Source organism: Spermophilus citellus (assembly GCF_964194105.1).
Source record: "Spermophilus citellus genome assembly, chromosome: 2".
NCBI lineage: Eukaryota > Metazoa > Chordata > Mammalia > Rodentia > Sciuridae > Spermophilus > Spermophilus citellus.
The window spans coordinates 200351043-200495221 of NC_138183.1; the positions used below are offsets into that span (position 1 = coordinate 200351043).

A 144179-nucleotide genomic window follows, 5' to 3' on the forward strand; every position below is an offset into this window, starting at 1 on the left:
CATGATAAAGTTCATTTATTTTTTTTTCCTCTACTTTTCTGATCTTTGCTGTGTTCATATAGTTTTCTGGGCCAATTGTATGTATTAATGCTTTTATTATTTATACTATAACACTCTAAATGGCCCTTTTTCTGTCTTTTAACATTTTGTCATTCAAAACATCATAGCCATCATTCCTTTGTTGTGTAGGCTCTCTCTCGTCCAGTGAGGAGGTCCATGGAACAGGGTAGAGAAGAATGTGGCTGCAGAGTCATGAATCAAGAACTATGGAGACCAAGCTGGAAGCAGGTTTGATTTTATTGCATAGTTACCATCTAAATATACTTGGGCAATAGCTAAGCAGATTATAGGCAGCCACCAATACAATTTCTTGCTAACTGTCCTTATGGAAACGAATCAAGAAGCAGGCCATGGAGCAAGCACTGTGACTGCAATACATAGTCTTATGCCCAGGGTTGTGCCTACATGGTAAACCATTTGCTGCTCACGCACCTAAGACAAGGGGAGTGGTTTGCCACTAGGCACCCTTAACATTTGCCATGTGTGCAGTACTCCATGCACTTGTCCCCACAGTTTGTCACCTGACTTTAGCCAAGTTACTCATTGAGGACATTGCTGAGCACATCTTTATTATCATAAAGAAACATACTTTCCATAGACAATGGAATCATTGTCTTCTTTAACAGCAATTAATGATGATGTAATGCTTAACAGTATGCTTTATGATCCTGTAACTTTTTCTTATGCTATTAATTAGGCATGTTTTATTATTTGTGCACATCCATCTGGTACAAAAATATATGTTTTTGTTACTAGAGGGATCAGAAAATTAACCTCCAACATTCTTGAAGTAGCATCTTTCAGATTCTTTCATGTTCTCTGATTCTTCTTATCAATAGGTGACTAAAACTTGATTTTCCATAGACAATTCCTTGAATAATGTTCTACCCTCAAACTGACCACAACTGAATATGTAATCAAGTAATTTCTGCTCTAGTTTGGGGCATCTACTCTTTCCAGTCTCTGAACTTTAGGTGATCATTGTTTGAGGACTCTGATTCTCTTATTCTACTGCCTTGTATACCACCTGATAAAATTTTGTTTACAATCATAAGTAGCACACTTATCCCACATACTCTTGAGTATCCTGAACAAGAGATTTTCCCTTTATGATTCCAAGTCATTCATCTGTCTCTTTAACAATGGACTTACTTGGAAATGCACCATAGTATGAAAACCAACTTTGACTTATACACCTGACAATCTTCATTTTTTCTCTCATTCCAGATACAAGAATGGTTGTTTTGTGGCTTAAAGTCAAATGAACCTCCCCAGTAGCTGCATTTAATATTTTATTTGTACAGAATTTAAAGTTTACTCAAAGTACTGGGTCCTTTTAAATTGATTTTCTATTGATCCTGTTGTGTACACACTAATGACTGTTAACTCAATTTTTACTTATGCTGTATTTTCTTTATTTAAACTTGATATACTGAAGTCAGTCCTTTTAGAGTAATCTGATATTAGCCCACTTTCAGTTTTCATAACAAAATACTTGAAGCTTAAACTTTATAAATAAAATATATTTATTTAACTTCGAGTTTGGGAGGTTCAAAGGCATCATGTGAGCACCCACTTAGCCCAAGTGAGGACCTCTTGGTGGATGGTATTAGAGTGGCAGGAATACATGCAGACCAGACCACATGGATGAGAAGCCAGATACTGCAAAGAAACTAGTAGTGCTCTCTCTCTCTCTCTCTCTCTCTCTCTCTCTCTCTTTTTAAATTTCCTGTTCTTTTAAAGAGAAAGAGATAGATGAGAGAGAGAGAGAGAGAGAGAGAGAGAGAGAATTTTTTAATTTTTTTTTTTGTTTTTTACTTTTCGGCAGACACAACATCTTTATTTTTATGTGGTGCTGAGGATCAAACCCAGCGCTGCGCACATGCCAGGCGAGCGCACTACCCCTTGAGCCACATCCCCAGCCCTAGTAGTGCTCTTTTAAATGTGATTCACTTTCTTGGAATCTAATCAGGGACCCATGAGAACAACCATAATCACTTTTTAAGGGCAGTATCCCCAGTGAACTACTCCCCATATCTTAAGGCTTGCCATCTCAATGTATAAGGCCTCCACATTTCAGATGACCACAGTTGGCACCAAGCTTCCAACACATCAATTAGGGGGATAAATCATAGTAGACAACAATTCCTATTATTCAACATTCTCAATGTAGTCATACTTTTCTGTCCTTTGCCTCAAAGAAAATATTCTAGAACAACACTGAATAATAGAAATGTAACATAATTCATATATGTAAATTAACATTTTTAGTACTCACTTTAAAATTAAATAGATGAAATTAAGCTAAATAAAATATATTATGTTACCCTAAATTTAAATATTTCCATGTATAAAAGTACAAAAAGATCCATGAAGTATTCTACATACATTTTATACGAAATCTTTGAAATATGAGATATATTATATGCATACAGCACATCTCAATCCAGAGCAGGCATGTTTCAAATATTTGATAGTGACACATAAATAGTAGCTACCATATTGGATAACAACGTTCTAGAAAGTGAGAGTTATAAAATAAAAAGAGAAAGAGGACTTTAAGGCTCAGTATGTCTTTGGGGAAATAAGGAATATGTCGGTAGGTTACGGGAGCCACTTATGAACTATGCATGAACCAAATCGATATGGATGTCATCGGGTAGGAAAGTCTGGTATCTGGGAACTCCCAGTGGCAATCCTGCTGGTTTGAGACTACCTGCTACATGTGAATTCCTACCCATCTCTGTCACAGGTTCAGCACAGCACTGGAAATGGGGTGACCTGCTGAAGCCACCCAGCCACACAGATTCTCAGAGATGGGTGTGTCTTGGCAAGATGACAAACAACTTGTATGCTACAAGAAGCAAGAAGCAAGACTCCTCCTGTTGAAAACTTATCCCTGCCTTTGATGTATTCTCCCTTAAATAAAGGATCAGAGACATTTTTTAGTTGTTCAATTCCAGCTCCAATTGGGACTCGATGACCTATCAGATGCTCCCTTAAAATCTAATTTCTGTCTCTGTCTCTTATTCTTTACTATTTATTGTAGATGCTCCACTTTTCAAGCAGTTCACATCTCCTGAGCAGGAAACTACCCTGGTAGGAAGCTGGCTGCCTTGCAATAAATAGGAAGTACATAATTGTTTTATATTTCCCAAGAATTTTATGCTCTCTGCTCTCAAATTTTCCCATTATATTATTTTATTTTCAGTCTATCAAAATTAGCTACAATTTTGATAATAAATTTGAATTCCAACTCTAACTTCCATTTTCAGGAAAAATAATCACATGATGACATCAATAATAACAACAAAATTCTAAGTTTACTAAGAAACATATAGTTTACAGAAAGACTGTTATTAGATTACTAGATTTGTGACTTTTGCTTTCAGATTGCACACTAACCTTCGCCATATACAGAGCTTTAGATTTCTCTATTGATTATTTATTGATAGGTAATAGACCACTCCAAACTGGGTGCAGTGACTCATACCTGTAATCTCAGAGACTGGGGAGACTGAAGTAGGAGGATCACAAGTTCAAAGCCAGCTTCAGCAACTTAGTGAGGCTATAAGCAACTTAGTAAAACTGTCTCAAAATAAAAACATAAAAGGTCTAGGGATGTAGCTCGGTGGTTAATTGTCCTTGGGTCCAATCCCAGATACAAAAAAAAAAAACTTTCAATATTCATTCATTTAATTCAACCATCTGCCCATTTGTTTGCCTCAAGCCTGTGGATTAGTAAATAAGCCAGGACTTGGCTGGTAGTTCTAAAGATTTTAGGAGTAAAAGAACTTAAGTTTCATCTTTTTCTACCATTCTTTAAGCTACAATGGGATTCTGATAATCCATAAATAATGGGTTTGAAACCTTATGGTTTTGGTTCGTTGGAAATCTTACTTATTAATAGCAAGTATGTGTACCCAGTTCCATGACATGGAATGTAAGTAAGTGTTCTCTTATTCTCGTTATTGATTATTGAAAACATCATTATTTTAGCTTCCATTAGCCTCACGAGGGGCAACATTATAAAATCAAGATCCACCTTCCCTATCTGTATAAAGACTTTCCTGGTATTTTCAAGGCATTTTTACATTCTTGTAATTATTGCAAGTGGCTTTTTCCACTATTTAACAGGAATAAGTTCCTTATTTTTTCTGGGACTTAATACCTCAAACCTTGTTTATTCTGAGGATTAACCAATCTCATGAAAGTCTTTTTTACTATTTATACTATAAACAGACAACTATACCCCATAGCAGAATTAGAGTCAGAATCTTAAAGAATAGGCTAGATAAATCTGTATTTTTTAAGAAGTACCCTAGGTGGCTCTGAGAGTGGTACACATTGTTATTTACAATGAAGACATGGTGAAGGAAATACTTCAGCCATTATAGATATTGTCTACCTAGTATTTGTGACTCTGCTTTCAATGTTAGATGAGACTGTTCTATGCACTTATTTTTTGTACTAGATGACTAACACATATTTGTCTCCATTGTGAGCTACTAACAGTCTCATTCAGCATTTAATTTACACATAATTATAGCAAATTCAAATCCCCAGGACTTTGATAAGTGAATTTTTGGCATGTTTGTATTCTATAGAAGTATGCGTGAAAAGCTCATTTATAATGAATTTACATGCATTTAAAGGGGTCTGCATTTGTTGAGTCTATGGATTTGAAATGATGTCTATATCTGGTCTCTTTTTGTGAGTATTGATCCATAAGGCCTAACTTTTGCTCAGGGAATTCTTGTTAAATACATTGAAAACAGAGGCAGAAAGGATATTTATGTGGAGGGGGAACTTGCCCAGTAGATTTTATTCTAGTATCTTGCTTTGACGTTAAAACAGGGAGAGGATCATGTTTGATATTTTCGACCTCTAAACAGTTTACTTTCCTCAGCTCCAAACCTTGTATGGGGAGCGTAGCAAACAACTGGTTTGAAACATACCTCTTTCATTGACAATCTGTTGAACTTATTCATAGAGCTTTCTCCCTATTGCAATAGTTATTCTTTATAACTGAAGTTGCTTCCTAAGATATTTTTTTTTGTTTGACACACCCTCAGCACAACTAGAATCAGGATTTCAGATGTGGTGGAGAATTTTTCATTTTTAACAAACACTCTGGTATATAATCTATTAGATAAACACATCAGTACAATCTATTGGGTAACTCCAGAGTCACATCATTTGGCTTCTGTCTCAGGTCTATTTGTCAGTGGTTCACTCATTAATTTTCATGATCAGAGACAAAGTAACAAACATCATAACATTTCTTTTTCACAGAAAATTAAAATAAGTGTGTGTCATAGATTGAATCATGGGAATGAGAAAAATGAGCCTTTCACTTCAAACAGGTGATGCCATCACTCCCTTGAAAAGAAAATGTACCTGACTCATTCACACCCTTTATCTTGCCTCCTCAGTGATAAGTCTTTTTTTGTTGATAAGGATGTTGCCCTACAAATGTTAGATACTATTTTTCTCTTTTTTCTTGCCATAAAATTTTGCAAGCTAAAATTTCTTACCTCCATTCTCCCCAGCACAAACTGCTAATCTCAATGCTTCAATAGAGTCAAAACAATTTGTCTACTCCACAAGGATAAACTTATATCTAAGAAAAGTTTATAAAAAGGAACAAAGAGAGGAATGGGTAAGGGAAATAAAGCATATATGGGCATAAAAATTATAATGGGCAATTGTGTTTATCTTCAAAAATTCCTCCAAACTCTTAGAATTATTTCCTGATATCAATGTTTTCCTGTTTCTACTTACATTTTTGTGATAATGTTGCATTTGTTGTACAGATTGACTACCTCTCCTATGAAATACTTGGGACCAGAAATGTTACAGATTTGGAAATTTTTGGGACTTTGAAATATATTTTCATGCACACACACACACACACACACACACACACACACACACACACAATTTCAACTGTGAATAAACCTATTACTTTTAATATACTGTATTCCCTTGGTACCCCAAAACCATGAAAAAAACCCTACATATATGTACTGTATGTATGTATATTTTGGGATTGAAACAAAACTTAAATTTATTTATATTTCATATATACTTGAAATACATAGATTGATAATTTTGTATAATATTTTAGTGTACCTGCATTTTTTAGTACAATACATCGAATGAGGTCAAGTGTGTTATTTTCCATTTGCAGTATCATGTCAGCCCTCAAAAAGTTTTAGACTGGGCTGGGGTTGTGGCTCAAGGTAGAATGCTTGCCTAGAATGTATGAGGCACTGGGTTTGATTCTCAGCACCACATATAAGTGAACAAAATAAATGTCCAAATAAAATAACAACAACTTTGTTTTTAAAAAAAAAAGTTTTAGATTAAGATAAATTTTAGATTTTCAGGTTAGGAGTGCTCAACTCGTTTTTCCTATTCAAAACCTAATAAGTATATGAATAAAATAATGCACACAAATAAATTAATAGAAAATGAAAATAATTGCTGGGCACAGTGATGCATGCCTGTAATCTCTATAATTTAGGAGGCTGAGGCAGGAGGATTGCATGTCGAAATCTAGCTTCAGCAGTTTAGCAAGACTCTAAGCAACATATCATGATCCTGTCTCAAAATAAAAAGTAAATTTTTAAAAAATGAGATGGGGACGTGGTTCAGTGGTTAAGCACCCCTGGGTTCAATCCCTGGTATGAATAAATAAAAATAAATTAAATAAAAATTCACAGAAAGTAAATATATTTTTCTTTACTGGGGCTTCACAGGGAAATGTGTTCCCTTCTTTCCCAGCTAAGGCATCTATGCCTGAGAAGAGATCAGGGAACACAAGGGCCCTGATCTGTTGATACATGTGGGAAAATCTTCTTTACTCTCGGCATTTATCTTAGAGATATGAGTGATAGGAAAAGTAACCAGTGCCTAGAAGCAGAAATGAAACAGAGAAAAGTAGAGGCAATTCAAAAATTTAACCCAGATTCCTTAGTTGGGAAGGGGAAACAGGACAGCACAAATAGAAGGTAAAGGAGAGTGCCAACTGGTAGCCCTAAATACAGAAGAAACCCAAGGTTCTTATAAATTTCAAATTTTCAGCATGGGGATTAGGTCTGAAAGCAGTCCCTGAAAGCTTACATGACAAGTTAGTTCTACAGAAGACACCCAATGCATCATTTGGCAAACAATTATCGTGCCATGGGCCATCTTGAGAAAGACCTTATTAATAAGCATCTCTGAGGTTCAGGAAATATGAAATAGCCATAGCTTGGGGGCTCTGGGACTCACCTGGCAGTGAATGGGTAGGAGGCGACCACATGACATCTGTGGAGTATGGGAAGGTCCATCACAGATTTTCTGAGAGTCTTAAGCAGAAGGAGCATGAGCTGTGGAGGGCCCAGTGGCCTGTGTTCCAGCCTTGTGTTTATTCCCGTAAGGGCTGAGTTTGAGAGCACCCTGAGGGAGGTTGGCAGATTGTTGAGTTCTAAGATTCTCCTTTCCCTAGCACAGATTTGCTTGGTTTACTTGCTGCCTTCATAGTCAAAGGCATTCAGATGAAATGCAGCTGTGGCTTCAACATTTGCCACACACAGGAGCACACAGACTAAAGCTCTCTGGAGTGAGTAGGAGCCATTGCGATGGTCCATACATTCAGCTGTTGAGAGGGGCTGAAGAGAGGACTTATGAGCAGCTAGGACTGTCCCCAAAACCTTGGCTGTGTATACAGGGGCTTCTGGAGTGAACATTTCCCTGATGTGTAGGCATTGCCTTAACCAGCCCTGGTGAGTAAGAGGGCAGGACTCAGCCTGCAAACTGCCCTAACAGGTTCCACAGGGGCTGGGAGTGAATACACCTGATTGGAGCTGCAATGCAATCTACCCCCCACATCAATACCTGGTGTATTTCAAAATTAGAAGTCCCAGAAAGAAGTGTCTACAACAACTTAGCAAAGAGAAATGTCTCATTCTTTTTTTTTTCTATTTCCCTCACTAGCTTTTTTTTAAATTTTCATATAATTTCGGTATATTTAAATCCTTTAATTGGCTTTCTTTCCTCCCTCTCTTTTCTCTCCTACCCCTCTCTGAGATACACTCCCAGCCATTTCCTTTTGTACTGTGAAACAGGGTCTTGCTAAGTTTTCCAGGCTGTGGTTGAAGTTGTAGTCTTCCAGCCTCAGTCTCCCAAGAAGCTGAGATTATTTGTGTACACCATCACATCTGGCTCCTCAAATGTGAGAGTGCCCAATTTTATGAAACAAACATTATAGAACATAAAAGGAGAGATAGACCCCCCCAATACAATAATAGTGAGTGAATGCATTATCCAACTCTCACAAATAGATAGACCATCCAGGCAAAAAAATAAAAATAACAAAAAACAACAGAATTAAATTATATTTAAATCAAATGGATTTAATACACATCTACTTAATATTGTAACAGCTACAGAATATACGTTCTTTTCATCAACACCCAGAACTTTCTCCAAAATATATCACATTTTAGGCCAAAAGTAAATATTAACAAATACCAAAAAAACCCTAAAATAATTTCTTATAATTTATCAAACCAGGACTGGGGATGTAGTTCAATGGTAGAGTGCTTGCCTTGCATATATGAGGCACTGGGTTAGATCCTCACTACCACAGAAAAATAAAGATATTGTGTCCATCTACAACTAAAAAATATTAAAAATAAATAATTTATCAAACCATAACCAAATGAAACTAGAAATCTACAGCAAGAGAAACTGCAGAAATTATACAAATATCTGAACAATACACTTTTGAAAATCAGTTGGTCATTGAAGAAATGAGTGGACAAATTGGAAAATATTTAGAATCAAATACAAATGGAAACATCATCTACCAGGACCTTTGGGACATAGCAAGAGTAGTTATAAGAGGGAAGTTTATAGCTGTCAGTTTCTCCATCAGAAAAACAAAGATCTCAAATTAATAAACTAATGATCCATCTCAGGTTCTTAGAAAATCAAAAACAAGCCAAACCCCAAATCAAGTAGAAGAAAAAAGAATAATAAAGATAAGAACAAAAATAAATAGAGACTAAAGAACAGCATAAGGGATCAATGAAGCAAAAATAAGTTGTTGTGAAAATATGAACAAAATTGATGAATTTTAGCCTAAGTAACAAAGAGAGAGAGAGAGAGATCCCAAATAAATAAAATTAGAGATGAAAAAGAGAATACTTAGATAGACACCACTGAAATCTGGAGGATCATTAGAAACTATACCAAAAATTATATTAAATAAAATGCAAAACCTGAAAGATATTGACAAATTTGTAGACATATATTACCAACTAAAATTGAGCAAAGAGGATATAAAAAGCCTAAATAGATCCAATGAAATTGAAGCAGTCTGTAGTACATCAGTAATTACATAGATTTAGTTATGATTCTTGTTCTTTTCTTTTGGCTGTATTTATGAATAACATTGATCTCAATTCTAATAAAGCTTCTATGGATGTTACAATTAAGTAGTACATACCTGGAAAAGTAGGGGTATTCCTTGATTGATGGTTTGGGGTGATCTATAAGAAGGTTGTCTAATCATGGCCCTGCTGGAACCCAGTAATCCTGATAGAAGAGCATGAAGTTCCAGTGAGAACTTACCTGTGTTCAAATTGAAAAAGGATGAGAGACTCTGGAGGATGTAGGCCCAGATAACTGAAATAACTAGTCTCATTATCTCGTCAGATGAGATAGATATTTTGGGAAACTGGGAAAAAATCTTCATACTATGGCCAAGTATCATCTAAGCAAAAGAATTTGGTCTTTTGTCAATACCAGTCTCCTTTACTTGAAAAGAAATGGGATTTAATAAACAGTCACTAGTTTTCCTAAAGTCTGGCCCTTATTTCATCCAAAATATTCTATGAAGAAGTTCCAAAAATGGAAGCAAATTAAAGCATGAAATGATATACATAATATAATCACAGGATATATATATATGTGTGTGTGTGTGTGTGTGTGTATCTATCTATATACATTCATGCATATATGTATACATACATACATACCTTTATTTTACCTCTTTATTTTTATGTGGTGCTGAGGATCAAACATGTGCTAGGTGAGTGCTCTACTGCTGAGCCACAACCTAGCCCCTTGATTAAATTTTTAAAACAAATAAAATAACATTAAGACCAATTAATTATAAAAGTAAAGAGTCCCCAGCCCTCCTCAAATAATGAACAGACCATAACCTTCACATTTTATACAACAAATTTCTCTTTTTTCGCCTCTCCCTAAAGGGAGAGAATTTTTAAAATAAATAAGTCAAAATAGAATAACCTCACCAACAAAACTATGAAAACAGATAATAATTAATTACCTCTTAACATGTTCTTCATAAACAAAAAAAATTACAAATATTTTACTAATAAATATCTCAGAATTTTGACAACTTTACCTACTACCTTATAAAAGGAAGCATTTCATGAAAACCTGATCGACAGGGGGATTTTCTTTGATCCCTGGTTAAATCATTATTCTGAGTGAGTGTGTTTACAATTGTAGACTCTCCTCTATTGAAGGTGCTATTTGTGGTTAAAGAAAATTATGCAAGAAGGAAGGTCTCTTCAACAAAGAGAATCTCTCAAGGGCTCAGCCACTCATGATGGTTTTTCTAATGGCATCCTTGACCTCCTTGTTCCTCAGGCAATAGATGATAGGGTTAAGCATGGGAGTAAAGACTGCATATATGGCTGAGATCAATTTGTTAGAGTTAAATGATGCAATGGCCCGAGGTCGGACATACATGAAGATCACTGCTGTGTAGAAGATGACCACCACTGTAAGGTGAGATGCACAGGTAGAGAAAGCCTTCCGCTGCCCAGTGGCTGAGGGTATGTGCAGGATGGTAGAGACAATGAAGGCATAGGAAAGGACAGTAGCAGAGAGAGGAAACACAAGGATGATGATGGCAAGCACAAAGTCTACTCTCTCAGCCATAGATAAGTCCATGCAGGCTAGTTTGAGGATAGGTGACACATCACAGAAAAAATGGTTCAAGATATTATTGCCACAGAATGCAACTTGGGAGATAAAGTACACCTTTGCCATGGAGATGGTGAAGCCACTTACCCAGGAACTAATGGTCAGTTGAACACAAAACTCTGGGGTCATCATGACTGGATAGCGAAGAGGCCAACATATGGCCACATAACGGTCATAGGCCATGGCAGCCAAAAGCACACATTCGGTGCAGGCAAGTGAGATGAAGAAATAGAGCTGAGTCATGCATCCCAAAAAGGAGATGGTATTGGGATGAAGTAGAAATCCAACCAGCATCTTGGGGACTGTGACAGATATATACCAGGTCTCCAGAAAAGACATGTTGCCCAGAAAATAGTACATGGGCTTGTGCAGAGACCCAGTGACCCATACAGTGAGGATGATGACCAAATTCTCCAACAGAACAAAGAGGTAAGTGATGAGGAAAAGGAAAAAGAGCAAAATCTGCAGCCAAGGGGCAGTAGGGAAACCCACCAGGATGAATTCACTAATATGAGTGATGTTTCCTTTCCACATAGCTAGATCATACAGAGGCAAAGATTGATTGATAATAACACCAAACTGAAGAGTAGGATCTGCACTTCCAGCAAGGAACCCTCAGACTACAGATACTTTAATTTTACACTTTAGAGTCATCATCTAGCCCAGGATATGATTTGGGAATCAGGAGAAGTCACAAGTTCTCCAGAAAATCAGAATCAAATTCCTGAAAAAAAAAAATAATGCAGAGCAAAGAATGTCAAAGCAGAATTAATAAGTCAGACTTAGGGTTTAGATCTTAGGATCTGGACCTTCTTCATGTAGTACTAGGAGAAAATACTTTCTTTGTCCATATAGCCCCTGATTTCAGAGGCCGCTTGATTGTAGGAGATTATAGTGGTTTAAATCAGTGCCAAGGAAGGTCCAGAACACAGGACAGGGATCCAGGGAAGTTTAAAACCTGGAGAAAATAAAAGCAACACATCAACTGGAAAAAAACAACAACAATAACAAAAAAAAAAAACAAGAATACTTGGATTTGGCCCATTCCTCAGATATGTATTTTGAATCTGGCAATGATTCTCTGCCTCTATTTATGGCCATGATTTTTAAAAAGTTGAATGAATAAAGGTCTACCACTTTAGAATGATTAAACACTATGAACTACTTGCTTGTTTGAGGAAGTGCTGGCATCAGCAAACATTATGTGCTAGCAATCATCTAACAGTATAGCACACACAATTATGTATAATATGTAACACAATAATAATAAATGATTATATAAATGATTTGCATAAAAACACATTTTGACATTGTAAGACTCTATGAATACAAACTATCATATATATAAAACTTATATAGATACACATATATATACATATATATTACTACGGTAACTATTTAATATATGCATATCTGCATACATAAGGATGATTCCAGCAGTCCCCCTATTTATCCAAAGGGGATGGATTTCAAGATCCCGGGTATATGCCTGAACCTGTATTTAGTACCAACCTCCATATATTCTATTTTTTCTATTTGTGAATATTCATGATAAAGTTTAATTCATAACTAAGAAATTAACATGCAATAAGAGATGAATAATGATAACTAATAATAAAATAGAACAATTATAATGATATACTGAATAAAAATTATGTGAATGTGGCCTCTTTCTCTCTCAAAAATTCTTATTATATTATAGATCTTAATATCATTGGTGATTTTTTCTTTCCTTATTAAGAACTTCCACATCGTAAAAGGAATTACTAGCTTTTAAATATGGCTTCTCTTTAGCATATCATAATTGCCAGTATCACTAGTTTGATACTGAGGGGTCATAATTATCTATAATAAGGATTACTTGAACATTAGCATTACAAGATGGCTATTAAGCATTTAGTGGAGGCAGGTAGTATACATAGTATGGCAATGTTGAAGGGGTGATTCATGTCCCAAGCAGTACAGAGCATGACAGTGTAATATTTATTTTATCATGACACTAAAAATGGCATGTAATTTAAAACTTGTGAACTATTTGTTTCTGGAATTTTCCATTAATATTCTTGGGTTTCAGTGAACTGTGGTTGACTGCAGGTAACTAAAAGCACAGAAAGCAAAATCACATATAAGAGGAGACTGCTATATATACATGTGGGTGGGTCCCACATCTTAGTTCATATATCCTTCCTAATTTGTATAATTCACCCATCTTGTTCCAAAACTGGCTCAAATTTTTATACTTAAAAAGCATTACTTGATGAATTCTATCTGCTCCTTGACTCTGAAACTTTTCCTTATTATATACAATGCTTGAAGACAAGTTGCTTAAGGAGTTGCCTTAGATGTGAGGCAACTTAAGATATCCAACAACTCAGAAGGGTCCTGGGCTTCCAGGACTCAACAGGAGCTAAGGAGAAAGTGAAATTTAATTAGAAATATATGTTGGCTTGAGATCATAAATGAAATTAAACTAAAAAGAGAAATACATTTCAAGAAAACCAATAGAGATGATCTGGAAAAGAAAAGGCAGAATACAGAGAACAATAAAGAAGAATAAAATGTGGAATTTCTCAAGTGTTCATAAACTATTCTTGATTTGTATGTACCTTCTGACCTAAAAAACCTCAGATCCCTAACAAGGTAGTTGGTTTAATGAATTGGAAAGGTGAACACAGTGAATTGAATTCAAGTTTGACTTGTATCTTCACTAAGAAGAACTATCCTTTAATTAATTTTAACAACTCTCTCAAGGAAACAATTTTTGCCCAAGAGGTGTAAAGCAATAATAAAGCACATAACATAAATCCAAACAACTACAAAATAAGGTGAAAAGGAATTTTATATGTGAATCACATTTAGTTAAGTCTGATCTTTAAAGAATCATAGAAAAAAATAAGAGCAGCATAACAAGAAACGTGGACAAAGGAAACCTCAATATTTAAGGGTATACTTAAGCATTAAAGGAAGTACATACCATTGGAACAAATAATTGAAGACCTATACTCTAGTCCATAATTAATCACTTACTAACCTTTATAATCTGAACCAAACCTTAAGTCATTTAAACCAATTCACTTACTAGTGGAAAGGGGGCTATAACACTAAAATAGTAAATCAGAAAATCTTGAATACAAATTGTACACCATTATTAGTGGTTATGGTGAAGATTTACTGAATAATTATTTGACATCTGGCCTCATGCTGGATACTGAAAATATAAAGATGAAATAGTCATATTCCACTGTTCAAAGTTGTGAGAAGGAGATAAACACTTAAGCAAGCCATTATAGTCCAGTGGTGTACAGCCACAAGAAGGATACATACCTAGGGAGCCCGCTGAAGGGAGGACATAGTACTTCCTACACCAGGGGACTCCAAAGAAAGCAATGAGGCTTCCTTTTTATCTGCACCTGAACAGCTGAGCCCTTCTGGGGGGAAAAAATCACACAAGAAAATGAATGATACAACAAGAGTTTTTTATGACTAAGATAAAATGTATTTCATATAAATATTTCAATCAAAGAACCATGTTGGAAATGTCCAAGTGGCTCTTGAGAGCAGACTGGTGTGTCACCCAGGGCTCAGCTGAGCCATAGACAACAGCTGGCTTCCTACATGGTTTTTAGTTAACTCACTCTCCATTTCTCCCAAAGATCCTTGCTTCTGATCTCCAACATGAAGTCCTACTTCCTGCTCCAACTCACAGCAGAGTTTCACCCAGACAGACTATGGAGCTGGTTTGGTCCAGGGTACAATGAACCCACTGTTCAACAGAGATGACTGTTCTTTTAAAGGTATACCTTAGGGATCGGATTCACAAGTGCCATGGATATTCACGAGCAACAATGACAAACAAGTTAGGGAATTTCCCTAATTATCTCCATAGGACAACAAATAAAAATGCAAGATGGTTTTCAGGTAAAAAAATAAAATGAAATAAAACAGAGCAGCAATGAGATCATGGAAAATCAGGCTGGTGTCTGACCCTAATCCTAGATGCAAGCTTTTATTTTTTTTTTAACTTTGTCTCTTTCTGGGGAAAAATTTATTATGACTACTCTGATTCTTCAAGATATGATGCTATATGAAGGGGATGCTTGGAGGAGGATCAAAGCACAGAAAATTGATTTCACAGTGTTGATAGAGCATACAGAGCTCTTGAGAGATGAGCTTTCTCTCTACTCCCTTCACCTAAGCATAGAAGGTATATAATTGTACATAGGGTAGAAATGAAGCATTAGTGGGTAAAGCAAATTATAAAATTATGTTTTCTACATAGCTTAATTTTGTATCTTTTATCTTTTAAGGAAATATTTCTTGTCTTTTCCTTTTGGATTGTTTTACATTGCTCTTGTTTTTCCTATACTATATGAATAATCATTACCCTGAGGGAGAGACTTAAAAGGAGGAGTATCCATTTTTAGAAATCTAAAAAGAAAACAAACCAGAATCTAAAGCAGAGTAGGAGACAACACAAAGACACAAGGAACCAGCAGGTGACAGTATTTTTGCTCTAAACTAGATGGCAACCTTCTCTTTCCCCAACTCAATTTTCCCATGTCCCCTGTTACCAACAGAGTGGTAAGACCTTGCAGGTCATAATTAGATTGTGGGTCAGAGGAAAAGGATGAGGAGACTACTCAGGCTTTTGGAGTCCTGGGAATTAGGCCAGTGGAACAAGAAATGATCTTATATCTGAGAGCTGTGCCAGGTCTGGTCACCAATCAGAATATGGAGGACACAGGTCTAGAGTGAGACAAAATGTCTGTGCCCACACTGTTTCTGCTGCATATAACTCTCTTTGAAAACAGCAAGTGAGGTAGTAGCAGCTGAAGATTATTGTGCACTATTTGGAGTTTTTTTTTTCAGTTCTTAAATGTTATACTATTAGAGGAAGAGTAACAAACACAAATAAATTGATAAAAAAGAGAATTTGGGTGCCATCTTTACAGCTTTCATGTAAACATTTTCTTCAATAAAATTCTTGAGAGAGAACAATAATGTTTTTAACTTATGAATTTGTTTTTATAAAAATAGTTATAAATACTATACCAATTTTTCATTAAAATAATAACCTTTATTCAAATAATAGTAGGTAAAATAAGTATAAAAGGCAAACTCAAAAACAATCATTACTCTAGCTATTTTCATCATTTGTCTAATGTAGGGATTTATACAATATTGTTTCATGTTTGCTTCTCAATATTCATAAAGTTTATTAACTTGGTTATCTTGGCTAGTAATAACAGAAACATTGCAACCCCAGGCCATTCTGGATATTTTAGGGTCTAGTAGAACTACCCATTCAATCTCTCAAGAAAGAAATCTTTGAATTGTTATAGCATGTAATTTGTTTACCTTAAATTCTTCTGTAAAAATTTGAAAGATTTGAGACTGTCTTGGGTAAGGCCATAATGATATCTATGGCTAGTAAGAGAAGCTATTTACAGCAAACAGACTACATCAGCAAATTGTATGCCTACAGATTGTAAAGACTTCACTGGTGTTATCTAACATAACCCTTTCAACAACTCTATAGAATGTTATTACTATTTCCCAGTTTACAAACAAGGAAATAAAGATTCAGAACAACTAATAATTTTCCTAGGGTGATGTATTATATAGTGGAATCCACTCTAGTTAGCTTTAAGCAGCAAGGGAATGTGATTCTTGTAAATTTTTTGAGGGGACTGGAGGAAATGCTTAAAGCTGAACCACAGAGACAACTGTCAGCACCAGAGTCACCTGTCCCTGCCACAATAGAAAAAGTTGCTATTGCTGCTGCAGTGTTGATGAATCAGAAGCTACTGGCTTCACAACTTCTGCCATCATCCACATCGGCTAAATGGATGCCCACACCATGCCCTTCTCTGCCTATGTCTTGGGGGATTCAAAGTCTTATATAGATTCCACACATAAGTGAGACCATGTAGGATTTGTCTTCCTGTACTTGGCTTATTTCAGGGAACATAATGTCCCCTACTTTCATCTATTTTGTCACAAATATCAGGATTTCCCCCTTACTAATGGCTGTGCAGGCAGATAAATGTTTTAGAAATCCATTGGGCATGGAATGGTGACTACAAGAAAAAAAGATACATTTTTTATTTCAATGTTGTTTAAAAAGTAGGTTTTAAATGTTTTCAACCACACAAAAATGATCAGTAGGTAAAGTATTAGAATTGTCCATTAGCCTGCTCTAATCATTCCATATTGTATATATATGTGGAAAATATGACACATAGATATACACAATTACCATTTGTCAACTAAAAATAAAATTTAAAACATAAAAATTCAAAGAATCTTAGCTAAATGCATCAGACAGGAACTAAAATGAAAGTCTTTGCCCTATAATTTTAAGCTTTCTAGCCTTGGCATTTGAAAAAGTTTTGAAATAAATATGAAGAGATAAGCAATGACATTTGTCTCAGTCACAGAACTAAAACTTGAAAGAGCTGGAAAGAACAGTTTCTGGATATACCAGGAAGTTTTGAAGGTGTCTGTCATTACTATGACTATAGACTAAGAGCATCATATATATTAAGACAAGAAAGTATTTAAAAATATTTATTGGCCACAGAATATATAACAACTGGAGGTTATTATTAAGGAACTGAGCCATAAACATATAACAAAAGAAACTTATAATATAGAATACGAAATAATGTGTTCATTCAAATCATTATCAGTACAAGGAAGAGTTTGGAAAAGTAATGAACCAAGAGACTGTCACTTTGAACAGGAATTAAGCACAGCCAGAGATCCTTGCTTCTTGATAGGTTTCAGGATAAACTGGTAAACTGGTTTACCAGTTTACAGATTGTGTTGATTTATCCTGAAAACAAAAAACAAAAAACCAGGATTGTTTCATAAAGAAACTGGGATATATGTTGAATTTTAAAGTACCATGACATCTCAAAATCCATTCAATTTGACAATGACATCATATGGGTAGAAGAAAAGTAGAAATTATTTATGGAAAAATTAAACGTGGAGCAAAATGTTTGGTATTATTTTCAAGTTCTGACATATACTTTAGGAGAAAATAAGGTTTTCTTATGCCATGTTATTGATTTCAAAATATAAACATATGTGAGTTTTTTTAAGTGGCATTGTTTATTCTGGGTATCCCCACAATGATATATTTCAATTTAATTAATAATTGTTGGATTCCATGTCAGTCAGGATTCCAGAAAGAAACAGAAAACAATCTATGATGAAATTTTTGAGGAGAATTGCACATTACAACTATCCAGAGGCTGGAAAAGGTGAAAACAGCCAGTCAGGAATATTGAGCCATGTAAGGACCAGCAGAGCAGAAACCCAGCAACACCTGCAGCCTGGGACTGGCTGCTGGGGCGGGGCGCGGGGGGGGGGGGGCGGTCCTGTGTTACAGGAGTTCTAGGCATTACCAAAGTCACACAAGTCAGCCAGGAAAGAAATGTCTTGCATTCTCTGTTTGCATTCTCCTATTTCCAGCTGGAGCTTCTACCTGGTTAAACTAAATTGAAAACTAGAGGTCCATAGGATCAATTCCTCTCACCTCCTTGGAGATGGGGTATGCAAAGGAATAAGGGAGTGCAGAGAATAAAAATTGAGGGTCAGGAGTCAAAATAGTAATAACTAGTACAAGGCCTGTAATATCAAGCACTGTGGAAGCTATTATAGATATAAAGATGAATAAGGTGAATTCCTACTCTACAGAAACTCACAGTATAGTGACAAAGTAAAACACATAAACTGGTAACTATCATTTAGAGTAAAAAGGTGCTACAGCTGAATATTTAATCAACTCACCTTGTTCTTGCTTCATTTTATCAGTGACTACTGTTTATCTGGTAGAAGCACAGGCTGAAGATCTAGTATTTGCAGAAACTAAAAATGCCATCATAGAACTTATTATATATACATAAATTTTATGAGAAAAATTTAACATTGCAAATTTCAATTGGTAGAATGAATTTTCTTCTTCATGTGACCCCTTTCTTCCTCATTTCACTTCAAAATGTGCTAATCATCTTTTAATTTTTTGAGTATGTTACTATCTCTCTTGACTCTTGGGCCTTCCTCTCCCCACAACCTTGACTCACTGCTACCCATGATTTCTCACTCAATTAAAGCAATAGCTTACATACTAGTTATGCTAGAATATTTTCTCTGAGCATCTTGGCCATCTACCTACCATTTGCTTCCATAATACCTGTATTTGTATCATCACACTTATAGCATATAATATATTTGTGCTCTTATCACTATTTATCTCTAAACTATTCAAAGGAATAATTTGTTTTACTTTGTTCACCGTTTTGTTCTCAAAGACTATCATAGTAATGGTCTTAGAATAAAGGTAAAATTAGAAGAGGATTATAAAACCACCAATATTATTTTTCATATCAATGGTGTTTCATCATCAATAATCCAATGCAATCACAAACACCACTACTACAACATTGCATGGAAAGAAAACATAAGAAATACACAGTAAATGAATGAATAAGTATGGGAAGAATTGATTTGTTATCACTATTGAAAATTTTAAGAGCACTAATATTAGAATGGATGTCTCACATTCAGGATAAGTAAAATATAAGGTTTACTTCATGTAGATGGGAAGATAGAAGATATTATTAAAGTTCATGGACAATAGAATTATTCCAAAATAGCTATTATAATAATAACAGAGTATGTTCTACTTAAATCATATTGAGAATTCTTAAGTAGTAGAATAAGATAATAAGAGCAATATATAAGAAATTAGTCAAGGTACGTTGAATAACTTTGCAGGTGACTTAGAACAAGTAATTTTGGGGTCTCACTTATGGTAGGAATATATAGTTATATATAGGAATATGTAGTAGAATATCTCTTCCTGATTATTTCTTCTATATTTAGTCTCAATTTAATGAGATTTGTAGAAATTCTGTCTGGTATACTACAGTTCCTTACCTAGTTAGCAGATGCCTCAATGATGTATAACACTTATTTCTTTTAGGAAATTTTGCATTTGCTTTTCATTAATTTGTATGTAGCATTTATTTTATAATGATGTATTGAGAGTTTCAGCTCGGTCCTACATGAAAGTGACAATATCCCATTAGTGTGTTGGTGGTAGCATGATACACCCTGGAAAGCCAAAAGAATTCAAGAACTCAAAAGAAAGAGTCTTAAGAGATATACAACCAACTGCAAATGTGACAGGAATATCAATTATTTCATCTCTTGTGAAACTATTGCTCTCACCTCTGTAATGAGAAATGAGTTTTAATACTCCTAGAAGGAAGATAAAATTGAAAGAAGGTCATAAAATATCAATATTACTATTAATATCAATAGTATTCCATCATCGACAACCCGAAGTAATCACAACCAGCACTGTCACTACACCATTATCAGTTATCACCACATCTATACTTAACAACCGGACTGCTTTCAACACATCAATGCTTGTTAGCTAACTTTCCTCCATGGCCACTATCATAGAATCTTCAGAGGGAGGGAGAGGGGGTAGGCGAGAGAGAGAGAGAGAGAGAGAGAGAGAGAGAGAGAGAGAGAGAGAGAGAGAGAGAAAGAGAACCTAAAACAGGATTTTAGAGTGAGATTTCCTGGGCTCAAATAATGAAATTGATAGTAATTAGGTAACAATCCTAAACAACTTATTTACTCTGTTCTTCATTTTTCTGATTTGCAATGAAAATAATAAACTCATAAAATTTTACAGGAATAAAATGATTTATTATGATTAAAGTGCTAAGAACAATTGCTTGCACACACTAAATATTTATTGTAATTGTATGATTTCAAGGCACTAATAAATATCTACATTGTTTATTAAAAATAGTCCATTGTTAGCACGACAAATATTATGCACTATTTTCTACATTTTCTCCTACATTTTTTTTCCTTTTCTCAAGCTTCAATTTCTGTAGGAATCCATATTGTAGAACAGTGCTAGTAATAATGTGACCATGACAAATGTCATGGAAGAACATCCTGCATGGGACACTGTCTCCTCCTCAAGGCAGCAGAGATCAGATGAGCAAGAGGCATTTGCCTCCCCCCAGGGTCTTCTTGATGGCATTCTTGACTTCTTGATTCCTTAGACAGTAGATGAAAGGATTTAGCATGGGTGTGAGGACTGCATACACAGCTGAGATTAGTTTATTGGAATTAAATGATGCAATAGCTCTGGGTCGGACATACATGAAAATCATGGCTGTATAATAAATTATGACTACAGTGAGGTGGGATGCACAGGTGGAGAAGGCTTTCTTCCTTCCCTGAGTGGAGGGTATATGCAAAATGGTGGACACTATGTAGATATAGGAGAGGACAGTGGTGATGAGAGGAAAAACAAGAATGACAATTGCCAAAGCAAAGTCCACCAACTCCGCTGTGGACATGTCTTTGCATGCCAGTTTGAGGATTGGTGAGATATCACAGAAAAAGTGGTTCATGACATTAGAGCCACAGAACGCAACATGTGAAATAAAATAAACTTTGATGACAGAGACTGTAAAACCACTTATATAGGAGAGGGCCATCAGCTGCACACAATAACCTGTGGTCATGATGACTGGATATCGAAGAGGGTGGCAGATGGCCACATAGCGGTCATAGGCCATGGCTGCTAAAAGCACACACTCTGTGCAGGCCAGAGAGATAAAGAAATAGAGCTGGGTCATGCAACCTGTGAAGGAGATGTGCCGTCTCTGCAGGAGGAATCCATCCAGCATCTTGGGGACCGTGACAGAGACATACCAGACCTCCAGGAATGACATGCTACTCAGGAAATAGTACATGGGCTTATGGAGGGAGACTGTATCCCAAACAGTGAACATGATAACAAGATTCTCTGCTACCACCAACAAGTAGACCATGAGGAAGAGGAAGAAGAGCAGAAGCTGCATCCATGGGGCAGTGGGGAAGCCCACCAGGATGAACTCACTGACCAGAGTGATGTTCATCTGCTGCATGACTGACAGCACTTGGAGGTACTGAAGTCTTCTATGGTAACACCACAAAAATGAAGATGTCTATGGCATCAGACCAAATACCAAAATAAATTAGCAATTGTGTTTTCCTGTTAATCAGACTCATAAAATAATTTCTGTTAATAGGGACTCTTCTTCAGATTTGAAGCACAAATTTCCATTAACTTCTTTCTTTTTTTCTTATGAAACTCTTCCTGGATCAAAAATTGCCTTCCACACCAACTCTCACTTACTTGAAGATAATGATTTGAATATCATGATCTATCTCATTCATAGCTCCTTTTCAATGATCATGGACACCATGTCTCTCTGTCTTTCTGTGTCTCTCATTGGTTCAAGGACTTCAATCAATTAGTAACTGTGCACAAGATGTACTCCTTTCTAAAAGAAGCCAGAATATATCATAGGATCAGATAAAGTTTTAAAAGTTTAGTATTTGAGTGATCTGTTAGCTGACATATTTTCAGCCTGCCTAATTTGTTCAGTGTACAGTGTATGGAAATTTTAAAATAATAATAGCTGTTCAAAAATTCCTTAAATCCAGCATTGACTTCACATCAGTGAATGAAATATGACAAATTTTAATTATCACACATGAAAAGTACCTCATAGTTCGATCCCTACCTACTTCTCCAGTCTCATCTCTCATGACCCTATAAATAATACTCCATGCTCCACACATACTCACCCTTCTTTTGCTCCCCAGGTTTATATGAACTCTTTTGTCCCTGTGGCTGTGCATATATTATTCCCTCCACCTATTACATCCTTTTCTAACCTTTACCTGGTGATTCAAAGTTCACGATTACATTTAGAAGTCATCTATAAAAACTGGGTCAAGTACCCCATCAGCATTTGCTTCTCAATGCATGCTCCCCTCCTGCATTGAAATTTTTATCTACTACACTGCAATCTTCCAAAACTCAAGGTGCTGTCCTTCAAGACTGTGACCAAAATGCCTAGGACAATGACTGGAAAACACACAGATAATGACAGAATGTGGATTAACAAGTGAATCAATGAATCCATTATAACTTTGGAAACCATAGGAAATGGGTCAGGGACAGAGTAGAGAGATCTTCAGATTTCCCCTGGCAGAAGGCACATGTCCATCAGGCTGTACATCATTGACACATTTTAGAGTCTGCACTTCCAGTACCCTTTCATGACAAACATACATAGAAGGTTTGAGAACACTGCATCTGAGCCCTGCTCTCCATTCACTTATTAGGTCAGTATTTCTAAATATTAGTCATTCTCTCTGACTCTGGTCCACAGTGATGAGAAGCAGGAGGTTACATGAGTGCAGCACAAGCACAGATGGACCTTGTGAAGAAGGATGGCAGAACATTTCTGTGAATTATCTCAACTATTTTAGTCTTTGGTCAGGTAAACAGATTTCACAGGATCATCTCTTAAAATATTGTGAATGAATATGTATCTCCATTAAATACCACCCTCATATGTAAAGACTGAATTGACGTCCTGCTTTCAGATCATTGCCCATATCTTCTCCAATCCATGCTTTGTTCACTTTCTACCAAGGAGGATGGCAGCCAAACAATAGTCATCTCTTATCCATTGAAATAGAGATCTGACCATGGCTTTTGCCAAGAGACTGAAGGAAGAGATGCACCACTATCCCTTTCCATTGAAGAACTCATAGCCAGAGCTCAGCCTTGCCTGATAGTTGGAAGGAGATTGTCCCTTGCCCTCCATCCCCGGCATCCACCACTGACGTAGTTCAGTAATATTTAGTTGGTCATTTTTAAATTGTCTTTGACCACCTGGTTTTTCTGGGAAAAAGAACTGGCTTAGAGAACAGACTAGGGAGTTTTCCCATATTCTAAACCCATAGGAAGCAGCACCACTGTAGAGACACCCCTTCTTTTCAGGACATGTACTACATTCTACATTTTAACCATCAGTCTCATTCTGTCCCACATATTCACCTTTCACAAAATTTAAAAGGACTGACTTCAGGTTAGAGCAAAGCTATTGATAATATCATCCTGAATAGAAGACTTAGCAAATATGTACTTGAATGTCCTATTCTGTATAGTGGGAACACTGATAATAATGCCTATCTTGAGAGTTTGTTGTGAGAATTAAATGTGATAATGCCTAGAAATAACATGGGACCTGGTCCATGTTTGTTCTCTGTATTAGCTATAATTTCACTATACATTACTATACTTATACATGTTCATTCAATCAAAGGCACTATATTTCAATCACATGTGCTCATATAAACACATGGCCATTCACTTGCTTTTACTTATACTTACTTTTTCTGTTGTAATCTAGAGATTAAGGTAATTCCAATTTCCTGCAGAACATGATTATAACATCTTTGACGAGCTCTAAGTTGCAGACCACCAATGCCGTCTTTCTTACCTTCTTTTTAATATCCTGATTTCATATACTTAAGCAAATGCCTGTAGCTTCATATTCTTCTCTGTTTTCTTTGCCATAAATGTACCTTTTAGCAGGCTCTATTTTGAAGAATGTAGGGCTGCAAAATGCTCTTCATTTTTCTTATTCTCTTATTTTCAGAACCCAAATCAGAGCCTTGAGATCTCTATGGTATCTGAGGGAAGGAATCATTTAATTATGTTACAAAACTACTTTTCCCAGTCTTATGTATTTGTTCTTAAGAGACAACACATACTGATAGCTTTCTTCTAGAATAAGAAATATACCTTTTGTCCCCCTGTCCAACACATAATAATCCTTCACCTGCCTGAATTTCCCCAAACTTGGGTAAATTTGCACTGTGCACTGTATTTTCATTTTCCTATTAATTTAACCCCATACCTTTCTGCCCAGGAATGATGCCTGCTAACATTTCCCAAGTTTGTCTTCATTTTCTATGGAGTTTCTTTAGAGATCACCCAATCTCCCCTAGTACTTTAACCATTCATCATAATCCATCTGTCCTATTTTGTTGAGTGGAAAATTCTTCAAATATTTGTACTTATCATGGAAAAACTGACCAGTTATGCAGATTTTTATCTTCTCTGAAGTGAATGGTCTTTACTTAGAAAGCATAGTGAGCACAGCGGCACTAAAGCAGGAAGACAAAAGCAGAGACAGGAGAATATATCAGTACTTGCCTACCTTTTGCCCATGCCTTCTCCCCAGGAGACTCACTTACACTTGGTCTTTCCTGGCTCTAGGGAAACTGTGCACTGCCAAGTCTATGTCCAGGGGACTTGGACCGAAGAACTGAGTCTTCATCTATCTATAAATTCCTGTTTATACCTGTACCATGTTTATCTCTACCTGTGGGCATAGTGTGATCCTTTTCTCTTCTACAAGATGATTTAATACCAAATTATTTAAAAATCAGTATAATAACCTAATTGGGTTTATAAGATAATAGATGCATTCATGTGTCTATCTTTAAGATAATACCAATGATTTGTTTTTCTATTATTTTTATATCTTTAATTGACATATAATAATTATACTTATTCCAGAGTATCATGTGATGATTTTAAATATGTATTATATAATTTACAAATTTTATTTTTTTTTATTTTTTATTTTTTTATTGATTATTTATCGCATTACATAGTTCATGATATATCATCTTTCATACATTAGACTCAAATTGTGCTTTGAACTCCCATTTTCACCCCAAATACAGATTGCAGAATCACATCTGTTACATATTCGCATTTTTACATAATGGCATATTAGTGACTGTTGTATTCTGCTACCTTTCCTATCCCCTACTATCCCCCCTCCCCTCCCCTCCCCTCCCATCTTCCCTCTCTACCTCCCCTGCTGTTGTTCAATTCTCTCCCTTTTTTTTTTCCCTCCCCCTTGCCCCTCATAACCTCTTATAATTTTATGTATCCTTGAAGGTCTCCTACCATTTCCATATGCTTTCCCTTCTCTCTCCGTTTCTCTCCCCCCATTCGTCTTTGTTTACTGTAGTCTTTTCCTCATGCTCTTTCTTCCTGTTCTGTTCTTAGTTTTTCTCTTTATATCAAAGCAGACATTTGGCATTTGTTTTTTAGGGCTTGGCTAGCTTCGCTTAGCATAATCTGCTCTAATGCCATCCATTTCCCCGCAAATTCTATGATTTTGTCATTTCTTAGTGCTGCATAATACTCCATTGTGTATAGATGCCACATTTTTTTATCCATTCATCAATTGAAGGGCATCTAGGTTGGTTCCACAGTCTAGCTATTGTGAATTGTGCCGCTATAATCATTGATGCAGCCGTATCCCTATAGTGCGCTCTTTTAAGGTCCTCAGGGAATAGTCCGAGAAGTGCGATAGCTGGGTCAAATGGTGGTTCCATTCCCAGCTTTCCCAGGAATCTCCATACTGCTTTCCAAATTGGCCTCACCATTTTGCAGTCCCACCAGCAGTGTACAAGTGTACCCTTTTCCCCACATCCCCGCCAACACTTGTTGTTGTTTGACTTCATAATGGCTGCCAATCTTACTGGAGTGAGATGGTATCTTAGGGTGGTTTTGATTTGCATTTCTCTGATTGCTAGAGATGGTGAGCATTTTTTCATGTACTTGTTGATTGATTGTATGTCCTCCTCTGAGAAGTGTCTGTTGAGGTCCTTGGCCCATTTGTTAATTGGGTTATTTGTTATCTTATTGTTTAATTTTTTGAGTTCTTTGTACATTCTGGATATTAGGGCTCTATCGGAGGTGTGGGGGGTAAAGATTTGTTCCCAGGATGTAGGCTCTCTATTAACCTCTTTTATTGTTTCTCTTGCTGAGAAAAAACTTTTTAGTTTAATTAAGTCCCATTTGTTTATTCTTGTTGTTAACTCTTGGGCTATGGGTGTCCTATTGAGGAATTTGGAGCCTGACCCCACAATTTGTAGATCGTAGCCAACTTTTTCTTCTATCAGAAGCAGTGTCTCTGATTTGATACCTAGCTCCTTGATCCATTTTGAGTTAATTTTTGTGGATGGCGAGAGAAAGGGATTCAATTTCATTTTGTTGCATATGGATTTCCAATTTTCCCAGCACCATTTGTTGAAAATGCTATCCTTCCTCCATTGCATGCTTTTAGCCCCTTTATCAAATATAAGATAGTTGTAACTTTGTGGATTAGTCTCTGTGTCTTCTATTCTGTACCATTGGTCTACCCACCTGTTTTGGTACCAGTACCATGCTGTTTTTGTTACTATTGCTTTGTAGTACAGTTTGACCTCTGGTATCGCTATGCCTCCAGATTCACACTTCCTGCTTAGAATTGCTTTTGCTATTCTGGGTCTTTTGTTTTTCCATATGAATTTCATAATTGCTTTGTCTATTTCTACAAGAAATGCCATTGGGATTTTGATTGGCATCGCATTAAATCTGTAGAGAAGTTTGGGTAATATTGCCATTTTGACGATGTTAGTTCTGCCTATCCATGAACAGGGTACATTTTTCCATCTTCTGAGATCTTCTTCTATCTCTCTCTTTATGGTTCTGTAGTTTTCATTGTATAAATCTTTCACCTCTTTTGTTAGGTTGATTCCCAAGTATCTTATTTTCTTTGAGGATATTGTGAATGGAGTGGTTTTCCTTATTTCCATTTCCGAGGTTTTGTTGCTGATATACAGGAATGCCTTTGATTTATGCGTGTTGATTTTATACCCTGCCACTTTGCTGAATTCATTTATTAACTCTAGCAGCTTCTTTGTAGACTCTTTTGGGTCTGTTAAGTATATTATCATGTCATCCGCAAATAGCGATAGTTTAATTTCTTCTTTTCCTATTTTTATGCCTTTAATTTCTTTTGTCTGTCTAATTGCTCTGGCTAGTACTTCGAGAACTAAATTGAATAGAAGTGGTGATAGAGGGCATACCTGTCTTGTTCCAGATTTTAGAGGAAATGCCTTCAGTTTTTCTCCGTTTAGGATGATGCTAGCCTGAGGTTTAGCATAAACAGCTTTTACAATGTTGAGGTAAGTTCCTGTTATCCCTAGTTTTTCTAGTGTTTTGAACATAAAGGGATGCTGTACTTTGTCAAATGCTTTTTCTGCATCCATCGAGATGATCATGTGGTTCTTGTCTTTAAGTCTATTGATGTGGTGAATAGCATTTATTGATTTCCGTATATTGAACCATCCTTGCATCCCAGGAATGAATCCTACTTGATCATGGTGCACAAGTTTTCTGATATGTTTTTGTATTCGATTCGCCAGAATTTTATTGAGAATTTTTGCATCCAAGTTCATTAGAGATATTGGTCTGTAGTTTTCTTTCTTTGAAGTATCTTTGTCTGGTTTTGGGATCAAAGTGATGTTGGCCTCATAGAATGAATTTGGAAGAGCTCCTTCTTTTTCTATTTCTTGAAATAGCTTGAAAAGTATTGGTATTAATTCTTCTTTGAAGGTTTTGTAGAACTCCGCTGTATAGCCATCTGGTCCAGGGCTTTTCTTAGTTGGTAGTCTTTTGATGGCTTCTTCTATTTCTTCTATTGTTATTGGTCTGTTTAAATTGTGTGTGTCTTCCTGTCTCAATCTGGGCAAATCATATGCCTTAAGAAATTTATCAATATCTTCATTATCTTCTATTTTATTGGAATATAGGGTTTCAAAATACTTTCTAATTATCTTCTGTATTTCTGTAGTGTCTGTTGTGATATTGCCTTTTTCATCCCGTATGTTAGTAATTTGAGTTCTCTCTCTTCTTCTTTTCGTTAGCATGGCTAAGGGCTTGTCTATCTTATTTATTTTTTCAAAGAACCAACTTTTAGTTTTATCTATCTTTTCAATGGTTTCTTTTGTTTCAATTTCGTTGATTTCTGCTCTAATTTTAATTATTTCTTGTCTTCTACTATATTTGCTGTTGTTTTGCTCTTCCTTTTCTAGGTTTTTGAGGTGTTGTGTGAGTTCATTTATCTGTTGGTTTTTTCTTTTTTTGAGGTAAGAACTCCAAGAAATGAATTTCCCTCTTAAAACTGCTTTCATTGTGTCCCATAGATTCTGGTATGTTGTGTCTGTGTTGTCATTTGACTCTAAGAATTTTTTCATCTCCTCCTTTATGTCTTCTACAACCCATTGATCCTTCAATAATATATTGTTCATTTTCCATGTGATGTAGGATTTTTCCTTCCTTCTTTTATCATTGATTTCCAATTTCATTCCATTATGGTCAGATATGGTGCATGGTATTATCTCCACACCCTTATAATTACTAAGAGTTGCCTTATGGCATAATATATGGTCTATCTTTGAGTAGGATCCATGTGCTGCTGAGAAGAACGTGTATCCACTTGATGATGGTTGATATATTCTATATATGTCGGTTAAGTCTAGGTTATTGATTGTGCTGTTGAGTTCTATAGTTTCTTTATTCAGCTTTTGTCTAGAGGATCTGTCTAATGGCGAGAGCGGTGTGTTGAAGTCACCCATAATTATTGTGTTGTGGTCTATTTGACTCTTGAACTTGAGGAGAGTTTGTTTTATGAACGTTGCAGCTCCATTGTTTGGTGCATACAAATTGATGATTGTTATGTCTTGTTGGTGGATGGTTCCTTTTAACAGTATATAGTGACCTTCTTTATCCTTCTTGATTAACTTAGGTTTGAAGTTGATTTTATTCGATATGAGTATGGCCACTCCTGCTTGCTTCCGAGGGCCATATGAGTGGTATGATTTTTCCCAACCTTTTACCTTCAGCCTGTGTATATCTTTTCCTATCATATGAGTCTCCTGAAGGCAGCATATTGTTGGATTTGTTTTTTTGATCCAGGTTACTAGCCTATGTCTCTTGATTGGTGAATTTAGGCCATTAACATTTAAGGTTACAATTGAGATATGATTTGTATTTCCAGTCATGCTTCTTTATTTATTTATTTTAGTTTGGCTAGTTTTGCTTTTTGGTTGTTTTCCTCCCCCTTTACTGAGATACCTCCTGCTGTTAGTTTTGGGCACTATTTATCAAATCCTCTTCTTGTAGTGTTTTGTTCAAAATGCTTTGCAGAGCTGGTTTTCTTGCTGCAAATTCTTTTAGCTTTTGTTTATCATGAAAGATTTTAATTTCATTGTCAAATTTGAAGCTCAATTTTGCTGGATATAGTATTCTTGGTTGGAATCCATTATTTTTCAGCGTTTGAAATACATTATTCCAGGATCTTCTCGCTTTCAAAGTTTGTGATGAGAAATCGGTCGTTAACCTAATTGGTTTACCCCTGAAAGTAATCTGCCTCTTTTCTCTCGTAGCTTTTAATATTCTCTCCTTGTTCTGTACGTTGGCTATCTTCATAATTATATGTCTTGGGGTTGGTCTATTATGGTTTTGAATGTTTGGGGTCCTGTAGGCTTCCAGGATTTGGCAATCCATTCCATCTTTCATCTCTGGGAAGTTTTCTAGAATTATTTCATTTAATATGTTGTCCATTCCTTTGGTTTGAAACTCTGTGCCTTCTTCTATCCCTATGACTCTCAGATTTGGTTTTTTTATGACATCCCATAACTCTTGAATAGATTGTTCGTGGGATTTAAGCATCTTTTCTGTGTTGACTATATTCTTTTCAAGTTGATAAACCTTGTCTTCATTATCTGATGTTCTGACTTCTACTTGATCAAGTCTATTTGTAATATTCTCGTTTGAGTTTTTAATTTGGCTTATAGTTTCCTGCAATTCTAGGATTATTGTTTGATTTTTTTTTTAAGATCTCTATCTCCTGGTAGATCTCGTTCTTTGCCATTTGAATTTGTTTGTTTAATTCATTTTCAAAATATACTTTTATTTCTTGGACTTGCTGTCTCATGTCTTCTCTAATATTCCTTTCCATTCGAGTTAGGTATCCCCTGAGTTCTTTCCATATCCCTGTTTCTGAAGTTTCTATGTCCTCTTGTAGAATTGAGTTGTCTTGCATTGTTTGAAATCCTTTTTTCCCTTGTTTTCTCATGTTGTCCACGTTACTTTCCAGTTCTTTTTGATTGTCGTGTTTCTGCTCTCTTCTATAGATTTGTTTTGTTTCTGTATTACTCTGATGTCTCTCCTTTGTGTTGTTTAACTATGCCTGCTAACGTGGATTCTGCTGGGAAGGAATTCCGACGTCCGAGCTCCAGTGACGACACTACTCTGCTATGCCGTGCCCCAGTCTCCTTGCCGGGGTGCCCTAATGGGGGGGTGTGAGTGGACTGTCTCTGTTTGGTTTCAGCACCCGGTCGTGGCAGGCAGGCAGACTCCCGCCGCCCAGTATCTCAGGCCGTGGGCAGGTGATCCATCGCCAGCGGGAGGGCGTTCTCCTACCGCCCAGTTACCCTGGCAGTGGATGAACTGTCGCCGGCGGGCCTGCAGTTTACAGCTGCCCAGTCACGAGAGCCTTGCCTCTAGTCTCCTGTTCTCTCCTGCTAGGCTTGGGTTCTCCTGCTAGACCAGATTTCCCCTCAGTGATGGTTCTCGGCAGTTCAAGCTATACTCTGGGCCTGTTTTGTTGCAATCTGTGGGAGAGTGGCAGTGGATACTTCAGCTCTCTAAGATGGTGGCCGCTGTTTGCCTTTGTTTTGTCCGCTGATGAGAGGGGGGGTTGAGGGTCAGGTGCCTCTAGCTCCCCTTTAGTCTTTATGCAGGCTCACTCTGATACTGCCTCCCCCTGAAAGTCTAGGAGAGATTTTATGCGAAATCCCCCTAAGTTTGGGGGCTGGGCTGGGTCACACACACCTGTTTTGTTGCTGCAATCTGTCGGAGAGTGGCGGTGGGTACTTCAGCCCTCTAAGATGGTGGCCGCTGTTTGCCTTAGCGGAGTGTCCCCTGTGGGGGGCCGGGCCTTACCGGCTTCCTTCCCCGACTGCAATCCCGAACTCAGCCCAGGGGTCAGTGCGGGCTTGGGCTTGGCTGGTGGGATACCACCGTGTCGCAGCCACTTAATTCCCTGCTGACTGGTTAACCCCTTCTCTGCGGCGCCACGCCTTCTGTAGCCTCGGGGCAGGCCGCGCGTATCAGACAGCCTGGATCTCCGGGGTCACACCGTTGGCTTTTGGGATCCCCGGCACTCTATGGTTTTGATTTTTTCTGCTTGCCCCTCCCCCAGCGCTGGCTAGGCAGCTTTTGTTTTGTCCACTGATGGGAGGGGGGGTTGAGCGTCAGGTGCCTCTAGCTCCCCTTTAGTCTTTATGCAGGCTCACTCTGATACTGCCTCCCCCTGAAAGTCTAGGAGAGATTTTATGCGAAATCCCCCTAAGTTTGGGGGCTGGGCTGGGTCACACACACCTGTTTTGTTGCTGCAATCTGTCGGAGAGTGGCGGTGGGTACTTCAGCCCTCTAAGATGGTGGCCGCTGTTTGCCTTAGCGGAGTGTCCCTTGTGGGGGGCGGGGCCTTACCGGCTTCCTTCCCCGACTGCAATCCCGAACTCAGCCCGGGGGTCAGTGCGGGCTTGGCTGGTGGGATACCACCGTGTCCCAGCCACTTAATTCCCTGCTGACTGGTTAACCCCTTCTCTGCGGCGCCACGCCTTCTGTAGCCTCGGGGCAGGCCGCGCGTATCAGACAGCCTGGATCTCCGGGGTCACACCGTTGGCCTAATTTACAAATTTTAGAAAATATATATACATATGTGTGTGTGTATATATATATATATATATATATATATATATATATATATCCTCAAATATTTATCATTTCTTTGTATTCCTGTCTTCTATCTTTACTCAAATGTATATACTAGAAAAATTAAAAATGGGATTGAGACGACTCTTTATGCCAGGAAAAGCACTTAATGAGTACAACACAAGGAGGTAGGGATTTTTCTTCATGAAGTACAATTTTACTTGTGAGCAGTTTCTTCCACCGAAACATAGGTAGACACTTTTACTTAAAATGTACATTAAATGAGGTTTACTTTTCTATGTACAATACTATGGCCTTATACCTAAAAATTAACTTTGGAGGGCATTATTCTAGTTAAATAAGTAATGTTTTACCAGGTTTAAAGAAGCTTCAATGATGTTCCAAAGTAGCTACCGTATTAAAACAAATATTTAAATATGTTCAGTGACTTTTTTATAAAATAAAATCCTGTTTGGAAGTCAATTTTATTTAAAATTCAGGATAGTGTGCTTGTAACACCTTGGTAGTTCTGATCACAGTCATTATTCCTCTGATTGGCATGTGAAGAGCGGTTTCATGGAGAAAAAAACAAGTTCCAACATGTACAGCAACAACTTCCATCGGTATGAGGTCAGTGAACAAGAGGCAAGTCATTCTGTTAGCCAACTATAATCAAGATTCATCATACTATTGCCCTGTTCCTCATTTGTTTCACAAATAATACTGCTTAAAGGAACAAGACAGTTCAAATTTTTTTTCTATCACTTGTACTAAAGTCTTCCACACATGACAGAGGTTGTGCACATTCTTCTAAAGTCGGCAGCCATGCTGATGCTTGAGGGTTTACTGTACCTTCTAGACTGGATCCAATAAGGGACCAGGCAGAACTCTGTGTGCAGGCAATTTTAAGGAGATGACACATTTCTTTCTGCCTTTTTCTCTGCATAAACATGATAGTATTGTCAATTTCTTTGATGTTACTGAAGGCCACATCCATTTTGGGGAGTAGATTAATAATCTTCTGCTTACAGCCCAACAACTTGCTCAGATGACCAAATAGCTCCTTGAGAACATGCCCTGACTCTGCACAGTATACATAATGATTGTCACCATCTCTGTGCTACTGCTGTAGGAGTGATCTGCAGGTCTGTGCTGTAACTGCTGATATAGATCAATTCCATATTGTTCCAGAGATTTCATCAAAATCTCCCTGTTGTATTCCATATAGGGTTTTTTGTAGCTCCATGATTTCAGTGTAAAAAGACATAATCTGACCTTTAAAGTATCCAATGACACCAACCTCGCACAGTGAATGGCCTTTTCTTCCAGAGATAGAGAGATAAGGTGTAGAGGCAGGGAAGGTGGCAGAGTGGCTCCTTTGTCCAAGCAGCCATATTTATTTATACCAATAGGTTATATTAGGTCATTAGTACCATAACCACATTATTGTTTGGAGTATCAGTTAAGTTGCTTATTCTGCAGTTGCATTTCACAATTACAATATGCAATGTTAGGAGCTTTACACAGCTCTCAAGAAAGTCCATTGTCTAAAGTTACTGTTAGGTGGGCAGCTCCAGGAGCGCCAGACCTTGATGAAACAAGTTCTTCTAATTCCCAGGAGCTTTGTGCCTGTAATCAAGGTCAAGGCTTGATGAACACAGAGTCATCTCAGGGCATTGCCATACCAGCTAGACATTGCACATATATTAGCTATATTATTAGATCCTAAGAGAGATTGAAGGGCATTCTAAGGATGGGAAACAGGATACATGTTATCCCTTGGGAGTTTTCTCATCAGAAGAATGCTTCCCTATACATTTCTGTGGTCAGAATCCCTACAACGGATTATCATTGCTATTATGTTTTCTACCATGTATTTTTACATCTGGCTCTTTTTTTTCTCTTTTGATTCAATTCCTTATACAAACAAAAAGCATCTGATCCAAGATACTTTTTCTTTTTCAACCTCATCTTTAAAAAAGAGATTTCCTTCCATGGACAATGGGGACAGGTTTTAACATTGTCACTTATCTTGTATTGAATAATTTTCCCAATTATGGAAAATAGGTTGCTACTTATTATAAATTTCAGGAGATTCAACCAACAAATATGCTTTCTTAGAAGCATGTATCAAGTTGCCTTCATTTCTTTGTATCTTGATTTTATTTCAAGTAAAATGTATTTCAAGTATTATGTTACCCTAAATTTAAATATTTCCATGTATAAAAGTACAAAAAGATCCATGAATACTCTACATACATTTTATACGAAATCTTTGAAATATGGGATATATTATATGCATATAGCACATTTCAATCCAGAGCAGGCATATTTCAAGTATTTGATAGCGACACATGAATAGTGGCTACCCTATTGGATCACAGAGTTCTAGAAAGTGAGAGTTGTATGATAAAAAGAGAAAGAGGACTTTAAGGCTCAGTATGTCTTCGGGGAAATAAGGAATATGTCGGTAGGTTACGGGAGCCACTTATGAACTGTGCATGAACCAAATCGATATGGATGCCATCCGGTAGGAAAGTCTGGTATCTGGGAACTCTCAGTGGCAATCCTGCTGGTTTGAGACTACCTGCTACATGTGAATTCCTACCCATCTCTGTCACAGGTTCAGCACAGCACTGGAAATGGGGTGACCTGCTGAAGCCACCCAGCCACACAGATTCTCAGAGATGGGTGTGTCTTGGCAAGATGACAAACAACTTGTTTGCTACAAGAAGCAAGAAGCAAGACTCCTCTTGTTGAAAACTTATCCCTGCCTTTGATGTATTCTCCCTTAAATAAAGGATCAGAGACATTTTCTAGTTGTTCAGTTCCAGCTCCAATTGGGACTCAATGACCTATCAGATGCTCCCTTAAAATCTAATTTCTGTCTCTGTCTTTTATTCTTTACTATTTATTGTAGATGCTCCACTTCTCAAGCAGTTCACATCTCCTGAGCAGGAAACTGGCTGCCTTGCAATAAATAGGAAGTACATAATTGTGTTATATTTCCCAAGAATTTTATGCTCTCTGCTCTCAAATTTTCCCATTATATTATTTTATTTTTAGTCTATCAAAATTAGCTACAATTTTGATAATAAATTTGAATTCCAACTCTAACTTCCATTTTCAGGAAAAATAATCACATAATGACATCAATAATACAAAATTCTAAGCTTACTAAGAAGCATATAGTTTACAGAAAGATTGTTATTAGATTACTAGATTTGTGACTTTTGCTTTCAGATTGCACACTAATCTTCGCCATATACAGAGCTTTCGATTTCTCTATATTTTATTTATTGATAGGTAATTGACCACTCCAAACTGGGTGCAGTGACTCATACCTATAATCTCAGAGACTGGGGAGACTGAAGTAGGAGGATCACAAGTTCAAAGCCAGCCTCAGCAACTTAGTGAGGCTATAAGCAACTTAGTAAAACTGTCTCAAAATAAAAATATAAAAAGTCTAGGGATGTGGCTCGGTGGTTAATTGTCCTTGGTTCTAATCCCAGATACAAAAAAAAAAAAAAAACACCTTCCAATATTCATTCATTTAATTCAACCATCTGCCCATTTGTTTGCCTCAAGCCTGTGGATTAGTAAATCAGCCAGGACTTGGCTGGTAGTTTTAAAGATTTTAGGAGTAAAAGAACTTAAGTTTTGCTCTCTCTTCCTGCGGACCCTGAAGGTCGGACCCTGAAGGTCAGAGGAGCCTTCACAGAGACCCCAAAGGAAAAGGTGTGACTAAAAAGAGATGTGTTTCAGAATAGATGAAAATGATGCAGAAACCCATGCCTAGAACTCATGGCTTGGATCGGGCCTGGTGCCTTGTGTGATTTTACCTCTCTACTGAATCCTGCCAGAGTGTTCTATCAGACATTGGTCTGCTTGAACAGCTCCCAGTTGTCCAGACTCAACAGATGAAAAGGGAGTTCATTATCTTTCTTGCACAATGTAGCTTCCTTTTGAGACGTCCGTTTCTCTGCCTGAGTGTAATTCTCTCCTAGATATAACTGGCCTGGCCTGACACCGTGGACCCTTTGGCTCTTTCCATTTCTTATTCCAGGTATAATCACCTTGGATCTTCCTTTAGAAGTTTCTAGAATAAACCCAGCTATCTGTTCCCAATGTGGAGTTGAAAAACCAGCCTTACCTCAGAGCAAAGCCTGTGCAAGGAAGGGGCATGACCTTTGTCCTTGGAAAGACCCACAAAGCACTCCTGGGCACATACCCACCCTGCTGAGTTGTTTATCTACAAATAACAGGAGAGACCTGCAGAGTCAGGTGTCCCTGACTCAGGCTAGGTGGGGACCCATAGCAACCCCCTAGCAGCCATCAATCAGCATGAGACAAGGAAAATACCTGGGATGCCAGATGACCCTCCCTGTAGTTTATGGTGGTGGAACATATTGGGAAACCCTGTAGTTCAGCAAGTACTCCCCTCATTGTTTAAACCAATCAGTTCAAATGAATCCCCTTCTTGTACTAACCAATCACCCTTACCCAACTTGTTCCCACCAGTGAATGTGCTAATCATGTTTTAGAGTTGTTTTATGATTTTCCTGCAGTGTGTGATTTGCTCAGAGATGCTATGATGTATGTGAAGTCCCTGCCTTCCCCAAAGAGTGTATAAAACTGCTGCAAACCCTGGGCTCAGGGCCTCTCAGAGTCACCAGTTGCTGTGTGCACTTGGAGGACGGAGCTAGCTCGCAATAAATGCCTCTTTGCTGCTTACATCGAAAAAAAAAAAAAAAGAACTTAAGTTTCATCTTTTTCTACCATTCTTTAAACTACAATGCGATTCTGGTAATCCATAAATAATGGGTTTGAAACCTTATGGTTTTGGTTCGTTGGAAATCTTACTTATTAATAGCAAGTATGTGTACCCAGTTCCATGATGTGGAATGTAAGTAATTGTTCTCTTATTCTCATTATTGGTTATTGAAAACATCATCATTTTAGCTTTCATTAGCCTCACGAGGGGCAACATTATAAAATCAAGTTCTAACTTCCCTATCTGTATAAAGACTTTCCTGGTATTTTCAAGGCATTTTTACGTTCTTGTAATTATTGCAAGTGGCTTTTTCCACTGTTTAACAGGAATAAGTTCCTTATTTTTCTGGGACTTAATAACTCAAACCTTGTTTATTCTGAGGATTAGCCAATCTCATGAAAGTCTTTTTTACTATTTATACTATAAACAGACAACTATACCCCATAGCAGAATTAGAGTCAGAATCTTAAAGAATAGGCTAGATAAATCTGTATTTTTTAAGAAGTACCCTAGGTGGCTCTGAGAGTGGTACACATTGTTATTTACAATGAAGACATGGTGAAGGAAATACTTCAGCCATTATAGATATTGTCTACCTAGTATTTGTGACTCTGCTTTCAATGTTAGATGAGACTGTTCTATACACTTATTTTTTGTACTAGATGACTAACACATCTTTGTCTCCGTTGTGAGCTACTAACAGTCTCATTCAGCATTTAATTTACACATAATTATAGCAAATTCAAATCCCCAGGACTTTGGTAAGTGAATTTTTGGCATGTTTGTATTCTATAAAAGTATGCTTGAAAAGCTCATTTATAATGCATTTACATGCATCTAAAGGGGTCTGCATTTGTTGAGTCTATGGATTTGAAATGATGTCTATATCTGGTCTCTTTTTGTGAGTCTTGATCCATAAGGCCTAAGCTTTGCTCAGGGAATTCTCATTAAATACATTGAAAACAGAGGCAAAAAGGATATTTATGTGGAGGGGGAACTTGCCCAGTAGACTTTATTCTAATATCTTGCTTTGACATTAAAAGAGTGAGAGGATCATGTTTTATATTTTCAACCTCTAGACACTTTACTTTCCTCAGCTCCAAACCTTGTATGGGGAGCACAGCAAACAACTGGTTTAAAACATACCTCTTTCATTGACAATCTGTTGAACTTATTCATAGAGTTTTCTCCCAATTGCAATAGTTATTCTTTATAACTGAAGTTGCTTCCTAAGATATGTTTTTTGTTTGACACACCCTCAGCACAAGTAGAATCAGGATTTCAGATGTGGTGGAGAATTTTTCATTTTTAACAAACACCCTGGTATATAATCTATTAGATAAATACATAAGTACAATCTATTGGGTAACTCCAGAGTCACATCATTTGGCTTCTGTCTTAGGTCGATTTGTCAGTGGTTCACTCATTAATTTTCATGATCAGAGACAAAGTAACAAACATCATAACATTTCTTTTCACAGAAAATTAAAATAAGTGTGTGTCATAGATCGAATCATGGGAATGAGAAAAATGAGCCTTTCACTTCAAACAGGTGATGCCATCACTCCCTCGAAAAGAAAATGTACCTGACTCATTCACACCCTTTATCTTGCCTCCTCAGTGATAAGTCTTTTTTGTTTATAAGGATGTTGCCCTACAAATGTTAGATACTATTTTTCTCTTTTTTCTTGCCATAAAATTTTGCAAGCTAAAATTTCTTATCTCCATTCTCCCCAGCACAAACCGCTAATCTCAATGCTTCAATAGAGTCAAAACAATTTCTTTTACTCCACAAGGATAAACTTATATCTAAGAAAAGTTTATAAAAAGGAACAAAGAGAGGAATGGGTAAGGGAAATAAAGCATATATGGGCATAAAAATTATAATGAGATAATAGGTAATTGTGCTTATCTTCAAAAATTCCTCCAAACTCTTAGAATTATTTCCTGATATCAATGTCTTCCTGTTTCTACTTACATTTTTGTGATAATGTTGCATTTGTTGTACAGATTGACTACCTCTTATATGAAATACTTGGGACCAGTAATGTTACAGATTTGGAAATTTTGGGGACTTTGAAATATATTTTCATGCACACACACACACACACACACACACACACACACATACAATTTCAACTGTGAATAAACCTATTACTTTTAATATACTGTATTCCCTTGGTACCCCAAAACCATGAAAAAAACCCTACATATATGTACTGTATGTATGTATATTTTGGGATTGAAACAAAACTTAAACACAAAATTTATTTATATTTCATATATACTTGAAATACATAGATTGATAATTTTGTATAATATTTTAGTGTACCTGCATTTTTTAGTACAATCCATCGAATGAGGTCAAGTGTGTTATTTTCCATTTGCAGTATCATGTCAGCCCTCAAAAAGTTTTAGATTGGGCTGGGGTTCTGGCTCAGTGGTACAACGCTTGCCTAGAATGTGTGAGGAACTGGGTTCGATTCTCAGCACCACATATAAGTGAACAAAATAAATGTCCAAATAAAATAACAACAACTTGGTTTAAAAAAAAAGTTTTAGATTATGATAAATTTTAGATTTTCAGGTTAGGAGTGCTCAACTCGTTTTTCCTATTCAAAACCTAATAAGTATATGAATAAAATAATGCACACAAATAAATTAATAAAAAATGAAAATAATTGCTGGGCACAGTGATGCATGCCTGTAATCTCTATAATTTAGGAGGCTGAGGCAGGAGGATTGCATGTCGAAATCTAGCTTCAGCAGTTTAGCAAGACTCTAAGCAACATATCATGATCCTGTCTCAAAATAAAAAGTAAATTAAAAAAAAATGAGATGAGGATGTGGTTCAGTGGTTAAGCACCCCTCGGTTCAATCCCTGGTATGAATAAATAAAAATAAATTAAATAAAAATTCACAAAAAGTGAATATATTTTTCTTTACTGGGGCTTCACAGGGAAATGTGTTCCCTTCTTTCCCAGCTAAGGCATCTATGCCTGAGAAGAGATCAGGGAACACCAGGGCCCTGATCTGTTGATACATGTGGGAAAATCTTCTTTACTCTCGGCATTTATCTTAGAGATATGAGTGATAGGAAAAGTAACCAGTGCCTAGAAGCAGAAATGAAACAGAGAAAAGTAAAGGCAATTCAAAAATTTAACCCAGATTCCCTAGTTGGGAAGAGGAAACAGGACAGCACAAATAGAAGGTAAAGGAGAGTGCCAACTGGTAGCCCTAAATACAGAAGAAACCCAAGGTTCTTATAAATTTCAAATTTTCAGCATGGGGATTAGGTCTGAAAGCAGTCCCTGAAAGCTTACATGACAAGTTAGTTCTACAGAAGACACCCAATGCATCATTTGGCAAACAATTATCGTGCCATGGGCCATCTAGAGAAAGACCTTATTAATAAGCATCTCTGAGGTTCAGGAAATATGAAATAGCCATAGCTTGGGGGCTCTGGGACTCACCTAGCAGTGAATGGGTAGGAGGCCACCACATGACATCTTTGGAGTATGGGAAGGTCCATCACAGATCTTCTGAGAGTCTTAAGCAGAAGGAGCATGAGCTGTGGAGGGCCCAGTGGCCTGTGTTCCAGCCTTGTGTTTATTCCCATAAGGGCTGAGTTTGAGAGCACCCTGAGGGAGTTTGGAAGATTGCTGGGTTCCAAGATTCTCCTTTCCCTAGCACAGATTTGCTTGGTTTACTTGCTGCCTTCATAGTCAAAGGCATTCAGATGAAATGCAGCTGTGGCTTCAACATTTGCCACACACAGGAGCACACAGACTAAAGCTCTCTGGAGTGAGTAGGAGCCATTGAGATGGTCCATACATTCAGCTGTTCAGAGGGGCTGATGAGAGGGCTTATGAGCAGCTAGGACTGTCCCCAATTCCTTGGCTGTGTATACAGGGGCTTCTGGAGTGAACATTTCCCTGATGTGTAGGCATTGCCTTAACCAGCCCTGGTGAGTAAGAGGGCAGGACTCAGCCTGAAAACTGCCCTAACAGGTTCCACTGGGGCTGAGAGTGAATACACCTGATTGGAGCTGCAATGCAATCTACCCCCCACATCAATACCTGGTGGATTTCAAAATTAGAAGTTCCAGAAAGAAGTGTCTCCAACACCTTAGCAAAGAGAAACGTCTCTTTCTTTTTTTTTTTTTTTCTATTTCCCTCACTATCTTTTTTTAAAATTATTCATCTAATTTTGGTATTCTTAAATCCTTTAATTGGATTTCTTTCCTCCCTCTCTTTTCTCTCCTACCCCTCTCTGAGATACACTCCCAGCCATTTCCTTTTGTACTTTGAAACAGGGTCTTGCTAAGTTTTCCAGGCTGTGCTTGAAGTTGTAGTCTTCCAGCCTCAGTCTCCCAAGAAGTTGAGATTATATGTGTACACTATCGAATCTGGCTCCTCAAATGTGAGAGTGCCCAATTTTATGAAACAAATACTATAGAACATAAAAGGAGAGATAGACACCCCGCAATATAATAATAGTGAGTGAATGCATTATCCAACTCTCTCAAATAGATAGACCATCCAGGCAAAAAAAAATAAAAATAAAAATAACAAAAAACAACAGAATTAAATTACATTTTAAATCAAATGGATTTAATACACATCTACTTAATATTGTAACAGCTACAGAATATACATTCTTTTCAACAACACCCAGAACTTTATCCAAAATATATCACATTTTAGGCCAAAAGCAAATATTAACAAATACAAAAAAAACCCTAAAATAATTTCTTATAATTTATCAAACCAGGACTGGGGATGTAGTTCAGTGGTAGAGTGCTTGCCTTGCATATATGAGGCACTGGGTTAGATCCTCACTACCACAGAAAAATAAAGATATTGTGTCCATCTACAACTAAAAAATTTTAAAAATAAATAATTTATCAAACCATAACCAAATGAAACTAGAAATCTACAGCAAGAGAAACTGCAGAAATTATACAAATATCTGAACAATACACTTTTGAAAATCAGTTGGTCATTGAAGAAATGAGTGGACAAATTGGAAAATATTTAGAATCAAATACAAATGGAAACATCATCTACCAGGACCTTTGGGACATAGCAAGAGTAGTTATAAGAGGGAAGTTTATAGCTGTCAGTTTCTCCATCAGAAAAACAAAGATCTCAAATTAATAAACTAATGATCCATCTCAGGTTCTTAGAAAATCAAAAACAAGCCAAACCCCAAATCAAGTAGAAAAAAAAAGAATAATAAAGATCAGAACAAAAATAAATAGAGACTAAAGAACAGCATAAGGGATCAATGAAGCAAAAATAAGTTGTTGTGAAAATATGAACAAAATTGACGAATTTTAGCCAAAGTAACAAAGAGAGAGAGAGATCCCAAATAAATAAAATTAGAGATGAAAAAGAGAATACTTAGATAGACACCACCGAAATCTGGAGGACCATTAGAAACTATACCAAAAATTATATTAAATAAAATGCAAAACCTGAAAGATATTGACAAATTTGTAGACATGTATTACTAACTAAAATTGAGCAAAGAGGATATAAAAAGCCTAAATAGATCCAATGAAATTGAAGCAGTCTGTAGTACATCAGTAATTAAACAGATTTAGTTATGAGGCTTGTTCTTTTCTTTTGGCTGTATTTATGAATAACATTGATCTCAATTCTAATAAAGCTTCCATGGATGTTACAATTAAGTAGTACATACCTGGAGAAGTAGGGGTATTTCTTGATTTATGGGAGATGGTTTGGGGTGATCTATAAGAGGGTTGCCTAATCATGGAAGGCCCTGCTGGAACCCAGTAATCCTGATAGAAGAGCATGAAGTTCCAGTGAGAACTTACCTGTGTTCAAATCGAAAAAGGATGAGAGACTTTGGAGGATGTAGGCACAGATAACTGAAGTGACCAGTCTCAATATCTCCTCAGATGAGATGGTTTAACCATTCACAGATGTGTGGATAGCATAGAATTCAGAGGCCCCAAATATATTGCTGTGTGTAAAAGTGAAGAGGTCAGAGAAGAATCTGAACATTTCAAGAATACAGCTTTCCAATCAGTTTGCTGAAAATGAGTTATAGATGTGCTGATAGATATTGATCCTCTGACCCTTAGAATAATAGAACATGACCAAGAATAGTAAGTATTCAGGATGTTCATCTTTAACTGCAAGCAATTTCTGAGAGAATCCTGTAAGAATATCAATAACAAAGTAAAGTTTGGCATCTCTCCAATAGTATTGCAGATGATTAGTATTGTAAGAAGCATTTGTCCTTCACTTCTTCATCAAATCGACACAGAAGACCAGAGAGATAGAATAGATATGGAAAGTTACTTCACCAATCAACTGTACATCCTGGTTAAAGAATTCCACATTGGTGATGAAATTTGCATTGTAGAATACATGTTCATGGTCCAGGTATCAGTAAAGCTGCCATAGAGAGTTAAACACTGCCCTGGACCATGGAACCACTGTGGATATGCACATATCCATCCTTCCATTCCTTGATCCCCAGCTGCTTCACACTTATGCCTCAGATTTCATTACCAACATGGATGTACCCTGCCATTGGCGCCATTACTTTCCTGGACCCTAGAGACATAGTCCCTCTTCAATGTCTTATGTTTATTGCCTATTAAAAATACTTAATAGTTACAATAATTTGTTAGGTGATGCATAATGAAAAGATGCAAAATGTAACATCAAAACATAAAATGTTGGGGGGCATGTTGAGTAAAAAGGTAGAGATTTTTCATGATAAAAATTAAGTAATTATCAGTTAAAAATAGTCATTTGTGACTATAAAATGTTTGTGTAAACTTTCTAGTAACCTAAAAATAAAAATTTGTACTAGAAACACTAAACAAAGCACTTTAATATATTACAGATAATCTGTAGTGGCATTTATTACCAAATGACAATGGAAGACAGCAAAAAAATAAACAGGATCTGTAGAACAACAAGAAAAAATTTACAAATTGCAGAAGAAAGTCCTCATCTATCAATAATTATGTTCAATGTAAATAGGTTAAATTCCTCAATCAAATGACACAGAATAGCTAAATGGTCAAAACAAACAAGACCTTATCATATGCCGACTATAATTTAATAACTCCAATTTTAAGGGCACACATTGATTTAAATTGAAGAGATAGAAAAATATATGCCATAAAAATGGAAACCAGGCCTGGGTTTGTGGCTTAGTGGTAGAGTGCTTGTGTAGCATATGTGAGGCAATGGGTTCAATCCTCAGAACTGCATAAAAAAATAAATAAACAAAATAAAGGTATTGTGTCCATCTACAATTAAAAATATTTTTTAAAAAAACAGAAACCAAAAGATAGCAAGGGTAACTAATTAGCTATTTAATTATTAACTATTTAACACATAGTCCTTTAGACAAAAATGTAAAATGGCACACAGAGTCTTATTACACAGTGTTAAAGGGTGTTCATTCAATAGGAAAACATGTCAGTTTAATTCCATATTATGTAAACTACAAGAATGGAATCCTAATTGGAATGGGTTGTAGTCCATGTATGAATAATATGTCAAAATGTGCTATACTGCCATGCATATCTACAGCAAATGAAAAAAGAAAACATCACAACTATAAATATGAATACACCCAACTTTAAAGTACCTGAATATGGAAAGCAAATATTAATACATCTGAAGGGTAAGTTAAAATAATGAATGTCATGGGGAATCTAAAAAGTGTAGATAAATTGGAAATTACCACAATCTGCAATGTATCATAATCTATATAAATGTAAAATATAGCCATTTTATCTGGTATGGTATAAAAACAAATACAAAATGGGAAGGACATGTAAAAACATGGTAAATAAAGTAAAAATAAAACATAGATGGTATAAAAACAAAAGGCCTAATTAAAACATGAAATGTATTTTTCAAATGATGGATTAAAATAGTGTGTTTATCATTCTTAAAATTTTAGCAGATAATAGTTCATTAATTAATTTATTCAGTATTCCTGCTGACCCAGACAGAATGCATCTCTCTTCTACCATTTTACAATGACTAAATGAAAGCATATACTGTCACAGGAAAGCAGGGGGTTGAAATTCTAAACCTTGCTTCTTGTGTTCTGACAAAAGAAAATTTAAAGTCAGACACCAAAAGCCATGCAAGAGAATTTTATTATAAGTGACAGTAGAATAGAAGTGAGGTGAAAATAAAGTAAGAGCAAAGTAAGGCTGAAGCAGAGAGCACTCTCAAGAGAGAGACGACACAGACGACAATGCTGTCTCCAAATTAATTACTTTTTGACATTTACCAGGAGAACCAGGGACCACGTTCTGTACTCTTTTCCAATCAGGTATAGCAAGGGTCGAACAGTGTGGAGTTTTTAACCTTAGTTGGTCCTCTCCAGAACTGTCATGGTGGCCATCCTATTTAGGGAGGAATTTATCTACAAATCAATCCCATGTTAATATAAGCATTGGGGCCAGTAGCCAGTCAAAAGTCACTTAGTGTGCCTGTGCCACTAAATAACACCCAGTTCTGAGATAGTAGGAGACATGTGGCACCATAATTTCTAGTTCTATATTGACCTTTATAAGTCCTGTCAAGAATCAGTCCTATAAATCTTTTTTTTTCCCAAGGTATCCCACACCCTTCATCCTCATTACCACTTTTACTTTTGTTTGTTTATCCTTAAGGATTTTGTATCCTGCTTTTCCATAGGCAATCTGCTACAAATTATGTACTCATCTGCCTTGGTAGTAACTTAAAAAAAATCTAGAATACTTAAAGTAAACCTGTCCTTGCCCATGCATTTCACTACTCATTGCTAGCTACTACCTAACAATAATACTTTTCAAGATCTCGCATCTACTTTTTCAAAATTGAAATAAAGGTAGATATTTTGGGAAACTGGGAAAAATTCTTCATATTCTGGCCAAGTATCATCTAAGCAAAAGAATTTGGTCTTTTGTCAATACCAGTCTCCTTTACTTGAAAAGAAATGGGATTTAATAAACAGTCACCAGTTTTCCTAAAGTCTGGCCCTTATTTTATCCAAAATATTCTATGAAGAAGTTCCAAAAATGGAAGCAAATAAAACCATGAAATGATATACATAATATAATCACAGGATATATATATATGTGTGTGTGTGTGTGTGTGTGTATCTATCTATATACATTCATGCATATATGTATACATACATACATACCTTTATTTTACCTCTTTATTTTTATGTGGTGCTGAGGATCAAACATGTGCTAGGTGAGTGCTCTACTGCTGAGCCACAACCTAGCCCCTTGATTAAATTTTTAAAACAAATAAAATAACATTAAGACCAATTAATAATAAAAGTAGACAGTCCCCAGCCCTCCTCAAATAAATGAACAGACCATAACCTTCACATTTTATACAACAAATTTCTCTTTTTTCACCTCTCCCTAAAGGGAGAGAATTTTTAAAATAAATAAGTCAAAATAGAATAACCTCACCAACAAAACTCTGAAAACAGATAATAATTGATTACTTCTTAACACATTCTTCAAAACAATAAAATTACAACTATTTTACTAATAAATATCTCAGAATTTTGACAACTTCATCTACTGCCTTATAAAAGGAAGCATTTAATTAAAACCTGATCAATGGGGGGGGGGGGGAGGATTTTCTTTGATCCCTGGTTAAATCATTATTCTGAGTGAGTGTGTTTACAATTGTAGACTCTCCTCTAATTAAGGTGCTATTTGTGGTTAAAGAAAATTATGAAAGAAGGAAGGTCTCTTCAACAAAAAGAATCTCTCAAGGGCTCAGCCACTCACGATGGTTTTTCTAATGGCATCCTTGACCTCCTTGTTCCTCAGGCAGTAGATGATAGGGTTAAGCATGGGAGTAAAGACTGCATATATGGCTGAGATCAATTTGTTAGAGTTAAATGAAGCAATGGCCCGAGGTCGGACATATATGAAGATCACTGCTGTGTAGAAAATGACCACCACTGTAAGGTGAGATGCACAGGTGGAGAAGGCCTTCCGCTGCCCAGTGGCTGAGGGTATGTGCAGGATGCTAGAGACAATGAAGGCATAGGAAAGGACAGTAGCAAAGCCAGGAAACACAAGGATGATGATGGCAAGCACAAAGTCTACTCTCTCAGCCATAGATAAGTCCATGCAGGCTAGTTTGAGGATAGGTGACACATCACAGAAAAAATGGTTCAAGATATTATTGCCACAGAATGCAACTTGGGAGATAAAGTACACCTTTACCATGGAGATGGTGAAGCCACTTGCCCAGGAACTAATGATCAGTTGAACACAAAACTCTGGGGTCATCATGACTGGATAGCGAAGAGGCCAACATATGGCCACATAACGGTCATAGGCCATGGCAGCCAAAAGCACACATTCGGTGCAGGCAAGTGAGATGAAGAAATAGAGCTGAGTCATGCATCCCAAAAAGGAGATGGTATTGGGATGAAGTAGAAATCCAACCAGCATCTTGGGGACTGTGACAGATATATACCAGGCCTCCAGAAAGGACATGGTGCCCAGAAAATAGTACATGGGCTTGTGCAGAGACCCAGTGACCCATACAGTGAGGATGATGACCAAATTCTCCAACAGAACAAAGAGGTAAGTGATGAGGAAAAGGAAAAAGAGCAAAATCTGCAGCCAAGGGGCAGTAGGGAAACCCACCAGGATGAATTCACTAATATGAGTGATGTTTCCTTTCCACATAGCTAGATCATCCAGAGGCAAAGATTGATTGATAATAACACCAAACTGAAGAGTAGGATCTGCACTTCCAGCAAGGAACCCTCAGACTACAGATACTTTAATTTTACACTTTAGAGTCATCATCTAGCCCAGGATATGATTTGGGAATCAGGAGAAGTCACAAGTTCTCCAGAAAATCAGAATCAAATTCCTGAAAAAAAAAAATAATGCAGAGCAAAGAATGTCAAAGCAGAATTAATAAGTCAGACTTAGGGTTTAGATCTTAGGATCTGGACCTTCTTCATGTAGTACTAGGAGAAAATACTTTCTTTGTCCATATAGCCCCTGATTTCAGAGGCAGCTTGATTGTAGGAGATTATAGTGGTTTAAATCAGTGCCAAGCAAGGTCCAGAACACAGGACAGGGATCCAGGGAAGTTTAAAACCTGGAGAAAATAAAAGCAACACATCAACTGGAAAAAAACAACAACAATAACAAAAAAAAAAAAACAAGAATACTTGGATTTGGCCCATTCCTCAGATATGTATTTTGAATCTGGCAATGATTCTCTGCCTCTATTTATGGCCATGATTTTTAGAAAGTTGAATGAATAAAGGTCTACCACTTTAGAATGATTAAACACTATGAACTACTTGCTTGTTTGAGGAAGTGCTGGCATCAGCAAACATTATGTGCTAGCAATCATCTAACAGTATAGCACACACAATTATGTATAATATGTAACACTTAATAATAATAAATGATTATATAAATGACTTGCATAAAAACACATTTTGACATTGTAAGACTCTATGAATACAAACTATCATATATATAAAATTTATATAGATACACATATATATACATATATATTACTACCGTAACTATTTAATATATGCATATCTGCATACATAAGGATGATTCCAGCAGTCCCCCTATTTATCCAAAGGGGATGGATTTCAAGATCCCGGGTATATGCCTGAACCTGTATTTAGTACCAACCTCCATATATTCTATTTTTTCTATTTGTGAATATTCATGATAAAGTTTAATTTATAACTAAGAAATTAACATGCAATAAGAGATGAATAATGATAACTAATAATAAAATAGAACAATTATAATGATATACTGAATAAAAATTATGTGAATGTGGCCTCTTTCTCTCTCAAAAATTCTTATTATATTATAGATCTTAATATCATTGGTGATTTTTTCTTTCCTTATTAAGAACTTCCACATCGTAAAAGGAAATACTAGCTTTTAAATATGGCTTCTCTTTAGCATATCATAATTGCCAGTATCACTAGTTTGATACTGAGGGGTCATAATTATCTATAATAAGGATTACTTGAACATTAGCATTACAAGATGGCTATTAAGCATTTAGTGGAGGCAGGTAGTATACATAGTATGGCAATGTTGAAGGGCTGATTCATGTCCCAAGCAGTACAGAGCATGACAGTGTAATATTTATTTTATCATGACACTAAAAATGGCATGTAATTTAAAACTTGTGAACTATTTGTTTCTGGAATTTTCCATTAATATTCTTGGGTTTCAGTGAACTGTGGTTGACTGCAGGTAACTAAAAGCACAGAAAGCAAAATCACATATAAGAGGAGACTGCTATATATACATGTGGGTGGGTCCCACATCTTAGTTCATATATCCTTCCTAATTTGTATAATTCACCCATCTTGTTCCAAAACTGGCTCAAATTTTTATACTTAAAAAGCACTACTTGATGAATTCTATCTGCTCCTTGACTCTGAAACTTTTCCTTATTATATACAATGCTTGAAGACAAGTTGCTTAAGGAGTTGCCTTAGATGTGAGGCAACTTAAGATATCCAACAACTCAGAAGGGTCCTGGGCTTCCAGGACTCAACAGGAGCTAAGGAGAAAGTGAAATTTAATTAGAAATATATGTTGGCTTGAGATCATAAATGAAATTAAACTAAAAAGAGAAATACATTTCAAGGAAACCAATAGAGATGATCTGGAAAAGAAAAGGCAGAATACAGAGAACAATAAAGAAGAATAAAATGTGGAATTTCTCAAGTGTTCATAAACTATTCTTGATTTGTATGTACCTTCTGACCTAAAAAACCTCAGATCCCTAACAAGGTAGTTGGTTTAATGAATTGGAAAGGTGAACACAGTGAATTGAATTCAAGTTTGACTTGTATCTTCACTAAGAAGAACTATCCTTTAATTAATTTTAACAACTCTCTCAAGGAAACAATTTTTGCCCAAGAGGTGTAAAGCAATAATAAAGCACATAACATAAATCCAAACAACTACAAAATAAGGTGAAAAGGAATTTTATATGTGAATCACATTTAGTTAAGTCTGATCTTTAAAGAATCATAGAAAAAAATAAGAGCAGCATAACAAGAAACGTGGACAAAGGAAACCTCAATATTTAAGGGTATACTAAAGCATTAAAGGAAGTACATACCATTGGAACAAATAATTGAAGACCTATACTCTAGTCCATAATTAATCACTTACTAACCTTTATAATCTGAACCAAACCTTAAGTCATTTAAACCAATTCACTTACTAGTGGAAAGGGGGCTATAACACTAAAATAGTAAATCAGAAAATCTTGAATACAAATTGTACACCATTATTAGTGGTTATGGTGAAGATTTACTGAATAATTATTTGACATCTGGCCTCATGCTGGATACTGAAAATATAAAGATGAAATAGTCATATTCCACTGTTCAAAGTTGTGAGAAGGAGATAAACACTTAAGCAAGCCATTATAGTCCAGTGGTGTACAGCCACAAGAAGGATACATACCTAGGGAGCCCGCTGAAGGGAGGACATAGTACTTCCTACACCAGGGGACTCCAAAGAAAGCAATGAGGCTTCCTTTTTATCTGCACCTGGACAGCTGAGCCCTTCTGGCGGGAAAAAATCACACAAGAAAATGAATGATACAACAAGAGTTTTTTATGACTAAGATAAAATGTATTTCATATAAATATTTCAATCAAAGAACCATGTTGGAAATGTCCAAGTGGCTCTTAAGAGCAGACTGGTGTGTCACCCAGGGCTCAGCTGAGCCATAGACAACAGCTGGCTTCCTACATGGTTTTTAGTTAACTCACTCTCCATTTCTCCCAAAGATCCTTGCTTCTGATCTCCAACATGAAGTCCTACTTCCTGCTCCAAATCACAGCAGAGTTTCACCTCCTATTTTACAAAGACAAATAAGGCTACCAGAAGGTAATTTATTCACCCTCCCATTACCAAATCATACGTGCTCACCCTCTCATGTCTCTGCTTAGTCTGTTCTTATCTAAGACCAATTCTCACATCTGCTCTCATTCTCATTCTCAGGAAACTGATATATCAGATATCCCATCTCTTTCTGTATATTAAATTCATTATTCTCACAAATATTCACAAAACATCCCTATGTGACAAACACTCTTCTGGATGTCTGGGATTACTCAGTTAATAAAACAGACAAATGCAGGCAAAACAAAACAACAACAAAAAAACCCTGATCCTAGGTAGTTACATCCTAGAAAAGAGATATAAACAGTAAATACCATACATACAAATTAGGCTTTGTTAAGCTCTGCGTAGGAAATTAATAGACCAAGGTAAAGAAGATCAGCGCTGGCCTTGGCAACAGGTTGATATTTTAAATAGAATGGCAAGATCAGGTATCCAGAGCAGCAGCATGAAGAAGGAGAAGGCATTAGCCATCAGATTCTCTGATGGAAGAGTTTTCCTGACAAAAGAAATATGTGGTTCAGGTGAGGCACAATGTGAGAAACAACAAGGAATTGAGAACGATTGGAGCAGAAGTAGTGGAGGAGAAAAATGAAGTAACAGAAGTAAGAGGCCAGGGAGATGAGGATGAGTTAATCATTGTTCTAGGCAGTAGTATTCATGTTGCTTTCTTCTTTGAGAGAATTGGGGTGACTTTGGAAGGTTGTTGCAGAGTTGAGCTATTTAAGAATTCTTAATATAACTTACAGATGACAGGTTACTGTTATGAATCATTCCCATATATTGAGCAATCAATCATCTCTTCCTAAAAATAATAATTTTATTCCTCACTGATTATATTTTTGTGTCTGTGTCAGGACACTGTACTGTCTATTACGCCTCTCTTCCCTTTTCTTCTGCTTACTTTCTACTACTGCTACCTTTCAAAATATCCAAGTTTTTCTCCATTTCAAAAACGTTAATGTCCCACTTCCTGGCCTATTTCCTCCACACTTTTAACTCTACCATGGACTTCGCAGATCCAAGCACTGAAAATACCCAGACAAATGACATTAGAGCTGTCTTTCAAGGGAGACAAAGACAGGCAATAAAGAATATAGTATACTGAAATAAGCATTACAATCAAGTATTGAATGTGGTGAGCATCCATCATAGAGGCTAATCATTTCTGTCTGGTGAGCCCAGAAAGCCTTCTTCAAACCACTTGGACTGAATAAAGCATGACAGAGATTTGGAAGAGAGCTCACTATCAAGGAAAGAAGATGGAAAATCACAGAGTAAAGCAATGTAACCATTTGATTAGAAAGAATTGGTGGGACAAAGGAGGATAAATGGACAAAGACAGGCTGGAAGGTGAGGTGATGTGAATAGTTCTCTTGCTTCGCACTTTTTCCTATAACCTGCTACTAATTCTTCCCATTTCCAACACATTGCATCCTACTGCATCTGACAGATTATTTCTTGTCACCGTAGCTACCTGTGGAAAAGGAGACAAGTCCCATTTATTTATTCTCTAATTTTACCTGAGATCCTTTTATTACCCTGAAATTCACGTTTTATTCTTGGAACCTTGAGAAGGCTCCTGGGACTGTATTGCTTTACTCACTACCTAGATCTCTGCCTGCAGTCCACTGTTCTGGGTACATGAGGAAGGCCACAAGAACCTGTCCTACACTCTTTCCTTGCTAAACACCCGCCCAGTGTTCCTGCTCAGCCTGCAGCTCCACTCCTCCTGTTTGCCTTTGCTATCCCCCAGCCTGCACAATCTCCTACCATATCAATGATATTCGTCATTTTCTGGGTATCTCTTATATGGCAGAATGTGTAGGAAGCCCTTTCCAGATACTAGGTCACTTAACTCTCACAACACTATAATAAGGAAGATATTACTGATCACATGTTACAGACAATTAGATAAATAATTTGGCTAAATTCACACAGGTGAAAGTAGCAGAGATGGAATTATAGACTATTTGTCTCCAAATTCTATACCTTTTCTACTGTGCAATAATCTTCCTCCTTTAAATATTGCTTCTCACCTCTCTCTCTGTCTGCCCACAGTCTCAATTCCAATTTATGTCTCACATAGTATTGTATATCCATCCTCAATTCTTTCCCATTTTTTTCATCCTCCTGATCCTCATTTTGACACTTATAATGAAAGCAACTTTCTTTTTTTCAGGTATATTTTTGTCCAAACTCCTGCCACTTTGAGTTTTTATGAGCATTCTGGAGTTCCTAAAATCTAGTTGTTTATATGAGCAACTTGCCTCCAAGTCTATCTGTTCAAGGACTCCTAATATTTGTGGTGCTCTTCATTCACCCCTGTTGAAACTTCATATGTGCCTAACATCTGAATATACATAACCCCTGCTCTGTACATTGTTTTCTGATCCAGTCACTGACTAGTACTTTAACCATTACCTACCTCTGAAAGTCGTTATTAGGAGTAGAGTGTAAGTTCAGTCAGAGAAGCACACTCATCTGCTGAGTCTAAGAAATATAATTGATTTGAGTTATTCAGAAGATGCTGGAGATGAAAAGTGGATTTTCTCAGGAAAAAGAGAAAGTAAGCTGGGCTTCTCTCCATAGTCCAGGCTTGTCATTGGTACTGTTGCCTGGTCAAGTCTCTTAGGATATTCTGGACAGATGACCCCCTTCCTCTCATATTTGTCCCTTGTGCTTCTGCAGCCCAGTTCAGTCTGCACTCAGAGATCTGGGGGACATTATGGAGGTGGCAGCTGCTGGGCAGGCAAGTCACACTACAGTGTCTGAGACAACACCATGACTTACACCTCCTCCACTGACTGACTGTGTACTCTGGGCCAGAAACTGTTAAATGTATCACCTCATTTGCTTCTTATATTGTAGTGTGAAGGGGGCTGTGTTCTCCACATTGGACAGATTAGCAAAGTAAGGCTCAGATTAATTAAATAACTGGCTCAAAGATACATAGTAAGAGGCAAGGCTAGAATTATTTTTACCTTTTTAATCTGTGAATGTTTAATAAGTGCCTTTCAGGGAACAGACTGTAGGGATAAAATTGTAATCAAAACAAACATGTAATACAGTTTTACATGGAAGATAGCTATTAAACAAAGTACCATGTTTGTGATGGGTTTATTAAAAATTATTTATCCCAATAAAAATAAAACTTCATGGAGTCCAAAAAAACAAAGAGAGGTTAGATGAAAATAAGGGGACTTGCACAAATAAAGGGAGAGTTTTGAAAACCAGGTTGGCTAAATACAATTATGAACTTATGATTCTCAAATTTTAATCCATCAGTGACTACTGCAGACCTGATCCTTACATTATTCTGATGCCCATATTTCTCTAATTTCGACCTTCTTCCTTCATCAATACTCAGCCCAAGCTTGTGCCACACTAAAGAAGTTGCAGTTTTTCTGGGCAGCAATCCACTCTGAGACTGTAGTTGCACAGACTTCATCTTCCACCCGAAACGTCCTCTAACTCTTGCCACCCAGCAAATGCCTATTCAAATTTCATCCTAACAAACCAGCCCTGCATACCCAGTCCTAACCCCCACGTCCTGCCTATTACTCCCAACTCCTTTTCAGTACCATCTCTGGTTTTATAACATTTTGGACCTGATAACATCATACCATCACATGTATCATTTTGCTTACCTGTCACCACTATTAGATTTGTGAACACCTTGAAAATACAATTTTAGCCTGCCTTTGGTATGTTTTTTATCTCTTGTATCTACTATAGTCCCTGATATATGTTTAGGCACTTGATAATCAAATAACTTGCAATGCTTAATTAAGACCAGATGCCTTACCAAACTGCATTCTGTTTATTTCTCATTAGAAACCTGGTGGAGTAGGTCATCTTGGTTGGAGATCTAGGTTCAGTTGTCCAGAGATCAGATCTGTGGAGAGGCATCCTGGAGAACATACCCTACATCACTCCATGAGTTTTGGCCTCTTGACCTGAAAGGAGTTACAGAAAGGTGACATAAGGAAATGGAGAAAAGTAATAGAGGCTTTTAAATAGCTTACTTTAAATCTTGGGGGAAATGCTTCTCTATGAAGCTCAATAATTCCACAACTTTGAATCTCCTCACCCAGGAAAGACTCCAGGGTCCACAAAGATTACATGGGAATGCAAAATTATTCAGTTACCAATTCAAAGAAAATGTAGCATCACCTCAATTTTTATGTGACAAGAATTTTAAATCCAAAATTCAAAGTTTATTTCTTCCCTGTTGGATAAGAGATGAAGATGGCAGAGATTTTTCTGTTTGCAAGTGATTTTTCCCTTTGATCCATTCATTGCGTGTCTCTATCCCCTCAATCTCAATCTTGCTCTCTCTTGCTCTCACTCTTGGTCTTTCATTTCTCTGCCAAGGGCTAACTGTGTATGTTGACTCCTCCTATGGTCTCACCCAGACAGACTATGGAGCTGGTTGGGTCCAGGGTACAATGAACCCACTGTTCAACAGAGATGACTGTTCTTTTAAAGGTATATCCTTAGGGATCGGATTCACAAGTGCCATGGATATTCACGAGCAACAATGACAAACAAGTTAGGGAATTTCCCTAATTATCTCCATAGGACAACAAATAAAAATGCAAGATGGTTTTCAGGTAAAAAAATAAAATAAAATAAAACAGAGCAGCAATGAGATCATGGAAAATCAGGCTGGTGTCTGACCCTAATCCTAGATGCAAGCTTTTATTTTTTTTAGCTTTGTCTCTTTCTGGGGAAAAATTTATTATGACTACTCTGATTCTTCAAGATATGATGCTATATGAAGGGGATGCTTGGAGGAGGATCAAAGCACAGAAAATTGATTTCACAGTGTTGATAGAGCATACAGAGCTCTTGAGAGATGAGCTTTCTCTCTACTCCCTTCACCTAAGCATAAAAGGTATATAATTGTACATAGGGTAGAAATGAAGCATTAGTGGGTAAAGCAAATTATAAAATTATGTTTTCTACATAGCTTAATTTTGTATCTTTTATCTTTTAAGGAAATATTTCTTGTCTTTTCCTTTTGGATTGTTTTACATTGCTCTTGTTTTTCCTATACTATATGAATAATCATTACCCTGAGGGAGAGACTTAAAAGGAGGAGTATCCATTTTTAGAAATCTAAAAAGAAAACAAACCAGAATCTAAAGCAGAGTAGGAGACAACACAAAGACACAAGGAACCAGCAGGTGACAGTATTTTTGCTCTAAACTAGATGGCAACCTTCTCTTTCCCCAACTCAATTTTCCCATGTCCCCTGTTACCAACAGAATGGTAAGACCTTGCAGGTCATAATTAGATTGTGGGTCAGAGGAAAAGGATGAGGAGACTACTCAGGTTTTTGGAGTCCTGGGAATTAGGCCAGTGGAACAAGAAATGATCTTATATCTGAGAGCTGGGCCAGGCCTGGTCACCAATCAGAATATGTGACTAGAGTGAGACAAAATGTCTGTACCCACATCGTTTCCACTGCATATAACTCTCTTTGAAAACAGCAAGTGAGGTAGTAGCAACTGAAGATTATTGGCAACTATTTGGAGATTTTTTTTCAGTTCTTAAATGATACACCATTAGAGGAGGAGCAACAAACACAAATAAGTTGATAAAAAAGAGAATTTTGGTGCCATCTTTACAGCTTTCATGTAAACATATTCTTCACTAAAATTCTTGAGAGAGAACAATAATATTTTTAATTTATGAATTTGTTTTTTAAAAATAGTTATAAATACCAATTTTTTCATTAAAAAAATAATAACCTTTATTCAAATAATAGTAGGTAAAATAAGTATAAAATGCAAACTCAAAAACATACTTATTACTATAGCTATTTTCATCATTTGTCTAATGTAGGGATTTATTGAATATTGTTTCATGTTTGCTTCTCAATATTCATAAAGTTTATTAACTTGGTTATCTTGGCTAGTAATATTGTAAACATTGCAACCCTAGGCCATCCGGGATATTTTAGGGACTAGTAGAATTACCCATTCAATCTCTCAAGAAAGAAATCTTTGAATTATTGTAACATGTAATTTGTTTACCTTAAATTCTTCTATAAAAATTTGAAAGATTTGAGACTGTCTTGGGAAAGGCCATGATGATATCTATGATTACATAAGAGAAGCTATTTACAGCAAACAGACTACATCAGTAAGTTGTATGCCTGCCCCATTGTAAAGACTTCACTAGTGTTGTCTAATATAACCCTTTCAACAACTCTATAGAATGTTATTACTATTTCCCAGTTTACAAACAAGAAAATAAAGATTCAGAACAACTAATAATTTTCCTAGGGTGATGTTTTATATAGTGGAATCCACTCTAGTTAGCTTTAAGCAATAAGGGAATTTGGTTCTTGTAAACTTTTTGAGATGACTGGAGGAAATGCTTAGGGCTGAACCACAGAGACAACTGTCAGCACCAGAGTCACCTGTCCCTGCCAAAGTAGAAAAAGTTGCTATTGTTGCTGCAGTGTTGATGAATCAGAAGCTACTGGCTTCATAATTCTGCCATCATCCACATCAGCTAAATGGATGCCCAAACCCTGCCCTTCTCTGCCTATGTCTTGGGGGATTCAAAGTTTTATATAGATTCCACACATAAGTGAGATCATGTAGGATTTGTCTTCCTGTACCTGGCTTATTTCAGGTAACATAATGTCCCCTACTTGAAAGAATGACTGAACAAGGCTCATGGTTGGAGAAGTGCCCGTTTACTGAGGAACAGCTTTGCACATTTATAGAGCTGGGGGCAGTTCAACAGAGCAGGGTATTGGCACGAGGTGCTTTCTGATTGGTGGGTAAGGATCATGAGGGTCAGCAGGGCTCACCATTGGGCAGCTCTTCCTGCTGCTGTCTGGGGGCATGGGGAAGTTAGTACCAGAAGAGAAGCGGGGTCGGCACCATCTTTGGAGCCGGGGTGACTCCCAACACTACTCTCATTTATTTTGCCACAAATAACAGTATTTCCCCCTTACTAATGGCTGTGCAGGCAGATAAATGTCTTGGAAATCTACTGGACAGAATGGTGACTACAAGAAAAAAAGATACATTGTTTTATTTCAATGTTGTTAAAAAAGTAGGTTTTAAATGTTTTCAACCACACAAAAATGATCAGTAGGTAAGGTATTAGAATTGTCCATTAGCCTGCTCTAATCATTCCACATTGTAAAAATATATGGGAAAATATCACACATAGATATCCACAATTACCATTTATCAACTAAAAATAAAATTTAAAACATAAAAATCCAAAGAATCTCAGCTAAATGCATCAGACAGGAACTAAAATTAAAGTCTTTGCCCCATGGTTTTAAGCTTTCTAGCCTTGGCATTTGAGAAAGTATTGAAAGAGATATGAAGAGATAATAAGTGAAATTTGTCTCAGGCACAGAACTAAAACTTGAAAGAGCTGGAAAGAACAGCTGCTGGATATACCAGGAGGTTTTGAAGGTGTCATTACTATTATTATAGTTTAAGAGCATTATATATATTAAGACAAGAAATTATTTAAAAATATTTATTGACCACAGAATATATAACAAGTAGAGGTTATTTTTTTTAGGAACTGGGTCATAAGCATATAACAAAAGAAACTTATACTATAGAATAAGAAATAATGTGTTCATTCAAATCATTATCAGGACAAGGAAGTGTTTGGAAGAGTATTAGAACCAAGAGACTGTCACTTTGAACAGGAATTAAACACATCCAGAAATCCTTGCTTCTTGATAGGTTTCAGGATAAACTGGTAACCAGTTTACAGATTGTGTTGATTTATCCTGAAAACAAAAAAACAAATAAAAAAACAGTTTTTTTCATGAAGAAACTGGGATTTATGTTGATCTTTAAAGTACCATGAACAATCCTGCTCATCTTGTATTTTGTCAAATAATTTACAAGAGCATGCATCAAGCACTGTGCCAGATGCTTTCACATCTATCCATTCTCTTTTAATTTTCATACCAACTTTTGAATGTAGATATTATGGCACACATTTTATAGGTAAGGAAACTGAAGCTCTAATAACCCATAAAAGACATTAAGGTAACAACAGAGTTTTAAGCTAAGTATTTGGCTACAAAGCTCATTTACTTTCACAATATTTTCTCCCTTACTCAGTCTCCAATAGGGTAGTTTTAAAAATCAAAATACCTTGATTGTTAGAAGATTGTAAACCTCAGTGAGTGAATTAGCAGTACCTGGGAAAGTATATTGAGGAAATTCTTACACAGATCTTAAAATATATCCCGATATACTCTGATAAGGGAGGAAGAGCAACCTAAAAAGGAAAAAGCAGGGGAAGGGTTCTCTGTGTAGTAAACTGAAACTTGTTCTGGAGAAACTTAGTGCTCCCTACTGATACCTGGAGGTCTACAATGCATGGCAAATAAGATGGGCACAACATATTTAACACCTGAGTATAAATTTACTGACTGTGTTAGCTTAGACATCTCAAAATCCATTCAATTTGACAATGACATCGTATGGGTAGAAGAAAAGTAGAAATTATTTATGGAAAAATTAAATGTAGAGCAAAATATTTGGTAGTATTTTCAAGTTCTGACATACACTTTAGGAGAAAATAAGGTTTTCCTATGCCATGTTATTGATTTCAAAATATAAACATATGTGAGTTTTTAAAGTGGCATTGTTTATTCTGGGTATCCCCACAATGATATATTTCAATTTAACTAATAATTGTTGGATTCCATATCAGTCAGGATTCCAGAAAGAAAAAGAAAACAATCTCTGATGAAATTTTTGAGGAGAATTGCACAACTATCTAGAGGCTGGACAGGTGAAAACAGCCAGTCAGGAATATTGACCAGAAGATCAGAAACCCAGCACACCTGCAGCCTGAGTTGGGTGGGGGCCAGGTGGGGGGGTCACTAGGCATTACCAAAGTCACACAAGTCAGCCAGGAAAGAAATGTCTTGCATTCTCTGTTTGCATCCTCCAATTTCCAGCTGGAGCTTCCACCTGGTTAAACCAAATTGGAAGCTAGAGGTCCATAGGATCAATTCCTCTCACCTCCTTGGAGATGGGGTATGCAAAGGACTAAGGAAGTGCAGAGGATAAAAATTGAGGGTCAGGAGTGCAAAGTAGTAATAACTAGTACAAGGCCTGTAATATCAAGCACTGTGTAAGCTATTATGGATATAAAGATGAATAAGGTTAATTCCTACTCTACAGAAACCCACAGTATAGTATTTGGCTACAAAGTAAAACACATAAACTGGTAACTGTCATTTAGAGTAAAAGGTGCTACAGCTGAATATTTAATCAACTCACCTTGTTCCTGCTTCATTTTATCAGTGACTACTCTTCATCTGGAAGAAGTACAAGCTGAAGATCTAGTACTTTCAGAAACTAAAAATGCCATCATAGAACTTATATATCCATAAATTTTATGAGAAATTTTTAATATTGCAAATTTCAATTGGTAAAGATGAATTTTCTTCTTCATGTGACCCCTTTCTTCCTCATTTCACTTCAAAATGTGCTAATCATCTTTTAATTTTTTGAGTATGTTACTATCTCTCTTGACTCTTGGGCCTTCCTCTCCCCACAACCTTGACTCACTGCTACCCAGAATTTCTCACCCAACTAAAGCAATAGCCTACGTGCTACTTATGCTAGAATATTTTCTCTGAGCATCTTGGCCATCTACCTACCATTTGCTTCCATAAACCTGTATTTGTATCATCACACTTATAGCATATAATATATTTGTGCTCTTATCACTATTCATCTCTAAACTATTCAAAGGAATAATTCGTTTTACTTTGTTCACCATTTTGTTCTCAAAAGCTATCATGGTAATGGTCTTAGAATAAAGGTAAAATCAGAAGATAATTATAAAACCACCAATATTATTATTCATATCAATGGTGTTTCATCACCAATAATCCAATGCAATCACAAACACCACTACTACAACCTTGCATGGAAAGGAAACATAAGCAATACTCAGTAAATGAATGAATAAGTATGGGAAGAATTGATTTGTTATCACTATTGAAAACTTTAAGAGAGCTAATATCAGAATGGATGTCTCACATTCAGGATAAGTAAAATATAAGGTTTACTTCATGTAGATGGGAAGATAGAAGATATTATTAAAGTTTATGGATAATAGAATTATTCCAAAATAGATATTATAATAATAACAGAGTATGTTCTACTTAAATCATATAGAGAATTCTTAAGTAGTAGTGGAAGGGACCGGCGAAGCATCGGAGAAAGAGACCACCAAGAGACCACTCATGCAATTGGCAGAAGGAGATTTATTGATCCAGCATGCTGGGGCTCTGTGCCCACTCAAGAAAGGAGAGCAGCCCAGAGCCCCGAGCAAGGGTTGAGCAGGGCTTAAGTACACTTTTTGGGGAGGGCGGGGGCTTTGCATACATCAGAACAAATCATCATGAGGCGCGGGAAAATCAAACAACAACTCTTAGACATGATTAGTACATTCATTGGCGGGAACAGGCTGGGTAGGGGTGATCGGTCACTCCTAAGTGGGGTACACATTTAAACTGATTGGTTTTGGGCCCTGGATGCCTACGTGCCAGGCTACACAGGGTCCTAAGTTATTAAACAACTAAATGGCCAGTAGGGCATTGTCTTAACTGCCTTAGGAATTTCAGGTTCTGTGCACAGTTCAGAAACTCTACAATACCTAGTCCTTTACTTTTTAACCCAGGCTTTGCAGTTTAGAAGCAGTTTTACAATGCCTGGTCCTTTACATTTTAACTCAGACTTTGCAGCTTAGAAACTTTACCCTTTCAGTAGAATAACATAATAAGAGCAATATATAAGAAATTAGCCAAGGTATGTTGAATAACCTTTTGGGGTCTCACTTATGGTAGGAATATATAGTTATATATAGGAATATATAGTTAGAATATCTCTTCCTGATTATTTCTTCTATATTTAGTCTCAATTTAATGAGATTTGTAGAATTCTGTCTGGTATACTACAGTTCCTTACCTAGTTAGCAGATGCCTCAGTGATGTATAACACTTATTTGTTTTAGGAAATTTTGCATTTGTTTTTCATTAATTTGTATGTAGCATTTATTTTATAATGATGTATTGAGAGTTTCAGCTCGGTCCTACATGAAAGTGACAATATCCCATTAGTTTGTTGGTGGTAGCATGATATAACCTCGAAAGCCAAAAGAATTCAAGAACTCAAAAGAAAGAGTCTTAAGAGATATACAACCAACTGCAAATGTGACAGGAATATCAATTATTTCATCTCTTGTGAAACTATTGCTCTCACCTCTGTAATGAGAAATGAGTTTTAATACTCCTAGAAGGAAGATAAAATTGGAAGAAGGTCATAAAATATCATTATTATTATTAATGTCAATAGTATTCCATCATCGACAACCCGAAGTAATCACAACCAGCACTATCACTACACCATTATCAGTTATCACCGCATCTATACTTAACAACCTGACTGCTTTCAACACATCAATGCTTGTTAGCTAACTTTCCTCCAGAGCCACTATCATAGAATCTTGAGAGGGAGGGAGAGGGGGTAGGTGAGTGAGAGAGAGAGAGAGAGAGAGAGAGAGAGAGAGAGAGAGAACCTAAAACAGGATTTTAGAGTGAGATTTCCTGGGCTCAAATAATGAAATTGATAGTAATTAGGTAACAATCCTAAACAACTTATTTACTCTGTTCTTCATTTTTCTGATTTGCAATGAAAATAATAAACTCATAAAATTTTACAGGAATAAAATGATTTATTATGATTAAAGTGCTAAGAACAATTGCTTGCACACACTAAATATTTATTGTAATTGTATGATTTCAAGGCACTAATAAATATCTACATTGTTTACTAAAAATAGTCCATTGTTAGCATGACAAATATTATGCACTATTTTCTACATTTTCTCCTACACTTTTTTTCCTTTTCTCAAGCTTCAATTTCTGTAGGAATCCATATTGTAGAACAGTGCTAGTAATAATGTGACCATGACAAATGTCATGGAAGAACATCCTGCATGGGACACTGTCTCCTCCTCAAGGCAGCAGAGATCAGCTGAGCAGGAGGCATTTGCCTCCCCCCAAGGTCTTCTTGATAGCATTCTTGACTTCCTGGTTCCTTAGACAGTAGATGAAAGGATTTAGCATGGGTGTGAGGACTGCATACACAGCTGAGATTAGTTTGTTGGAATTAAATGATGCAATAGCTCTTGGCCTGGCATACATGAAAATCATGGCTGTGTAATAAATTATGACTACAGTGAGGTGGGATGCACAGGTGGAGAAGGCCTTTATCCTTCCCTGGGTAGAGGATATATGCAAAATCGTGGACACTATGTAGACATAAGAAAGGACAGTGATGGTGAGAGGGAAGATTAAAATGACAATTGCCAATGCAAAATCCACTAATTCGGCTGTGGACATGTCTTTGCATGCCAGTTTGAGGATTGGTGAGATATCACAGAAAAAGTGGTTCATGACATTGGAGCCACAGAAAGTGACATGTGAAATGAAATAGACTTTGATCACAGTGATCATGAAGCCAGTCATGTAGGAGAAAGCAACCAGTTGCACACAATAACCTGTGGTCATGATGACTGGATATCGAAGAGGGTGGCAGATGGCCACATAGCGGTCATAGGCCATGGCCGCTAAAAGCACACACTCTGTGCAGGCTAGAGAGATAAAGAAATAGAGCTGGGTCATGCAACCTGTGAAGGAGATGTGCCGTCTCTGCAGGAGGAATCCATCCAGCATCTTGGGGACTGTGACAGACACATACCAGACCTCCAGGAAAGATAAGCTACTCAGGAAATAGTACATGGGCTTATGGAGGGAGACTGTGTCCCAAACAGTGAACATGATAACAAGATTCTCTGCTACCACCAACAAGTAGACCATGAGGAAGAGGAAGAAGAGCAGAAGCTGCATCCATGGGGCAGTGGGGAAGCCCACCAGGATGAACTCACTGACCAGAGTGATGTTCATCTGCTGCATGACTGACAGCACTTGGAGGTACTGAAGTCTTCTATGGTAACACCACAAAAATGAAGATGTCTATGGCATCAGACCAAATACCAAAATAAATTAGCAATTGTGTTTTCCTGTTAATCAGACTCATAAAATAATTTCTGTTAATAGGGACTCTTCTTCAGATTTGAAGCACAAATTTCCATTAACTTTTTTCTTTTTTTCTTATGAAACTCTTCCTGGATCAAAAATTGCCTTCCACACCAACTCTCACTTACTTGAAGATAATGATTTGAATATCATGATCTATCTCATTCATAGCTCCTTTTCAATGTTCATGGACACCATGTCTCTCTGTCTTTCTGTGTCTCTCATTGGTTCAAGGACTTCAATCAATTAGTAACTGTGCACAAGTTGTACTCCTTTCTAAAAGAAGCCAGAATATATCATAGGATCAGATAAAGTTTTAAAAGTTTAGTATTTGAGTGATCTGTTAGCTGACATATTTTTTAGCCTGCCTAATTTGTTCAGTGTACAGTGTATGGAAATTTTAAAATAATAATAGCTCTTCAAAAATTCCTTAAATCCAGCATTGACTTCACATCAGTGAATGAAATATGACAAATTTTAATTATCACACATGAAAAGTACCTCATAGTTTGATCCCTACCTACTTCTCCAGTCTCATCTCTCATGACCCTATAAATAATACTCCATGCTCCACACATACTCACCCTTCTTTTGCTCCCCAGGTTTATATGAACTCTTTTGTCCCTGTGGCTTTGCATATATTATTCCCTCCACCTATTACATCCTCTTCTAATCTTTACCTGGTGATACAAAGTTCACGATTACATTTAGAAGTCATCTATAAAAACTGGGTCAAGTGCCCCATCAGCATTTGCTTCTCAATGCATGCTCCCTTCCTGCATTGAAATTTTTATCTACTACACTGCAATCTTCCAAAACCCAAGGTGCTGCCCTTCAAGACTGTGACCAAAATGCCTAGGACAATGACTGGAAAACACACAGATAATGACAGAATGTAGATTAACAAGTGAATCAATGAATCCATTGTAACTTTGGAAACCATAGGAAATGGGTCAGGGACAGAGGAGAGAGATCTTCATATTTCCCCTGGCAGAAGGCACATGTCCATCAGGCTGTACATCATTGACACATTCAGAGTCTGCACTTCCAGTACCCTCTCATGACAAACATACATAGAAGGTTTGAGAACACTGCATCTGAGCCCTGCTCTCCATTCACTTATTAGGTCAGTATTTCTAAATATTAGCCATTATCTCTGACTCTGGTCCACAGTGATGAGAAGCAGGAGGTTACATGAGTGCAGCACAAGCACAGATGGACCTTGTGAAGAAGGATGGCAGAACATTTCTGTGAATTATCTCAACTATTTTAGTCTTTGGTCAGGTAAACAGATTTCACAGGATCATCTCTTAAAATATTGTGAATGAATATGTATCTCCATTAAATACCACCCTCATATGTAAAGACTGAATTGACGTCCTGCTTTCAGATCATTGCCCATATCTTCTGCCCAATCCATGCATTGTTCACTTTCCACCAAGGAGGATGGCAGCCAAACAATAGTCATCTCTTATCCATTGAAATAGAGATCTGACCATGGCTTTTGCCAAGAGACTGAAGGAAGAGATGCACCACTATCCCTTTCCATTGAAGAACTCATAGCCAGAGCTCAGCCTTGCCTGATAGTTGGAAGGAGATTGTCCCTTGCCCTCCATCCCCGGCATCCACCACTGAGGTAGTTCAGTAATATTTAGTTGGTCATTTTTAAATTGTCTTTGACCACATGGTTTTTCTGGGAAAAAGAACTGGCTTAGAGAACAGACTAGGGAGTTTTCCCATATTCTAAACCCATAGGAAGCAGCACCACTGTAGAGACACCCCTTCTTTTCAGGACATGTACTACATTCTACATTTTAACCATCAGTCTCATTCTGCCCCACACATTCACCTTTCACAAAATTTAAAAGGACTGACTTCAGGTTAGAGCAAAGCTATTGATAATATCATCCTGAATAGAAGACTTAGCAAATATGTACTTGAATGTCCTCTTCTGTATAGTGGGAACACTGATAATAATGCCTATCTTGAGAGTTTGTTGGGAGAATTAAATGTGATAATGCCTAGAAATAACATGGGACCTGGTCCATGTTTGTTCTCTGTATTAGCTATAATTTCACTATACATTACTATACTTATACATGTTCATTCAATCAAAGGCACTATATTTCAATCACATGTGCTCATATAAACACATGGCCATTCACTTGCTTTTACTTATGCTTATTTTTTCTGTTATAATCTAGAGATTAAGGTAATTCCAATTTCCTGCAGAACATGATTATAACATCTTTGACGAGCTCTAAGTTGCAGACCACCAATGCCATCTTTCTTACCTTCTTTTTAATATCCTGATTTCATATACATAAGGAAATGCCTGTAGCTTCATATTCTTCTCTATTTTCTTTGCCATAAATATACCTTTTAGCAGGCTGTATTTTGAAGAATGTAGGGCTGCAAAATTCTCTTCATTTTTCTTATTCTCTTATTTTCAGAACCCAAATCAGAGCCTTGAGATCTTTATGGTATCTGAGGAAAGGAATCATTTAATTATGTTACAAAACTACTTTTCCCAGTCTTATGTATTTGCTCTTAAGAGACAACACATACTAATAGCTTTCTTCTAGAATAAGAAATATACCTTTTGTCCCCCTGTCAAATACATAGTAATCCTTCACCTGCCTGAATTTCCCCAAACTTGGGTAAATTTGCACTGTGCACTGAATTTTCATTTTCCTATTAATTTATCCCCATACCCTTCTGCCCAGGAATGATGCCTGCTAACATTTCCCAAGTTTGTCTTCATTTTCTGTGGAGCTTTCTTTAGAGATCACCCAATCTCCCCTAGTACTTTAACCATTCATCATAATCCATCTGTCCTATTTTGTTGAGTGGAAAATTCTTCAAATATTTGTACTTAACATGGAAAAACTGACCAGTTATGCAGATTTTTATCTTCTCTGAAGTGTATGGTCTTTGCTTAGAAAGCATAGTGGGCACTAAAGCAGGAAGACAAAAGCAGAGACAGGAGACTATATTAGTACTTGCCTACCTTTTGCCCATTCCTTCTCCCTAGGAGACTCACTTACACTTGGTCTTTCCTGGCTCTAGGGAAACTGTGCACTGCCAAGTCTATGTCCAGGGGACTTGGACCGAAGAACTGAATCTTCATCTATCTATAAATTCCTGTTTATATCTGTACCATGTTTATCTCTACCTGTGGGCAGAGTGTGATCCTTTTCTCTTCTACAAGATGATTTAATACCAAATTATTTAAAAATCAGTATAATAACCTAATTGGGTTTATAACAGATGCATTCATGTGTCTATCTTTAAGATAACACCAATAATTTGTTTTCTATTATTTTTATATCTTTAATTGACATATAATAATTATACTTATTCCAGGGTATCATGTATGTTTTTAAATATGTATGTATTATATAATGTACAAATTTTAGAAATATATATATATATATCCTCAAATATATATCATTTCTTTATATTCCTTTCTTCTATCTTTACTCAAATGTATATACTATGATCTTCCATGTGGAAACTAGAAAAAATTAATCTCATAGAATCTAAGGGTAGAACAGTGATTATTAGAGGCTGGGGAAGGAAGCAGGGAAGGAGGATTAGAGAAAGGTTAGTCAAGGGGTACTAAGTTACAGTTAGAGAGGTCAAGTAAATTCTGGTGTTATTCATTCTTTCTTCAGAATTTAAAAATCATTTAATACATAAAGTGAAAAACTAGAATACAAAAGAATTACACATTTTTAAAATAAATAATGCCTTCTAAATTATTTAACAAAAGATAGAGATCCACTATCATTTATCTAAAACCATTGGGGTCTGATATTTAAGAATTATGAACTTTTCAGATTTTAGAAAGGAATTCAGTGCATATAACATACTACATTAACCCTCAGAGTCTATGGCACAATTGCCTCCCCATCAAAATTGTTAATATTTCTGCAGCAAAATACATGAATATTCATACTAAATGGGATAAAAATATTAAATATCAGTTCAGATCAGATTGCAAGCAAATAAATTTTTTCACCAAGCTTCTGAAAACCTTGTTTTCAGAGCTTATTGGATTCCGAAGTTAAAATTAGAGATAAGGGAATATAAACTCACATGACAAGACTTGATTCTTTAAACAATCCATTTTTACAAATGAAAAAACTCATAAGTTTTCAAATACATAATAAATTAACAGGCATCTTTTGATATTATTAAATATACATTTTAAATACATACACACATAACATACAACATCTTTTATGATTCAACTTGTATGAAAGGCACAGATGTACAATCTTTTCTGTAATAAGGGGACACTGTTAAATGTGTAGAAAAATTAAAAATAGGATTGAGACGACTCTCTATGCCAGGAAAAGCACTTAATGAGTACAACACAAGGAGGTAGGGATTTTTCTTCATGAAGTACAATTTTACTTGTGAGCAGTTTCTTCCACCGAAACATAGGTAGACACTTTTACTTAAAATGTACATTAAATGAGGTTTACTTTTCTATGTACAATACTATGGCCTTATATCTAAAAATTAACTTTGGAGGGCATTATTGTAGTTAAATAAGTAATGTTTTACCAGGTTTAAAGAAGCTTCAATGATGTTCCAAAGTAGCTACCGTATTAAAACAAATATTTAAATATGTTCAGTGACTTTTTTATAAAATAAAATCCTGTTTGGAAGTCAATTTTATTTAAAATTCAGGATAGTGTGCTTGTAACATCTTGGTAGTTTCTGATCACAGTCATTATTCCTCTGATTGGCATGTGAAGAGCGATTTCATGGAGAAAAAAACAAGTTCCAACATGTACAGCAACAACTTCCATAGGTTTGAGGTCAGTGAACAAGAGGCAAGTCATTCTGTTAGCCAACTATAATCAAGATTCATCATACTATTGCCCTGTTCCTCATTTGTTTCACAAATAATACTGCTTAAAGGAACAAGACAGTTCAAATTTTTTTCTATCATTTGTACTAAAGTCTTCCACACATGACAGAGGTTGTGCACATTCTTCTAAAGTCGGCAGCCATGCTGATGCTTGAGGGTTTACTGTACCTTCTAGACTGGATCCAATAAGGGACCAGGCAGAACTCTGTGTGCAGGCAATTTTAAGGAGATGACATATTTCTTTCTGCCTTTTTCTCTGCATAAACATGATAGTATTGTCAGTTTCTTTGATGTTACTGAAGGCCACTTCCATTTTGGGGAGTAGATTAATAATCTTCTGCTTACAGCCCAACAACTTGCTCAGATGACCAAATAGCTCCTTGAGAACATGGCCCTGACTCTGCACAGTATGCATAATGATCGTCGTCACCATCTCTGTGCTACTGCTGTAGGAGTGATCTACAGGTCTGTGCTATAACTGCTTATATAGATCAATTGCATGTTGTTCCGGAGATTCCATCAAAATCTCCCTGATGGAATAGGCAATTGTACGACCCCAGTGATCCGGGCTGACAGATTCGCCCGGCCTGACCTGCGGCTACAGAAGGCAGGACGCCGCAGAGAAGCGATTAATTAGCAAGCAGGGAGGAAAGTGGCTGCCATTCGGTGGAACCCCGCCGGCCAAGCCCGCACTGACCCCCGGGCTGAGTACGGGATTTCAGATGGGGAAGAAAGCGATACAGTCCTGTCCCCCACAACGGAAACTCCACCAAGGCAATCAGCGGCCACCATCTTGGAGAGCTGAAGTATCCACCGCCACTCTCCGACAGACTGCAACAATAAAACAGGTCTGTGTCTCCTAGGCTCTCCTAGGCTTTCCGGGGGAGGGAATATCAGAGTGAGCCCGCATAAAGACTAGGGGAAAACTAGAGACACCTGACTTTCAACTCCCCCTCCCATCAGCAGCCAAAACGAAACCTGTCTAGCAGCGCTGGGGGAGGGGCAAGCAGAAAAAATCAAAATGATAGAGTGCCAGGGATCCCAATAGCCAATTGTGCGACCCCGGGGATCCGAGCTGACTGATTCGCCCGGCCTTCCCCACGGCTACAGAAGGCAGGGCGCCGCAGAGAAGTAATTAATTAGCAAGCAGGAAGAAAAGTGGCTGCAATTCTGTGGAATCCTGCTGGATGAGCCCGCACTGACCCCCGGGCTGAGTACGGGATTTCAGAGGGGGAAGGAAGCGGTACAGTTCTATCCCCCACAACGGGAACAAAACAATAGAGTGCCGGGGTCCCCAATAGACACCCATCCACACCCAACAAACGGCAGGTCCAGAGTACAGTTTGAACTGCCGAGAGCCATCACTCAGGGGAAATCTGGTCTAGCAGGAGAAACTAGGGGACTAGAGGCCAGGCCCTCGCGACTGGGCAGCTGGAAACCGCAGGCCCGCCAGCGACAGTTCACCTACTGCCCGCGTAACTGGGCAGTAGGAGAACGCCCGCCCGCCGGCTACCGACCGCAGGACGGGGTGCCTAGAGATAGCCCGCCCACTGGCGACAGCCGCCCGCTGCCCGCGCGACTGGGCGGCTGAAGTCCACTCCCCTGCCGGCGACCGATCACCCGCCCGCTGCCTGAGATACTGGGCGGCTGGAGACTGCCCACCTGCCTCGACGGGGAGCTGAAACCAAACTGAGACAGTCCAGTCACACAGCCCCATTAGGACACCTCAGCAAGGAGCCTGGGCCCGTCATAGCAGAGTAGTGACGTCACTGGAGCTCGGCCATCGGACTTCCTTCCCAGCAGAATCCACGTTAGCAGGCACAGTTTAACAACACAAAGAAGAAACAACAGAGTAATACAGAACCAAAACAAATCTATAGAAGAGAGCAGAAACATGGCAATCAAATAGAGCTGGAAAGTAATGTGGACAACATGAGAAAACAAGGGAAAAAAGGAGTACAAACAATACAGGACAATTTAATTCTACAGGAGGACATAGAAACATCAGAAGCAGGGATAGGGAATGAACTCAAGGCCTACCTAACTCGAATGGAAAGGAATATTAGGGAAGACATGAGACAGCAAGTCCAAGCAATAAATGTATATTTTGAAAACGAATTAAACAAACAAATTCAAATGGCAAAGAACGAGCTCTACCAGGAGATAGACATCTTAAAAAAAATCAAACAATAATCCTAGAATTGCAGGAAAATATAAACCAAATTAAAAACTCAAAGGAGAATATTACAAACAGACTTGATCAAGTAGAAGTCAGAACATCAGATAATGAAGACAAGGTTTATCAACTTGAAAAGAATATAGTCAACACAGAAAAGATGCTTAAATCCCATGAGAAATCTATTCAAGAGATATGGGATGTCATAAAAAAACCAAATTTGAGGGTCATCTGGATAGAAGAAGGCACAGAGACTCAAACCAAAGGAATGGACAGCATATTAAATGAAATAATTCTAGAAAACTTCCCAGAGATGAAAGATGAAATGGATTGCCAAATCCTGGAAGCCTACAGGACCCCAAACATTCAAAACCATAATAGACCAACTCCAAGACATATAATTATGAAGATAGCCAATGTACAGAACAAGGAGAGAATATTAAAAGCTATGAGAGAAAAGAGGCAGATTACATTCAGGGGTAAACCAATTAGGTTAATGACTGATTTCTCATCACAGACTTTGAAAGCGAGAAGATCCTGGAACAATGTATTTCAAACGCTGAAAAATAATGGATTCCAACCAAGAATACTGTATCCAGCAAAATTAAGCTTCAGATTTGACAATGAAATTAAAATCTTTCACGAAAAACAAACGCTAAAAGAATTCGCAGCAAGAAAACCAGCACTGCAAAGCATTTTGAGCAAAATACTACAAGAAGAGGAATTGAAAAATAGTGCCCAAAACTAACAGCAGGAGGTGTCTCAATAAAGGGGGAGGAAAATAACCAAAAAGTAAAACCAGCCAAACTAAAATAAATAAATAAAGAAGCATGACTGGAAGTACAAATCATATCTCAAATGTAACCTTAAATGTTAATGGCCTAAACTCACCAATCAAGAGACATAGGCTAGTAACCTGGATCAAAAAAACAAATCCAACAATATGCTGCCTTCAAGAGACTCATATGATAGGAAAAGACATACACAGGCTGAAGGTAAAAGATTGGGAAAAATCATACCACTCACATGGCCCTTGGAAGCAAGCAGGAGTGGCCATACTCATATCGAATAAAATCAACTTTAAACCTAAGTTAATCAAGAAGGATAAAGAAGGACACTATATCCTGTTAAAAGGAACCATCCACCAACAAGACATAACAATTATCAATTTGTATGCACCAAACAATGGAGCTGCAACGTTCATAAAACAAACTCTCCTCAAGTTCAAGAGTCAAATAGACCACAACACAATAATTATGGGTGACTTCAACACACCGCTCTCACCATTAGACAGATCCTCTAGACAAAAACTGAATAAAGAAACTATAGAACTCAACAGCACAATCAATAACCTAGACTTAACCGACATATATAGAATATATCAACCATCATCAAGTGGATACATGTTCTTCTCAGCAGCACATGGATCCTACTCAAAGATAGACCATATATTATGCCATAAGGCAACGCTCAGTAAATATAAAGGCGTGGAGATAATACCATGCACCATATCTGATCACAATGGAATGAAATTGGAAATCAATGATAAAAGAAGGAAGGGAAAATCCTACATCACATGGAAAATGAACAATATGTTACTGAATGATCAATGGGTTACAGAAGACATAAAGGAGGAGATGAAAAAAATTCTTAGAGACAAATGATAATACAGACACAACATACCGGAATCTATGGGACACAATGAAAACAGTTTTAAGAGGAAAATTCATTTCTTGGAGTTCTTTCCTCAAAAAAAGAAATAACCAACAAATAAATGAACTCACACTACGCCTCAAAAACCTAGAAAAGGAAGAGCAAAACAACAGCAAATGTAGCAGAAGACAAGAAATAATTAAAATTAGAGCAGAAATCAACGAAATTGAAACAAAAAAAACCATTGAAAAAAATGATAAAACTAAAAGTTGGTTCTTTGAAAAAATAAATAAGATAGACAGGCCCTTAGCCATGCTAACGAAGAGAAGAAGAGAGAGAACTCAAATTACCAACATACGGGATGAAAAAGGCAATATCACAACAGACACTACAGAAATACAGAAGATAATTAGAAAGTATTTTGAAACCCTATATTCCAATAAAATAGAAGATAGTGAAGATATCGATAAATTTCTTATGGCATATGATCTGCCCAGATTGAGACAGGAAGACACACACAATTTAAACAGACCAATAACAAAGGAAGAAATAGAAGAAGCCATCAAAAGACTACCAACCAAGAAAAGCCCAGGACCGGATGGGTATACAGCAGAGTTCTACAAAACCTTCAAAGAAGAATTAATACCAATACTTTTCAAGCTATTTCAAGAAATAGAAAAAGAAGGAGCTCTTCCAAATTCATTCTATGAGGCCAACATCACTCTGATCCCAAAACCAGACAAAGACACTTCAAAGAAAGAAAACTACAGACCAATATCTCTAATGAACTTGGATGCAAAAATTCTCAATAAAATTCTGGCAAATCGAATACAAAAACATATCAAAAAACTTGTGCACCATGATCAAGTAGGATTCATCCCTGGGATGCAAGGATGGTTCAATATACGGAAATCAATAAATGCTATTCACCACATCAACAGACTTAAAGACAAGAACCATATGATCATCTCGATAGATGCAGAAAAAGCATTTGACAAAGTACAGCATCCCTTTCTGTTCAAAACACTAGAAAAACTAGGGATAACAGGAACTTACCTCAACATTGTAAAAGCTATATATGCTAAACCTCAGGCTAGCATCATCCTAAACGGAGAAAAACTGAAGGCATTCCCTCTAAAATCTGGAACAAGACAGGGATGCCCTCTATCACCACTTCTATTCAATTTAGTTCTCGAAGTACTAGCCAGAGCAATTAGACAGACAAAAGAAATTACAGCCATAAAAACAGGAAAAGAAGAAATTAAATTATCGCTATTTGCGGATGACATGATAATATACCTAACAGACCCAAAAGGGTCTACAAAGAAGCTATTAGAGTTAATAAATGAATTCAGCAAAGTAGCAGGTTATAAAATCAACACGCATAAATCAAAGGCATTCCTGTATATCAGCAACAAAACCTCTGAAATGGAAATAAGTAAAACCACTCCATTCACAATATCCTCAAAAAAAATAAGATACTTGGGAATCAACCTAACAAAAGAGGTGAAATATCTATACAATGAAAACTACAGAACCCTAAAGAGAGAGATAGAAGAAGATCTCAGAAGATGGAAAAATGTACCCTGTTCATGGATAGGCAGAACTAACATCATCAAAATGGCGATATTACCCAAAGTTCTCTACAGGTTTAATGCGATGCCAATCAAAATCCCAACGGCATTTCTTGTTGAAATACATAAAGCAATCATGAAATTCATATGGAAAGACAAAAGACCCAGAATAGCAAAAGCAATTCTAAACAGGAAGAGTGAATCTGGAGGTATAGCGATACCAGAGTTCAAACTGTACTACAAAGCAATAGTAACAAAAACAGCATGGTACTGGTACCAAAACAGGCAGGTGGACCAATGGTACAGAATAGAGGACACAGAGACTAATCCACAAAGTTACAACTATCTTATATTTGATAAAGGAGCTAAAAACATGCAATGGAGGAAGGATAGCATCTTCAACAAATGGTGCTGGGAAAATTGGAAATCCATATGCAACAAAATGAAATTGAATCCCTTTCTCTCGCCATCCACAAAAGTTAACTCAAAATGGATCAAGGAGCTAGATATCAAATCAGAGACGGTGCATCTGGTAGAAGAAAAAGTTGGCTCCGATCTACATATAGTGGGGTCAGGCTCCAAATTCCTTAATAGGACGCCCATAGCCCAAGAGTTAATAACAAGAATAAACAAATGGGACTTACTTAAACTAAAAAGTTTTTTCTCAGCAAGAGAAACAATAAAAGAGGTAAATAGAGAGCCTACATCATGGGAACAAATTTTTACCCCTCACACCTCAGATAGAGCCCTAACATCCAGAATGTACAAAGAACTCAAAAAATTAAACAATAAGATAACAAACAACCCAATCAACAAATGGGCCAAGGACCTGAACAGACACTTCTCAGAAGAGGACATACAATCAATCAACAAGTACATGAAAAAATGCTCACCATCTCTAGCAATCAGAGAAATGCAAATCAAAACCACCCTAAGATACTATCTCACTCCAGTAAGATTGGCAGCCATTATGAAGTCAAACAACAATAAGTGTTGGTGGGGATGTGGAGAAAAGGGTACACTTGTACACTGCTGGTGGGACTGCAAAATGGTGAGGCCAATTTGGAAAGCAGTATGGAGATTCCTGGGAAAGCTGGGAATGGATCCACCATTCGACCCAGCTATCGCCCTTCTCGTACTATTCCCTGAGGACCTTAAAAGAGCGCACTATAAGGATACGGCCACATCAATGATTATAGCGGCACAATTCACAATAGCTAGACTGTGGAACCAACCCAGATGCCCTTCAATAGATGAATGGATAAAAAAAATGTGGCATCTATACACAATGGAGTATTATGCAGCACTAAGAAATGACAAAATCATAGAATTTTCAGGGAAATGGATGGCATTAGAGCAGATTATGCTAAGTGAAGCTAGTCAAGCCCTAAAAAACAAATGCCAAATGTCTTCTTTGATATAAAGAGAGCAACTAAGAACAGAACAGGAAGGAAGAGCATGAGGAAAAGACTAATAGTAAACAAAGACGAATGGGGGGAGAGAAAGGGAGAGAGAAGGGAAAGCATATGGAAATGGTAGGAGACCTTCAATGATACACAAAATTATAAGAGGTTATGAGGGGCAAGGGGGAGGGAGGAAAAAGGGGAGAGAATTGAACAACAGCAGAAGAGGTAGAGAGGAAAGAGGGGAAGGGAGGGGAGGGGAGGGGGGATAGTAGGGGATAGGAAAGGTAGCAGAATACAATAGTCACTAATATGCCATTATGTAATAATGTGAGTATGTAACAGATGTGATTCTGCAATCTGTATGTGGGGTAAAAATGGGAGTTCAAAACCCAATTGAGTCTAGTGTATGAAAGATGATATATCATGAGCTCTGTAATGTTTTGAAGAATCAATTAAAAAAAAGAAAAAAAAATCTCCCTGATGTATTCCATATAGGCTTTTCTGTAGCTCCATGATTTCAGTGTAAAAAGACATAATCTGACCCTTAAGGTATCCAATGACACCAACCTCGTACAGTGAATGGCCTTTTCTTCCATTTATTTCCATACTTTTAGCATTTTTTTTTCTGAAGATATCCCATAAGTCATCTGTTCACAATCTCTCTCCAAGTCTAGCTGAATGCTTTTGTGAAAAAACTTCAAGTTAGCTTTCAGTTGCTGTGATGCTGAGATCAAAGTGTTCTTCATTTTTATCAAGTTAGCATTATATCTAAGAAGACTTAACATTGCTGCTCTCTGTCCCTGAAAGAGCCTGCTGTAGTCTTCTTTTTTTTATTGATTATTTAAAACATTACATAGCTCATGATATATCATCTTTCATACATTTGACTCAAATTGGGTTTTGAACTCCCATTTTCACCCCAAATACAGATTGCAGAATCACATCTGTTACATATTCACATTTTTACATAATGGCATATTAGTGACTGTTGTATTCTGCTACCTTTCCTATCCCCTACTATCCCCCCACCCCTCCGCTCCCCTCCCATCTTCCCTCTCTACCTCCTCTGCTGTTGTTCAATTCTCTCCCTTTTTTTCCCTCCCCCTTGCCCCTCATAACCTCTTATAATTTTATGTGTCATTGAAGGTCTCCTACCATTTCCATATGCTTTCCCTTCTCTCTCCCTTTCTCTCCCCCCATTCGTCTTTGTTTACTGTAGTCTTTTCCTCATGCTCTTCCTTCCTGTTGCTGTAGTCTTCTTTTAGCCCAGACACATAGTGCCCTGCTTCAGTCCATACTTTATGTAGCTATATAATCAGAAGCTGTATTTTTCTGTTTTATACACTATAATTTACACAATTTGATAAACTTCTGAAAGTGAATGGGCCTTCATATACAGTCTTACTTTTATCCAACAAATAAACCATACAGGTATCACAGCCTCTAACTTCATCTAGAACATTGAGAGGCTGGTTTCTGAGGATCCAAAGAAATTTCTGTCTCTGAAAAGAGTTCTTGAAAACCAGTATTTATTCCAGTTTCATGCTCAATGTGAGAGTGTAGTGAATGAAGACTTGCATCAGATGGTAACAGAAAAGAAATGATCTTTGCAGAAATCATATTTAGATTCGAATACAGAATGTGATCCATTAATACAGAACATTTTGCTTGCTCCAAAGCAAGATCAATAGGTCCCCCTCTTTGCTGTGGGTCCCAATTCAACATCAACTGTAGCCAGATTTCCATGGACTCCACTATTAAACTACAAAGGCTGTTTGGTTGAGGTAAATGGCTACTAAACCCAACTTTTCCTGTCATCTATTCACATGCAAATATACACTTTGGCTCATCTGAAGCATTTGTGTCTTGGTCTACAGTCAAAGGTGGCTGAATGGAGCCGAAGCAAAAGCCTGAAGAGCTTTGTGCAGCTCTTGAGGATATGAAGGTCTACTAATGACTGGTTGGAACTTGTTGGAGGAGGGTGGATCTAGCCCCTCCTTCCTCCTCCTTTTCCTCTTTGTCTAAATTCATATCAGCTGAATCTGGGAAGGCTGGGACTACTGGTCTTCATGAAATGAGACTATGGAATGTGAAAATCAGGGAAGGCAATCTTGCTCTGAGGAATAAAGACAGCTGCCTTTTAGGCTCTCATCATCCATATCTCCTGTAATTGTCCTATCCTTGCCAGCACCTAAGAGTGCTTTCTGAAAGAGCTGATATACTTGGCTTGAGTGAGAAATGTATAAAGCAGTTAACCAGATGTAGGTTATTCTTTAACTCTCTCTTATAAATTAGCTGAGTTAAAAAAAATATTGATGAATAAATGTCATGAGAATTAAAATTTCAGGTAAAAATTTTTTTAAAATATCTTCACAAAAGAAAAGAGTGTTAGCTGTATATACACAGCATATACAGCAGGAAAGCACAGCATAATTTCATTTTGTGGAAACCACTGCAAATATTCAAACTTCTATTAAATTATTAGGTCTAAAAAGACTAGTAGTGCTTTTAATATATATTTTATTTTGGAATTATAGATTTACAGAAAAATACGAAGATTGTAAAAAGAGGTCTCATATATTCCTCAGTCTCTTTCTCTTAATATAATCCTATTTCATTCCATGTATAATTGTCAAACCTAAGAAATGAAAATTGGCATATTACTACTATTCAAATTTTACCATTTTATTCATTTTTAAAATTTTTCCATTAAATTTTTTTTTTATGTTTCAGGATCTAACACAATATACTATACTACACATAGGAATCTTGTTAATTTAGTCTCCTCTGCTCTAATATTTGACAGTTGTTACTCATATTTCATAACTGCAATAGTTTTTTAATAGCAGAAATAGGGTTTTCAGAACTGCAGGATGATTGTTATATTTAAAATATTATTCATCCAGAAAGTTTTTGGGGGATATTTGCTAACAATGCTAAATGTTGGCAAATGTTAAGATACTAGGTTGTTTATATAAAATAAACATTGTAATAGCAATACAAAAATCTATGTGTACAAGGTTTGTAATGAACAAGAGTTTAAAATAAAGACCAAAAGGAGAATCAGAACATGCTGTGACGAAATTTGAAAGGCAGGGTTTTATTCAACATTGGTGGGAATCACCCAACTTTTCTTGAAGGAGGTTACTAGGGATTAAACCTGGGCCCTTGTGCATGCCAGGCAAGTGTACTACCACTGAGCCACTTCCCAGCCCCCACCCAATATTTTGGGCACAAAAATCCTCTATACTGATTATCACTTTCCTGTAGATGTTAGCTGCCTTTGGAAATGCTGAATAGCACTCCTTTCTAAGCAACCCAGTAATTCTGCATCCTGTACTGATGCAAGAGAATAGTGACCTCCTCAAAAGTTACATTATCTATGTGACAATTTGAAAGATTGGCAGATTATAAAGATAGTCTGAAATAAATAGGACCAAAAGGAACAGGAATAAAACAAAGTCCCACATCTACATTAAAGGGAGAAATAAGTTAAATCAATGGAGAATGAAGAAAACTTTACCAGATTTAATGATTCGTTTTGAAAAACCTCAGGAGGTTTTATGACCTTAAAATCAGTGCAAGCCATGAGGGTCATACAACTATTGAAATTCAGTCCAGGTCAATAGAGGGCTCAATCTTGTCATAGTTCACATAGAAACAAACCTCCTCTCATTCATTTTTTATCAAAAGATGAATATATTCAGGACACTATGCTAAATATTATTTCCATACCTTAAGTATTTAAACTCAAACTTCAAGTCAAAAGTAGAGATTTTTTTAACTTGAAAAAGTAATGTGTTTCATCATAAAAAGGCTCAGAAAATGAAGAAAAACACAAGGAAGAAAACCAACATCTCATTTGTACTATTAACTAGAGTAAACCTATAATAGTGATGTCCAGAGAAGGACACCCCCCCTCCCAGATCATTATCCCCTTCAGAAACTTGCTCAGGGGGTGACAGTTTGGGGTAGACTTTTGATAAACTTTATATCCAGTCATCTTTAAACTTACTGTAAGACACTTATAAGGTTATATAAAAGTTTTGGCACAAATATATTTATTATTTAAAATTTGTGGTAAGTCTAGACTAGCAAACAATGCCCAATATCCTTGCTAGTAGCCTTTCACAAACTTTATTAAGCAGCATATAACTAAAAAAAAAAAAAAAAAAAAAAAAACAGCAATAATCAGATGCCATAATTGGAGATAGAAGCTTCTTTGTCTTCAGGGTTCTGGGTCTTGGGCAAAAGAGTAGGGAGCTAAATTTCTGAAAATTATATTACATATCTTCCAACTATCTTTCTATCCAGATAAATAAAATTATAGATCTTATTGACTAAGAAATGTTTATTTAAATAAATATGTTGGAAACAATGCTTTACCACAGGATGTAATTTGTAAGAATAAGAGGTCCATTGCATAGCTATCACCAATAATTTATTAAAATTCTTTCTACTTAGGTTTAAACAAATAAATAAGGCTGATTCTTTTGATACTGTTAGGTAGCCTAACCTTTTCACATATTGAGAATATTAAGAACAGTCTTTCTGTCATTAATTCTATTTAGATTGTATTATTTTCATATCTTCATAATATTCCTTTTAATGTCTCTAATTCACTTAAATAATTCCCTATTTGTAAAAGTTAAATGTATTTCCATGTTATTATCATCATAAATAAAAATATCTACACAAATCTTTTTGAATCAGAATGGTTTCAATATTTTTAGAGTTTGTGATATATATTCATATTTCCTTTCAGCAAGACTGAGTCAATTTGTAGCCTTCCATATCCTAGTAAAGGGTTTAGTTCCTGTGCCTACCAAATTCATCTATATGTGTGACACATGTTCCTTGCCTCCATGACTCCAAGCTATATTTATTTATTATATTTATTCGTAGCCATTATGTATTAGATACTGTTGAGGGCCATCATATTAAAATGGCATGTAAAGCACATGTGATCCTGCCTCCATGATGCCTATAGCCTAACTAGGGATACAGAAGATAAAAGAAACAGTTGCAGGCTGGGATTGTGGCTCATCGGGTAGAGTGCTCACTTAGCATGGGCGGGACCGGGGTTCGATTCTCAGCACCACATAAAAATAAAGGCATTGTATTGTGTCCATCTACAAAAAAGATTCGTTTAAAAAAAAAGAAAGAAAGAAAGTTGCTTTCAGTCGCCAGTTTAATGTAGACACTGACCTCGGTAAATTAAAAATGAAACTAGAAACCCTGTGGTCTAGGAAATGATGTGTTGTCAACACAAAATGTCTGCTTCTTATCTCCTTTCTTTGTAACTCACACTAGAGTGATCACCTCCTGAATCTCTGTTACCTCACAGGTAACAGTCAGTAGGCTCTGTTAGATGAGAGCTCATGATAAAGTCTGTTTTATTTTCATAAGGAAGCCTGTACTTCCTTGGGTAGAAGTGGGACTGTGTAAATTCAATAGTGGACACAATACTAGACCAGCCTCTAGCTTGTAATTTATAGAAAAGGCCTGTAGAAATTTAACTTCTGGCCTACAATCCATTCCTCTTCCTTCTCCTAAACTAATCATAGGAGGTATTCTCTGCAGAGATTCCTTTGAAATGCTAACCTCTAATTTTGGCCCCTGGAACTCCACAGGACTTCATAGAAGATATCAACCCCAGTTTCACCAGACTTCACACTTCCCCTCTAACCATTTCTCTGCCAGATTTCCTCAGGTTAGCATCCTGTCCCTGGTACAGGTGAAGAGTTCGACGTAGGGCCCTCTTGACCTCTTGGTTACGCAAGCAGTAGATGATGGGATTGAGCAAAGGTACAATGACAGCATAGAGTACAGAGACCAGCTTGTTGGTGTCAAAAGCAGAGAGTGCTTTAGGCCGGGCATAGATGAAGATACTGGCTGCATAGAAGATGACCACAACAGTGAGGTGAGAGGCACAGGTGGAAAAGGCTTTATGGCGTCCGGCGGCGGAGGGGATGCGCATCACAGCACCAGTGATGGCCATGTAGGAAGCTCCAGTGACAGAGAGTGGTCCCAGCAGGATAAAAATGGCCAGAACAAAGTCTGTAAGTTCTGCTGTGGACATGTCAGTGCATGAAAGGTTGAGCAATGGGGAGACATCACAGAAGAAGTGGTTGATGATGTTGGGGCCACAGTAAGAAAGGCGAGAAATGAGAAACACTTTGACCATGGAGATGCCGAAGCCTCCAGCCCAGGAGCGAGCAGCTAGCTGTACACACAGCTGACCACTCACAATAACAGCATAATGGAGAGGATGACAGATGGCCACATAGCGATCATAAGCCATAACAGCAAGAAGGACACACTCAGTGCAGCCCAAGCCCAGGAAAAAGTAAAGCTGGGTCATGCAACCCTCAAAGGAGATTATCTGTCCATGATTCTGCCTGGACCCAATGAAGCCAGCAAGCATCTTGGGAATAGTGACAGTGACATACCAGATCTCTAGGAAGGACATATTAGCCAGAAAAAAATACATGGGTTTGTGAAGGGTGGAATGGTTCCTAATTGCCACAATGATGAGGGTGTTTTCAGATAGCACTAACACATAGGCCAGCAGAGAAAGGGAGAACAACAGTGCCCGCAGAGGCACAGGAGCTGGGAAGCCCAGCAACACAAACTCACTCACTCTCCCACTGTGGTTCCTCCGCTCCATGATGTCAGTTTTGTCCACAGTTCTTCAGGAGATGGAAATAGAGTGTCTTCAAGAGGCAGCCTCAAGAATCTAGCTTTTCTCTTGATGGGTTTGTGTTGATAAGATGCAGTATATAGAGTACATATAATTAATCACTGAGCTGAGAAATATGATAACACGAACATGCACAAAACTAAATAGGTTTGTTTTGGAGACAGAATAGAAGTTGGTTCTGGCACTTTGGAAGCATGTATTGAAAAACACCAAGTAAGATGATGCTAGTTGATCCCAAGGTCTCTCTTTGGTCCTACACAAAAGCAAGAGGGAATGATTAAGATCATCAATTTTGATAATGAAAATACAGTAGTAATAAATTTTTATAAGCAAAATAAAATAAAAGTAAACCCAAATGGTGAGTCTCAGTTGCCCTAAAGTGAGAATTTGTCATAAGTTGGATTATGATTCTATTGTGAGGAAATAAATTTCACAGTGGAGGAATGACAATACGATATAACACATCTGAGCATTTACTGTATATTATTATTGCAGGCACTGCAGAATTAGTTCATTTGATCTTCAGAAAAATCTTTCAACTACTCTGAGTAATTGCCTCACTTAATACCTAGGGAAACTGAAGTACAGAGAGATTAAGAGATATGCTCTAGGTCACATAGATGGTAAGAAATGAGACCAGGAAGTTAGGACCTTGGTGCTTCTAAAATATTCAGGTGATATGCAGGATGGAATGTAAGATATATCCTAAATTCACATATAGGAGAGGGAATTGTTGGGATTCAGCTAGACAAGCAGTTCCTACCTGCAAAGAAAAGAGACCAAAGCAGAACACCAAAGGTTACAACAACTGTAGGATGAAAGTCCCACAAAGCTCAGCACTCAAGGGGAGGACATGGGACACACTGGAAAATCAGGCTAGGAAATAGATGCCAGATGACAGAAGAACTGACAATCCCATCAGTTATAAAAGTTGTGCTAACTCTCTTGGAATGAGAGTAGAGCACTTTCTTTTAGCCTCAAGACCAATTTACATTTGGTGGACCACTCTCTGTTTATCTTGATATCAAAGACAAACTTTTCTCTTTTGGAACTTCAACTTTTTCTAGGCCTGATGTGAAATAGAAGCTAGCATTTTCACATGATGATTGATTTGAATAAATGACTATTTTTCACCCCACCCCCTGTATGATCATAAATTGAGAGGAGTGCACAGATTAGAAAGAATGGACTAGACAGTCAGCTGAATACCTCAGTGCTATTTCCTCTCACAAATTTTCTTTCCTTTTACTCTTAGACCTATGAAGACCTTTACTCTTAGCTTCTATGAGGTACTAGGAGCAAAATGTGCTGGCAAATCAAACTTTAACCTGCTAGTGATTTTATACCTGAGATTCTCGTCTCTTTATACTCTGTTGTCGTTACTTGAGCCCTTGACATTTCTCTCAGTATGAGAGACTTGCATTTCCCATCACCTCTGTTCTTACCATCCTCATCCAAATATTATTTGTTTCAAAATTTAAATGGATCAATGATGTTCTACATTATCCATAAATTATGAGTTTGTAGTACATCAGGGTTAATAGTGTTTAGGAAGCTCATGATCTAGTAGTAGGAATGTGTCTTCATATTCTAACACATAAAAGCTTACACTGCCATGTCCATCTCCCTATCATGCACTAGCTTTCTAAGTGGGAACTCAAACTTGCAATTGTCCTTTTTGACCTTAGCCTTGGTCTTTTCTCCTCAATAACTGACTTGAATGCCATTCATTGGGCTTTTGACCCCCTTGGCCTCAGACCTGCCCACTTATCCTTTAATAGAATAGGATAACAGAAGACTACCTTAACATTTGATGCTCTGCAAACTTGAAAATAATAAAACTTTCACAGGTGAACTCCTAATTGGTGTCTCTGCCTGTGATCTCACCCCCACACCTCAAATCTCCTTCCTCTACTCCTCTACTTAAAACCTGTCCACAGTGCCTCATTACCTACATAATAATGTTTGAACTGTTTAACAAGACCCACAGATACTTGATCTTCCCTTACTTTCACCAAAATTTTGATTTTTGCCACAGTCCCCATTGTCTTGTAAGCCCTGAAGCTCTAAGCACATGTTATCACCACCTAACTCTGCTCATGTTGCTGTGTCGTGAGCATGACTGACTCCTACTTGCCTTTAAGTCCTGGCTCATGTGGCATCCCCTCATCAGTTACTCTTCTTTTCCTTTTGCCTTTGTAGTTTGGGTGAGTTTCTTCTCATTACTGCTCCCATTAAATAATGTGAAAGCTTAAGTACCATTTTATTTGCTGTATCACTGCTGCCATTACTCAGATAGATATAAAAGAGGAGCTACGTAGTTGAAGTGGCCCCATATATTGTTACTGATAAAACAAGGAGTGGACATAATTTCCCAGAAGTCACTAGAGTTTCTCAAATGAAATGTATTCTAGAGAAATCCTTCCCAAACCCATTATTCCTCTATCACAATGAATGGCATTTGTTTCCATGGAGTCACCTATGCCAGAGACCTGGAAGTTTCCTAGATATTTCATGCTCATCCTCCTCCTGCCCCACATTCCACCCACAGTAATCTAAACCCTATCTAAACTGTCTGTTTCACTGTCCCTCAGGTCTGTCTCCTTTCTCCTGTCCTATTTCTACTGCCTTTTCTCTAGACCCTTATACCAGGTCCTTGCTATTTCTTAACTTAGTGATTTCAATAGTTTTCTTACCTTGTCTTTCTTACTCCAGACTGAACTTCCTCATTCTATTCTTCCACTTATATCTGGAGTGACCATGAGGGCATCCAGTATTGACAAACACTTATGAAATCCTCCAAAAAGCCATCAAAATGTGTTTCCTTTAACTGTTCCACAGCAGTCATTGCCCACTTTTTCCCCTAAACATTCCATGATGTTTTCTCACTCAGTGACTCAGCACATATACTTTTCCCTATCAACAAAACTCACCCTGCTCCCAGGAATTTATATTTATCTTTCATGTTTTCATTCTTTATTTATCACTCCTCCCAAAATATCCATATTCTGCAGACATAGATTATTAACTGGTATCTCTATCTCTCCTGACAGTATTTCCTATTAGAGGGTCTTCTTTAGTTAGCAAAGACACTATAATGGCTATATGGATGCATGGGCGGATGGAAAAGTAGAGAAAGGTATAATAGGCACAGAAGAGATGAACTGCAAATAACAGGAGTGAAATATAATGAAGGCAGAATATAAAAAGGATTTGAGTAGAAATGATCACAAGTGGAGAATTTCAATAGATTACCAAAAAGTTTGACAGATTTGGAAAGACACACTGATTGTAAATCTTCAGGTGCCAGAAAAAATCATGAGGATGTTAGATTAAGTGCAGGAAGATTGGACTGTCTAGATAATAGTTATAGTATTAGTGTGAGAAAGACTCGCAGTATAGACTATAGATTCAATGAGAGAATATTAGGTGAAGATATAGAATATGGAAAGAATGGACTAGTAATAGAAGATCATAAAGGACACAGGAAGAACAGGCAGAATAGGTATAAAGAACATGAATGAAATAGATGAAGAAAGTGTATTGGTCTGAGTATCAATAGAATGGACCAGATTTGGACAATATTAATACGAGTTCAGAGTTCTGTTAGGTGTAGAGAGGAATAAGAAAATGAAAGTATTGAGCAAAATAAAGAAAACATGGGAGAACTGACCACTTGGAGAGAAATCAGCAAATAATAGAATCTACTCACTCTTTTAGATGAGATGGCTAGACTGGTTAGCAGAGGACTTAGGGAGTGTATTTAAAAGACAGTTAAAGCACAGGGCAAAGAAAGATATAGAGACTCCACCTTCTCTTTGTCCATGTCAGAGAGCTCTGCCAAACCAAGCAAGATCCCTTTATTTTGCACTTAACTTCCTTTGGCCTTTGTTTCCTCCTCCTCCTTCTGATGCTTTGGGATGGTTCCAAGGCAGGAGATACAAGTGAAATGTTTGGGAAACTCAGTAAAATAATTTGGGGCAATTTACTTAACTTCTTTGAGCATTAGATTCCTAATCTACGTAATAAGATTTATGTGCCTCACAGAGTCACTGAGGTGTAAATGCTATAAGACATAAAGTGTGTGAACTATGATGGGGGCCCCATTTCTCTCCTGCCCTTATCCTTTTATTTACCTTTGGCAACCACTAATCTGTTCTCTATTTTTATATGTTGCCATTTTAGGAATGCTATAAAAGGATACTCTATGTAATCTTTTGGAATTGGCTTTTCCCCCCAGCATTTTGCTTTTTTTCTCCAACATTTTCTGGAGAATCATAAAGAAAATTAAAAACAATTGATTCTATCAATCTGACTTTTCTTAACTATTGAGTAGCATCCTATGCTATGGACATACTTTAGTTTAAATATACAACAGTTGAAGAATATCTGGGTTGTTTTCAGGTGGGGCTATTGTGAATAAAGCTACTATAAACATTGTATACAGTTTTCATATGAACATTTGCTCTCATTTTTCTGGGATAAATGCATAGAGTGCAAGTACTAAGTCGTATGTTAATCAAGTGATCAGTTTTTTAAAAGAAACTCTCAAACTGTTTTCTAGAGTGGTAACCACATCTTACATCACTGCCAGAAATGTATGAATTATACAGTTTTGTGCATCCTTGTCATCATTTTAAATTGTCACTATTTTTAATTTTAGTGTTTTTGGTAAGAGTATAATGATGTCTTGTGGTTTCCTTTGCATTTGGATCCTAAATAACAGTCTTCTAGGTAATCAATGGATTATAGAAGCAATCTCAAAAGATTTTAAAGTACATTGAATGAAAATGAAAGTATCATTGGATAAAAGTCATAATTTTGTGGGACATAGCTAAAGCAATGCCAAGAAAAATTTTATGGAACTAAATACACATTTCTGAAAAATGGAAATTCTGAAATTGACACTTTAAGAACTTAGAAAAATAAGAAGAGTAATATCAACACAAAGCAAACAGGAAGAAAAAAATCATGAAAGAGCAGAAATCAATGAAAGTAGAAACAAAAAAACAAAAAGAAAATTAATGAAACAAAGAGCAGGTTTTATGAAAAGAATAGTAAACTTGACAAACCTTTAAAAAGATTACAAATAAAAAAGAAGACACAAATTATCAATTTAAGGAATGAAGCAGATGAATAATAGGACCAACATAAATTCTGAATAAATAAAAAGGATAGTAAATGAATATTGTGAACAGTTCTGCACACACCACTTTAACAATTTAGAAGAAATCAACCAATTTCTTTAAAAATAGAAACTATTACAATTCATCCAATATAAAGTAGACCATTTTAAAAGTCTGATAATTATTAAAGATAAATGCTTAGTCTAAAAGCTCTAAAAAGATGCTGGGCGTTGTGGCGCACACCTGTAATCCCAACGGCTCAGGAGGTTGAGGCAGGAGGATCATGAGTTCAAAGCCAGCCTCAGCAAAAGCAAGGCACTAAACAACTCAGTGAGACCCTGTCTCTAAATGAAATACAAAATAGGGCTGGGGATGTAGCTCAGTGGTCACGTGCCCCTGAGTTCAATCCCCGGAACCAAGTTAAAAAAAAAAAGAAATATCTTGACCTATATGGTTCACCAGAGAAGTGTTTAAAGAACACTAATACTACATAATCCCTTCCAGAAAACAGGAAAAAAGAAAAAACTTTCCACTTCATTTTATAATCTGATACAAAAATTGAAGAAAGGGCAAAAATAAAAATTATAGATAATATTTGTTGTTAATATAAACAAAATATTAAAACATAATTCAGCAATATATAGAAAAAGCCATATACTGTGAACACATGTCCTGTATCAAGAGATGTAGGCTGAGTGTCTGAAAATCCTTTATGAAGGACAAAATCGGGGCTGGGGATGTGGCTCAAGCGGTAGCGCACTCACCTGGCATGCGTGGGGCACTGGGTTTGATCCTCAGCACCACATAAAAATAAAATAAAGATGTTGTGTCCACCAAAAAAACTAAAAAATAAATATTAAAAACTTCTCTCTCTCCCTGTCTCTCTCTCTCTCTCCCCACCCCCTCTTCAAAAAAAGGACAAAATCCTATCATTTTCAACAATGTGGATGGATTTGAAAAAGTCGAACTCATAGAAATTAGTTTTAATTTATTGTGGTTAAAGAACATATGTTTTATGATTTCTATTCTCTTAAATGTGTTGAGATTTGTTTTGTGGCCAAAGATATGGTCTATCTTGTTATATTTTTCATGGGTACTTGAAAAAAAATGTATTCTGCTATTGTTGGAAGGATTGTCCTATAATGTTGATTAGATCCTGTTGAAGTCCTACTCTCTTGCTCCTTTTTTTTGTTAAGATATTAACAACTTGAAAATTAAGATTTGTCGGGGCTGGGGATGTGGCTCAAGTGGTAGTGCGCTCACCTGGCATGCATGCGGCCCGGGTTCGATCCTCAGCACCACATACCAACAAAGATGTTGTGTCCGCCGAGAACTAAAAAATAAATATTAAAAATTCTCTCTCTCTCTCTCTCCCCCCCTCCCCCCTCTCTCATTCTCTCTTTAAAAAAAAAGAAAATTAAGATTTGTCATATAGAGTCAGCAGTGCTTGATCTCTGTTTCATTTTATTCCGTCTATTTTCTTTCTGTTGTTTGATTAGGTAATTTCTGTTGTCCTGATTAGGTGATTTCTATTGTTCTGTTTTCCAGTTTGGTGATACATTCTCTTCTCCTCTCCATTCACCTATGAAGTCCATCTGCTGAACTTATATCAGTTATCTTATTTTTCAGTTCTAAAATTTCCATTTGTGTCTTTTTTAATATTCTATTTCTTTTCTGGGATTTTCTATTTTGTCATTTGTTTCAATGTGTTCCTAATTCTTTTTTGAAGTATTTTTGTAATGATTGCTTTGAAATATTTATTAGACAATTCTAACATTCCATAATCTCAGTGTTATTATCTATTGGTTATCTTTTTATCATTTGATTTGATTTTTTTTTCCCCTGGATAATTTTCTATTGAAACCAAGACATAATGGGTATTCACTTATTACATTTGAATTGTAAACTTTCTATCTCAGCTGGCTTTCTTTGATATTGCTCCAAAATTGATAGTGGGATAGTGGGCAAGTGGGGCTAGAAGCCCAGGTTCATCATTCACTCTCCAATGACCTAAAAACTGTGGGATTTCTCATTACAGCTGGTAAGGAGTGGAAGTCCAAATCCCTAGTCTTTCACTGATAGTGTCCTGGTAGGAGTAAGAGAGCTCAGTTATTGCTCCATATGTGATATACACTAACACGCATTTCTACTAGATGATGGTGAACGTTCTGATTCTCCATCAAGCGTCCTCTGACAACAAATGAAGAGAGAAGGACAGAATGGGGGTGGAAGTTCAAGTACTCCATATGGTCTCCACTGACACCTGGTGGTTCTGATTAGAGAAGCTCATTACTTTCCAGGAGGGTAGAAGTCTTGACTCCCCACTAAACCTTTGTTAGTAAGGGTAGGGATAATACCACAGGGTTTTTTTTTTTTTCCTATTGTATTCGGCAGGAATACAGTGGTTGTTATTCAAAATATTTCTGGTTGCCCCCTTCTTGGTTGGTTGGCAAGAGAAAATACACTTTTGTCAAAGTTCTTTTGTCTGTACCTATATCATTTCTAGATTTCTGTTTTGCAAACCCATGGAACTTACTATAATTTAATTCCTTGTTTCACAAGGTCCCTGGTAAGGCAGCTTTTTCTTTCCCATCTTTCAGTCTTGTGTTTGTTTTATATATAATGTTCAGTTTCTAGTTGTGCTTAGTGGACATAATCAGTAAAAATTCATGATCAACTTTTGTAGCAAAAACAATAATGTCATGAAATTTACAGAATATGCATAAGTAAAAAGCAATAACACAAAAGAAAGAGAAGAAATAGAAGTTTATTTGTGTAAAAATGTCATATTACATATGAAAAACTTATAGTATTACTTTAAAGTAGACTGGTGTATGTTAAGAATTCACATTATAATCTCTAGAAGAAACACATAAACAGTCAAACTAACAAATAATTCCAGAGATAGTTAAAATACCAAGAAAGAAGCAAAAGAGACAGAAAATGACATTAGACACAAACACATAAACTGAACCAGAATTAGAAAACTAAATATTCCAATTAATAGGCAGAAATTATCATCCTAGATTATCATCCTGGATTAAGTATATGCTATTGACAAGAAGTGCCTTTCAAGTATAAAAAGTAAGGTAACTATTGGTACATATAATGGATACATTACCATATATTATATTTTGTTCAAAGTATTCATTACCCATCTGGGTGGAGGATTTTTACATTCCTCTCATTGACATCATTATTGACATATGACTTTATTTGATCAATTACATTTGATGCCACAGATGTGTGAATTCTGAGTACAATGTGTAAGAGCTAGAATGTGCTTTTCCAAGGGAATTTTTACCTTCTTTAATAAAGCTAACAATTTTCCATATAATGTTATTCATCATCTTTGGTTTCAGAGTGACAAATACATGGAACAGACTTTAATAAATCTACAATTAATATGTATTATGAGTAAGAAATTAATCTTTGTTTTGAAAGCCCTGAAAAGTTGGGATAATTTCTTATTGCAACACAATCTAGCATATTCTCATTTAGAATTATAAGAAACGTTGGAATTTTTTTCATAGATCCTTGCAAATAATGGGAAAATTAGTAAATCTTTTTTTAAATTTTATTTATTCTAATTTGTTACATATGACAGCAGAATGCAATTCAATTTATATTACACAAATAGAGCACAATTTTTCACGTCTCTGGTTGTACACAAAGTAGAGTCACACTATTTGTGTTTTCATACATGTACTTACGGTAATGATGTCTGTCTCACTTCACCGTCTTTCCTATCCCCACTTCCCTCCTTTCCCCTCCCTCCCCTTTGCCCTATCTAAATTTCTAAAGTATCTAAAGTCTATTCCTCCATGCTGCACCCCAAACTCCATTACGAATCAGCATCCTTATATCAGAGAAAACATTTCGAATTTGTTTTTTTGGGATTGGCTTACTTTACTTATCATTATATTCTCCAGTTCCATCCATTTATCTGCAAATGCCATGATTTTATTCTCTTTTAATGCCGACTAATATTCCATTGTGTATATATACCACATTTTCTTTATGCATTCATCTACTGAATGATATCTAGGTTGGTTTCACAATTTAGCTATTGTGAATTGTGCTGCTATAAACATTGATGTGGCTGCATCACTATAGTATGCTGTTTTTAAATCCTTTGGGTATAAACCGAGGAATGGAATAACTGGGTCAAATGGTGGTTCCATTCCAAGTTTTCCATACTGCTTTCTACCATTGGCTGCACCAATTTGCAGTCCCACCAGCAATGTATGAGTGTGCCTTTTTTCCCACTTTCTCACCAACACTTATTCTTGTTTGTAGTAAATCTTAATTACTTCATGCTTCCTCAAAGAATTATAAAATTTGTTCATATTTCAAATTTATTGAAGATAGAAAAACAAATGTAAAGAATGAAAATGATTTTATTATGTCATTTTCAGGAAAATGGATGGAACTTGAGAGTGTTATGATTAGCAAATTAAGCCTAAAAGTATTGATGGATTAAGAAATTATTCAAAAAAGAATAAAAATAAAATGATTATTTTTACTCGTTTTAGGTTTCATTCAGATTGGCTTTACATAATTTGTTTATAACGTATCTTAAGAAAAACATTACAAATCTACTATTGACAAATTTATAACAATAGATATAGTTTTAAATTATCATTAATTTTCATATTAGTCATTTTTATAAATTAGTAAAATATCTGAGTATTTTTATATTAATCATTTTTATATATTGTAAAATATCTGAGTATATTTCATATCACTTTTTATTCGAACATTATAATTATATATAGTATTTGGGCTCATTTTGACAAAATGAGCAAGAAATTTAATTTCAAAACCATTGCCCCCTTTCCCTTCTCTCCTCCTTCCCCCTATTCTGTCTCCTCTATTGATCTTCCTTTAATTCCTTTATTTATTTATTTTTATTGATATTTTCCATATATACACAAGGTGAATTTTTTTGCATTTATATATGTATATAACATGATATTGTTAAATTTGTTTCATATTTCTACCCCTTTGTCTTCTTTCCTTCTTCCCTCTTGTTCCTCTACTCCACTGAACTAAACTAATCAGGCATCAAGAATAATTAAATAATGTTATGGGCTGGTAAATGTATGGAACTGGATAACATCATGCTAAGTGCAATAAGCCAGACTCAGAAATCAAGATCTGAATGTTTTCTCTCATATGTGGAAGCTAGAGCAAAATAAGGGAAAGAAGGTGGTGTGAGAGGGGATAGGACATCATTTCATATCATTTTTAACTACCAAATGCTAATGAACTTTTAAGAGTCATAACAGCAAATAATGTCAAATTTATTTTCTTTTTTTTTATTGGTTGTTCACGTTACAAAGCTCTTGACATATCATATTTCATACATTAGATTGAAGTGGGTTATGAACCCCCAATTTTACCCCAAATGCAGATTGCAGAATCACGTCGGTTACACATCCACAATTTTACATAATGCCCTATTAGTAATTGTTGTATTCTGCTACCTTTCCTATCCCCTACTATCCCCCCTCCCCTCCCCTCCCCTCCCATCCCATCTTCTCTCTCTACCCCATCTACTGTAATTCATATAAGAAGTTGTGAGGGCAAATTTATTTTCTTGAAGAATTGTTTTCTTTAAAAAAATTTACCAATTAAGTGAAAATAATTATATATATATATACTCATCCTAAACTTCCTTTGCTTCTTTTAGGTTTCATCTACTGGAAAATGCTATGTGCCAAGGTGTTCTCAGATCTTTAAAAGAGAAGCTCATTGATAGTGCCATTTTTTTGGGGGGGGGGGTTTGGCATTAATGAGAGCTTATAAATCCTTTTTTGATTAAGTATTTCCAAAGAAGTAAAATTATTGTGAAGGAGTTTACTTCAAAATTCCCCATTGGTTGATATTGTCAAAAAATATTTTAGTTGTTTAAATTACTATTATTTTAATTATTATCTAATTAGCCTTACAAAAGATAATTTTGAAGTTTATCTATGATCCAGGGGCAAATTAAATGAAACAGTTTCCAGTTGTAAGTCACCAAAACTTTATTATTTCATGTGTTATTTATTTGCTTTGTGGTCTGTTCAATTTTTATCTTTGGAAAGTTTTTAACTTTATTAAATTTGTTTATTTGTTGTGGGGGAAACAATTGTATATAGGTTAAGTATTGTTTATCAAAAATGCTTAGAACAAGAAGCATTTCAGATTTTGGATTTTTTTGGAATTTTGGAATATTTATACATACATAATCTTGGGGATAAGACTCAAGTGTAAATATGAAATTCATTTATATTTCATACATGCCTTTGACCCATAGCCTGGAGGAAATTTCATACAATATTTTTAGTACACCTGCATTTTGACTGTAACCTGTCAAATGAAGCCAAGTAGGAAACTTTTCACTTGTCACATGCCAGTACTTAAAACACGTTAGATTTGGGGGCATTTTGGATTTTGGATTTGGGGATTAGGGGTGCCCAGTATCCAGAGAGCAAATTCTATTTTTCTACTAAAGTAAACTCATTTATCATAGTCAGTTGTTCTAAGTTAATTATCTTTGTATCCACAAAATGCCTAAAACCTATTGTGGTGCATATATTTCTCCTTAAAATCATATTTCAAACATTTAATATTGCTTCATTGAATAAAAACAAATCATATTTGCATCTAATTTTTAGATTTTTTAATTAATTAACATAATTGCTGTCTTATTAAAGGTTCTTTCACTTAAAAATACATATTTTACATTGATATTAATAATAGACGTTCTGGAACTATCAATAAAATTTTTATACAATAGCTTTTGCTCCCTGTATTTTCAAACACCACTTAATTTGTGTGTTTGTGTTGCAAACAACATAGAGCTGATTTTGTATTTTTACTTCAAATGACATTTTCTACACACTTTCATTTATTTTTTATAATTTATTTTTTATTAGATTTTTAGTTGTTGATGGATCCTTATTTAATTAACTAATTTATATGCAGTGTGGAGAATCCAACCCAGTGCCTCACACATGCTAGACAAGTGCTCTACCACTGAGCCACAACTCTAGCCCACTCTAGTTTATTCTTAAAATTAACATTTTTTTTTTAGTTTATGTATAGGTATTTTTTTATTGGCCTACACAGCACTGATATACTATCATATTTCTTTTTTAAATTGGTTCTTTTTATACATAACATTAAGATTATACATAACATTAAGATTCATTTTGGCATAATTATAAAAGCATGAAATATAATTTGCTCTAATTCAGTCCCCAGTACTTCCTCTTTTTTCTCCTTTCCTCCCTCTTTCTGTTCCCTTCCCTCCACTCTACTGACCTTTCCACTATTTACTTTTAGTTTGGGGGTTGTGCAGGTGTGTGTTGGGTGTGTACATGATGGTGAGCTCCAATATGTTTTTTTTTTCCCTTTCATTTGTTGTTTTATGGTAATACAGTGTAATTATTTTTATAGTGTTTAAGTTCTTTTATGAGGATTTTGGAAAATAAAAGCAATAAATTTGTGTTCTCAGATGGTCATCATGAACTGGAAAACCTCCTTGCTTAATCTTTTCATTTTGCTTTAATTTGATGTCCTAATTAGTCGTGTCTCTTACAAATGCTTTAGAACTGAATTGTGCTCCTTGCCACTTGAGAGTCATTTTCTTTGAATATAGGAGTTGGAGATTTATTTAGTGATTTGATATATTTGGCCATCTTTCTCTTGAGTTTAAAGATTTGAGTTGATTTTTTTTCCAAGAGAATTTGAATATTTAATATTCTTTTATTTACTACATTTAAAAGTTTAATTAATCATATTTATAATAATTGCTGAAATATTAAGAAATACTTTACAGGATTTTTATTCTTCCCTTTGGCACATTTATATTTATGAGAAAATCTGCTGTGGGATTACAAATCCTGTATAGTCAACAACAGAACATAGTAGTGGTCACTAGATGGGAAAAGTCAAAGGAAGGAAACAGAAACTAGGAAGGCTATTGAGGGGAAGGGGAAACAAGGAGGGTGGTTAGATGCAAGAAGTGCACAATGTATGCAGATGTAGAGATATCCAATGAATCCCATCAATCTGTTAATAAGTATAATAATACTACTAAAGAATTTTAGTTAATTTATTTTGCAAATGAGATAAATTTTAAGAAAATTTGGTATGTTAAACAGATGTTTTAATAAAACTTCAACCACAGAATAGGTTGTAAAAAAAAGTTACTAGATTTATAAATAAGGTAATAAAATTTTAAGATTTGTTGAAAAGATTAAAAATAATAAATAAAATAAAAATTAAAAATTCTATTTAAGTAAGTTTTCTGCAGACAAAAGCTGCATTTGAACATTACAAAGACTCAATTTATATTGAGAAAAACTATTGATACTTTTGTATATTCATCTTGTATCTGCCACATGCTGTATTATTTTTTACCTCTAGTAGCTTTTTCTGGTTTACCTGTATTTTTTTCCAGTACACTATTAGAAGAATGGAGTTTTTATCATTTATTTTCCAATACATGTACTTTGTATTCCATATTTTGTGTTATTGTTCATATAAAATATAACAAAAAAGAAAGAAAATGCAATTTTCATTCAATGTGTATGTCAGTTTTATTTACATCAACAATGAGAGAATGAGTGGGATTACAAATCCTGTATAGTCAGCAACAGAACAAAAAATGCTACAATTAATTGCTGAATTAAATACAAAAAAAAGATCTTTGGATTCATCTTTTCTCCCAAAGAGAAATTAATCATATTTCTGTAGGTTGGAAATTATTTGCATGGCTATCAATGAAAAATGCTAAGGAAAATATTTGTATCTGATCAGTTTAAAACTTTTTTGTAAGAAATAGTAAAAAAAAATGCCTCTAAGTATGCTTAATTTAAAAAAAATCAATAAACAACATTTTGAACATGTTATTTAGAAACTTAGAAGTAAATACTTAATATAGAGTTCTTATCTCTCTGTGTGTGTGTGTGTGTGAATGTGTGTGTGTGTGTGTGTGTGTGTGTGTGTAATGAAAGAATGTGGACAAGTGACACAGGTATACTCTCTCATTTTTAAATTTCACATTTATGTAGCTAGTCAAAATTAACATATAATTAGCTATGACAAAAACCCAGAAATAAACTTCTTACACATTTTTGGTTATGAACTATTCTCAATATAAAAGTAAATTAAAATCTTAACTGAATGGCTTACTGATGTGCCAATTAAAGAAAAGTTCTGGAAATCTAGGTAATTTTAAATTGCTACATTACTCATACAGGGGACTAAAAAAGAAAAGCAGACTTGGTATGCCAATTACATCATCTGCCATGGTAGCCTCCACTTCAGCGATTTATTTTCTACTTCCTCTGTCTTTCCCGGGTCTTTCTGGCATCATTTTTCAAACTTCCAAAACTTTATTGCTGTTATCTGAACTTCTTTGTATTCTGTCCCTGGGTATTTGTGCCTGTTTTTAAAAATCCTTTTGTTGTCAAGATATGGATTTAAGAGAATACAAGATTGAATGTACGTTTGATCAACTCTACTAGAAATCCCCAAATTCAACTTTGTGGTTTATTTTTCTAAAATAGAACATAATTTTTTTATGAGATCCCTTTCTGTGAAACTGATAGAAATTAAGTTTCATTTCAGATTTTTTACTTTTTCACCAGAGATACCTAGCTTCATAGGGACTTGCACTACGCTAAAGCATCATAAACATAGAATGAGCTTCATAAGTGGTTCTATATATTACACAGGTATACTCCAAAATATCCAAAGTTTATTTTATGAGATCATTCCTAAGACTCTCCACACATTCTAGTTTCAGTCCTTCCTTTTTCTTGTCATAAGGAGCATTTTGATAGACCTGACTGCAATTCTTTGAGTTACAGAAAACTGCTTTTAGAACTCTTTCAAGCACTGAGACTCATTCTACTTGCCTTACATTATTTTGGAGACCTATATAAATCTGTATCAAACCCATCTGTCTAGATAAACCACAAGATATTTTTTTCTGCTACCATGTCATGTTATGTATGTGGAAACTCAAGAGTTACAAATTTCCCTGATTCTATCAAAGATTGAGGGTTCTGAGATCACCATATAAATGAAAAGTCCTCTTATTCACTCATCCTTAAAAAAGACTAAATTTTAAGTAAAATAAAGATGAGGCTTCACAACACTTCTCAGGGCTGCAGTGACTATGTTGTCTGTGTTTTCCCACTCTCTCAACTTGTCTTCATAAGTTTTATGTAGTTAAATAAGAGTAGTCTGATTCCTATTTCATATGTGAATCCCTTAAGATTCATGCTCTGAATCCCTTAAGATTTATGATTTTTAAAAAATAAGTCATTTCACTTTTTTAAATTTTTCTGTTCGCACGTTAGTATACCCAGGCCGGTCTTCGTAAGGGAAAGTTCATACTGTTAAGCCTACCCAGAGTCTCCCTATCTGCCAGTGAGAAGGCAAGCAGCTTTCAACTCAGGTTTTCAGTGAGGTTCTGCACAAGCAGGAAGTGAAGGCTAAAGACACAGTTGTAAACTTCCAGCATGAACACGGATAGTGTACCTCAACAAACACATAGCCCCTAAAGTGCCTCAACAACAGATATGAGGTGGTAGAAAGAAAAAACACAGTGAATTTGAAGGTAAATCAGCTGAGATTAAGTCATTCTTGGAAACACAAGGAAAAAAATAATTAAGAATAATGATAGGCTGCGGTTATGGCTCAGTGGTAACGCACTTGCCTAGCATGAATGAGGCACTAGGTTCGATTCTCAGCACCACATACAAATAAATAAAATAAAGGTCCATCAAAAACTAAAAAAAAAAAAAAATTTTAAAGAATAATGAGCAAGGCCTCAGAGAACTGTACAATGCCATCAAACATAGTAAGGTTTTCATATGAGATTATTAGGAGGAAACAAAGGGACAAAAATAATCACTAAGACCTTCCCAAATTTTATGACAAAAAGTAATCTACACATACAAGAAGCTACACCCAGACTTCATTAATCAAATTGTTAGTAAGGAAAAGAAAAAAACATAATGTTGAAATCAACAAAAATATAAAGACTTATGTACAAAGATCATCAACATCATCAATACCTAATTGCTCAGCAGAATCATAAACAACTGAGGGTAGTTGCATGATATATTCAAAATACAAAAAACAATGCTGTTGACCAAGAATTCTATATTCCACAAGGACTGACTTTCAAAAATACAGCAGAACTTAGTGAGACCTCATCTCAAAATTTAAAAATAAAATAAAGGGTTGGGAATGTGGCTTCGTGACTAAGCCCCCCTGGGTTCAACTCCTGGTACCTAAAAATGAAGAAGGAAAGCATAAATTAAAACATTTCTAGATGAACCAAAGCTGAGAGAATTGGCTGCTGGTAGACTTTCCATACAATAAATGCTAAAGGAAATCTTGCAAATTAGGATGAAAAAAGACTAAACAATAACTCAAACCTACATGAAGAAATAAAGAGCACCAATTAACTACTTAGTTAATAAGAAATACAGTATTAATGCATTTTTCCTTATTCTTTTCTTTCTTTTGAAAGACAATGATTTAAAATCATTGTAAATTATCATATTGACCTGCATATGATAAATAAAGATGTTATTCATCTGATAATAATAGTAATGGGAGTGGGAAGGAAATAGATCTATATAGGAACATTTTTGAACTATGAAATTATTTTTATTTATCTGAACAAAACCTTTATATTAATATTTTATAAGTAAATTATAGTCCCATTGCAACTATTAAAAGTAATTAAAAATTATTGTGAAATAAACAAGGGAATTAAAATGGTACACTAGAAAATATCTACTTAACACAAAATAACTCACTAATAGACTCAACAACCCAGAGACATACAACTCAAAAAACAAACAGCAGAATAATAAACATATATCCTAACTTAGTAATTACATTAACTATAAATAGTTTAAATACTCTCATCAAAAACTGGTTAAATAAGATCTAGGCATATGCTATCTATAAAAGATATATTTTATATTCAAAGAGATAAAGAAGTTGAAAGTAAAGATTGTGTATACACACACACACACACACACACACACTGTATACATTACCCAAACAGTAACCAAAAGAGCTGAAATAACTACATTAAAATCAAACAAAACATACTTTATACTTCCTAGAAACAAGGAAGGATATTTAACATTTTTATAAGAGAATTGAATAAGCAAGAATATTTAATAATTATATGCACCTGAAAAAAAGAGCCCTCAAATATGAAACAAAAGGGGAAAGATTTGAAATTGAGAAAACAGGCAATTCAAAAATATCAATTGGAGATTTCTATGCCCTACTTTCAAAAATGAATATAATAATAATTATAAAATAAAAGGAAAAGAAGAAGACTTGAAAACTTGAAAAATATCAGAAAAGGATTGAAATCATATAAAGAGTATCCTCTGACTAAAATAGATTAAAACTAGAAAACACAAAAAATTGGAAATTTTTTAAAGTACGAAAATTAAATGACCAATGGGTCAAAGCATAAGTCACAAGGAAACCTAGGAAGTATGTTTATGAGAAGGAAAAATAATGTACAACATATTAAATGGGATATACCTGATACGTACTTCAAGGGAAATTTATAGTTGTAAGTAAGTATATCAGAAAAGACAAAAAACCTTAACAATCTATTTTAAGAAATTAGAAACTGACGTATAAACTAAACACAAAGCCAGCAGAAGGAATAAAATATTAAATATTTCTATAAAATAATCAAAACCTATAGTAGACATTAGACAACAGAAGGTAAATGTCAATGTAATCTATATGTGGTTATTGGAAAGTGAAGCAAGATTGGCACTAAGTCAAAGTTAGACAGGAGTAAGAAGTGCTAGCAACTTATTGTGTGATAGGGTGACTATGGACAATGATAATATACTATGTATTCCAAAAGGCTAGAAAGAAAGGATTTTAAATGATTTAACTATAAGGAAATGATAAATATTTGAGGAGATATATATGTTTACCCTGATTTAAACATTGTACAATGTGTCCATATATCAAAACATGACATTGTATCCCATAAATATGTATAATTTTTATGTTCTTATGTATCAGTTTAAATGTTGAATAAATGAAAACAAAAGGGTTGATTCTTAGAAAAGACTAACAAAACTGAGAAAGATTTAGCTAGACTGATCAAGAAAATAATTCAAATTACTAAAATTTTAGAAATGAAAGAGGGGACCATTAAAACTGACCTTGCCAAAATAAAAAGGATTATGAATAAGGTAGGAATAACTTCTTGTCAACAAATCAGATAAGCTAGATGAAGTGGAAAATTTTCCTAGAAAAAAAATACAAGAACCAGCTGCCTAAAGCTGTATAAATAGAAAATGTATAAATAGAAAGTATAAATGTATAAATGATGTATAAATAGAAAATCTCATTGTATAAATCTTTCACCTCTTTTGTTAGGTTGATTCATAATCCAATTGAATCAAATGTATGAAATATGATATGTCAAGAGCTTTGTAATGTTTTGAACAACTAATAATTTTTTTAAAAAGAAAATCTCAGCATACCTATAGCAAGAGGTGGAATTAATAATAGAAAGCTTCACAAAAAAAGCCCAGGGAAAGATGCCTTCACTGGTGAGTTCTAGTATATTTCTAAAAGAAATCAACAACACTCTTGCAGAAAATATTCTAAAGAACTGAGGAACTTAGAACTATTTCTAATTCACTCTGTGAGGATAACAGACTATGCTACCAAAACCAGAAAAATCAACTTGAAATTTTGTGGATACATATGAAAGAGGTAAAAATTGATTGCACAGGTATGAAAATATTGTACTGTTCCAAAGCTTCTTTCAGACAATCCTACAGATGTTAGATTTTAGTCTACACAATAGACAGCTATGAAACATTGTGAGCAAAAGATAATTTTTAAAGATAACCATATCTATTGTTTAGATAGTATATTATTGGTGGCAAAAGTATAAAGAGAGTGTAGGAGACTATCATAGTTAACCAAGTGATAGTGGACAATGACTTAGTGTTGGATAAGTGTGAGATTACATTCATATTTCTGCCACAAGCAAGCTGTCTGATAGATTCCTTTTGTTGAAATGAGAAAAGATAGAGGAGGCAAACCTATGGCAGTAGAGGCATGGCAGCAAGAGAGTGGTCAAGGGTTCATTTTCTAGTTTCTCAAAGAGGATACAATATTTTATGTTGAAACAAATGTATAATAACAGATTCAATAAACTACTATAACTTCTTGAACCCAAAACAATACTTAATGTGCAAAAACATTCTTTTCAGTTGGGAGGTGGGGGGAATATATAAACATCAGGACCCTGAGTTCTAATGTAAAATGATTAGAAGTAGTAGCAAATCAAGAAGTATATGAAAAAAATGGGAACCAATTTGCAGGTTGTGTGTGAGATAGGCACCCTTGGACAAATAAGCTGAAAGCAAAATGTTTGGAAGCCCGCATCTCCATGATGTATACTATAATGAGTAAGAGCATGAGTTCTGAAGCCAAATGTCCAGGTAATAATTCTGCTTTCATTTCTCTGAGTATCCAGTATGACATTAGGCAAGTTACATAGCTAGCTTGCTAGTCTTGTCTAACTAATGGAGATAACTGCAACATCTATTTTACTGCATTGTTGTGGATTTTAAATACACTGCAGGATATTTAAGAAGCTCTATAGAAATATTAATTACGATGATGATATTCTTGATGATGATGGTGGTGATAGTAGTGGCAATCATGACTAACATGATAGCATTTGTCAGGACAGAAGTCTGGAAGTACAGAAAAGTAGAGAGCCTTTTATGTTAAAGAATTTGAATATTATCTTGTTGCAATATATTCCCATGGAAAGGGCTTGAGCGTGAAGTAACAATCAGTCATAGGTTGGAAGACTCGTCCTAATGGCAGTGTAGAGAGTAGGTGACAAGGGCACATAGCCAGTGTGAGAGAGGCCAAATAAAAAGGTGATATAATTATTCATGAGCCACAAATTCAAAGCAGCACAAAGCCAACTCAATTACAGAATTTGAAGTGTTCCATCATAATAGGTTAGCAGAGTAGGCTTTAAGCAGAGCTGACTACTCAGAGGAAAATTGCTTCTGTTCTAGACAGCAGCTGCTCCTGGAAACCTGCAGGCCAGCAGAGACTTGAGCTTCATAGATGGCCCCTTGCCAAGATGAGATCATTAGGAGGTATGGCTGTGTCATCTGGGATATTAGCCCCCTCCCCAGATCTGAGCCTATCAGGTCACCTACCCTTCCCCTCCAGGCCCCAGCATAGGCCACTGGGAGCCTCAGTCAGCTGTGCTCCCTCAAGAGCAGAGTGTCTAATTATCAACTTTTTAATGAGGTCACAGACAGTGACTGTTCATTAATGGATTGGTTAGTTTGCAAACCCAGGGGAGGAAGAAACTGAGGACAGAAGTCAGTGACAATAGAGCTAAGCCCAAGAGTCGCTACTTTGGAGGGAAAGAGAATGAGCTCCTCTTAGCAGAAACTCCTAGGCTTTTACTGTTAGGCCTCTGGGGTCCCTTTCAGACACTATGAGTCTGGAGAGAGAGAGAACTCAAGGGACCAGGGCCTGGAAGGAGGAAGCGATAGAAGAGCCAAGTGATCCCAAGCTCATCCCAGCTCTTGATAGAGAGTCTTGGGGAAAATCAAACATTCTTCAGGGTTTTTTTGGATGCTTGTGTACATGAAATAGTGCTCTTGAAATTTTAAATCCTCTTGCCTTCCATAACCATGGATTTCCTTGCTATTTCCCTTAAATATCTATGTGTAGATTCTTTATTATATTTCAAATACTTTTAAACTATACTTATCCTAGGAGTCATTGGCCCTCTTCCCTCCTCTCTTTGTACTCTTAACATTTCATACACTCCCAGGTTCTCAAAAAAATCACTGCTGTGGAGATGAAACTTGGGCATTAATTTAAATCTCCCTAGAGAATTAGTTCCAGAGCCTCCTAATTGGGAGTCCCTGCTTCCAGTTATGCTACAGATTTTCATACACCTTATTCTAATCTATCCTTCATAGTCTCCCTGGAGTTCTTTCTAAATACACATGTGACAATCTATCATTGCTATGCTTAAAACCCTTATGATTCACCTTCATCTTAAGAATAAAACTAATGTTCTTAGCATGTTGTCTAAGCCCCCTGATTATAAAATCCTACCTTTCCAATTTCAATTCTTGCCATTCATTCAACCATTCAGCTATGGATATACTGAATTATTTTCTTTCCCCTTACACAATGCATTATTAATCTGTCTAAACATAGTTTTTTTAATTCCCCTTATCAATTTAGAGACTAAAATGCCTCTATCTACTACCTTTGAGTTACGCAAGTTCATACCATTACTCTAAAACTCTATACTTTCATTTTCCCTTAATTTTTAATTGGGGTATAATACAATAATAAAATTATATAACATATACATACTAATACTTTATGCATGATAATATATAGTAAAATAAGAATAATGAAAGCCAATCAATTCCACTTGTAGAAAACAATTAGTATTTCCTACAAGTCAAGCTGGGAGTTTAGTTACGCAGAATTCTCAAGTAGGTTTACTAAAAATGTAACAGAAGAAATATATGTGAATTCCACTGAAGCAGGGTAAACTAAATAAGTAACAATTATTGGCAAGTGAATACAAATTAAATATTGTTGAATAAAGTTTCAAGTTATTACCACTGTTTATAAAATAGGATACTTGCTTACAAAGCATAAGTAACTTGTTCAACAGTAACAATTATTTAAGTGCCAGAGCTAGTTTTATAATGTATGTCTTAATCCTAAATATCATGTACTTTTAAAGAACTACATATGCCTTCTCTAAAATTTAGAATTAGAATCTGAGAATGAGTTAAAGGGGAAATAAAGTTTTGGAAATTAAAGGAGCCCTTAGGAGAGTGATAACAGGAATTGAAAGAAAATAATCTTGAGGCCAACTTAAATGGAAATGATCTTAACTATTTTATGTATTTCTTTTTGGTAATTAACAATACTTATAAAGTGACTTTTATTCTCTGAATGAAAAGGTCATTTGGCACAGCGTAAGTGTTCACTAAAGGGAAGAAATGATTGAGCCTTTATAACTTTACACAGTTTTCTCTCTAAAATTCCTCCTTGTAATATCTTCTCTCCATAATGAGTTAACTTGCATTGATCTTACAAGATTCAACTTTGATTCTATTCTTTGGAATACAATTCTAGAACATTTCTTCTGAAGAATCTGATTCTCCTGGACAAACCTGAGTTTATTCACCTTTTAGTATCCTGGGCTTATGTTAAAGTATTTAAGATAATGTAATTGTACTTTAGATGCATTTTATATCAACTGAGTATATGGAAAACCTCTCAGTCATGTTCATATTCCTGTACCTGGTGCTCAAATTACACTTAATGTTTAAATGTATGATTAATTCCCAAATTATTATCTCTAGCAGTGACGTCTCACCCAAATGTGTCATCTTTACAAATCCTCCCAAGACATTAGGCGAAGTATCTGCCTAATGTAGTGCTGTCAAACTAAAAAGCATAAGAGGTATCAATTCTTAGTATTAAGAAGTAGGGGGGCTGGGGATGTGGCTCAAGCGGTAATGCACTCACCTGGCATGCACGGGGCGCTGGGTTCAATCCTCAGCACCACATAAAATTAAAAAAAAAAAAAGACGTTGTGTCCACCGAAAACTGAAAAATAAATATTAAAAAATTCTCTCTCTCTCTCTCTCTCTCTCTCTCTCTCTCTCTCTCTCTCTCTCTTAAAAAAAAAGGTAGGGTTCATTGTTGTGAGTACACTGACCATGTGATTAGAAGGCTTTGAAAATGGTTTGTAGGAGGGATTTTTAAAGTTTAGAGTTGCGATTTTTTTTCACCTTTGATTTCTCTATCATTTATTCATTCTTTTTCATGACCAAGTTCTTTCCCACGTCCAGAAAGTATCTCTTACTCTCCCATGTGATCTTTGTTCAGGTCCAAAAAATAAAGAATGAGATGCCAATTAATGAAACAAAGAGTAAAACACCAAAGTCCTAAACTATGTTCACAGCAATAAATGAATGAGTATGGTCTTCATAACATCCCATTCAGAAGTAAATTAAACTTTCAATCAACAGGAACATCTGAAAAATTCCATAGGAAACAAAGTTCAATTTCCAAGTTGCACAAATACAGAAGCATCAAAATGTTAGACAGCAAGATCTCCTCCACCTTCCCTGGCCCTTCACTACTTAGAAAGGTGACTTCTCTCTTCCAACACAGATTGAAAAATGGGCCCTATCTCACGTGGCGGGTGTGGAAGCTTCAGGATGCAACCCTGCCATGTTTCCTGGTCCTGGGCCGTCCCCTGGGCACCCTAGTGGCCCTGACACCTGTTGATACTTGGGCATCCCCTTCCTCATCCCTCAAAGCCTTTTCATACAGGAAAGGGTAGGACCTAGGGTCGGTCACTCCCATGGACCTGGGTCCAGTACTCCAGGACTTTCATCTTGCTGGTTTCAGCACGTGCCCTTGGACCCCAGAGGAACTCATAGCAAGCAGGATCACTCCCAGGCACCTGGCGCTACTCCAGGTACCGTTCCTGCACCAAATCTTCAGTGATGAGCTTTCTAGGCTCCCCATAGATGAAGTGTTCCCTTTCAGGATACACCTCCATCACACTCAGCATTTCCCAGACATCTTGCTCACAGGCACAGTCCCCCACCATGAAGATGATGCACAGGATAATTACCAGAAGGCCCGTCTTGGGCATGCTCTGGTCATCGCCTTGCATCCCATCATAGGTGAGGCCCAAAGCATTAATAACAACATAGGAGTGGTTGGAGGGGTCCACCTCCTCGATATGAATACCAAAGACCAGGTGCATGCACTCAGAGGCCACACTGAAGATCACAGGGAAGTCATCCTGGTTATTTTTGATGATGCTACTCAGCATTTCGGCCTTGGTGGTCAGCTCCTTCATTCGATACTTGAGAAGCAGGAACTGCACCAGGTCAGCCATCTTCTCATCCAGTGGGTCTCCCAACGACTTACGGTCTTTCAGGTTCTTCCAGGAGAATGGACCGTCTGCTTCTTGGCTGCTGGAGAGGTGGCTCAGGAGAAGGCACCTTGCTAAGGGTAGGTGTGGACCTGGAGGAGATGCAAGCAGAAGAGGCCCTTTCCACCTCAGGCCTGAGAACCTGCACACCATTGAGGCTTGGTGCCTCCCTTTGGGCCTTAGGTTCTCCTTTGTCCTTGTGGTGCTGGTGCTTCTGACTGTGAGATGACATGGTTTTCCTTGGGCACAGCAGGCAAGACAGTGCGCAGGCAATCAGTCCTTGATTCCCCACAGATGCTGGATGTATAGACGTTACCTCTGTCCCCACCTTCTGCTGACCAGCTGTGGCTCCTCCGCCGTCCTGATGAACTCTCTCACACCAAGGCCTCACCTCCTGAAAATCCCAGGGTCTTGTACCATGGAACCAGTGGCTCAACAATTCTTTCCTCTCAGAGGTGGGCCATGACAGTCGGACCTCAGCCCTCACCTTGACCACCTATATACCCCAGGCCCTGTCTACACTAATGAATTGTGACTCTGGCAAATGGAGGACACTCCCCTAGAGTTGAGATTTTTAAAATTTAGAGTTACAAGCAGGAAAAGCTTTAGAATGTCATAAGCAGAGCTTAATCAGCAATTTTAGTGAGAGCTCAGAAGACAAGAATGCTGATAGGAATGCAGACAATGCTCATGAGGTTTCAGAGGAAATTAAGGATTCTATTGGGAATTGTGCCAGAAGCTAATCATGTTATAGTCTAGGAAATAATTTGACTACATTCTGCCTGTGTTCTGAGACTGTATGAGATTGACTTTAAAGTTGATAGACTAATCAAACTGATGGTAGCTAACAGCTTGGGAAGCAGAGGAATCACAAGTTCAAAGCCAGCCTCAGCAATCTAGTGAGCCCCTAAGCAACTTAGTATGATTCTGTGTCAAATTGAAAAAAAAAAAAAATTAAAGGACTTGGGTATGCCTCAATGCTTCAGCATCCTGGTGTGCAATCCTGGTACCAAAAGAAAAAAAAAACTTGTGGAGGAACTTTCAAGGCAGCACAGCACATTCAATGAGTGATATGGATATTGCTGACAACTTTTAGTCAGATTTACTATAAGAAATGGGAGCAGAAAGGGCCAGAAAAGTGCATGTATACCTGGGGCCAAAGAAGGTGTGTTCTTTGAAGAGATTACAGCTCCCTAAAGAGATGTAACTGCTTTGCACAGAGACAATACAATAGGAAAGATAGCTTAAGAGCATCTTAGGAATTTTCAAGACCACATCCACTACAGTAAGGATACGTAAGGGAAAAATCTTATGTCTTTTATGAGAAAAGTTCATGGGAGCACTATGCTTGAAGTGGGGCTTGGGAAGTTGTTTCAACATGCTGAGCCATTCAGGCACTCAGAGGCACTGCTACTATGATTTCTGTGGACCCAGGTACTACCGAAGCTCAAAGAAGACCTTGAACTCATCCACATGGTGCTGGTTCTGTAGACAAGATACTGAAGTTAAGGGGTCATGGAGACTTTTTCTGAGATTTCAAAGTAAGACCTGGGAGGCCAAGCAAGATGTAGCAGGGTCAGAGTCCCTCAGACTGCTCCTGAGAGGGTAATGCATAAAGATGTGAAAGGGAAGCCAAAGTGCAATGGAGAATTCTGAGGTTAAGAGATGCCAGTGTCATAGATTCTCTGCCGAGAAAAGCTGCTGACATGGAGAGATCAAGCTAAAAGAGAGGCCATGCGTATAACCTGGCAAGGCCAGAGGGGTCAGGCTGCACAAGCCCTTTGGAAAGCATGTTTCCCTGCCACATGTCCTAGATTCTATAAGCAGAGTTGCCAAACTGGTTTGCCTGACTGGGTTTCAGTCTTGCTTTGCCCCATTTCTTCTTTCCCTGCTTCTAATTCTCACTTTGGAATGGGAATGTTCACCCTGTGCCACTATATATTGGATATAAATAACTTGCTTTTGATTTTTACAGAGGTTGATGCTAAGAGTTCGACTTGAATCTCAGAGGACACTTTTAACTTGGGCTTTGGGGAAATGCTAAAACTGTTAAGACTATAGGACTCTTGTAAATGAACTAAATGGTTTTTTTTTGTTTGTTTTTTTTTTTTTTTTTTTTTTTTTTTTTTTTTTTTTTTTTTTTTTTTTTTTTGCTTTGTGAGATTGACATGAGTTTTTGTGGGCCAGAGAGAGTTTTATGGTTTTGATATGAGGTATTCCCCCAAAAGTTCCTGTGTTAATACAGGATGTTTGGAGGTAAAGTGATTGGATTATGAGATCGTAACTAATTATTCCATCCAAGTTCAAATAAACTGACTAGAAGATAACTGTAGGCAGGTGGGTCATAGCAGGAGGATGTGGGTCACTAGGGGTGTACCCTGGAAAGGTTTATCTTGCCTGTGGCCACATCCTCTCACCCACCCTTTCTGTTTCTTGCCATGAGTTGGGCCCTTCCACCATGATGTGCTGCCTCAAGTTAGGCCCAGGGCAATGCAGTCAGCTATCTATAGACTGAGACCTCTGAAATCATGACTAGCCTAAGGCTGGTCAATATAAATATAAAAATCCTATACTAAAGATGTCTATTTAATAGTCTTTCAGCAATTGCCTATTTCTCCACTTCTGGATTTTGTTTGTAGTAACTACATTGTCTTATGTACTTAAAGGTTTATTCATTCAGTGCCTGGTTTCCCACATTCGAATGTAAGCTTTATGAACATAAAGAATTTTTTGTTTTGTTCATTTTTGTATCTCAGCATCTAGAGCAATGCCTGACATGTGGTAATCATTCAATATATATATTTTAAATAAATGTGCAATTTGCCATATGATAAGTGATAGTAACATATTAATTATATATATGCAATAATATAACATTAAAATAAATATTAATATGTCCAATATCATCATATCAACACTCCAAAAAAAGCCTAATTATCTTCATATAAACAACATGGAAATTGAAACTCAGTTCAACAAATCACTAAACATCACAAGTCTATGAGTTTCAGAGCTGGCTTTAAACATAGGTTACTTAGAATCCAAAACGTTTTCAACACAATCCTATATCCCTGGAGTATAGTTTTCCTTTCTTGAACTTCATCCTTTTGCTATCTGACATTTCTTAGAGCCCCAAAGGACAGTAGGTTCAAGAGAGGTCAGGTTCTCATGAGGAAGGGAAGGAAGAATAACTAAAGTGAGCTCCTGGGGGAAAACACGGGTACCAGCCCTTCAATCAGCCCCCAAGGACAAAGGGACACAACTGGGAATAATTCTAAAGTCAGGACTGGGAGCATGGCCAACCCATACAGTGTGCTTGCATGCATTTGACACAGAAGGCAGCATGACCTAGATAAAGCTATAGCCAGGAGAGGGAGTAAGACATCTCTTCTTTCTCTTCTACTTTTTCTAAAACACATTTAGAGCTCTTGGGTTACCAAAGGACATGGATGAAGCATGAATGCTGGGTAAAGTTTATCAAGGAAGATGGCCCTATTGGACCCAGGTAAGGCTCCTTACCAAGGGCCAAATCAACCCCAAGTCCCTTTCTAGATTCAGTTGCTCAACTGCACAAAGTTTGGACAGGTTTTGGTGAGACACCTATTTGTCTATACAAGATTTCATTAGTTCCTCTCTTCTTAGGTTTCTTTGCCTATGTCATAGAATAAAAAATGTAAGGCCACAGGAAAAAAAAATACATTACTCAGTAATTTTTTTCTCAAATTCTGTCCTTTAAAGCTCTCTGAGCTAGAAAAATTTCAGTCCATGCAGCTTCCACAAGACATGACCTCTCCAGATCTTAATTTTCCTTCCATTAACTCAGCCAAGACTTGCTTCTGTGAGCATTTGTGAGGCAGAAGACATCAGGGCACACTACTTCTATTGTGGAGGTTTTTAAACAGTGGGCTTCTATTCCTGGTATGGTCAAATGATTAGCAAAGGGAAGCTCCTGGAAAAATCTGGAGTGCCTGGCAAGGAGGCTTGGGCCAACAACGGAGCATCAGCTCCCTGGTTTCAGTCCCTGGTTTCAGCCATTGGCTGCTGGATGCTTGGGTCTTGAACTCGGTTCTGGCCCCTCTCAACTCCCTGCTCCTGTGTAACAACATATTCTGTTAGTACACTAGTCCTAACAGTTCCCCAAAGACAGCTCCCTGCTCTGTGTAAGCCCAGTGAGGCAGTTGGCTCCCCTGAAAGTTCACATCTCCATATTCCTAGAGGTACTGGCAGGAGTGGTGGCTCAGTGCAGGAAAATTATCCAGTGCCCAGGCCAAAGCCTATTCTGGGTTCAGACTTGGTGGCATGTGGGTCTATGGACATGCCCCCCTGGGAATCAGGGATCCCCATTTGACAGACTGCCATAACTTCAGCTTCCCTACCAGGCCAAGGTGTGTACCTGGTCTAGAAAAAGGAGCAAATCATTCAGTCTGTTATGGACTGCACCTTTTTACAGTATTGTTCTGTAGTTGACCTCAGAAGCCATACCCAATTATGTGGGAGAAAACTTCATATGCTTCACAAGTTGATTGAAGAACCTAATAGGATTAAGTTGCAAATGGACCAATCCTGAAGGCATTGTTGAAATTTCTTGGTTTTGATTGAATCCCATAGTGAAAATGTGGGTATGTGTGAGTGGGATGGAAGGCAGGCTCCAGTTCTTGGCAGTTTCAATTCACTGTAAAAATTATCTCTTTATTTCAGATAAACATAGACAAATTAGCTGGGCTTGGTGGTGCACTTCTGTAATCCCAGTGTCTTGGAAGTCAGAGGGAGGAGGATCTTGAGTTCAAGGCCAGCCTCAGCAAGGGTGAAGTGCCAAGCAATTCAATGAGAACCTGTCTCTAAATAAAATACAAAAAAAGAAAAAAAACGGGGGTGGGGGTGGGCATGAGGAGATGTGGATCAGTTCTCAAGTGCCCCTGAGTTCAATCTTTGGTATATCCACAAACAAACAAACACATATTGTAATTACCTTGTCAAATTTTGCACCCATTTTCTTCACCCCCCCCCCCACCACCATGGTGCTGGTGATTTAATCTTAGGCTTTACCACTGAGTTTCCTCTTTTATTTTCTGTTTTGAGATGCAGTTTGGCTAAATTGCCTAGGATGGCCTCAAACATACGTTTTTCTTCCCTCAGTCTCTTCATTTGCTGGGATTGCCTGAATGGGTCACTGCACCTAGCTAATTCTCCCCATATATGCAGAGATTGCCTGGTTTTAGAGATCCAGACTCAGTGGTGCTAGATCATAGTCTTAAGACCATAAGTTAATTCATCCTGGAGCTAGATGGAGAAACTAAGTTTTAAAGCATACATAGCTAAGTGGGGAAATGAGTAAGGGAGCAGGTTGTGTTGAGAAGAGGAAAATCCTGTGGCTATTTAAAATTATAAGATGTCACTTTAAAGAAGCAATGTGGTTGGACATAGTGGTTATTGGCCCTTTGGATATGCATACCCTTGATAGCCTTGGACATTTCTTTGTGTTTTAAAATGAACACAAAGATTTGAATCTCTTGATTTGCAAGATTTTGTGGGAATTTGTATAACAAGACAAAAGTAACCCATTTTTACAGATCAACTTGGACAAATTATAGGAAGAAGAGTGATTCATTCCTCAGGTGATTATATTTTCAATTGATGTAAAAAGTTTCAGGGGGCATAACTAATTTTATTTAGAAGGAATTTTGACATTTTCTTTTTTATTTGTTTGGGTAGCATTGGGGATTGACTCCAGGGCCTCATGCATGCCAGGCAAGCACTTCTACCACTAATCTGCACTCAAAGACACCATCTGCACGTTACTAAGATCTTTTTATGTACATTTCATCTGCTGTTGGGGGCCGCAAATCAAGTCAATATGGCACCTGGCAGTTTGCCAGGAGGAGTGGTTTGTGAGGCAACGCCACCAAGCCATTAAGATGGTGGGGATTCCTTATTGGCTGATTGCTGTATCTGGATGATGCTAATTGAGTCAAGCTGTGTGTAATCAGTTAGGTATATATACCGATGTTGTTCCTCAATAAAGCAGTTCCCGCTTCAACCTTCAAGTTGCTTGTCACCTCCCAGTTATTTTGCTCAGCCGGACTGTGGCAATCTGCTTCTTCAAACTCTGACATAGTTGCCTCTAATGTGCCTTGGCATACCTTACCTCTCCATTGTCCTGCAGTGGACGTTCATATTGCTGCTGTCCCCCATCACCACACATAATTGTCCCTATGTCCCTATAAATCTGTGGGAGAATTTCTCTTGCATAGGTACCCATAAATAAAATTTTTCCTTCAAAAGAACATAACCTGAGCATTGTCAGATTTTTCCGTAGGATGAACGTGGCTTTTACCTTCCAACAAGTATTGTTGTGCAATACTGCATACACACATTCCCCACAAACACTTGGAATGACACAGTATTCTGACATTTGCCAGGGGCTTTGTGGGTCTATAGAGGTTTACACTGGTGCTAATGGCTGCCTGCTCCAGTCTTTTCTAATTTCTGAAAGTCTCTCTCTATGGGCCAGTTGCCGTGTGTTTTTTAGAGACATTCTCTGATGTGTAGCCTTAAATCTGCTTTTGCTTTTTGATAAGATTATAACTTATCTTTATCCTTCATGCTTAAACTGATTGTATTCAGTTTCTATTCCTAAAGAAAGAAGGAACACAATTGTGCCTTAACATTCTACTTCATGCCTTTCATTCTATCACAATTCCTTTTATTTTTAAAAGCCCCAAAATAATAGATTTAGGTTTCCTCCATGAAATATACATTTTCTCCATTAAAAGTATTTAAAATTTTTCTGCTTTAGGATGTTTTTATCAGGTTAGTTTCACATAATTTTTATTTGAGAAAAACTACAGATAAAAGAAAAAAATTCCTTTCAAAATTTCATTTTGATATTTAACAGTTTTCCTTTCATATTAGCCTTTCCATCAAGAAAAAAATTGTTTAAATAGAGACATTCTTACATTTTCTGTATATATTAACTGCAATAACACAGGGATCCAGAGGCCAGAGGCAGGAGTTCTGCCTTCTGGTGGGTATTAAACCTGATCTGAGTGACATTAGTCTGAATGGGGCCAGTGTTTGGGAGAGGCTGAGCTGGACAGGGGAAGCTGTGTGAAGGTCTTAGAAACTGCAGAATAAAAATATTTCCAAGGATTCACACTTTCCACCTAAGGAACTCCTGCAATACCATACCCTCTATACCCTCTTTCCTATACTTGGATAGATTTGTTTGAGACCAGCAGCTGGGATCCCTTGCATTGCTCTCCCTGGGTACTTTCCACACCTCTGCCAATGGGAGTAAAGAGACTCAAAAATCACTACATTTGGGGGCTAGGGTTTTGGTTCAGTGGTAAAGTGCTTGCCTAGCACATGTGAGGCCCTGGGTTCACTCCTCAGTACCACATATAAATACATAAAAAATAAAGGTATTCTGTCCACCTACAACTAAAAAATACATTTAAAAAAAAATCACTACCTTTTTCTGAAGTGGTGTTCTCAGCCCTTGCTAGTATCAGAATCATTTGGGGAGCTCAAAAAATAAACAAACAAGGCTGGGGTTGTGGCACAGTGGTAGAGTGCTTGCCTAGCATATGTGAGACACTGGGTTCAATCATCGGCACCACATAAAAATAAATTAAATAAACGACCATCAACACCTAAAAAAAATTAAAAAACAAAAACACCCTGAAGCCCTAGAAAGTTCATAAGGCATTGGTTGGGATGAGTGTTGTAGTATTTGGTGTAAATTTTAATTAATTACTGTGAGTACATTTTCCCACTTGATACAATAGAAGAGATTTCTTCCCTATGAAGATTAAATGATAGCACATGCAAGGTTGTTCTCACATTCAGTTATGATTTAGTTTTCTCTATGCTATGGTAGCAACCTGGAGTCCAACACTTACTTCAGGGTTGTGTTGTTAACACTGACTTGAACACCATGGATTACCTCCTGCTCTATGGCGGGCTGCCACATGCCTCCACATAATTTGGAGAGAAGTAGGAACAAGTCCCTGGCATCCACTTCTTGCCTTTAGTGGTGAAGGTGCTGTCACCTTGTTTTTAGGTGACACCTTCTATCTGCTGGTTTCCGAAGGGTGAATCCAGTGGCTTCCATAGATTCCATGAAGTGTAGCACTTCAATCCCCCTGGCCCTCTTACTGCCACCAGGCAGGAGAGGCTTAGAGGAGAGGCCTGGCAGGCAGTGCATGTATTGGGTAAGCAGGTAGGAGGTCCTAATAAATGAGCAGAAAGCCTCGGGGTGGGTGGAAAGCCCAACCATACCAACAGGTGTACCATCTAAGAGAAGCTGAATCCCACCTTTCGAATACAGCAGCCCCAGGAGGTGAAGGGACATTGCTCAGAATGGGCGCCTGTGTCTACAGCCTCACCGCCCTGGGTCTTCAGGTATAAACCTGGCCAGCAGCACGGGCTTTGTGCCTGTGACATGCCTTCTTCCCAAGCGCAGCTCTTTAAACTGTGTTCTCCAGTTTCTCTTGCCTCAGTTTATGTGTCGACCACTCTGATGCCTGGTGCAACTGTGTTTTCTCAGCACAGGGGCCCAAGGAGTCTTCAGCATAGTCTTCAATAGCTAAAGGAGAAGAAGAGGACTCTTTTAGTGGTGGTGAGCGCTTTTCCACAAAGCAACCCCAACCGGAGGTTTATGGTCTCCTGATTCCACCTTGTGGGCAGAGAGAGTCATAGCACCAGGAGGCCAGAGGCAGTATAAAGTGGGTAAGGCCCCTAGGGAATGAGGCTTTGCTAAGAGGGGTCCATCTGGCTCAGCCTGATGGCAGTTTCCAATTGAAACAAAGTTCTGAGGGATCCTAAAACAGTCGCCTTCCTCATCTCCATCATTTCTTTGATCCCAATGCAAGCGTGTTTCTAGGATCCCGCAGCTTGGCATTTTCTGTAATCCCCAATCCAGGGGTGTCGTCCAAGCCCTCCCCCATGCCACTGTGAACTCACACCTAGTTGTTAAAAAGACTAGGGCTCTGACCATGGATGGGAAATAAACATTCACATAGTTTAACATTTAGAGAATTCAGTAGGAGGAAAGTTCACTATTAAATTAATCAGTGTAATAAAGTTAATGAAACCTCAGAGCTTCTAAGAAGGCCCCTAGTTATGTGTTCTTGTCACTTGCATACTTAATGTTTTCAGTCTCTTAAATAGCTCTCACTAGCCCTCCCCTAATAACACGAGCTTCCTTCTCCACAAAATCTGAATACACCCCTAGCTGGACTGGTGCGTATCAAAAGTATACCTGGGAATTTCAAAGGATATGGCTGTCAAGAGGTGCTAGAGAGAGGGGAAAGAGAAAGAAGAAATTAGAAGAACCTGATGGGGAAGGAGGCAGACTGGGTTGGCTTTGGGCTAAAACTCACAGCTTAGTAAGACCTGAGAAACTGCCTTGTGCCTTAGGCTCTCCTTTCTCTCTCTTCCTACTTCTGGACTTGCCCACTTGATCTCCTTGTGCCCTTCCAGGGCCCACAAGATGACGCCCTCACAGGACTGTTGAATTGAAAGAGATTTGGCTGGTGGCCCAGAGTAGTAAGCCTGATGAAAAGGTTACTGTTTTTGTTTTGTTTTGTTTTGGATTAAAACATTTGTTATAATTATTTAGTAACTTTTAATTAATTAAACTCAACAAAATTGAAATCCTTTTTCTTAAATTTAGAAACTTTATAACTTTAAAAATATATGTATTCTGTTTATTTGTCTCTTGTTATTTACTATGAGTTCTCTAGGAGCGATGCCAGTTTTAACTTAATCTCTTCTATTTGATCAACAGATGTAGGCAGTTCAGTAAGGTTAAATACATCAATTTTTTTATTGACATCTGCTTTATGATATCTGATTTCTATATTTTGTTTAATAAATTTTGTCTGATTGCAATGTCACAGATATTTTGTATTTTCTAATAATAGTGAAATTTAAATTTTCATACTTAAGTCCTTATTTATGGCTTATGTTTCTATTTGGTATGAGGTAGAGATGTTCACCATTTCATCTGTATATGAAAATCACAAACCTAATGGGTTTTGCTTGTTGAAATGAAATGTCTCCATTTTACACAAAACTAATATTTATACTTGTGTCTGTTTCAGCCCCTACGATATTCCTTCTACTAAACTGTCGAGGCAGGAGAATGGTGAGTTCAAAGGCAGCCTCAGCAATTTAGCTAAACCCTTAATAACTTAGTGAGTGTCAGGTCAGTGGTGGTGACTTAGGACAAAGCAGCCTGCGTGGGAAAGACACATCAATCAGGCTCCAGTGGAAAGGCCTGTCAATCCAGCAGGACCCCCTGGCTAATCCTGGAGTTCAGCCAGCTCCCCAGACCAACTCCAGCAGGACAAGGGACTCTAGAAATACCTTTTCCTGTCCCAAGCCATTCCCTTCCTGCCTAAGCCCCATAAAATTCCAGTCCAGTGGAGCTTCCCTGCTGGTTTCACCTCAGACCCTTCTCCTGTCCACTCTGTTAGTCTGATGGAGTTCCGCCCGGGAGTGATATCTCAAATAAAGCCTCGTTTGGAGGTCTTTTTAATAAAATCTGCCTCCTTTGGTCGCTGCTGCCTTGCCTGATCTCACAATAGTCAAGCAAAGTGACTCCATTTTGTTTAGTAACTCAATTTTATAAAACAACCATGCCAAATAGAAGGATCATGACTGGAGCAAGTTGTTCTTTTCCTTTTGATATAGAAACCTTTAAGAACACGGAACTACCTAATGGGACATTATTTTTGTAAGTAGGGTAACAGGGCTGTGTTTCTGTAATTGGGGTTACTGGGCTCATTGTTATTGGCTAAGCATCCCCCCACCTGACTGCACTCTCCTGCTTCTGTAACTTGGCTTGCTTGCATTGGCTAGATCCCCAAAGGTCCCTTCAGAGGATTTTAGGCTTATCAGGAGCATCCTTGCAATTGTTCAGGGCTGATCAGGGGAACAGCTTTATGTTCTGGTCAGCCGCCACCAGTGTGCTTCAATAAAGGCTTGATTCGATTATAGATAATTGTCTGGAAGTCAATTTATGAAACCCCAGGAGGGTGCTTTAACTATAACAAATCTTTGTGGAAGTTTGACCCCAGAAGAATTACAGAAGCAAAATGAGTTTAAGAATATTTGTAATTAACATTTACCCTACATTTATACCTGGCAGGATTAACAGGCAATTGAGAACCTTGTCTACCTTCTGTGCAAAGGGGACCTCAAGACCTGTCCCATATTCAGCAAAGACACACACATAGGACCCATACCGGCATTCAAGAAACCTGCCCTTCCTTTCTAAATCTCCAAAACAAACACACAAGTAAAAAACATTTCTTTCTACAATTTTATTATACAAGGGACAGAAAAATTCATGAAAATCTAAGAAAGCATAAAATTCTCACATGATTACTAAAATGAGAAACTTTAAAAAATATATATTTATTTTTTTTAGTTGTAGTTAGACAGAATAACTTTATTTTATCTATTCATATGTGATGCTGAGGATCGAACCCAGGGTTCCGCACATGCTAGGAAGGCACTCTACTGCTAAGCCACAACTCTAGCCCTGAGAAATGTTTTGTAAAATTGAATTTCTTTGCAGAGATTCTTCCATTTGAGCATGTTGGAAGAGACCTCATGGCTCTCAAGCCAAAGGCAGGAGGTAAGCAGTCCAGAGCTGCCATTATTCTAAAGTCAATGGCCATGGGTGGGAACCTCAGGCAGCATCTTGCAGACCTGGGGTGGTGTCTCTTTGCACTCACAGAGGGAGACTCTGGAAAGAGCATGGGCAATCTGGGGATTCCTTGGTCCATGGGGGCAGGCTGGATGCTGGTCAGCCGGATTTCTCAGAGACATCCTCCTCTCCTGGGGGTACATGGGGCTACTGCTGGGTCTCACACATCCATCCTGGGCAGGCAGCTGGCTGTGTGCCTCTTCTCAAGGTGCTGTGCAATCTGGGTCCTTGGAAGGGTCAGGGAGAGATGAGAAACCCACAAGGTCTAAAAGCTATTACACAGTTGAAGTCCTGGTGATCCCAAGAAAGGAAGCCCAGCCTGGGATATATCAAGAATTATGTAATGTTTTGAATGACCAACAATAAAAAAAGAAAAAAATAATAAAAATAAAAAAAATAAAAAATAAAAAAAGCAGAAGCCAGGGACCAGAATCTGCTTCCTTTAGGGATTGGCAGCACCTGGGTCCCTGGAGCCTTATCTCCACAATCCCAGGCCTCCCACACAGCAGGGCAAATGTTTGTCCATAGCTGCAGCCTCTCAGAAGAGGAAAAGTCTTCAGAGACCCCTTGCCTGATAATTTCTACTCTTCTGGGCTCCTCTTGATTGAAACTACAGGATGTAAAGTTGAGTGGAGACAGGATCTGAAGGACATATTATTTCACAATGCAGGATCTTCTAATCCTAAAGGCTGATCCAATCATCTTGGATGTCAGTGTTCAGTTAATTTTGTTGATTGATAGGTTTAAAACAATTTTTGGAAATCCCAGGATTCCCACCGCTGATTGTGATGGCCCACACTTGACTACCCTGGTCGCCATGGAGAGAAAAAGAGGGTAGAGGATGAGAAAGTAAAGAAGTTACCCTGGGAGTGTTGTAGGGAAAGACAAGGCAGGGCACTAAAGATAGCAGGAAACAGGGGCTGGGGATGTGGCTCAAGCAGTAGCACGCTCCTCTGGCATGCGTGCGGCCCGGGTTCGATTCTCAGCACCACATAACAACAAAGATGTTGTGTCCACCGAAAACTAAAAAATAAATATTAAAAGATTCTCTCTCTCTGTCTCTATCACTCTCTCTTCAAAAAAAAAAAAAAAAAGATAGCAGGAAACAGTATTATTTGGCTATACAGATGTGGGTCACCTACACCAGCTGTTTTTGTTTGGTTGGTTTTTGTTTTGTTTTGTTTTTTAATTACAGTTGGAGACAATACCTTTATTTTATTCATGCATTTTTATGTAGTGCTGAAGATTAAACCCATTGCTTCACACTTGCTAAGCAAGGGCTCTACCATTGAGCAACAACCCAAGCCCCTACCCCAGATGTTATTGCTCAACTTTTTGCTTTTAAGAACTAGGCCAGAAAGAAGTCAGGCACTGTGAGGGGTAAAATCATTGATGTTCCTACCTCTAGACACTAGAAGTGATGACTGTGGGTCCATCTCCCTTTAAAGCATAGTTTCTTCCTCACAAACTTGGAATTTCTGTTTTAAAAGCATTCTCACTCACACACATAAATTATCCACATTGAAATGCTTAATCTGTGTTGCCTTATTAGGTTTCTCCTCTACTCTCTCTCCTCAGTTCTCAACACCTTGTTTTCTGTGGCTCTGGGGATCAGAACCAGAACCTACAGCCCATCAGGAAAAGGCTCAACCTCTGAGATGGACCCTCAGCTCCCATATTTGCTTTCAAATGATCTTATATTATGTATTTCTACCAACAGTGTTTGAGAGTCACTGAGATATAACTGTCCATCTACCTACCTACATTGGAGAGAAGGCAGATGTTTAGTATGTGACACGGTACTAACGAACATTTTACCTCACTTTTGAAATTGGAATTTCTATGATGTTAATGATCTCATTCATCCCTGTGCTCTTCCTCAGGCCATAGTTCCAATCCTACTACTGTCTCTCTTGACTTCAAAACTACACAGATTTTTCATTCCAAAGGTGAAGGGGAGAGGCTTTAATCGTGTTGCCAATTTTAATAAGAGAAAACCCACAATTCTGAATAGATCAAAAGGAACACAGAATAGGATAAATTAGCTACAGAGTAGGATGAATTAAATAAGGAGATTTTTCTCACTGAAAAGCATTCAGTCATTCATGAGAGGAAGAGAGAGGAAGGAATGGTTAGCACTGCAGAGACTTCAGGCTCCAAATGTCCAGGTGCTGGCAAAGAGAATGAAATGTTGGGGCATCAGAATTTTACAAAGAAAGTGGCAAAAAACTACCAATATCCACTTTCCATTAGGGAAAAACAGAACCAGGAGGAAGTTGTGAGGTGAGACCACCCTAAGCTCTGCACACTCACTCTCTCCCCTTCTAGTTCCTGTGTCTTCCCATATTTTCAGAGACCTGCAGCTTTGAGGTGCATGAGGACTCTTTGCTGCTCAGCATGCTAAGGAGTGAAGAGATACCGCACCGCCTGTTCACTAGACTAAAGAATTACACAGCCTCATTCAGGTCCTAGCAAGTTCTTCCCAGGAATTCTTTTCTCCAGAGTAAATGGAGCCTGTCTTGGGCCACTGAGTCCCCATTTTATATAAGCAATGAGTTTATACATGTGTTATAAAAAGGTCTTGGCAATGTGTTAATGTTCCACCCTGGAGACATGGAAGAATCTTACCCAAAATAGACTTTTGTTGAAATGAGATCCCTGGCTTTTCCTTTTAGCCAAACCCAAAGTTGTTTCTTAGACATGGGATATGAAAGTAATATTAAACTAATTCTCCAAAGAAGGGCTGAAACAGGTATCAGGACCTTTAAGCTACAGTCAAGATCTCAGGACTGCCAAGCTGGGTTTGGCTCTAGACTTGGAGGTGAGTCAGAGAAGGTCTCAGAGTTCAGACTTAAGAATCAAAAAGCCTGGCTCTGGGGAGGCAGAGGAGGACAGCACAGTGATAGACAGTGTCCAGTGTCCATTGGTGATCAGTAGACATCAGCTGGAGAGTCATCTCCATTGCCACCATGCCAACTGCTCTGCTCTTCAACAAACTGTGCACAGTGCTGAATCTCCAGGCATTTTGCAGATGCAGGCAATGTGGAGGTGAAGGACATCCCTGCCCCTTTTCAGGCCAGAAGGGCAGGTGTGACAAACTATGACATCAGATATGACACCTGACATTTTATGTGCCCACTTCAGGAAAATGAGTAGCAAATATAGCCACCTGGAATCCATTCCCCTTTCCTCAGTATTTTAATTCTTTCTGGAGAGACCGTTTAGTAGAAAGAATATCGTAGGGGCTGAAAGAGCCACAAGTATAAATATTAGTTTTGTGTAAAATGGAGACGTTTCACTTCAACAAACAAAACCAATATTGGGATTAAGAATTTTAATGCAAAAAAAGAGAGAGAGAAATATTATTAATATATTAATAAAATATATTTCTATATAAGTATATATAAAATAGATAACAAATATTATTAATATACTAATATAAATTTTTAAAAATCATGACTAGATTTTTGTGTGTGTTTAATATTTTTTTTAGTTGTGGATGAACACAATATCTTTATTTATTTATTTTATGTGGTGTTGAGGATCAAACTCAGTGCCTCACACATGTGAGGCAGGCGCTCTACCACTGAGCTATAGCCCTGGCCCCTTGAGTGTGTTTAACATGAATCTGTGCCAGGTATAAAAGAAAGAAACATCACCACCAGGAACTGTAATAGACACATTACATAAATGATATTATTTTATTTATGTTACTTATTATATTTATCCTTTACAATCTCAATTTATGCAATCATTTACAACAGCCTATAAAGTTTGCTTTCTTTAGTAGTATTTGTGGTATTAATATTTATTATTATTATGGGGAGTTGGTGGCCAAATATTATTGCATAAGACCATTCTCATTTCTACACTAGCATTTCCCCCAAAATATTTATGCATTAAAAAATAGAATAAAAAGGCTGATTTATGTTCAAATAATTTTTTGAATGCCTTCATGAGACAATTTAAAGACATTCTCTTACTACAGAACATCTTAGGGATTTTAAATGCAAAACTCTCTGAAACTCTCAAAGAGAATAATATGTACCTTATGTTATTTCAACTGATTTGGTCAAGAAAAGTTTTGAGCTTCATTTGGGATCACTGACTAGGTTCAAACTTGTTGTGTAGTATACTTTATACTAGACTCTTCTGAGGTCTCCAAAGCTGTAGGGGAGTAGGGTAAAGGCAAGTACCCGTGTGTTAAAGGTGGCATGTGGCCAGTGTTCTCAGACAGAAATAAAAGGTAGAGAGGCTCAGAAAAAGAAGAAAACACCTCTAGCTGCTAGGAGAGGCTGCCTAGGGAATGTAACATTCCCTAGGAAACTTAGCATGGTATCAGTTTCCTCCCAGAGCCCCACACTGCAAACTCCACCACTGGCAACCTTAGCTGCAGTTCCCGATCCTTGGGAAGTTTTTTTAAAATGCTAGTACCTATTCCCAGAGTCTAATTTATCTGATCTGGGGTGTAACCTAAACACTAGGACTTTTTTCAATGTGTCCAAGGGATTTAATGAACTAAACAGAGTTGGAATCACACTGCGAACCTTGGTAAAGTCTGTGATCTGTCTTATCCAGAATAAAGAACTGATGCTTTCCCCTGCAACAATTCATAGGCCAGGCCTCTCTTCTGTTTTCTTCTGGCTACCGTAAGTAACCAGCTCTAGATTTCAACCTTATTTATCTCTATACCATTTCTAGCTACTTCCAGATTAGCTTCCTTGTGTCAGATTTTTCTTTCCAGGGGTATGCCTAACATTTAAAATTAACTGTAGACTTATTTCTGAACGGGGATAACAGAGCCCTTGACATCAGCCTGACAGAATTCATATATCTTCACCAGATTTCTAAACTTAGATAAGATGCCCAACTTTTAAATCCTCAGTTCCCTCATTTGTAAAGCAGGGTTAATCATAATACCAGACCCTACAAGGTTGTTCTGAGGATGATAACAGTTTAACTGTGGGAGCCCCAGGCACAGTGCTTGCAATAAATATTAGGCATTGTTGACATTGTCACCATCATTACTTTATCACCTTTTGTCAATAAACTTGTATCCCTTTAAGAAATTCAGACACAAACTTGACAGGAGCCCATTACAAGCTGGAAGCTTAAGCATACAAGCTTTTGTTAGGTCTACAAAATCTCAGGTTCACTCCAGACCCACACTTTTTTCAAGGTGAGTTGTTTGTACCAGTGAACTAAAGGTTGAACAACACTGCCTTGGTTCCTTGGCTCTTAGCCTTGGCTGCAGATAGAAATCATTAAAAATCCACCCCAGACAAGTTAAACCAGAATTACTGGGAGTGGGACTCAGTCATCATTATCTTGATAGTTTTTTCAGTGACTCCAAGTGCAGCTAAGGTTGAGAAACTAATTTAGGTGTAGAGGCTACCAGTAGCCTCCAAATTCTTAGGTGACCTCTCCCAGGCCCCCTCCTTCTTCTGCCCCTTCCCTCCCACTCCTTCTCCCTCTCTTTTGAACTCCGTCCCTCTGCTCTTCTCTTCTACTGCAGCCAGATTCGACTTTCCTTCCCACCCCATTTATATGCTTACTCTGTCCTCACACTTGCTAAGGCTCAGATTTTGAACTTGAACTTGACCATTAATTTTCAGTCACACATGAGTTCCAGAGTCCTACCCTTTGCCATTTCCCAGAAGTGTCCCCACCCCTGTGATTACAGCAATTTTTACATAGCCTTGTTGCCACCTATGTTTATGTCCTTTACTCTAAAATCTGCTAAAGGGAAGGGTTTATATCTAATTTGTTTTATTTTAATTTCCAGGAGGCAAACTTTTATGGACACAAAAACAAAGAATAAAACCTTAATAAAAAAAGAAACTTTGTCCACAAGTATTACCAAGAAGATGGATGGAGATTCCTTCATTGCACAGCTTTCAGAGTTCTTTTACTTATGCAATCAGGTGTGATTCTCACAACAGCCTTTTCAAGTATTCTAAGCCCAGTTCTCACTCAAACTGAGGATCAGGGAAGCCAAAATTTGCCTGTGAGTGAATAGCCAACCGGCAGCCACGCCAGGTCTCAAACATGTTCCTGGGGGGATATTAAGGCTGTTTATATCACATCCTGCTCCTAGGCAGAACTCCACAGCGTGGTTGCTGGGACTTAGTGTCAGAAGTGTGCCAACTAATGAGAATAAAGTAGGACCATGGAGAGCTGTTCTTGTTCCTGCTTTTGCCTAATTACGTCAATGTGGTGAAGGAAGCCCTGGGGCTCTTGAAACCCAGAAGTTTTATATTATACCAAAAAAAAAAAAAACCGGTATGTGTGTGTCTGGGACTTGGATCGATTTCTCTTTAGTACTCTGCACTTTCTTTATTCAAGAATAATTAATTCTGAGTCAGGCTTCTGTGCAAAGCACTGCTATAGTATTTGCCTGGATGATGGGTTTCTGGTAATGTCTTTGGCTTGACCATGAGCCTTTTCCTTGACTCAGCCTGTTTCCTCTCGCTGAATCCAGTTCAGCAGTAGGGGAATGGGGAGTAGAAGACTGCCTGTGTATAATAGGAAATCAAAACATGCAAATAATACAGACAGATGCTCATCACTTATCTTTCAAGGGCTAGTGAATGATAAAGCAAAATTGACAAAGCAACAAACTATGTCTGATAAAAAAAATGTGTTCTTCACTTCATGATGAATGCTGTTTTGAACATAATAAAAATCCAAATTTTTAAGACATGAACAAAACACTTATTGAACTCAGTTATTTCCCTCATTTTATTATAGCTAACTGGTAGTTCTTTTTTAATATTTCAATTGGACACAATATCTTTATTTTATTTATCTTTATTTGGTGCTGAGGATAGAACCCAGGGCCTCCCACGAGCTAGGCAAGCACTCTACCGCTGAGCCACAATCCCAGCCTCCTAATTGGTAGCTCTAATGAAATAAAAAGCTCAGAGTCTTCAATCAGAAACTATTTCAATCACCCCTTTATATAAATGCAGCTTTCATGTCTTTCTAGTCTATCACAGCTTGGTGTTTGTCTTAACCCTAAGCCAAGGCATCAGGAGGGCAGATGATATGTCACACACTTCTATGTGTCACAGTAAAACATTATTCATGATTTGTGTATTGTACACACATATATTAGATGCTGAATAGTTTTAACTGATGTGAAAACCAATTAAGTAATTTAAGAGATTTCTTGCCTGTCTTCCATGCCTAGAATGATGCTTGGCATTAAGTGGGCATTCAGAGATTATTAATGAATGAATATACAATCAATTATGAATTTTTTTTGGTAAATTGAGTGTGCTTTTCAAATTTATTTAGCCAATTCTGGAGATTTAAAAACATTAAATTTGCCAAGTAAAAGCACAGCCATGCTATAAAATAAGTGAATAAGTGTTAAGCCTTAGCATTTATCATGTTTTCCAGGAGTGTGCTTCCTATGACTCAACTATCTGAGGTTGACATCTATTTAACAAGGAACTTTCAGATCTTCAAAGTCCATCTGTATCAAATACCAACTCTTTAGGTGGTAGGACCAAACTTTTTCAAATCCTGTCTTCATGCATGGGCACCTTAATGCATCAAAAGGAAGTATTTTGGAGCATTTAAAAAATATCCAGGTATCTCCATATGCAGAAGTAGGTAGCTATACCTATAAAAAATTCAGTCTTTTGCTGAAATATGTTCAAAATATCATTTATTTGTGGTATGAGCAACAACCATACTTGAATCTAATCAACCCTTAGCCCATTTTCCGAAATCATGGGAAGAGAGAGTAACAGACTAAATTAAACAGCAAAGATACACACAGATAAACACAAACTGAGATACACCATAGGTATTTGACTTTCAAATTTGACTTTCAAACAAGTTAATGGCCCAAAAAGTAAAAAAGTAAAGGATCCTGCTCTAGATGAAAATTTCTTCATGTTAAGAATGACTTGACATTATGGTCTGCTCCCTGCAATTGAAAGGAATACATACATAAACCTTTCAAAGACTATTTTGTAGATAAACCAAGAAATTTGTAAAGGAGTCAGACATTGAATGACAGCTTTATTTTTATAAGAATAATGATCTATCATTAAATATTTCCCTAGTAGGTTTAGGCTGCTATAAAAAAATAGTGCCATAGATTGTCTTAGAAAATAAACATTTATTTCTCATAGTTCTGGGGGATGAGAAGTCTAAAATCAGGGTGCTGGCAAATCCAACATCTGGTGAGGATCCACTTCCTGGTTTGCAGACAGCAGAATCCTCCTTGTGGTTTCATGTCAGAAAGGCGGCTAGGTAACTCTCTGACCTCTTCTTAACTAGGCACTAATCACATTAATGAGAGCCTCCACCCTTAAGAACTAATTATCTCCTACAGGTCCCAATTTCTAATACTATCATGGGGATTAGGGCTTCAACATTTGAATAGGAAGAGGTGGGGGAGCTAAGGGTCTGTTCATGGCAATTATGATGAAGGAGATAATGGTATTGTGTGTATGCAGGTAAATATTCACATATAGTTGGAGATGTTTATACAGCAAGGTCCTTATTGATGAAATATTAATGTTTAATATATGCATTAAAATACTTCAGAATAAAATAGAAAAGAAACAAAATAAGGAGCAAGTATAGAAAATGCTGATAATTGTTGAATATGGATGATGTGTATATACATGTGGTATTATTATAGTATTCTGCCTACTTTCACATAGAAACATTTGAACAACAAGAAAAAAGGTTCATTGTAAACACAGCTCACAGTTCTAGTCCTCCTTGGAGGTCATCAACTTTGGAGCTTAGGCTTTAAGAATTATTCTATGCCTAAACTGCAAGAAATAAAATCAACAATCAATAAATGGGAGGGTATCCAATTAAAAAGCAAAGGCAACAATCAAGGATGTGAAGAGAAAGCCCACAGAATGGGAGAAAATCTTTACCACCTGTATACCTCAAATAGAGCACTAATCTCCAGGATATATAAAAAACTGAAAATCTTTTTTTTTGAAGACATTAGTCTCATTGTTCATTTTTTTAATATTTATTTTTAGGTGTAGATGGACACAACACAATGCCTTTATTTTTATGTGGTGCTGAGGATTGAACCCGGGTCCTTAACACGAAAGAAAGAAAGAAAGAGAGAGAGAGAGAGAGAGAGAGAGAGAGAGAGAGAGAGAGAGAGAGAAGGAAGGAAGGAAGGAAGGAAGGAAGGAAGGAAGGAAGGAAGGAAGGAAGGAAGGAAGGAGAAAACAATAACAAAAAAAAACAAATAACTCAATAAATGGGCAAAGGAACAGAACAAGACTTCACAGAACAAATATAATCAGTCAATGAATACATTAAAAAAATGTTCAATGTCTCTAGAATTAGAGAAATGCAAATCAAAACTACACTGAAATTTCATCTCACTCCAGTCAGAATGGCAATTATTAAGAATACAAGTTACAGGGGCTGGGGTTGTGGCTCAGTGGTAGCAAGCTTGCCTAGCATGCATGAGGCACTGGGTTTGATTCTCAGAACCAAGTTCAAATAAATGGAATAAATGTCCATCAACAACTAAAAAAAAAAAAAGAATACAAGTTACAATAAATGTTAATGAGAATATGGGGGAAAAGGTAAACTCATCCATTGCTGGTAGGACTGCAAATTGATCCAACCACTATGGAATGCAGCATGGATATTCCTCAGAAAACGTGGAAGGGAACCACCATTTGACCCAGTTATCCCACTCCTTGGTGTATACTACAATGTATATACAGTGCAATGTCTCTATTCTGGCTCCAGAGAAGAAAATCTGCTCCAGAACACCCAACCAGACACATTCATTGGTACAAGGGCAGGCATGTGTACTACATTGGACCAATCAGAGTAAAATCAGCATTCCACAGTGACACAGCCACATCAATGTTTATAGCAGTTCAATTCACAATAGTGAAACTGTGGAACCAATCTAGATGCCCTTCAACAGATGAATCGATAAAGAAAATATGGTACATATGCACAATAGAATATTACTGAGCTATAAAAAAATGAAATTATGGTATTTGCCAGTAAATGGTTGGAACTAGAGATTATCATACTAAGTGAAATAAACCAATCCCAAAAAAGTAAAGATGGAGTATTCTCTCTGATATGTGGATGCTAATAGGCAATAACAGAGGGGGTGTAGGGAAGAATTAAACTACTTTGGATTAGAGAAAGGAAAATGAAGTAAAGGGAGAGGGGTGGGAATAAGAAAAACAGTAGAATGAATAGGAAATTCCTTTCCTATGTTCATATATGAATACATGACCAGTATAACTCCACATCATGTAAAACCACAAGAAAGTTATACTACATGAATGTATGTCAAAATACATTCTACTGTCATGTGTAATTAAAACGAATAAATTTAAAATATAAATGTTTATAAAAAATCATTCTATGTATTAATAGTTACATAACTGTGTTCATGAGCTCCATTTTACTTTGCAATTCTTACCATGGAAAATTGGGTATATATGTAGAGAGCTAATTCATTCTTCTTAATGTGAATGTGATTCCATTTCAGTTTTATGTGTGTTACTAACATTAATATTTATTTACAATTGTGTTATTTCTTAAATTTCCTTTTTTTTATGTGCATGCTGCTACTAGTTAAGTAAAACAAGACTAGTTCAGATGGTAATTTGTAGTTGGAGTTATTAAACAAATGTTAGAACAGTTTAATAATATTTAATAATTTTGTCATACTCATGATAAGTAGGATATTTCTAGTTGTTTCATCTACCAGTAATATTACTCTGAATTTCCTGCAGCCTAAGACATTTTTCTTCAATTTTATGCAGTTTTAAAATTGAATACAGTTAAAATAAAATGCACTTTGACTCTCAGCTCTGCTTTTATCAAGCCCACATTACACTGACTCTTGGTATAGTTACAAGGTGATGACATCATGCTAAGTAGTCTCTCATCAAATGCATTGGAGCACGGCACACTTAGGACTTCTCCTAACAGCACAGAAGCAGGTGTTAGGCTTAGGTAAATTTATTTTCAGATCTTAAAAAAAAAACTGTTCACCCATCACAGTTTTAATAAATGTTGATTTATCTGTTCATTTTCATAATAGATAAAATGGATTCTATGTTTTTAAAAAAAATCATTGGAAACATTATTTCCTGTTTTTCAATGAAGCACACATGATCAAGTTGGCAAGAAAGGGGCCATTGAGCCCGGAGCCATTACTAATGGGAAAATCATACATTTTGACCCCTCCAGGTCTTCCATAACCTATTCAGAACATTGAGCAAATGGGTATGTCTAAGTAGCTGATAATTTTTTTCTTCTCAAAATTAATTCAATGACATTATCCTGTGACAAGAAAGGAACATATGTTCTGAGGAGAAAATACATTTTTCCCAAAGTGAAAAAAAAATACACAACCTTTTTAAGGAAGCATTTTTATTAACCAGAAAATTATAAATACAAAATTACTTTCAGGATGAAATGCATATTTCTCAGTTTCAAAGAAAAAAAGTAATAAAGATAAAGCTAGAATTCTTGTTTAATTTTCTCTTTTCTTCTGTGGGAGTCTACAGTAACATGAAAAATTGAATATTAAAAATTGTAATTGTTTAGGTTATTTTCAGGAAAGAAGACTAAATTTTAACTTTAAAGACAATTTGCACTGTTTAATTTGAATATATTTACATTGAATCAGGAAATTATTAAATGACACCTAGAAACTTAGTAAGATATAACATATGATGGGAATTTGTTTTACTATCACCTAACACATGGCAGTGTGATATGATAAATTTATTTTTATCTGCTAAGGGCCACAGATGGTACTCATCATCATCTCATACTCACCCTCATGATCATCAGAGAAAAATTCTGTACATCATGTAGTTTTTTACCATTTAGTCAGCAATTTAACAGGCATTGCGAGAAGTTGGAAAGAGATACCCAAAATGCAATATTTCTACATTACTCTACTAATTTCCCCCCAAAACTCCATGTGGTCAACCTGAAACATACTTCTTGATCTCATGATGAAATAATAATTTCAAATGGATTTTAAAAATTCACGGAATTGCCTTCTGTTATAACTTTAAGCACTTGCTCCTGGGAGCTTTGACATGCCAGGCCCATGTCCATAGGATGCTGGTTCAGCCTTAGTTTATTCCCTCACATCTTACTGTGTTACTGAAAGCCTAAAGTAGAATATGAAATTCTTTAGGCAGAAGGGGACTTGTGGTGACTAACGTAATTCCACTAATAGTGTACTAATCATAGCTACCACACACTGAAGAAGTATGACCTCCAGGCATTATGCTGAAAACCTTTCTATACTTATCAATCATCACAACAACCGTTTGCAATCACTATTATATCCCCAAGGAACAGAAAGGATATGATGGCTCATAAATGTTCATTTTCTCATTCATGCTCACTCTATGAACTAATTAATTATTTACTCAGTATCCACTCACTTTTCTTCTTATACCTCAATTATTCTTTTCAAGATTCAAGATTCTTCCCCACTCTCAGTCAATATAAAGATGACTCTGTTCTGGCTCCAGAGAAGAAAGTCTGCTCCAGAACTACCCAATCAGACACATTCACTGGCATGTGTACTACATTGCATTGGACCAATCAGAGTAAATTCAAGGAATGTTGGTGCTTTGGGTGACTATTATAGCTTGAATGTCAAATGTTCCCCAAAGGCCTATGCATTAAAGACTTGGTTCTCAAAGTGGTCCCATAGGGAGGCTCAGGAACTTTTGGGAGATGGAGACTAGTACATTGTCTTTAAGAGGACCTTCATTGGAGGAATTCCCAAAAAGGGCATTTCAGGACCTTGGCAAGCCCTTTCTGTTTTCCAACTCATGATTTGAGCAATTTCCTCCCCCATAAGCTCCCCACCATTGCCATGTACCTTTTCTCTTTATATGTTAATTATCTCAGATATTTTACTATGGTAATAGGAAGGTGGCTAACACAGGGACTCAGTGGACTCCTTTCTGCAGAGGTTGCTGGGCACTAAGATATAAATCTAGAGTTCATGGTGGCTATCTTGCCATAATTCAGGGAGAATCCAGAAGGAATGAGAAAATTTTTAGTATAAATCATGCCTGAAGTGAGACTACCCTTGTATTTGGGGTTATATACACAAGCAAATTTCTTTTTTCTTTAATTTAAGAACTAATTGAATAGATTTTTCTGCCTTTTTGCACTAGAATGAATGACCCAGACCCTAAGCTGATACAAGGCAGAGTAGAAGTTAAATCCAGATTTCTGTTTTAATCCCCTTTCATCACAGTGTCTGGATTTAATATTTAGTTACTTCTAAGGAACTTAAACAAACTAGAAAAAAAATCTAGTCACACAAATTGCCTTGGGTTATGTTCCTCAGAATCAGACATTGAGTCAAAGATTTATCTGCAAATAATTTATGAAGGACACATTGCCAGAGTAACTGACAGGAGTTGGGGGAGTAGAACATGAACAGATAAGAAACCAAGCAAAGCTGAAATTTCCAGTAAAGTTCCAACTTCAATCTGATGCCCAAGGTTGTTTTGGGGTGTACCTTCTTATTACTGCAATTTGTCCTACTTCCACAAGGGGAGTTGAGCTTACTGATCATGGACCAGTCAGCCACTAACTAATGGGCAACCCAGGGTGGAAGGAATGTATGTTCCCAATATCTGTCTGTTCTTCACAAGTCCTGGAGATGAAAGAGCACGAGTAATCCAAGAAGAGCCCCTTGGAGAAGGGCCATTAGAAGCAAAGCCTTCACAGTCTACTACAGGAAGGTAGTCCAATTGGAGGGGTCTTTCCTGGATACATCTGGCATAATCATCTTTTCTTGACCAAGATCCTGAAAGTCAAAAGCATATCAATAGGTGATGTAAAGTACAGTTTGTTTCTATATCTTCATTTTCCATTGACAGAAACTTCCCCAATCTGTGATTTTCTCACATTTCCTTTAATTTTAGAGACCATAGGAGAGAGGTCTCAGGAGGAATCAAATATTCCTTAGACTTCTTAGATTCCAGACAGTAAAAAAAAAATGTTTCCCTTATTTAAGCCACAAATTCTGTGGTGTTTTTTATAACATCCCTAACAAATTAATACACATGTCTATCCAAACTATTATGTCCTTAGTTTTTTATTCCAATATCCATTCCTGGGTATGTATGAGGAGATGACTATCTGGCAAAATAACAATCTGTCCTCTGCTCAGTGTTTTGTGCTTACTGAGTTAGGCATTTCAGAAACAAACTCCAGAATGGAATGATATAGCTCTTCCAGGAGAAACATTAAATAGACTTTCATTCCACATTCCCTGGTACTGTGTTCTCAGCAGTCAGGAGATTATTCTCAAGTCTATAGCACTGAGACACCAGTCATATCAGCATGAGGACCAGATGCACTAAAACTAGGATCCAAGTGTATTTTTTTTCAGAGCATTAGTTAAGGCTGGGATGGAGGGCAGTTTAAATGGCCCTTTAGTCTTAGGTCTAATTTTGGCTCATCAGTTCTATAAGTGCTACTTAGGAATGCAAGGTTAACAGAAGTCAAACAATCTCTGTCATGTGTATCATTCTGAAAAATAAATCTAGAAAATCAAAGTCATTCATCTCTTTTAACTGCCTTCCAAAGAAAAAAAATTGCTTAGAAGATTTTTTATTGGAATACTAAGTTCAGCAAATAAATCCAGAGGCCAAATAAAGCTTTTCTAAATAAGAAATAGAAAATTGAGTTAAAATATTAGAACAGAGAAAACAGAATGGCTAGGTGCATCTCTTTTTAAAATCCTAGTAATGTCCCTGAAGTACAGAGTACCTCCGAGTGGGCACCCAACATCTTTCTTGACCTTCTCTATTTAAACCTCATAGAAACATGGGAAATAACCAGGGGAAGGAACTGAAGGGCAGAGAACTCACTAGCTATCTTGCCTTGGATCAAAACAATAAATGAATAGAATAGAAAGTTTTAGAGCAGTTCTTACATGTATCATCTAATGGAAATATTCAGAAAGCTAAAAGGCAATTTAGATTCTGGTTGATAATATTGTAACGATCAAGAACACCATATTTAATTCACTATATTAACAAAACCATAGTTTGTTATTCAATAAAACTTTTAAGTTGTATTCCTCATAATTTATTAACCTTGATCAAATACAAGAAGCCAAAGGCAGGAATAGAAGCAAATTTACTAAATGTAGGTCACTCTTGAGAATATGCAAAGAGAAAGAGCTGGACTCTTTCCTTTAGATTCACAGGTGGTTTAGTTTTTGTGATCTCATCAGGGAATTAGAATGAGAAATTCACCAAGCAATTCTTTACTATTATTTATTCAACTAGAAAAAAAACCAGCAATCTACAGATACCGGAAGGTCTATATGAGTTGGAGGTACATATCAAGGTAGGAAACCACCCTAACTGTGATGGTCATGGTCTGTGTCAATTTGGATAGGCTGTAGTCACCAGTTACAGCATCAAACATCAATCTAGTTTTGCTGTGGAGGTAATTTGTAGGTCTGACTAAAATCCATGATCAACTGACTTTAAGTTTAGGATATTATTCTAGATGAACAGGGTGGACTTTAAGAGCAGAAGTGCCTACCCTAACGAAGAAATCTCACCTGGGGACAACAGCTTCCATCCCTGCAAAAAGTTGCAGCCTACCCTTCCGGATGGGCTATTGTATTCAGAAGTGACGACCCAGCATCCACAATACTCTAAGGCAATTCATATACACAATTGGTTCTCCATTTCTGTGTATTCCGCATCTGAGGATTCAAACAACCACAGATAAAAAAATAGTTTAAAAAAATGTGTCTTTACTAAACACATATTGACATTTCTCTTGTCATTATTCTTCCCCAAATACAGTGTTACAACTACTTACACAGATGTCTTTTAGAGTATGTATGAGGATGTATATAGGTAATATGCAAATATATACAATATTTTATATTAGAGACTTGTGCATCCATAAATTTTGGTATTCACTGGGGGTGGGGGACTGGAGCCAATCCCATGCAGATACCAAGGAACAACTATATGTAAATGCCTATGGATAAGCATGTCTGTATGTATATGTATATATATGTTTTATATAAATAATATATACATAAATATGTATGTATATAGATATATAGGACCCTCCTGGTTCTGCTTCATTACTTGAATTCTGTGTACAAATTAGAGAATTAAAAATAATTGTTAACTAAGTAAAAAGTTATTAGCTAGGTAACTGACAGTGCAAAACAGAACTCAGAGCTATCACAGAGTTAAAAATTAAGTTTTAGGCGGCGGAGGAGATAACTTCATTGAAACCTGCGGCTATAGGTGTGTAATTCCCTAGCCTTCCCTCTCCACACATCGGGGAAACCTTAAGGGCCCCTCCCAGCTCTCCCATAAGGGCCCCTCCCAGCTCTCCCGTGAGCGCGATAGCCAGCCCGAGGGAATCAGAGGTGGCGCCGGACCCGCCGCCCGGAACTACCGCTCCCACCAGGGCTGACTGCTGAGGCCTCTTGCACCAGCTACCGGGGGCGTGGCTACCGGAGGGCAAGTAAAATTCGCTGAGGATTCTCAGCCCCAAGCTCTACAAACTTAGGGTCTGAGGGAATGGCAAACTGGAAGAGTATGCCCAGTTGTTCATGAAAACAGGGCGCCCGGGAGCAGCAGACCTGGCATGTAGCCAGTATTGTGGTGAGCGGCACCCGGGAGAGGGGCCTGGCTAGAGGAAAAGTGGGAAGTGACTAGACACAAGAGGAGGCCCTAGGCACTCAGGATTGGAGACTCGCCCAGTCTGGGAGGAGCTGCTACACAGTGATTGGTTCCCACATATTGACAGGAGAAATTTGGCCAGGTGGACACAGCGCCACCTACTGGAAGAAAAGTTAATCAAACTCTAAGACTGAATTTATTAGTTTTTTTTTTCTTTTCTCTCTCTCTTTTTTTTTTTTTGATTTGGGTTTTCCTTTCATTTTCATTTTTCTTGTGTTTTTTTTAAATTTTTTTTTACAATTTTTTTTATTTTTTTTTCTTCTAATTTTAATTTTAATTTTTTTATTATTTTTTTTAATTTTTTTTTCTTTTTTTATTTCCTACTTTTTTCTTCTTTTGTCTTTTCATTTCTCTTATCCCCCCTTCCTTGAATTCTACCTGCTTACTCTCATTCTCTTTAGTGACTTCTTCCCTTCCCTTCTAATACCGTTCCTCCCAAGCATAAAATAAATTTATAGGAGTAAACAGTAACTCAGCAGTCAAACAAAACAAGAAGTAACATGAGCAGCTTCAAAAAGCAAGGAAGAAAAGGAGTACAAACAATGCAGGACAGCCTAAATATTCAGGAGGACCTAGAGTCATCAAAAAAATGGTCATATAAAAAACTCAAGAAACACCTTAGACAGATGGAATGGAACCTTAAAGAGGATACCAGACAGCAAATTCAAGCAGCGAAAGAACACATTGAGAATGAATTACATAAACAGATAAAAGAAGAAATTAAGCATCTTTATCAGGAGATAGAGATTATAAAAAATAATCAAACAATAATTCTAGAAATGAAGGAAACGATAAACCAAATTAAAAACTCAATTGAGAGTATCACTAAGAGAGTGGAGCAAGGAGAAGCCAGAACGTCAGATAATGAAGACAAAATATATCATCAACTCAGAAAGGCTGGTAAAAAATCACGAGAAAAACATCCAAGAGTTATGGGATAACATAAAAAAACCAAACTTACGAGTCATCGGGATAGAAGAAGGTACAGAGATGCAAACCAAGGGAATGAGTAACCTGCTGAATGAAATAATTACAGAAAACTTTCCAGAAATAAAAAAGGAAACAGATATACAAATTGAAGATGCATACAGGACACCGAGCACACAAAATCACAGTAGACCAACGCCAAGTCACATTGTTATGAGGATATCCAATATACAGAACAAAGAGAAAATATTAAAAGCTACAAGAGAAAGGAGACAGATTACATTCAGGGGTAAACCAATAAGGTTAACAACGGATTTTTCATCACAGACACTGAAAGCAAGAAGGTCATGGAACAATGTATTTCAAACACTGAAAGACAATGGATGCCAACCAAGAATTCTGTATCCAGCAAAATTAAGCTTCAGGTATGACAACGAAATAAAAAATCTTTCATGATAAACAAAAGTTAGAAGAATTTTCAGCCAGAAAACCAGCATTGCAAAGCATTTTGAGCAAAACACTACATGAGGAAGAAATGAAAAACAATAACCAAAACCATCAGTGGGAAGTGCCTCAGTAAAGACAGAGGGCGAGGGGAAAGATAATCATGGAGAAACAAACTAAATTTTTTAAAAAAAGGATAAATAATCAAACATGGATGGAAGTACAAACCATATATCAATAGTAACTCTGAATGTTAATGGCTTAAACTCTCCAAAAAAGCGACATAGGCTGGTATCATGAATTAAAAAAAAATCCAACAATATGCTGCCTTCAGGAGACACATCTGATTGGAAAAGACATACACAGGCTGAAGGTAAAAGGATGGGAAAAAATATACCACGCACACCGTCCTCGTAAGCAAGCAGGGGTGGCCATCCTCATATCGAATAAAATCGACTTCAAGACTAAGTTAATCAAAAGGGATAAAGAAGGACATTATATACTGTTAAAAGGAACCATTCACCAACAAGACATAACAATTATCAATATTTATGCACCAAATAATGGTGCTGCGACATTCATAAAACAAATTCTCCTCAAGTTCAAGAATCAAATAGACCACAACACAATGATTACGGGTGACTTCAACACCTCTCTCACCATTGGACAGATCCTCCAAACAAAAGTTGAATAAAGAAACTATAGAACTCAATATCACAATCAATAACCTAGACTTAACTGACATATATAGAATATATCAACCATCATCAAATGGATATACTTTTTTCTCAGCAGCACATGGATCCTTCTCAAAAATAGACCACATATTATGCCATAGTGCAATCCTCAGTAAATAAAAAGGGGTGGAGATAATACCATGCATTTTATCTGATCATAATGGAATGAAACTGGAAATCAATGATAAAAGAAGGAAGGAAAAATCCTACATCACATGGAAAATGAACAATATGTTACTGAATGATCAATGGGATACAGAAGTCATAAAGGAGGAAATCAAAAAATTCTTAGAGATAAATGAAAATACAGACACAACATATCGGAATCTATGGAACAAAATGAAAGCAGATTTAAGAGGAAAATTCATCGCCTGGTGGTCATTCCTCAAAAACAGAAAAAAACAACAAATAAATGAGCTCACACTTCATCTCAAAGCCCTAGAAAAGGAAGAGCAAAACAACAGCAAATGTAGCAGAAGGCAAGAAATAATTTAAATCAGAGCGGAAATCAATGAAATTGAAACAAAAGAAACTATTGAAAAAATTAACAAAACTAAAAGTTGGTTCTTCGAAAAAATAAATAAGATCGACATACCTTTAGCCATGCTAATGAAGAGAAGAAGAGAGAGAACTCAAATTACTAACATACGGGACAAAAAAGGCAATATCACAATAGATGCTACAGAAATACAGAAGACAATTAGAAATTATTTTGAAAACCTATATTCCAATAAAATAGAAGATAGTGAAGACATCGATAAATTTCTTAAGTCATATGATTTGCCCAGACTGAGTCAGGAGGATACACACAATTTGAACAGACCAATATCAATGGATGAAATTGAAGAAGCCATCAAAAGACTACCAACCAAGAAAAGCCCAGGACCAGATGGGTATACAGCGGAGTTTTACAAAACCTTTAAAGAAGAATTAATACCAATACTTTTCAAGTTATTTCAGGAAATAGAAAAAGAGGGAGCTCTTCCAAATTCATTCTATGAGGCCAACATCACCCTGATTCCGAAACCAGACAAAGACACCTCAAAGAAAGAAAACTACAGACCAATATCTCTAATGAACCTAGATGCAAAAATCCTCAATAAAATTCTGGCGAACCAAATACAAAAACACATCAAAAAAATTGTGCACCATGATCAAGTAGGATTCATCCCTGGGATGCAAGGATAATTCAATATACGGTAACCAATAAATGTTATTCACCACATCAATAGACTTAAAGACAAGAACCATATGATCATCTCGATAGATGCAGAGAAAGCATTCGACAAAGTACAGCATCCCTTTATGTTCAAAACATTAGAAAAACTAGGGATAACAGGAACTTACCTTGACATTGTAAAGGCTATCTATGCTAAGCCTCAGGCTAGCATCATTCTGAATGGACAAAACTTAAAGGCATTCCCTCTAAAATCCGGAACAAGACAGGGATGCCCTCTATCACCACTTCTATTCAATATAGTTCTCGAAACACTGGCCAGACCAATTAGACAGACGAAAGAAATTAAAGGCATAAAAATAGGAAAAGAAGAACTTAAATTATCACTATTTGCAGATGACATGATTCTATACCTAGAAGACCCAAAAGGGTCTACAAAGAAACTACTAGAACTAATAAGTGAATTCAGCAAAGTGGCAGGATATAAAATCAACACGCATAAATCAAAGGCATTTCTGTATATCAGCGACAAAACTTCTGAAACGGAAATGAGAAAAACACTCCATTCACAATATCCTCAAAAAAAATAAAATACTTGGGAATCAACCTAACAAAAGAGGTGAAAGACCTATACAATGAAAACTACAGAACCCTAAAGAGAGAAGTAGAAGAAGATCTTAGAAGATGGAAAAATATACCCTGTTCATGGATAGGCAGAACTAACATTATCAAAATGGCGATATTACCAAAAGTTCTCTATAGGTTTAATGCAATGCCAATCAAAATCCCAACGGCATTTCTTGTAGAAATAGAGAAAGCAATCATGAAATTCATATGGAAAAATAAAAGACCCAGAATAGCAAAAACAATGCTAAGCAGGAAGAGTGAATCAGGTGGTATAGCGATACCAGACTTCAAACTATACTACAGAGCAATAGTAACAAAAACAGCATGGTATTGGTACCAAAACAGGCGGGTGGACCAATGGTACAGAATAGAGGACACAGAAACCAACCCACAAAACTACAACTTTCTTATATTTGATAAAGGGGCTAAAAGCATGCAATGGAGGAAGGATAGCATCTTCAACAAATGGTGCTGGGAAAACTGGAAATCCATATGCAACAAAATGAAACTGAATCCCTTTCTCTCGCCATGCACAAAAGTTAACTCAAAATGGATCAAGGAGCTTGATATCAAATCAGACACTCTGCGTCTGATAGAAGAAAAAGTTGGCTCCGATCTACATATTGTGGGGTCGGGTTCCAAATTCCTTAATAGGACACCCATAGCCCAAGAGTTAATAACAAGAATCAACAAATGGGACTTAATTAAACTTAAAAGTTTTTTCTCAGCAAGAGAAACAATAAGAGAGGTAAATAGGGAGCCTACATCCTGGGAACAAATTTTTACTCCTCACACTTCAGATAGAGCCCTAATATCCAGAGTATACAAAGAACTCAAAAAATTAGACAATAAGATAACAAATAACCCAATCAACAAATGGGCCAAGGACCTGAACAGACACTTCTCAGAGGAGGACATACAATCAATCAACAAGTACATGAAAAAATGCTCACCATCTCTAGCAGTCAGAGAAATGCAAATCAAAACCACCCTAAGATACCATCTCACTCCAGTAAGATTGGCAGCCACTATGAAGTCAAACAACAACAAGTGCTGGCGAGGATGTGGAGAAAAGGGTACACTTGTACATTGCTGGTGGGACTGCAAATTGGTGCGGCCAATTTGGAAAGCAGTTTGGAGATTCCTGGGAAAGCTGGGAATGGAACCACCATTTGACCCTGCTATTGCCCTTCTCGGACTATTCCCTGAAGACCTTAAAAGAGCATGCTACAGGGATACTGTCACATCGATGTTCATAGCAGCACAATTTACAATAGTTAGACTGTGGAACCAACCCAGATGCCCTTCAATAGATGAATGGATAAAAAAAAATGTGGCATCTATACACAATGGAGTACTATGCAGCAATAAAAAATGACAAAATCATAGAATTTGCAGGGAAATGGATGGCACTAGAACAGATTATGCTTAGTGAAGCTAGCCAATCCGTAAAAAACAAATACCAAATGTCTTCTTTGATATAATGAGAGCAACTATGAACAGAGCAGGGAGGAAGAGTAGGAAGAAAAGATTAACATTAAACAGAGACATGAGATGGGAGGGAAAGGGAGAGAAAAGGGAAATTGCATGGAAATGAAGGGAGACCCTCATTGCTATACAAATTCACATATAAGAGGTTGTGAGGGGAATGGGAAAATAAACAAGGAGAGAAATGAATTACAGTAGATGGGGTAGAGAGAGAAGATGGGAGGGGAGGGGTGGGGGGATAGTAGGGGATAGGAAAGGTAGCAGAATACAACAATTACTAATAGGGCATTATGTAAAATTGTGGCTGTGTAACCGACGTGATTCTGCAATCTGCATTTGGGGTAAAATTGGGGGTTCATAACCCACTTCAATCTAATGTATGAAATATGATATGTCAAGAGCTTTGTAATGTTGTGAACAACCATTAAAAAAAATAAGTTTTAATAATTATTAAAATTAGAAATTAAGTTGTAATAATTATTAAAACGGAAGAGAGATCCCAAGGGCCTAATAACAGCTTTACTAGAGCTCTCTAGTAAAACTAGAGGACTAGTTGACTGATTTCAGTGTTTCTGAGTATACACTGTGAAAATAACTCACAGAAAATGAAAAAACTGAATTGCCTTTAGTTGCTGCTGACTGGAGTCAAGAAGCAAGGACAGATGATGCTCATGGGAAGGACAGGCAGACAAGTAGGAAGCTCAAAGGGGGATAGCCACACTGTCTCCTACATGCTCCATTTTCCTTTTAGTGCTCCCAATATTGGAACCTAAAAAGAGAATGCAGATGGCAAAAATAAAGTGCAGAATCCCTGTCTCAGCAAAGCAAGGTGGCTTGGAGTACAGAGGGCCTGGTTTCCCACTGAAAGACAATAGCTTAATTATGGGATCAGAGTTCTCTATTTTTCAGAACAAATACTTTTGGCAAAATAGCTTTCCAAAGTGAAACAAACTAACAGAAAGCACACAATTGGATATTTCTGTAGCTTACCATTTCTTGAGTTTCCTATTTTACTAGAAAGAATGAAATTTCCTACTTTTTTAAAAAAGTAGTCACTTAGGGTGCGGGGGTTGTGGCTCAGCTGTAGAGTGCTCACCTAGCACATGAGAGGCCCTGGGTTTGATCCTCAGCACCACCTAAAAATAAATAAAATAAAGGTATTTCGTGCAACTACAACTAAAAAATAAATTTTAAAAAATACATAGGCACTTAGACACTCTTCTGCTTAACAATTCACTTCACACTCAAGACCTTGTAGATGAATTTTCATTGTGATCCTTAAATATCAACAATAATCTCCCTAATTGCCAAAATGTTTTTTATAATACTTAATGAAGCTAATTATATTCTTAGAATATGGGTCGGAACTGAAGACAGAATAGGATTCAGTGCGGTCTACTTAAGAGTTAGTATTCTCCCTATTTAGGGAAATGCACTGGTGGGAATAGAAATCAACACAATTTAAAAACCTAGATATTATAAAGTAATAAATGATAAAAATTTGGACACCAACTCAGCATGAGGAGAAGAATAAAAGGGAAGTTGGGATCACAGAAAAGGTTGGTTTTTATGGTTGTTAATTTTGTTGATTGGTTTTAAACAAAGCTTGAGAAAGACAACAACAAATTTGGCAACAGGTCACACCGTTTGGTTCTCAGGTGTTGATTGTGCAAATGTGTGTCTTCTGCACTCACCTTAGGGAACAGCCAGAAGTTTCTTGGAAATGGCATGTGTGGGGCTGGGGTTGTGGCTCAGTGGGAGAACACTCGCCTATCCCATGTTAGGCCCTGGGTTCCATCCTCAGCACCACATATAAATAAATAACATAAACATTTTTAAAACCTCATTAAAAAAAGAAAATAGGATGTACTATTCATAATTCTATGACTTTTCACAAGCTATGCCTTTCCCTTGGAATGCTTTTATTTCTTTACCTTTCCATGAATGACTTATTTAAACTTTCAGTCTCAATTCAGACTAATATTAATTTAATATATAGGCATACTTCAGAGCTATTGTGGGTTGCTCCAGACCACTACAATGAAGCATATAATGCAATAAATTAGCACACACATTTCTTTGGTTTCCCAGTACACATTGAAATTTCGTTTCACAGTGCATATAAAAGTTATGAGCCTGTTATGTGAGTAATAGCATTATGTCTGAAAACCAGTACATGCACTTTAATTTAAAAATTATTGGTAAAAAGGCTAATCATCATCCCAGCTGTTCGGAAAGTGGTGATAATCAACTTCTTGATGCAGGGCTGCTGTAAACCTTCATCTGTAAAATAAAATATCTCAAAAAATGAAGTAAAGCAAAGTGCAATAAAATGAAATCTGCTTGTATAAAGGAATGACAGATAAGCAAGGTCACCTCCAGCGTGGAATGGATGTCATAAACACACTTGGTGTACAGCTTTGAAAGTTCCAAACTTCTGGCCTGATAGAAAGTAAGAAACATATGCCATTATAACATAGATTGGAATAAACCATCTAATAAACCAATGAATGGTATAATCCCCATAAAAGGAAAACCACAAACTGAAAGACCTACTTTTTAGGAATGTTTAGGTTGCAAGAAACAAAATACATGACTTAAACTAGCTCAAATGACACAGGCAACACTTTTACTAACAAATGTAAAATCCGAAAAAGAATAAGTTTCTGGTTAGTCATGATCCACTGGTTCAACAATGTCACTCAGAATCTAGTTTCTCTTCATTTCTCCTGTGCTTTCTGCTTAAACCTAAATTTACATTCTTTTCAGTTATAAGAAAGCAGTAGCAACGTTAGAAGGATTATGTCTTTATTCCCCCTAATTTCCAAGAGAAAGAGACTATCTCCACTGCAGGACATTGAAGCTGCTTTTCTGAGAAACCTCTAAAAAAATATTTGCTAGCATCTCTAGTCACCTGCCTATTCATCAACCAATCTCCATGGCACAAAGTATCAAATGTGCTTTTGGCTTAAGTTAATCAAGAGACATTATTGAAAGAGGGATGTAGACTACATGAGGAAGGGGTTGAGAAAAAGAATAAAACAACCTAATGGCTAGGGAGGCTAAGGAAGGAGGATCACAAATTCAAAGCCAGCCCCTACAAGTTAGTAAGGCCTTAGGCAACTTGGCAAAAAATTGTCTCAAAAATTAAAACAAGGGGCTAGGGATATAGTTCAGTGGCTAAGGGGTCCCTTGGTTCAATCCCTGGCCCCAATTTAAACAAACAAACAACAACAAAAAAAAAAAAAACAAGAACTAACTTAGTAAAATTAAGAG

The 144179-nt window shown here is 36.9% G+C and overlaps 5 protein-coding genes and 2 pseudogenes across 7 annotated transcripts; all 7 read right to left on the bottom strand.

The window, feature by feature from the left end:
• Positions 1-10677: 10677 nt before the first annotated feature.
• Positions 10678-11604, bottom strand: LOC308636893 (olfactory receptor 6B9; the record flags this gene model as incomplete). Its single annotated transcript, XM_081272750.1, has 1 exon — positions 10678-11604. The coding sequence occupies one exon, from the start codon at positions 11602-11604 to the stop codon at positions 10678-10680; it is 927 nt and encodes a 308-aa protein (XP_081128876.1).
• A 9497-nt stretch (positions 11605-21101) lies between these two features.
• LOC308641753 (olfactory receptor 6B9-like) lies at positions 21102-22046 on the bottom strand (the record flags this gene model as incomplete). Its single annotated transcript, XM_081280363.1, has 1 exon — positions 21102-22046. The coding sequence occupies one exon, from the start codon at positions 22044-22046 to the stop codon at positions 21102-21104; it is 945 nt and encodes a 314-aa protein (XP_081136489.1).
• A 25114-nt stretch (positions 22047-47160) lies between these two features.
• On the bottom strand, positions 47161-48087 carry LOC308636887 (olfactory receptor 6B9-like; the record flags this gene model as incomplete). The annotated part of the gene is made up of 1 exon (XM_081272737.1): positions 47161-48087. The coding sequence occupies one exon, from the start codon at positions 48085-48087 to the stop codon at positions 47161-47163; it is 927 nt and encodes a 308-aa protein (XP_081128863.1).
• Positions 48088-63382: 15295 nt separating this feature from the next.
• Positions 63383-64327, bottom strand: LOC308636881 (olfactory receptor 6B9-like; the record flags this gene model as incomplete). The annotated part of the gene is made up of 1 exon (XM_081272723.1): positions 63383-64327. One exon carries the CDS (start codon positions 64325-64327, stop codon positions 63383-63385), a length of 945 nt encoding a protein of 314 aa, XP_081128849.1.
• Positions 64328-65600: 1273 nt separating this feature from the next.
• On the bottom strand, positions 65601-78303 carry LOC308641754 (inhibitor of nuclear factor kappa-B kinase subunit alpha-like; annotated as a pseudogene). Its single transcript has 5 exons — positions 78282-78303; positions 77393-78015; positions 76614-76957; positions 69504-69865; positions 65601-65671 (listed from the first exon to the last, which is right to left on the bottom strand). The product of its transcript is annotated as an inhibitor of nuclear factor kappa-B kinase subunit alpha-like (transcript).
• A 3512-nt stretch (positions 78304-81815) lies between these two features.
• Positions 81816-82817, bottom strand: LOC308641755 (olfactory receptor 226; the record flags this gene model as incomplete). Its single annotated transcript, XM_081280364.1, has 1 exon — positions 81816-82817. The coding sequence occupies exon 1, from the start codon at positions 82812-82814 to the stop codon at positions 81816-81818; it is 999 nt and encodes a 332-aa protein (XP_081136490.1). The 5' UTR covers positions 82815-82817.
• A 23480-nt stretch (positions 82818-106297) lies between these two features.
• On the bottom strand, positions 106298-107183 carry LOC308641756 (melanoma-associated antigen 10-like; annotated as a pseudogene). The gene has a single exon. The product of its transcript is annotated as a melanoma-associated antigen 10-like (transcript).
• Between the last annotated feature and the right edge of the window lie 36996 nt (positions 107184-144179).